General features: G+C 37.1%; 14 protein-coding genes, 2 long non-coding RNA genes and 2 pseudogenes across 22 annotated transcripts; 11 read left to right on the top strand and 7 right to left on the bottom strand.

The window, feature by feature from the left end:
- The first annotated feature begins 3,659 nt into the window (after positions 1-3,659).
- LOC147293795 (uncharacterized) lies at positions 3,660-4,328 on the top strand. The gene has a single exon (XM_086231130.1). It carries the CDS (start codon positions 3,666-3,668, stop codon positions 4,326-4,328), a length of 663 nt encoding a protein of 220 aa, XP_086087256.1. The 5' UTR covers positions 3,660-3,665.
- Positions 4,329-7,010: 2,682 nt separating this feature from the next.
- On the top strand, positions 7,011-7,712 carry LOC147293796 (secreted RxLR effector protein 161 pseudogene; annotated as a pseudogene).
- Positions 7,713-13,143: 5,431 nt separating this feature from the next.
- On the top strand, positions 13,144-14,233 carry LOC147293797 (uncharacterized). The gene is made up of 2 exons (XR_015120787.1): positions 13,144-13,178; positions 13,884-14,233. It is a non-coding gene; the product is annotated as an uncharacterized LOC147293797 (long non-coding RNA).
- Positions 14,234-17,343: 3,110 nt separating this feature from the next.
- LOC147293798 (uncharacterized) lies at positions 17,344-19,909 on the top strand. Its single transcript, XM_086231745.1, has 3 exons — positions 17,344-18,065; positions 18,303-18,814; positions 19,056-19,909. Exons 1-3 carry the CDS (start codon positions 17,390-17,392, stop codon positions 19,710-19,712), a joined length of 1,845 nt encoding a protein of 614 aa, XP_086087871.1. The 5' UTR covers positions 17,344-17,389; the 3' UTR covers positions 19,713-19,909.
- A 3,034-nt stretch (positions 19,910-22,943) lies between these two features.
- LOC147293799 (protein ACCELERATED CELL DEATH 6-like) lies at positions 22,944-26,531 on the top strand. The gene is made up of 3 exons (XM_086231746.1): positions 22,944-23,765; positions 24,936-25,447; positions 25,693-26,531. The coding sequence occupies exons 1-3, from the start codon at positions 23,090-23,092 to the stop codon at positions 26,287-26,289; spliced, it is 1,785 nt and encodes a 594-aa protein (XP_086087872.1). The 5' UTR covers positions 22,944-23,089; the 3' UTR covers positions 26,290-26,531.
- A 2,968-nt stretch (positions 26,532-29,499) lies between these two features.
- LOC147293800 (multiple organellar RNA editing factor 2, chloroplastic-like) lies at positions 29,500-32,620 on the top strand. The gene is made up of 4 exons (XM_086231913.1): positions 29,500-29,988; positions 30,299-30,396; positions 30,520-30,585; positions 32,148-32,620. Exons 1-4 carry the CDS (start codon positions 29,549-29,551, stop codon positions 32,288-32,290), a joined length of 747 nt encoding a protein of 248 aa, XP_086088039.1. The 5' UTR covers positions 29,500-29,548; the 3' UTR covers positions 32,291-32,620.
- A 7,231-nt stretch (positions 32,621-39,851) lies between these two features.
- LOC147293801 (RNA-binding (RRM/RBD/RNP motifs) family protein) lies at positions 39,852-49,468 on the top strand. Of its 2 annotated transcripts, none has more exons than XM_086230742.1 (10): positions 39,852-40,040; positions 40,760-42,307; positions 42,428-42,565; positions 45,812-45,883; positions 47,060-47,101; positions 47,234-47,323; positions 47,545-47,652; positions 47,766-47,858; positions 48,209-48,288; positions 48,379-49,468. In XM_086230742.1, the coding sequence occupies exons 2-10, from the start codon at positions 40,892-40,894 to the stop codon at positions 49,130-49,132; spliced, it is 2,793 nt and encodes a 930-aa protein (XP_086086868.1). In that variant the 5' UTR covers positions 39,852-40,040; positions 40,760-40,891; the 3' UTR covers positions 49,133-49,468. The 2 variants fall into 2 exon arrangements, with proteins under 2 accessions (XP_086086868.1, XP_086086869.1); XM_086230743.1 differs by having other exon boundaries at positions 40,760-41,980.
- Positions 49,469-49,950: 482 nt separating this feature from the next.
- Positions 49,951-51,244, top strand: PRPL28 (Ribosomal L28 family). Its single transcript, XM_086230745.1, has 2 exons — positions 49,951-50,255; positions 50,916-51,244. Exons 1-2 carry the CDS (start codon positions 50,024-50,026, stop codon positions 51,146-51,148), a joined length of 465 nt encoding a protein of 154 aa, XP_086086871.1. The 5' UTR covers positions 49,951-50,023; the 3' UTR covers positions 51,149-51,244.
- A 156-nt stretch (positions 51,245-51,400) lies between these two features.
- LOC147293803 (uncharacterized) lies at positions 51,401-56,488 on the bottom strand. The gene is made up of 9 exons (XM_086230744.1): positions 56,198-56,488; positions 55,872-56,029; positions 54,937-55,206; positions 54,528-54,654; positions 53,682-53,789; positions 53,495-53,597; positions 53,284-53,409; positions 52,540-52,733; positions 51,401-51,993 (listed from the first exon to the last, which is right to left on the bottom strand). Exons 1-9 carry the CDS (start codon positions 56,248-56,250, stop codon positions 51,903-51,905), a joined length of 1,230 nt encoding a protein of 409 aa, XP_086086870.1. The 5' UTR covers positions 56,251-56,488; the 3' UTR covers positions 51,401-51,902.
- Positions 56,489-57,406: 918 nt separating this feature from the next.
- On the bottom strand, positions 57,407-59,588 carry LOC147293804 (large ribosomal subunit protein eL14z-like). The gene is made up of 5 exons (XM_086231831.1): positions 59,454-59,588; positions 59,244-59,345; positions 58,026-58,155; positions 57,831-57,943; positions 57,407-57,639 (listed from the first exon to the last, which is right to left on the bottom strand). Exons 1-5 carry the CDS (start codon positions 59,454-59,456, stop codon positions 57,583-57,585), a joined length of 405 nt encoding a protein of 134 aa, XP_086087957.1. The 5' UTR covers positions 59,457-59,588; the 3' UTR covers positions 57,407-57,582.
- A 2,568-nt stretch (positions 59,589-62,156) lies between these two features.
- LOC147293805 (protein NPGR2-like) lies at positions 62,157-67,881 on the bottom strand. 3 transcript variants are annotated; one of them, XM_086234217.1, is made up of 6 exons: positions 67,628-67,881; positions 66,708-66,982; positions 65,294-65,546; positions 63,707-64,923; positions 63,173-63,326; positions 62,157-62,689 (listed from the first exon to the last, which is right to left on the bottom strand). In XM_086234217.1, exons 2-6 carry the CDS (start codon positions 66,960-66,962, stop codon positions 62,373-62,375), a joined length of 2,196 nt encoding a protein of 731 aa, XP_086090343.1. In that variant the 5' UTR covers positions 66,963-66,982; positions 67,628-67,881; the 3' UTR covers positions 62,157-62,372. The 3 variants fall into 3 exon arrangements, with proteins under 3 accessions (XP_086090343.1, XP_086090346.1, XP_086090344.1); XM_086234218.1 differs by lacking the exon at positions 62,157-62,689 and adding an exon at positions 62,725-62,895; XM_086234220.1 differs by lacking the exon at positions 67,628-67,881 and having other exon boundaries at positions 65,294-65,570; positions 66,708-66,830.
- A 5,093-nt stretch (positions 67,882-72,974) lies between these two features.
- On the bottom strand, positions 72,975-75,104 carry LOC147293806 (uncharacterized). The gene is made up of 6 exons (XM_086231132.1): positions 74,990-75,104; positions 74,661-74,923; positions 74,204-74,492; positions 73,985-74,128; positions 73,787-73,882; positions 72,975-73,675 (listed from the first exon to the last, which is right to left on the bottom strand). The coding sequence occupies exons 1-6, from the start codon at positions 75,102-75,104 to the stop codon at positions 72,975-72,977; spliced, it is 1,608 nt and encodes a 535-aa protein (XP_086087258.1).
- Positions 75,105-79,657: 4,553 nt separating this feature from the next.
- Positions 79,658-81,052, bottom strand: LOC147293807 (uncharacterized). Its single transcript, XM_086234198.1, has one exon. It carries the CDS (start codon positions 80,996-80,998, stop codon positions 79,811-79,813), a length of 1,188 nt encoding a protein of 395 aa, XP_086090324.1. The 5' UTR covers positions 80,999-81,052; the 3' UTR covers positions 79,658-79,810.
- Positions 81,053-97,152: 16,100 nt separating this feature from the next.
- On the top strand, positions 97,153-98,567 carry EDA6 (embryo sac development arrest 6). Its single transcript, XM_086233571.1, has one exon. It carries the CDS (start codon positions 97,652-97,654, stop codon positions 98,099-98,101), a length of 450 nt encoding a protein of 149 aa, XP_086089697.1. The 5' UTR covers positions 97,153-97,651; the 3' UTR covers positions 98,102-98,567.
- A 5,954-nt stretch (positions 98,568-104,521) lies between these two features.
- On the bottom strand, positions 104,522-107,500 carry LOC147293809 (Peroxisomal membrane 22 kDa (Mpv17/PMP22) family protein). Its single transcript, XM_086233238.1, has 7 exons — positions 107,203-107,500; positions 106,954-107,052; positions 106,466-106,564; positions 106,253-106,328; positions 105,437-105,507; positions 105,268-105,353; positions 104,522-104,805 (listed from the first exon to the last, which is right to left on the bottom strand). The coding sequence occupies exons 1-7, from the start codon at positions 107,272-107,274 to the stop codon at positions 104,754-104,756; spliced, it is 555 nt and encodes a 184-aa protein (XP_086089364.1). The 5' UTR covers positions 107,275-107,500; the 3' UTR covers positions 104,522-104,753.
- Positions 107,501-111,756: 4,256 nt separating this feature from the next.
- LOC147293810 (cell number regulator 7-like) lies at positions 111,757-113,032 on the bottom strand. Its single transcript, XM_086234463.1, has 4 exons — positions 112,954-113,032; positions 112,709-112,780; positions 112,286-112,495; positions 111,757-111,812 (listed from the first exon to the last, which is right to left on the bottom strand). The coding sequence occupies exons 1-4, from the start codon at positions 113,030-113,032 to the stop codon at positions 111,757-111,759; spliced, it is 417 nt and encodes a 138-aa protein (XP_086090589.1).
- Positions 113,033-127,869: 14,837 nt separating this feature from the next.
- LOC147293811 (uncharacterized) lies at positions 127,870-133,269 on the top strand. Of its 4 annotated transcripts, none has more exons than XR_015120497.1 (8): positions 127,870-128,251; positions 128,976-129,161; positions 129,989-130,149; positions 131,790-131,848; positions 131,951-131,996; positions 132,094-132,175; positions 132,258-132,314; positions 132,828-133,269. It is a non-coding gene; the product is annotated as an uncharacterized LOC147293811 (long non-coding RNA). The 4 variants fall into 4 exon arrangements; XR_015120498.1 differs by having other exon boundaries at positions 129,099-129,161; XR_015120499.1 differs by lacking the exon at positions 128,976-129,161.
- Positions 133,270-135,694: 2,425 nt separating this feature from the next.
- Positions 135,695-138,708, top strand: LOC147293812 (putative disease resistance protein At1g50180; annotated as a pseudogene).
- Positions 138,709-141,657: the final 2,949 nt, after the last annotated feature.

The following is a 141,657-nucleotide window of genomic DNA, read 5'->3' on the forward strand; positions in this document are numbered from 1 at the left end:
CGATGAGATTGCTCAGTCGCAGTAGAGTTGTTTGGAGTTTTCTTGGTGGACAATAAAGAGCCAAATCAGCTCGTGAGGTCGGTGAACTAGGTGGGAAAGTGCAGGTCAGCGCTGTGGAGATAGAAAGGCTGAGGGATGGATCTTTCCACTGTCTTTGAACCGAGACTAGGCAATTGAGAAGACCATAGCATAGAAATGTAAAACCTTCATATGCATACTTAAAGACACTAACCTTGAGAAGCCATTGATGATATGCGACAATAGAAAAGATCTTCCTCTCTCTCTTCACGTCCTTATGCACTTCTAATATGGGATAGGTTTTGTGCTTGTATATTGTGTAAAAGAGGGGAGACCTAAGCCTTATATTTATAGGTGAAAGCCTTAAGGTTTCTTACCCATAAAGAAAACCCAAAAACTTATCCTTATCATCTCCACAATCCAAAACCTAATATGATAGATATTCCTTATTAATTAGGACTTTATTTCACCTTAAGAAATCAGATAACCAAATAAAATTTCTCTTCTTGTATCCCAAATAGATGTAAGCTCAAATAAGTTCCTTACATTCTCCCACTTGAGCGCCACATCTATTCAAAACCCTTCTTTACAATCAAGGATTGATTTCCTTATGTGCACAACTTTTGGAAAGCTATTTGATAACAATATCTATCTCAAACTTATTGTCGAATATCATCAACTCATAGGACTATAGACATGATTTCCAATGTAGTAAAAGGTACCATCCACCTATAATCATAACAAAACAACAATATTCACATCAAGTACCAACAAGTTATGGTCAAAAGTTATATATATGACAAGTGAGGTTAATTGTGAAATATCACACTTGACATATAAATGGTCCTCTTTATGATCACTATATGATCTAACCTTAATCCTTAATGAAGAGCCCTTATGTTGACAAGATCGACATCTTTATTTATGTTGCCTAATAAACTAAAATTTAACCCATTCATAAACTTAAAAGCAAACATAACACTCCTTAACTTTAAGACATATACATGAATCACCAACTTAAAATATTAGCAAATTAAAAGCTTAATAGCTCCCACTAAATTATGGCATCTTTAAAATTGGATAGTGCCCTCATGTTGGTGACATGCTTCTGAAAAACTGAATTAGAGACAACTTTATTCAATGAGTCAGATATCAAGTCTAGGGACCCTTTCACACATAATAAAATTCACTTCACACATCACTTTAAGAACCCTTGAAGAATGGTGTTTTGATGACTAAACAAACAATATGCAATAACATAAGCCTTAACGAACTTGTTCTAACAAAAATACGTATTTATAACATTAATGCATCTGAGAAATCTCTTTCATAGATACTATATTCTAAAATTCCTTATAGGTACAAGAAAAACAATGTACCAAAAACCAAATAAGCTAGAATCCTATCTCAATGGAAGCATAAAGGTCATGACTGAATATAAATATAAGCATACCAAAACAATATGCGAGAAAAATATTAATTGTTCTTTTCAGCTTTTTTTTTTTTTTTAAATTCTGTATGCAGTATTAATTTCACCTTTGGGCAGAGAATAAAATGCAATAATAAAACCTTATCACAAAGCCAACATATAAAATACAAAATTCATGAAAATTTCTACACCTGTGGGCAAGAAGAAATATTCAAAAATTTTGTGTATATATACATTACAATGTGTCATTTTTGAATTGAACCAAATACAATATTTAACCTCCTTTGGAATGATCTTTATTTGTTTTAATCCAAAAATGCAATCTTGATCAAAATAAATCCTTGAACTAAGAAAATTTATAAATGAATGGACCACTTTGGTGATATATACATTCTTCTTTAGATTTTTCTTAGAGCATGATCAAAAACTGAAGAAGCTTTAATAGGTAATCGACATATATAATATAATACTAGAGTTATATAACATAATACTTGATACAGATAATGAAAATTTTAGCAAAATTATTTAATCAATCTGTATGATTAAAACTGCATCAACACATATTTATAGCTAGCCAAGACCTCAAAGTATATAGAAAGGCTAACAATATGCAATCAAAAATCTGTAGCAAAGAAAAGCATATTGCAAGTTCAACGTACTTCATATTCAAACCACTATATTCATAAGTTTCAGATGCATCAATTATGAATTCTATGACACTACAAGAAATGTGAGCAAAGCACACTCCTCATTGGTGGCACAAAATGGAGTGTCAATTGGGAACTTCAGTCCTTATTACCCAATTGACACCCATTTTTGTTAAAATCGAGACACTTCAGTCCCTATTGCCTAATTGCCACCCCATTCTATGCCACCAATGAGGGTGTGCTTTATGTAAGACTTATTGCTGTCTTAAACCATAAAGTGTTGGTCTTCTAATCACATTAGGAATAAAGGGCTGCAGTGTTTGATTAGGAACTTAAACCAGCTAGAGTTTTGGTCTTGGTATGCCATTAATTTTCGGCTGCAATACCAAATCTCATAAGGATTCCATATTCTTGTGGACTTAGGATTGATTAACTATTAGCATTGCATAAGGACACACAAGTTTTCCTTTGATGGGGATGACTCTTGCTGTGATGCATATAAATAGAGGTCCCTCTCCAAACGATCAAGTATTCTCAAAAGTGATATTCACCCCATCTAGAATAAGAGATAAAGGGATCGGATTGGAGAGAAGAGCTCTGTTTCTTTGTTCTGCAGAATTCGAATTTTCCTTGCTGCTGCACTACTTGTTTTCATGGCTGATCAAGGTATGTGTTTTAGAGCATACAACTATAAAGTATTACATGTGGTATCAGAGCCTAAGTTGCATGTTCTAAAATCTGATTGCTAACCTTTAAAATCAAGGTAACCATGTCTGCTTGCAAAAATCGATTTGTATGCTGCCTGTTTTTTTTTTTACAAGAAACTTTGATTAATCGATTATATAGATATACTAATCAGCATATATATATATATATTACTTGATTGCTTGCATATGTTTAAATTCAAGTGCTTAATTATATATATATATAATGTCAAGTCTGCATGTACTTTTATGTTGCAAGCTATACTGCAAATTGTGTACTGTTTTAATCGAGACAAGCATATTTGTCATTGAACTTATTCAATTGATGTATCATAGATATTCTGCTAAACTAAGAATGATGAGATTGCATGATTACTTAAATGTATATATATATATATATAAAATATTGATTAACAAGTGTGATCTTGGTATCAAGAATCAACCAGATCACACTTGACAGCCTATAGATCGAATCTGTAGAATTTTTGAATCAATCAAGTGAGCCACAGCAACTTGGTCCATTCAAATATTTTGCAATCAAAGTTATTGATCTAAAAAATATTGCATCATAACTGAAATCAAATTGATTAACTTTCTGTCCACAGATGAGAGTAACTCAATTTGAAATCACTTATGATGGAAAGGCATGTGATATAAACTACATGAGTTAATAAAGAAATTCCTTCAGTCCACAGACGTGGGAATCTTTTTATTCAAGAAACTCATGCATTTTCATATTATAGTGCTTCATATACATGTTTAATTCTCAACCCACATGTGTGAATTAATAATGTAGTAAACTTTAAAGTTTTCATGGGGATTGTGTTAATTTGTGAATCTTGCTTTAATGCTACAGTCAACACTTCAATGAATTATAACACTATTGAAACACTGACTGGATCCAACTACAAGAAGTGGAAACAAGACCTTGAGATATCTTTGGGATTGCTGGATTTTGATATAGCACTTAGGGAAAATGCACCAGAAATTCCTGCTGCTGATGCAGCAGCAGATGTTAAGGCACACTATGTTAAGTGGGAGAAGGCCAATAGGATGGCCATTCTCATTATGCAGAGATCCATGTCACCAGCTGTGAGGGGTGGCATTCCACCTTCTGACAATGCTAGAACATTCCTTGAGTCTGTTGGACTGAAATTCAAGGAATCTGAAAAGGCTGAAAAAGGCATTTTGCTGAACCAATTGACTAATATCAGGTATAATCGAGAAGGGGGAGTAAGGCTGCACATTCTGAATATGATTGACATTGGTACCAAGCTGAGAGAACTCAATGTCACAGTTGATGATAGTATGATGGTTCACCTTGCATTGAACTCTCTGCCAAGTGAATTCGAGCAGCTGAAAAGTAACTATATCTCTCAAAGGGAAACTTGGACTCTGGATGATCTGATAGGCATTTGTGCACAAGATGAACAAAGACAGAAAAGAGAGAAAGATAAGAACCATGTTAACCTGATTCAAGCTAACCCGAGAGAGAATGCTCAAATTGCTGCTAGGGCCAACAATGCTTAACCTGCTGCCAGGGCCAATTTTGCAGGGAATAGAAACAATCCTAAGCTGGGGCAGAATAAATGTTTCTTTTGTAAGAAACCAGGGCATATGAAGAAGGATTGTAGGAGGTACAAACGTTGGCTAGAAAAGAGAAAGACTAAAGGTAATTTTGATCATGTTTCAGTATGTTTTGAATCTAATACTATAGAGGTTCCTTCTGATTCTTGGTGGCTTGATAGTGGTGCAACAATTCATGTTACTAATTCTTTGCAGGGGTTCATAACCAAGAGACCACCAAACAAGGATGAGGTGAAGGTGTTCGTAGGCAATGGAGAGAAGATCCAGGTGGACTTCATTGGATTAGTTAGGATTAAATTAGAGTCAGGATTCATTTTGGAATTAGTTGATGCAGTATATGTACCTTCCATTAGAAGGAATTTAATTTCAATTAGTAGGCTTGTTAAATCAAACTTCAACTTTGAGTTTGATCAATTTGGTTTCAGCATTTTCAATAACAAAGTTCTAGTTGGCAATGGAATTTTAGTTGACAATCTTTTTCGTTTGAATTGCAAGCATTCTGGTTCAACCATTAACACAATCAGCAGCAACCTATATTCAAATAAACTAAACCCGTGCAAACTTTGGCATAAAAGACTTGGACATATATCAAAGGAAAGAATGAACACCTTATGCAAAGAATTAGTGTTGCCACCACTTGATTTCAATGACTTGGAAGATGTGTGCATCGAATGTGTAAAAGGAAAATTCACAAATGCCAGAAAGAAAGGTGCGGTTAGAAGCCAAAATCTGCTAGAACTAATACACACAGACATTTGTGGACCTTTCCCTAACCAGACACATGATGGTTTTAAATACTTCATTACCTTTACAGATGATTTCTCCAGATTTGGTTATGTGTACCTAATAACTGAAAAGTCTAGTGCACTGGACATGTTTAAAATCTTCAAAGCTGAAGTTGAAAATCAGTTAAATCTCAAGATCAAAGTGGTAAGGTCTGATAGGGGTGGGGAGTTTTATGGAAAATTCGATGAGGCTGGTAGAAATCCAGGTCCTTTTGCAAGGTTTCTACAACAAGAAGGCATTGTTGCTCAATATACAAATCCAGGAACCCCACAACAAAATGGAGTTGCAGAGAGGCGCAATAGAACCTTGAAAGACATGATTAGGAGTATGATGTGTTGCTCTGACCTTCCCATTTTTCTTTGGGGAGAAGCTCTTAAGGCAGCAAACTACATTTTGAATAGAGTACCCACCAAAAGTGTGAATAAGATACCTTTTGAACTGTGGAACAATAGGAAACCTAGTCTAAATCATCTTAGAGTGTGGGGCTGCAAGGCTGAAGCCAAGTTATATAATCCTATGGAAAAGAAACTAGACCCAAAAACTACAAGCTGCTTTTTTGTTGGATATCCAGAAAGAACAAAGGGGTATAGATTCTATTGTCCAAATAACATAACCAGATTTGTTGAAACACGAAGAGCTGTTTTTATAGAAGATGATACAGTTGAAACAAAAGAGGAGGGTTTTGTTTTTGATGAGCTACTAGATAGCAGTGAGAATCCACCAGTCCTAGTTTTACCTCATAGAAACTTGAGCAATGAGAAACCTTTAGAAGCTGAGAATAATCTTCAACCACCTGAGCAAATTATTGAGCAACCACCAGCAAATCAAGCAAATCTGCCAGCTCAGAATGACAACATAGAATTAAGAAGATCACAAAGAGAGAGGAAATCAGCCTTGTCTGATGATTATCTGGTATACTTGCAGGAATCCGAGCATGACATTAACAATATAGATGATCCAACCACCTTTAGGCAGGCTTTGCTTAGTGAACAAAATGATAAGTGGCTAGTAGCTATGAAATCTGAATTAGAATCAATGAAGAAGAATGGTGTCTGGAAATTAATGGAAAAACCTCAAGGGTGTAAACCTATAGGTTGCAAGTGGGTTTTTAAAACCAAAAGGGATTCAAAAGGGAAAATTAACAGATATAAGGCAAGGTTGGTTGCCAAAGGCTTCACACAGCAAGAAGGGATTGATTATAATGATACATTTTCTCCTGTTTCCACAAAAGACTCATTTCGAGTCATAATGGCACTCGTAGCACATTTTGACTTGTCACTTCATCAAATGAATGTAAAAACTGCATTCTTGAATGGAAACCTTGATGAAGATATATACATGCAGCAGCCAGAGGGTTTCATTCAAGAAGGGGAGAATCATTTGGTTTGCAAGCTAGATAAATATATTTATGGTTTGAAACAAGCATCTAGGCAATGGTATCTGAAATTTGATGAAGTGGTGAGATCACATGGTTTTATAGAAAATCCAGCAGATGAGTGTATATACCTTAAGGTGTGTGGGAGAAATTTCATTATTTTGATTCTATATGTTGATGATATCCTCTTAGCTAGCAGCAACTTGACCTTTTTGCACGATACCAAGATGTTTCTGTCAAAGCATTTTGAAATGACAGATTTGGGTGAAGCCTCTTATGTGTTAGGCATTGAAATCAGCAGAGATAGAGAAAGAGGGTTACTCGGACTATCACAAAAGGGCTATATTGAAAAGGTGCTTAAAAGGTTCAACATGGAGACTTGTGCATGAGGTGAAGTTCCCATTACAAAAGGAGATAAGTTAAGCAAGAAACAGGCACCTCAAACAGCTCAAGAGAGAATGAAAATGAATGACAAGCCTTATGCCTCACTGGTTGGGAGCATTATGTATGCTCAAGTCTGCACAAGACCTGATATTGCCTTTCCTGTTAGTGTTTTGGGCAGATTTCAGTCCAATCCAGGCCAAGCACATTGGGTGGCTGGCAAGAAAGTCATGAGATACTTACAGAGAACAAAGGATTACAAACTGGTATACAAAAGAAGTGAAAGTTTAGAATTGATAGGATTTGCAGATGCTGATTTTGCAGGATGTGTGGATTCACTAAAATCGACCTCAAGTTTCGTTTTCATGTTTGGAGGAGGTGCAGTGTCTTGGAAGAGTGTCAAACAACATTTAGTGGCTTCATCAACAATGCAAGCAGAGTTTATTGCATGCTATGAAGCCACCGTGCATGCAGTGTGGTTGAAAAGTTTCATTGCAAGCTTAAAAGTGGTTGATTCGATTGAAAAGCCTATACAGTTGTGGAATGACAATAGTGCTGCAGTCTTCTTTACTAATAACAACAAAAGATCTTCAGGGACTAAGCATTTGGACCTTAAATATCTGCTAGTTAGAGAAAAGGTTAAACAAGGGTATACCAAACTCGAACACATTGATACAAGTTCAATGATTGCTGATCCACTTAACAAAGGGCTTCCTAATGCAGTTTTTCACAAGCATGTAAAGAGCATGGGGTTGCTGAGTGGTTTTGATGATGTGTTAGATTAGTGGGAGTTATGTCTCATATATCTTGTTTATTTTTGTTGTTTTTTAAGTTTTACTGACAGAGTGGTTGATTATTGTTTAGTAACATGTTTCATTGAATTTTGGTGTTATGTTTCTAAACTATAATTTTTACAAATATGATTTCATATTTTGTTTTGATATGATTGGCAAATGAATAAAGTAAGGTATGTCTGTGCAGCATAGCTAGCAAAATAAGGTAGCTGCAGCACATATGGATTCATGAAAGAGCCAATTTTCATTTTCTAACTAAAGGAGATCTTAGTAATCTCTCAAGAGGACTTATGAATGTTTGTTTTGATTCTATGATCCTGGTCTTGACGGATGCCACATGTGTTTTTGAAGATTGATATGTGTGATTATAAAGACCTTGAATGATAATGCTCAATGTGCCTTGATGGTTCCATATCTAATCTTCAATCATGACAGTGGCTTGACAGAGGAATATAGTTGGGTTAAGTTTCAACATGGCCATTACAGTAATCAACACTAAGCCTCAGTGATTATTTGACCAAGTGGGAGAATGTAAGACTTATTGCTGTCTTAAACCATAAAGTGTTGGTCTTCTAATCACATTAGGAATAAAGGGCTGCAGTGTTTGATTAGGAACTTAAACCAGCTAGAGTTTTGGTCTTGGTATGCCATTAATTTTCGGCTGCAATACCAAATCTCATAAGGATTCCATATTCTTGTGGACTTAGGATTGATTAACTATTAGCATTGCATAAGGACACACAAGTTTTCCTTTGATGGGGATGACTCTTGCTGTGATGCATATAAATAGAGGTCCCTCTCCAAACGATCAAGTATTCTCAAAAGTGATATTCACCCCATCTAGAATAAGAGATAAAGGGATCGGATTGGAGAGAAGAGCTCTGTTTCTTTGTTCTGCAGAATTTGAATTTTCCTTGTTGCTGCACTACTTGTTTTCATGGCTGATCAAGGTATGTGTTTTAGAGCATACAACTATAAAGTATTACACTTTACTCATATTTTTTGTAGTGTGATCAGATAGCTATGCATATAAATAAAAACCTCATAATCACTGATCCATATATCATAACAGAAATATAGATGAAACTTAAAATCTTAAGACCACAAGTATTCTCAAACATAAGCATCAATTAATTAAGTGCTTTTCTGATCATGCATGCTCTCAGTTTTGATTGTAGCTTAGCCATATATGTAGGCTCTCAGGCTGTGAGTTTGTGTTTGAACTAATAAAAAAAGGCTGTGAGTTTGTGAGTTGGTCTGGTATAAAATAGAAAAACGGATATATCCCTTCCTAACGGGGTTGGGCTGTTTAAATTTATTTTTTTCTTTTTTGGTTCTTAAATTTTAATTCATTTTCCTAGATTAAATGTTATTGGGGTCTAGTGAGCAAACCTGAGGGTCCATCTAGAATTTCTCAAATAAGTTTGGAGGGAGTGCCCTCAGGTTTATAGAATTATGCATGATGATGATAAGTCTAGCACTTTTTGTTAAGTTTACATTAGATGTAAACTTAAAACAATATTTAAACCATCACATATTCATAACACTACAAGAAAAACTTTAATACATATCACTATTTTAATATCAGTTTTTATATTAACTGATATTATAAATCTTTAGATATCAGTTAATTTTTTAAATGATGTCTTAATTCATTAACATATCACCATTTTTTTCTTTCGATATCTTAATTTTGTATTTTTGATTAACAAATAGATAAAACTGATATGTAAAAATCATAACTGATAACTATATTTCACCTAAAAAACACATTTCCCCCAACTTAAAAATTTTGACTGAGTTTCCTAACCCAAGTCACGATATCCCTCACTGGCCTCTCGATCAAACACACACATTCCCTCACACTCGCATCGCACGCTTCCCTCAACCCTCAGCCTCTAGCTCTCTCTCTCTCTCGCCATCGTCGCCAGCTCTCTCGCCGTCGCCGTTGCCACAGCTCTCTCGACGTCGCCGTCACCACAGCTCTCTCTCTCTCTCTCGCCGCATCCTCTCTCGTCTCATCCATCTCTCTGTCTCACGCAGTCATCGTCGCCTCCCTCCCTCCGTCTCACCACCATCCTCTCTTTATCTCATCATGGCCTCCATCTCTCTGTCTCACCACCATCCTCTCTATTTATAACCCATCGTTCGTCCCGACTCTCACCTAGTCACCCATCGCCAATCTAAGGTAATTTTTAATTTAGGTTTCTGTTTAGGGATTTCGGTAATTTTTAATTTGGGTTTCTGTTTAGGGATTTAAGTAATTTTTAATTTGGGTTTCTGTTTAGGGATTAAGGATGTAGGATTTCTGTTTAGGGATTTTTGTTTTGCTTCTGAATGTTGGTTATGGTTATTCATTGATTTTGATTTGGGTGTTGCTAATTTTTTCTCCTGCACTTGCTCCATTGAGATCTGAATTATGGGTCCTTCCCGTGACATCATTTTGATTTGATTTGGGTTTTACGAATCTTCTTTCATTTGTTTGGAATTGGAGTTCTCCATTTTTTTTATAATCATTAATCTTGCATGTCTGTAGTTGAGGTCTGAATTTAGTATTCCAATTCAAATTGCGAATTTTTTATCTGATTTATTATTTGTGGTTTTTCTTTTTGTACTTTATTCTCATTAAAAGTAGTTTTTTTTTTTTTGGTGTAAATTAAAAGAAGTTGTTTAATGGTAATTAATTTGTAATAAGAAGTTATTTCTTATTAATGTTTTTGTATTGATATCAGATCTGGTGGTTGTCATTGTGTTTGCAACTTGTGGTGGCATTGCAACTCTGTCCACTATCATAGCTCTTGCTTTGTTTCTAATGAATTTCTTTTTGAAGATTGGGAATTTTCTTCTATACTAAGTCCTCAGCATTTAAGTTTGATCTTAATTTCTATTATTTTGCTGGCTTGCTGATTTATGTGATGAATTAAATATGATTTGTATTTGAGTTTGGTTTTAATTTCTAGCTTTCATGTGCATTTGATTCACGTGGTTGAAGGATTTTCATAAGTGCATCAATGGTGCTCTGCATTTTCATGGAGACATTCATCAATGAGTGGTAAATATTTTCATGCTAATTTATTATTGTGTCTTACAGTGACATCTTGATTCAATGAGACAAATCAATACTACGTCATTATGTTTAAAGTTCAATGTTAAATTATACCAGCATTGCATTGTCTGTATGTCCCTTCCAACATTGATACACCTATTCCTCATATTGTTTGCATTAAATCCAAAGAAGGTGAAATGACTCATAATCCTCAGTTCACTACCTGTAATTTCTGTATGACTTTTGCAGACTACAATCACTTGATGGAGCTCACTGAGGAAATGTTGAGTGGTAAATCAATACTACTTAATTACTTGCTTATTCCTTATATTGATTTTCATTTAATCAAATGAAGGTGAAATGACTGAGTACAATGACTTATGCAGACTACAATGAGTAGATGGAGCTCACTGAGGAGATGTTGAGTGGTAAGCATCATTGATGCATGTCTCCAACATGTGCTCGTAGGAAGTTTGCTAACCTGAATGTGTTACAGATATCCAACTGTAACATCACTGATTCTGGAGTTTCTTATTTGAAAGGTATTCTATAGTTTTTTCTAGTTGTCAATGCATCAATAGTTTTCTGCTTCTCTCAATTTCTATTTTTCTTAATTGTTTGTGTACACACACATTCAAACACAATCATAGACTTTTTATGTATGCAATAGAAAAGTAGGATGGTGACACTATTTACACACTAGCTATGTAGAGAGAGAATCCAATTTTGATGCACTACCATCTTAATTAGCTCAAGCTGTAAAGGAGCAACAACTGATGATGCTCCTATTCTTAACAGATTTGCTTTTTTTTTTTTTTACAAGCTGTAAGAGGTTCTCTCTTCCCTTCCCCCCTCCCTCCCTTCCTTCTTCCATCCTTCTCTGATTTCACGTTTGATATGTTTTAGCTACTTAAAATGTAGAAATATTAATTTTGACTGTGGGACCACCACCTTGTGCTATAGTTTTTGTGGAGTAAATAAATAGTTGCAAATTCTTCTATCTAAGATGATCTTGCTTTTGTACATATTTACAGAAGGAATATTTTTTATAATATGTTTCAATCCCAGCTGACCCAAATGCAAAAGATAAATTGTTCTCAACTTTTTGATAGTGGTCATAAATTTAATTTATATTCGGTGTCGATTCTAGCAGGTTTAACGAATTGCATGCATATATGAAATATCAGTACATAAATTCACCAAATATGTAAATCACCTCTCTACACTTGTAGCAGCAACAAATATGTCTAAACATGAAAAAGAAAACACAAATTTCATTGATGTAGCAGCAATTTCCTTTGCATGCATGTATACATATGTGTATGTAAATAAAGACATATGTGTGTCCAAATTTTCTGTTTAAACAAGTTGTTCAACATGATTTGAGTCTGTGATGCATAGTGTAACAATTTGTGTGATGGCTAAAAAAAAAAAATATATAAAGCTAGATTGCAGTAAATTTATGAGGACATGTCTTTTATAGTTGAATTTAATGTCTTTTGTGCAATTTGTTTTTATATATATATAGCTGGACTGCTAGTTGATGTTGAGTTTAATATCTATTATATTTCTTTTCCATACTCCCATTGATTTTTGTATTTATATTTGTTGCTAGTTTGAATCATGTACATGTCTTTTTTTTTCTTAAGGGTTTGTTGCTAGTTGAAGAGAATAATAGCTTTACTGCTTTATCACTAAATCATGTATCTGTATGGTCATGAAACAAAGAACTTGGACCTTTTGGCTTGTGCAAAGGAATTACACAGCATGTTAAAGACAAAAATGCTCCATACTGCCCTCCCTCCCTCCAATCATTTCCCTCACTAATCAATTTTTTCACTATCATTCTTTTCTCTCATTGGTGGTGACAGAGGCATGCATCTATATGGTCAACCTTGCTGCTGCAATGAAAAATGAAGAGTGGTACACCAACTACTGGAGATGCACTTTAACTTCAATGGAATTTGGGTTCAGACCATGTTTTGAATGAGGATTGCAAGTCTGGCAGCTAAGTGGATCATTCTTTTCATAAGACTAATAGTATTTTAGTATTCCAATTCCGGTTTGGTGATTGTAATGAATCTAATGATGGCTTTATAATGCTACTTTTTGTGTAAGGACTGTTTGGAATATATATATATATTGAATTTCACTAATTAAGTTGAAAGTTTGCACCCCCTATGCCCTCCAAAAATGAGGACAAATATCTCCCTTTATTTGAGTTCTGGGTACTCAGTGTTATATTACATGTAATATATACATATACATATATATATAGTTATAATTGATGTTATTCTTTGGCTAGCCTCATGATTGTTTGTACTAATTCCTCTTAATCTTGATCTTTGCAACCACATCTGGAAAAGGGTGATAAAAGTAATGATCAAGCTGATGATTGGGCTTTTGAGGAGGTAGGTGCAAGAACCATATATATTTTGAGGCTTAGAACAAGTTTTAACTCATATGTTATAGATTGTGAAACATCTCATTATAGGATATTCATTCAAAGGAAATTGTTCTATCTGCTTAGTAATTATCTAGTGTGTACATGGGCTTTGTGCTTTATTTTCTTTATACAGATAATATCTAGAAACAAAAGTGTCCATTACTTATTAAACTAGATTATGTCCTTTCCAGCATGGAGTTATTGTTTCTTGTTTTCATTCTATATGATTTAAACTTAAAAAACCTTGTAAGAGTTCCCACTGAAGTGTTTCAAACCAATAATTAATAAAATGCCTTGTTATATATTCATCACATTAGTTGGGTTTGAAACTTCTCTGCCTTGGAACTGCTTTTCTTGTCAACTTGTGTGGTTTGCTTATGTACTGCATGTGTGTGTGTGTGTGTGCACTTTTCTTGGAACTGCTCTGGTTTGGGGATTTCGAACTTCAGTGGCCTTTTTATTTCATTAATTGATTCCTTTAGGTACAAGGGCAGAATATATAAATGTCAACTTTGGTGACAGTGGCATATATGCAGGATTATTTATAACATTGGTCAGATTTTGTTGCATTCTTTTGATTTGGTGAAATTGAGTTACATGCATGTTGAGATATTGAAATTGACATGAATATTATTAATATTAATTTTGCACTTGTCTTTAATGTTTGTAGTGGACTAACCCGAAGAACAAGCGGAATGGTTATACACAAGAACGGATTGATGAAGTTCCAGTTGAATGGGAAGAGTTCATTACCCTCAATTATCTTTAGACCAATTGGTATATATGTGGTAGCTGCATGTAGACAGTGTTTAGAATAGTTCTTATGGAGATAGATTTTGTGAAGGTGCTTATGGAGATAGAATAGTGATTTTGGGGTATACATGTATTGATGAGGCCGGGCTATCCATATTTTTATATGGATTTGTAATCTATTTTTGTTAACTTGATTACGCTTGAGTTTGGATGTTGGATTAATTTATATGAATGAAAGAATTGAAGTTGGATTACTTTAGAAGTTTACTAATTGTTGCATGGATGCATGCCAATCAATTTTTATCCATATCAGAAGTTTACTTTGGATTACATATCAGATTATGAAAAAAAGCAATGATAAGGAATAGAGTTTCAACATCATTTAAAAAACAAAAAACCGATATCTAAAGTATACTTTTATATTAGATTTTAAGTACAAAAACGATATGTTATATATCTTTTTATATCAAATTTTAAGTACGAAAACGATATGTTATATATCTTTTTATATCAGATTTTCATTACCAAAACGACATTGAATACATTATTTATATCAGTTTGAAAAAAAATAACGATATAATAAGTATCTTACATATCAGAATTCAGTTTTTAAGATATCAGAAATGTTTAATATCCGATATCGTTGATTGTATATAATATCAGATTATCAAACAAATATGATATCTAATATATTATAGACATCGGTGAAAAACCGATATCTAATAGGGGAGAATAGATATCAGCACTCAATATATCGGTAGAATACCTAAATAGATATCGGTTTTTCACTGATATCTATTAACGTTTTTCTTGTAGTGTAAGCTTGATAGGTGTGTGTGTCCAAATTAGTTCGATACATTACCAATGAGTCACAAGTGTATATTCAAAAGTGCTATAATATCTCAATAACATGAAAGTCAATATAGATGTTCTCTTAATTAAGTTGTTTTGTATTTATTTATATGCAATATTGTCCATAAGAGTCCGTTGAAATTAACAAAGCAATATATATTGAATTGTCTAGCTATTTAATTCAGATGTACATTATACATACATATATGCAATCCCAAAATAAATTTGGACATGCACCATTTTGATCAAGAAATTAGATACTTTAATAGATATACATAACCTTATAACTATGGCGCACGGCCACAATTGCTATCAATTAACAACCATTCAATACAAATCATGGTAATTGAGATTTTACCCGTGTAATTCATAGAAGCTAAATCAAAATATCAACTACGACATACATATATATATAATTAAATCACAGGCCCAAAACAGAGTTAGATAACCAAAACATGTGTTCATCCATATATATAACCTTAACAATTATCATAAAAGCGTAATAAAATAGACCTAATTTCTTTTAGGTGCAGTCAGTGCACTAGCCCACTTGTCGAGATCAATAAAAAAGAAAAAGGCTTTAGTCGATCTTTTCATAACAAGTAGTTTCTAGTAGGGTTAAATATAAAAATAATCCATGAATTTTACAGTGAATTTCAATTTGGTCCATTAACTATAAAAAGTATCAATTTGGTCCATAAGCTTTTCAAGTTGTACTAAAGCAGTACAAACGTTAACTTCCATTGAAAAATTTAACGAAAACTGACCATGTGCACAACAAGTGACTATATTTTCAAAGGCATTTTATTTCGTTCATCACATTTACATGTGACCAAGTCCGTTAATTTTCGGATGTAAGTTAACGTTTGTACTGCTTTGATATAACTTGAAAAGTTCGTGGACCAAATTGATATTTTTTATAGTTAGTAGACCAAATTGAGATTCACTGTAAAGTTCGTGGACCATTTTTGTATTTAACTCTTTCTAATAATGCAAGCATAAAACTTAATTTCCCACAAAGCTTTAATTTTCTGTTCTAGTGTACAAAACTAACTAAATAAATGCATCAAATCAAATTCAAATCCTCAATCATCAAAAATTGCATTATATCTTTAAATATGTATATATATATATATATATATACATAGCACATATGCATGACTTTAAGTATATATACATATATATATGAGACAGCAAGATCAACCAAAGGAATAGATATGCTCTATATATATTTATCAACAAGAAAAGGACATGAGTGCATACAATGGTCTGATTTCGTTATGCATGCAGTCCGTTTAATTGGTAACCATGCAAATCTATATACTCAAACCCAATTAAGGGATACATATGCCGATACAATCATGGGTTAAATGCTATTGCCATGCGGAAAAGCGAGTAAAATAGACTAATATAGATACGCATCCTTAGAACATAAAACCAGACATCGTTTAATTATAAAATTATGTGATCAGCCTGCTGATTATAAAACCAGACATCGTTTAATCATAAAATTATGTGTCTCGGTTAGTTGCCATTTTTGAAAAGTTAATCTGTTGTTACAATAATTGTTCGCTACCTATAAGTAGACACAGTTCACACATGTGACATGCCTCTATTCAGTGCATTGCTGTACTTAATTAATTAATTTCTCTCATCCACTTTGAGCTCAATAAACAGGCTGCTGGAAGATGTGGGAGGCGGCTGGGTATCCTGGGAGACTTGGACTTTTGTCTTTTGGTTTTACCAGGCAACTGAGGCAAGTGGGTTAGGTAGTTATTCTTTAATAAAAAATTATTTAAGAGGTTTAAGAAAAACACACTTGGGAATTTTCGTAGGAAACACACTTGGGTAAAAACTAAAAAGTATTAGTATAATAATCATTTCTATTTTTTTTTTTTTAAATATTGTAGGACTATTTTTATTTTGCTACAGAAGTCTTGGTCTACAGAAGTCTTGCTACAGAAGTCTTGGTTAGTTGCCATTTTTGAAAAGTTAATCTGTTGTTACAATGATTGTTCGCTACCTATAAGTAGACACAGTTCATACATGCCTCTATTCAGTGCATTGCTGTACTTAATTAATTAATTTCTCTCATCCAGTTTGAGCTCAATAAACAGGCTGGAAGATGTGGGAGGCGGCTGGCGGCTGGCGGCTGGGTAATCCTGGGAGACTTGGACTTTTGTCTTTTGGTTTTCCAGGCAACTGAGGCAAGTGGGTTGGGTAGTTATTATTTAATAAAAAATTATTTAAGAGGTTTAAGAAAAACACACTTGGGAATTTTCTTAGAAAACAAACTTGGTTAAAAACTAAAAAGTATTAGCATAATAATCATTTCTATATTTTTTTTTTTGTAATATTATAGGAATATTTTTATTTTGCTACAGAAGTCTTGCTACAGATGGAAGTCTTGGTTAGTTGCCCGTTGTTTTTGAAAAGTTAATCTGTTGTTTCAATGATTGATCGCTACCTATAAGTAGACACAGCTCACACATGCCTCTATATATTCAGTGCATTGCTGTACTTAATTAATTAAATAAGTTGAGAGAGAGATCAGTTCAAAGCTTGCCAAATATGAATCCTTGTCTGTATGAGGCAGCAGAAATGGGTGATGTTGGTTTCTTGAGAAGAAAAATAAGTGGAGATGTATCAATTGATCATCTTCTTCATCAAAAAACACCTAAAGGAAACAACATTCTTCATGTTGCCGCTGAATACAAGCAGACAGATTTCTTCAAAGAGGTCCAATCACTTGATATGAATCAATTCAAGCTATTTTGGGCCACCAACAAGAAGGGAGAAAGTCCGCTCCATATTGCTGCCAGAGTAGGCTCAGATGAAGTAGTAGGGTTTCTCATTGAACACGCCAAGAGGATGACAACGTGGCGGCATGGTAAAGGAGTAGATCATGATGATGATGAGGAAAGCGGGCGAGCAAAGTTAACTTATGATGGAGCAGATAAGAAAAAGCTACTCCGAATGACTAATTTGAAAATGGATACAGCACTGCACGTGGCTGCCCGTTACGGTCATGGTGGAGTGGTGACGCTGTTAATGGCAGCCGATCCTAAATTGTGTTGTTTTACTAATAGTGCACACGAGTCGCCCTTGTTCATTGCTACTCGCCAAGGCTTTCGGCTCATAGCTCTTTCTATTTTGAACGAGTGTCCAATATCCCCTTCTTATAAGGGCTTCAACGGTGTCACAGCTTTGCATGTAGCGGTAACTCAACCACATGAAGAGGTCAAAGGTAAAGTACACTGTCATGGCAGCATGCAATTAATTATAACTTTCAGGTCATGCATCTTCATTATAGAAAAACGCATTATAACCCAATTCTTTTCTAACCTTTTTTTTTTTTCACTCTCACTTGAAGTGGGGATCGTGCATGTAAAACATATCCATCTCATGTAAGATATATAGGTGACTTTATCCCAATTCTTTTCTAATTTTTCGATATCAACGTACGCATATATGCATCTTGTAGACTTGATCCAGACTATGGTCTCGAAAAATCCAAAATTGGTGGAAGAAGTTGACGCACTTGGGTGGACTCCCTTACACCACGCAGCACTGAGCGGGAACCATGAAGCAATTGGAGTGTTGATGGAACGTGAATTACGTGATAGTTGTGCTCCTTACATGAAAGACAAATATGGAATGTCAGCTCTTCATGTCGCGGCCTATGCAGGTCACACCAAAGTCATGGAAGAGCTAATTCAGCGTCGGCCTGATATTTGTGATTTGCTCAACAACAAAGGCCAAACGGCTCTGCATGCTGCAGTTTCTGGTGGACAAATAAACGTTATCTTATATATATTGAATAGGCCTAAGTATGCATGGCTAATAAATGAAGCAGATGACGATGAAAACACTCCTTTGCATCTGGCTGCCATTTATCAACATCATGAAATTATGAGAATGTTGATGCAAGATCCTAGGGTGGACAAGATTGCTACCAATAAGGAACTCTCAAAGGCCACTGACATTGGACAACAGGTACACAATTAATTTTGAGTGCCTTAAAGAGCTAGGCACACAATATTTGACCTAGCTTTATTTTGAATTATTTTGAATCTTTGGCAATTATACACATAAAATATATGTGAACAACGATCCATATATTATTTAATATACATTACCTCTCAGCTTCTCCCTAATTAATTAGGTCAAGGTTTAAAAGCATCAATTGATTTTTCATATGTTGACTAAAGAGTACGTTTTGTCTATAATATTTTAGGAAATGAATATTGGTAATAGTACGGGTCTGGAGCAGCTGGGGTGCTCAGTTGGTCTGCCATTTTTCCAAGAACAAATCAAACGTGATTTCTGGAAATTGAGATCTCCGGATGAAAACAAAAGTGGAAAGCAAGAAAGACGTGAATCCAGACTACTCATAGCGACGATTATCGCCACTGTCACATTTGCAGCAGCTTTCACTGTTCCTGGAGGAACAGAAAAGGGAATTCCGATTTTATACAAACTTCATCATTATAAAGTGTATTTGTATTCTAACCAATTTGCCTTCGCTGCCGTAGCTTTTGTGATTTACAATGAAATAGTAGAGAAGCCATTCTTATCGCCTCGTACAGTTGAGCTTCTCATTCGGGTTTCCATTGGAGGAATGGCACTAGCATTTACTGCCGGCATTAATGCAGTGAGTAGAGCAAAACAAAAGGACGACCAAAACAAAAATGCCCCTGGTAGTGTTAATTATCTCGACCATGGTTGGTTGTTACAGCCGACCTTTTACTTGTATGTGATATTAATAATTCTCACTCTCGCCTTGCCTAGAGCGTACCTTCTGGCAAGTGCACCCCTCAAGCGTCTCAGGTTTCGAATCCTTAATAAGTCTCTCCAAATTAGACTCAAGCTAGTAATGTATATGAAAAATTGAGAGCATTTCGAGCTTTAAAAATCTCAAAGTCATCCTGCACTATGTATAAATATGTAGTACAATAAGATGTAAGAAAATGTACGAGTAGTACACATTTTCAAATAAGATATACGCCTTTTAGTTAATTTGTAGTTTGCGAGATTGATGTACTCTTTTTATGACGTTAATTCAGTATAATAAGATGTTCAATTTGATTCTTCAGAAATTCATATTTTAGTATATGTGATACATGCACCTAGCATTACTTATCCTAAGATTAATAACTCTTCAAACCAGCACCGTATTGCATGCTACAAATAACTTCATATATGTATGTACATACATTGTATATAACGACAAGGGAACAACTTGCAAACAGGATAAATTAATTAGTGGCATACTCAATTAAGCCTGATCACTGAGTCCCATATTCTTTGCCTAATTGCCTTGTACTAATTGTTTGGAGCTTTGCATAAGAGGTTCAATAATTCAATAATTCAATAATCTAATCCTCCTAGCCTCCTATGTTCTCAAGTGATGACACACTATCTTTTCAATACTTAATTACTTTCAAACTCTAAACCCAAGAAAGATCAGCAGAAGATCTTATTTAGAATGAACAAGTGACATCCCTAAGCCTGATCAGCCGAAGATCTTGAATCTTTTCATACACAGAGTGATATAGATCCTATAAATACATAGTAACCACTACACCAAAACGGAGCTTCCACGGCGGGCGTTGCATGCCGTAAATTGATATTTACGGCGTGCCGCTGTGTGTCGTTGAAGCGCATGCCGTGAAAGGTCTATACTTATAATGACGTGCAATATACACCGTAAATGTAAGCATAACACGCCATAAATGACCATCTCTCCCGTTTAAAATTACTATTTACGACATGATCTGCACGCCGTAATTAGTCTGCATATTACGGCTTACATTTTGCACGCCGTCTTTGAGTTATTATTATTATTTTTTTGCTTATTTATACATATGCAACTTAATTTCTATCTAGCTTCATACATGCACCTGCCATTTAATTTTATCAAATAAAATACTGCATCAAAATAAATGTACGAGAAATACACACTTCATTAAAATTATGGTAATCAATTCCAAATACAAACACCGTCTTTGAGTTATTATTTTTTTTTTTGCTTATTTATACATATGCAACTTAATTTCTATCTAGCTTCATACACCTGCCATTTAATTTTATCAAATAAAATACTGCATCAAAATAAATGTCAGAGAAATACACACTTCATTAAAATTATGGTAATCAATTCCAAATACAAAGTAACATTTTTAAGAGTTAGAAATTAAAGAGTAAATAACAAAATGCAAGCCAAAACAATATATATTTCATAAGTACCAAGAGTTCCTAACTATATATGCTGCCTTGATTGAAATAAAAAAAGGTGCAATAAACTAGCCTCCCATACAGCCATATATTCACTACCACAAAAGCACTTATTTCTGGCGAAATTAAATCGTCAGGAAAAAAAAATTTCTGGCGGAAAAATAGTTAAATACGCCAAGATTATAAAGCAGTGGCGGATAGAGTTTCCGCCACCATTAATACGGCAGGCAAAACACTTTTTCTGGCGGACAGCTGTCTAAATCCGTCAGGAATACCATTTCACGCTGACAAGGCATTAAACTTTTCCTGGCGGATATATCTGCCGGCATTAACTAAGTGCTGACAGATATAACCGCCGGCATTAAATAAGCCCTGGCGGATATAACTGCCGGCATTTACTAATTTCTGGGGGATATAACTGCCGGCATTGATAGTATATCAGCCAGGAAAATAAATAAAATATATAAAAAAATACTTTCCTGGCGGATATAACCGCCGGCATTGATCGTGTATCCGCCAGGAAAAGTAATAAAATATATTAAAAATCCTTTTCTGGCGGATACAACCGCCAGAATTATTGAATATATATAACAAAAAATAAATGAAATTATATTTGAAATAATTAATATAAAATAAACTAATTAATATAAAACATTTCCAATAATAATTATACACTAATAAACAAAAAATCTTTCAATTAACAATACATGTCAAATAATATTGTTCTATCAATAGAGATAAAATAAAGTAGGCAAACAAAAATAATCTACTCAAGTCCAGCAGCAGAACCCGAATTCGAAGCTGAATGTGACCATGATCCTCCCTGCGGACCAAAATGTCTCATAAATTCTTCATCACCTAAATTACCAGAAAGCAATCTAGAAAATCCAACACCTGTAGAGTGATGTGACCCACCAGAAGATGGCTGATAAGGTACCTCTGGCCGATAAAGAAAAAAAAGAAAAAAAAAAAAGGTTTAGGTTGATTGGGGTTTTGAGTCTTTGGACAATTGGAAAGAAAAAAAAAAGTTTGGGGTTTCGTTTGGCTCTTTTAGGGTTTCGTTTAGTTATTTTTAAACCTTAATCATAATACATTTATATATATAAAATAATAAAAAATACTCTGAAAGCCTATATCCTAATATTTTATATTATATATATATCTTAAAGAATATAGAGTATATAGAGTTTAGTGTATAGATTATAGAATATAAAGATATTATGGTATATAGAATATATAGGATTTAGTATTAGAGTTTAGTGTATAGATTATAGAGTATAAAGAATATACTAATTTTATTTATTCATTATACTAATTTTATTTAACAGTATTTGCCTCCAGCACGCATTGTGTTCATTTTATATCACATGAAACCTATTATATAATTTGGTTTCTTCAATATTTTTTTATCAATATTGTAGATAATATGTTAAATAAACATATGGTAAAGTTTCATTCAAAATTTCTGTATTTTGATAGCAATTTTCGCCTTTTTCATCTAATTTTTATCGAAATTTAAAAATCTTCGAAATTTTCGTCGAAATTTCCATCGAAATTTCCCCGAACCCCAAAATTTTATTTCTTGATTGGACTACAAAATTTCAATGTGTGTACTTTGCTGCGAACCAATGGCTTTCTACATTTTCCCAAAACAACATTCATTCATTTCTTTCTTCCCCGTCAACCACGCGGACTGAAACGACGCCAAAAATCCAGATCCGGAGGATCATCTTCTGAGCTCTATCTACGACCACCTCACTTCTAACAAATGGCTGAGAGTTAGCAAGCAGCCTTGGCCACGAGTGCAGAAGTCTTGCTACAGAAGTCTTGGTCTACAGATCGAAGTCTTGCTACAAAAGTCTTGGTTAGTTGCCGTTTTTGAAAAGTTAATCTGTTGTTACAATGATTGATCGCTACCTATAAGTAGACACAGTTCACACATGCCTCTATTCAGTGCATTGCTGTACTTAATTAATTAATTTCTCAACAACCTTAAATAAGTTGAGAGAGAGATCAGTTCAAAGCTTGCCAAATATGAATCCTTGTCTGTATGAGGCAGCAGAAATGGGTGATGTTGGTTTCTTGAGAAGAAAAATAAGTGGAGATGTATCAATTGATCATCTTCTCCATCAAAAAACACCTAAAGGAAACAACATTCTTCATGTTGCCGCTGAATACAAGCAGACAGATTTCTTCAAAGAGGTCCAATTACTTGATATGAATCAATTCAAGCTATTTTGGGCCACCAACAAGAAGGGAGAAAGTCCGCTCCATATTGCTGCCAGAGTAGGCTCAGATGAAGTAGTAGGGTTTCTCATTGAACACGCCAAGACGAAGACAACGTGGCGGCATGGTAAAGGAGTAGATCATGATGATGATGGGGAAAGCGGGCGAGCAAAGTTACCTTATGATGGAGCAGTTAAGAAAAAGCTACTCCGAATGACTAATTTGAAAATGGATACAGCACTGCACGTGGCTGCCCGTTACGGTCATGGTGGAGTGGTGACTCTGTTAATGGCAGCCGATCCTAAATTGTGTTGTTTTACTAATAGTGCAAACGAGTCGCCCTTGTTCATTGCTACTCGCCAAGGCTTTCGGCTCATGGCTCTTTCTATTTTGAAAAAGTGTCCAATATCCCCTTCTTATAAGGGCTTCAACGGTGTCACAGCTTTGCATGTAGCGGTAACTCAACTGCATGAAGAGGTCAAAGGTAAAGTACACTGTCATGGCAGCATGCAATTATAACTTTCAGGTCATGCATCTTCATTATAAAAAAACGATAATACCCAATTCTTTTCTAACTTTTTTTTTTTTTTCACTCTCACTTGAAGTGGGGCTGTGCATGTAAAACATATTGATAGAATTAGAGCATCTAACCCAAAATTAATTGGCTATGGGTGGAGAGACCCAAAACTTATAAGCACATATGCTAAGTTCTAGTTTTTCGATGTCTGTCATGGCAGCATGCAATTATAACTTTCAGGTCATGCATCTTCATTATAGAAAAACGATAATACCCAATTCTTTTCTAACTTTTTTTTTTTTCACTCTCACTTGAAGTGGGGCCGTGCATGTAAAACATATTGATAGAATTAGAGCATCTAACCCAAAATTAATTGGCTATGGGTGTAGAGACCCAAAACTTATAAGCACATATGCTAAGCTCTAGTTTTTCGATGTGGGACATTGCTCCACATTACTCTCAACACGCCCCCGCACGTGTGGCGATATTTTGATCCTTACACGTGAACAAATTGTATTGGGTGACGTGGAAGCATGTGTGGCCGTTGGGCCTTACACGCGGATAACCAAGCTCTGATACCATGATAGAATTAGAGCATCCAACCCAAAACCAATTAGCTATGGGTAGAGAGGCCCAAGACTTATAAGCACATATGCTAAGCTCTAGTTTTCTGATATGGGACATTACTCCACATTACTCTCAACACATATCTCATGTAAGATATGTAAGATATATATATATAGGTGAAAAAATTATATTGACTAATTTTAAACCCCTAACCACTCAAAAAATTTGTCTAAACCCCCATCCATATAGAAATTCTCTCAAAACCCCTTAATATTTACAATTCCTTTTATACCCTCATATACATAATAAATGGTCATTTATAAATAAGTCAATAAATATATATAACATCTTTCGACAGTACTACCCCCTCAATTCTAATTTGTCGATATCAACGCATGTTGTAGACTATATAGAAAAACGCATTATATATAACCCAATTCTTTTCACTCTCACTTGAAGTGGGGCCCATGCATGTAAAACATATCGATCTCATGTAAGATATATAGGTGACTTTATCCCAATTCTTTTCTAATTTTTCGATATCAACGTACGCATATATGCATCTTGTAGACTTGATCCAGACTATGGTCTCGAAAAATCCAAAATTGGTGGAAGAAGTTGACGCACTTGGGTGGACTCCCTTACACCACGCAGCACTGAGCGGGAACCATGAAGCAATTGGAGTGTTGATGGAACGTGAATTACGTGATAGTTGTGCTCCTTACATGAAAGACAATTATGGAATGTCAGCTCTTCATGTCGCGGCCTATGCAGGTCACACCAAAGTCATGGAAGAGCTAATTCAGCGTCGGCCTGATATTTGTGATTTGCTCAACGACAAAGGCCAAACGGCTCTGCATGCTGCAGTTTCTGGTGGACAAATAAACGTTATCTTGTATATATTGAATACGCCTAAGTTTGCATGGCTAATAAATGAAGCAGATGACGATGAAAACACTCCTTTGCATCTGGCTGCCATTTATCAACATCGTGAAATTATGAAAATGTTGATGCAAGATCCTAGGGTGGACAAGATTACTACCAATAAGGAACTCTCAAAGGCCACTAACATTGGAGAACAGGTACACAATTAATTTTGAGTGCCTTAAGAGCTAGGCACACAATATTTTACCTAGCTTTAAAGCTTTTTTAATTATTTTGAATCTTTGGCAATTATACACATAAAATATATGTGAAGAACGATCCATATATTATTTAATATACATTACCTCTCAGCTTCTCCCTAATTAATTAGGTCAAGGTTTAAAAGCATCAATTGATTTTTCATATGTTGACTAAAGAGTTCGTTTTGTCTATAATATTTTAGGAAATGAATATTGGTAGTAGTACGGGTTTGGAGCAGCTGGGGTGCTCCGTTGGTCTGCCATTTTTCCAAGAACAAATCAAACGTGATTTCTGGAAATTGAGATCTCCGGATGAAAACAAAAGTGGAAAGCAAAAAAGACGTGAATCCAGACTACTCATAGCGACGATTATCGCCACCGTCACATTTGCAGCAGCTTTCACCGTTCCTGGAGGAACAGAAAAGGGAATTCCGATTTTATACGGACTTCATCATTATAAAGTGTATTTGTATTCTAACGAACTTGCCTTCGCTGCCGTAGCTTTTGTGATTTACAATGAAATAGTAGCGAAGCCATTCTTATCGCCTCGTACAGTTGAGCTTCTCATTCGGGTTTCCATTGGAGGAATGGCACTAGCATTTACTGCCGGCATTAATGCAGTGAGGAGAGCAAAACAAAAGAACGAGCGAAAGGATAATGACCATGGTTGGTTGTTACAACCGACCTTTTACTTGTATCTGATATTAATATTTCTCACTCTCGCCTTGCCTAGAGCGTGCCTTCTGGCAAGTGCACCCCTCAAGCGTCTCAGGTTTCGAATCCTTAATAAGTCTCTCTAAATTAGACTCAAGCTAGTAATGTATATGAAAAATTGAGAGCATTTCGAGCTTTAAAAATCTCAAAGTCATCCTGCACTATGTATAAATATGTAGTACAATAAGATGTAAGAAAATGTACGTAGTACACATTTTCAAATAAGATATACGCCTTTTAGTTAATTTGTAGTTTGCGAAATTGATGTACTCTTTTTATGACGTTCATAATTCAGTATAATAAGATGTTCAATTTGATTCTTCAGAAATTCATATTTTAGTATATGTGATAGTACATGCACTTAGCATTACTTATCCTAAGATTAATAACTCTTCAAACCAGCACCGTATTGCATGCTACAAATAACTTCATAAATGTATGTACATACATTGTATATAGCGACAAGGGAACAACTTGCAAATAAGATTAATTAATTAGTGACATACTCAATTAAGGCTAATCACTGAGTCCCATATTCTTCGCCTAGTTGCCTTGTACGAATTGTTTGGAGCTTTGCATAAGAGGTTCAATAATCTAATCCTCCTAGCTTCCTATGTTCTCAAGTGATGACACACTATCTTTTCAATACTTACTTTCAAACTCTAAACCCAAGAAAGATCCGCAGAAGATCTTATTTAGAATGAACAAGTGACATCCCTAAGCCTGATCAGCCGAATATCTTGAATCTTTTCATACACAGAGTGATATAGATCCTATATATAGATACATAGCAACGACTATAAATGACCTGGTCACCAACATATTTCATTGACTAATTAATGTTAGATTGAATTTTGATTAAGCGTATAAATTTGGATTTCCCTTAATTGAGTGCCAAGTTTGAGATTCCAATTTGGAACAACCTGAACATTTTAATTATTGATAAAGAGAACGAATTTAAAAGATATGTACTGAACTAATTAAGTGACTCTTCTGTGTATGAATGTATTGTACAACCCAACTCCAATTCAATTCAGATTTGGGTTGGGCGAGTCCAAATTGGTTCGGGTCCAATATTTGATAGGCTTAGGCTTTGGTACGTGGTACAATACTTAAGCTAGCTTTGACTTACTTGTTACTTCTAGACCTTTCAATGACCAAGTTATCATTTGTGAAAATATTCTCTCACCAAATTAATAGTTTGACATGTTAAATTATTGGGATTGTTAATATGAACCATCAAAATGGAGATATATATCAACTGTAAATTAAGATAATCGATTGCTATTCGATCCATGCAAGATAAAAAAGAAAGAAGTTAACTAGCATATATTATTATTTCATAAAAAAGTGTAAAAAAATTTGGATCTTTTTTTTGGGGGTTTTGGAGTGAGCATTGGGTTTCGAGCCTCGGACCGGATTGATTGAAAAATTGTGAAGGGTCTAAAATTGTTTCAATTTTTATGGATTTAGACCTTATTAGATTTAAGCCGGATTTAAATCAAAATATCCTTTGAATCGACATGAATTTTGAGTTTTTATGTCATTTTTACACCCCTGGTTAAGGGTCACGAATTGAATGGTCCCAACTCACTGATATATTTAATTTTAACAAATTAATGCATGTGGGAGTATTTCCATTAATTTTCAATCTATTTCACTAGCTAACTGGAAATTAATGACAAACAAAAGGACCAAACCCATAACTACTTTCGATCGATGGAGATGATATGCACCGTACTAAGCAGACATCAATCACGTTTCTATACTTTTTGATGATCATGAGATGCATACTCCATCAGACGATCATGGGTTGATCGAGCTGTTTCGATCCTTGATCATCAGAAGTTGGATAATTGAAAGCAATCATGAGGGCAGCCCCCAACACCATCCTGGCAGCAACATCTCGCAGAAGGCCATTAGCAACCACCTGATCTTCTCCCTTCCCTGCTGGTGCAGTATGGGCAGGAAGAGGGCCTCCTGCTCAGCCGTGACTGCAGAATGGTCTGATGAAAATGCAGCACCACATTGCAGCAACCCGCAAATGCATGCAGTCAACCACATTCCTATTATTCCCAAAAACATATAATTAGGTCCCCCATATATCTGCTGCTTTGGGGTTTCAGCTGATTCTTCACCAACACCACCAACAACCTTTTTGGCCAGCTTATACCCCAACACTATGCTGCCCAACTCAACACCCATTCTCACTATCTCCCACCACCCCATGCTTTTCTCTGTAAAGTTTTGATATAAAACAAAAATGTTCCTCGATCACATTGATTGAATGAACAAATGGTACATTTAGAAATATATATGTATATAATACTATATTTATATAACCCTTTACCCTTGTACTTTAACTACTCTAACAATACAGTACGTAATAACTGATCCATATAAAACAGAGTAACAAATCCTAACTGATATTAGTAATCGTATGCTAGAGTTAGATTGATCTGTATGCTTGTCCACAGTAGAAAGGGTAGACTTGTCTTTATCTTCAACATTCTCTCCTCCTCTCTCTCTCTCTCTCTCTCTCTCTCTCTCTCTCAATTTCTATATTGTTATGGGTTTGTTCAGATATTTTGTTTTATTTTTTAGTTTGTTAAAGTCTTAAAATTATAAGGGTATGGAGTTGGAAAAAACATATTAGGAGCAACACAGCATAAAATGTGGGTCGATTTAGAATTACTCATTGAGATTGCATGTAGGAATAACATTAATTACTCCATTTTAAGCCAAATGACATTTTGGTTCCAAAATTTTTACTTTGGTTTTGTTATTTTAATTTTGGCAACTTTAATACTGTACTTTTAAAACGAAAGCAATTAAATTCAAACTTTTAACTTCATTTAAGTTGTCGACAAAAAATTCAATGTAAAAGTACATACTTTATACATGAGTGACATTTTGAACATCTTAATCGCATATTTAAATGCTTATATGCGATTAAACACATTTAATGTGGCGCTAAAAACCCAAATTTTTCAAAGTGATTGTGTTCAATTGAATTGTATTTTACCGTGCAAATCTTTTAAAGCTCTTTTAAATTCGTTATTTGATACATCATAATGAAGTATAGTCCAATTCAATCTAATCCAACGTAAGACGTACATATGAAACGGGCCATAAAACTTCTGTAGATTCGAATGATGCTCCGACAAGTTACAAGCCCATAATAGTCCCCAAGTATAGCCCATAACACTACAACTTGCAGTGGCCCAACCCAAAAGTTGTTTAAAAATAAAGATAAATACCCCCCATACCCTTATCCCCTTCCATAAACCCTCATTTTTCATTCGTCTCACACTTTCACTCTCACTCTCTCCCTTTCCCCCAAAAATGGTCCAAACCCTAGTCCGAGCCATTGCCATGGCCGCCGCCACCACCACCACCGCCACCTCTCGCCACCCCGCACTCTCTTTCTTCATACCCAAACGCCTCCTCTCCTCATCCAAAATAACCCAACCTCCCTCCCTACCATCTCTCATCCTCGGCCGTCGATCTGCTGCCCCGCTCTCCCACGCCGTCCGGTCCTTCCCTGCCTCCACCACCCGGTTCACTCCGATCCGGTGCCGGGTGAACCGCTCTGGCGGGTCGTACTCGCCCCTCAACTCGGGTTCGAACTTCAGTGACCGCCCACCGACCGAAATGGCCCCGCTTTTCCCGGGTTGCGACTACGAGCACTGGCTCATCGTCATGGACAAGCCAGGTGGCGAGGGCGCGACCAAGCAGCAGATGATCGATTGCTATGTTCAGACCCTCGCTAAAGTCCTTGGGAGGTAACGGGTTTCTTGGGTTTTGTGTTTGATTGCTGAGAAATTGGAGGAAAATTAATTGCATAAAATGAAGCTTTTTAATGTGTTGGTTATGTTTTGATTGTAGTTAATTTTAGTTTGTATTTGATTTATGAAAGTTTTTATTGATTCGTAGCTGTTATTACTGTTATGAGATCTGTGATATGTAGGTCTGCGTAAGAAGTACAATGTGTTTGTTATTGAATGGGCCATTATATATTTTTATTTTGTTTTTTTGTTTGAGTTAAAGTTTTGGGTTTTTGTTGTGCGTGAACTGTTTGTAATGGTTTGTCAGCGAGGAAGACGCAAAGAAGAAGATCTACAATGTGTCATGCGAGAGGTATTTTGGGTTTGGCTGTGAGATTGACGAGGAGACCTCAAATAAGCTTGAAGGTTTGGGTTAATTAAATTGCAACAATGTTTTAGTTTCCAGTATGAGTGGGATTGTACACACTCTACATACGGTGTGTCTCTTTGTGTCATTGATTTTTTTTTTCTTTTCTTTTTTGTTATCAGGCCTGCCCGGTGTTCTTTTTGTGCTTCCAGATTCATATGTTGATCCTGAAAATAAAGACTATGGCGGTAAGTTTTTGAGGATTAAAAGGTTAAGCACTTGTGCATGTTTAGAGCTGTGTGCTGTCATTTAAAACCTATTGCACCCAAATTAGATTGAAGAAGTGGTTTGTTGTAATGTTGTGTCATCAAGTTTTGAGAATGCTTACACCAGAGTGTGAAGAGTGCTATTTGTTATGGTTCACTCAAATTAATTTTTATAAATTTGTGGTCCATCTTGGAGAAGTTAAATAGGCCTTACGGGCATTATTTAACTTTGAATGCTAATGGACTTACATCAAATGTCTCTCTTGACTGTTCTGTGCTTCTATGCTACATGGAGATGCAGATCAGTGGAGATGAAACATATTTTGGAAAATGTTGAATGTGGTTTATTTGTGCATGCACATTTATGTTTCTTTGTGTCTATACATTTGTTTGTTTTTGTATTATGCTTTCTATGGATGTGGAGCTCCACCTTTCCGAAATTAATTTATATTCTTCTGATTTAACTTGAAGATGTGTTGTAAATGAAGTTGCAGCCTCTGATATATTGATTATTGACTGATTTTAGTCTTCTGGAAATTGAAGATTGAATCTATTTTCCGGAAAAGTACAGTACAACTTTGTTGTTAGGAAGACATCCTTGCTGACATTTGTGCTATTGTAAAATTATTTTTCTCTTCTTGCAAATCCCAGTCCATCTTGGCAAAGCTAGTAGCCTTCAGTGGGCGATGTCTAGCTTTGAATGCTAATGGACTTATAATTAGTCTCTTCAACCTGTTCTGTTGCTTCTTGTATGTCGTGGAGTTGCAGAATCATTGGAGTTGATACATTTCTTGAAAATGTGCCATTTTGATGGTGTCATCACCTTAGGTGGTGCTTGGTAGTAACTTTTGTTTATGTTTTATCACTTGTTAGGAAGACATCTTTGCCAACAGTATGTACTATAAAAAAATATTATTCTCTTGCAAAACCCAGTCCATCTTGGCAAAGCTAAGAGCCTTTGGTGTGCAATGTCTAGCTTTGAATGCTAATGGACTCATAATAATTCTCTCCATCCTGTTCTGTTGCTTCTTGTATGTTGTGGAGTTGCAGAATCATTGGAGTTGATACATTTGGTGACAATTTTGTCACTTTGATAGTATTATTCCATCTCAGGTGGTGCTTAGTAGCAAATTATCTTGTAATTGTTCTCTTTTAACAGTCCTGTTGCTTGATTGTCTACTGATTTTGAATGTTTTTTATATTATCTCACATTTTTGTCATTTGTTGTCCTTGAACATATTGATCTCAAAAATGATGCCTACATGTGTACTAGTCTTGGTTTGGTTGATAACAGAACTTTTTTTTTAGAGTTAAGTGGTGTACATATACGTTCTTATTATGTTAATTTCTGTAGCTGTATAATGTCTTATTTTGCCATGCTTTAAATGGACATTCTTCATTTTATACTCTTTTTCTGCTAAATGGTTTGCTTCCATTGCTTATTGACCCTTATTTTAGAAGAAGGCCCGCTTAAGATTTTTTAATTGTCTCTCAGTTAACTTCCAATTTTTGTTACTCAATGCTGTTTAATTTCTTTAATGCAGCTGAGTTGTTTGTGAATGGAGAAATTGTTCAAAGGTCACCTGAAAGGCAGAGGAGGGTGGAGCCACAGCCCACAAGAGCTCAGGACAGACCAAGATACAACGACAGAACCCGATATGTGCGCCGAAGGGAAAACGTGCGGTGAAACCAATGGAAGGCTAGCTATGTAAATATCTATTGCGAAAAAGGGTGTTAGCTTGCTGGAGCTTGTGGAGATTGGATCAGATGCCCATCTGGGTCATGATTGTGTCAAAGTATGCTTGGTAGTTGAACTTGTAAGCTGCAACTACAGAATTTGGTGTTCATTGTCTCTGCTGTTCTTGAACGCTTTGTGTGTAATGAACCTTCAAGGCTAGAAGCAATTCCGAAACTGTGCAATTTAGTTGTTTTCCGCAATATGAGACTATTTTTTTATTGCTGTAGAGACACGCCAACCTTTTGATCCATATAAATGATTATTATCATTATGTGCCTATGTCAAGTTGTCAACTTGTGTGTTTTCAGCTACCTTATTCTTTTTATTTTATTTCTTGAAAACCGATCAAAGAAAAATATTTTCGTAATTCTTCGTAATCTTGATAAGCAATGTTTCCCATCATCGATTTAGTTTTTGTGAAAAGCGTTTGCAGGGGAATGAATTATAAATTATAAATTTGGGATAGGATTATGAGACATGCGTTTAGACGAATACTTTAACAAATATTTTTTTTGGTTACAAAGGGAGGCAGGAAAGAGGCCTAGAGGGGGGAGGGGGGCAGCACAACTGCTTGGCCAACTGGCCTACCCCAAGTCCTCAACAAATATTTTGATCCTTTAGATCTTAGAAGATGCAAGAGTCAAAAATAAGAGTAATGTATAAGATATTTGACATTCTAAAAGTTTATTAAATGATGTGTAGGTAAAGCCTTGAAGGAATATCAAGCTAGACATTCAATAAAAGAATTCATTCCAAGAGGCCAATAAGGTTATGTCAAGGTCAAAAGGCCCCCCCAAAGTTGCTTTAGGAAGTGATGCTTAACTCTCCCAAGAATGTTGCTTTAGGGTGTTTTAAGGGCATTTCAAAAACATGGTAATATGAACGTATCCGTTATGAGTAAACTTTTATTTAACGGGTATATATTTTTATTGTGTCTACTTCTCTCATTACATATTATGTCACGTAATAAAATATATAATAGAGTATATACTGATAGCAAAGCTTGTACTGTTAAAGATGATGAAGAAAGCGAACAGAGAAAGCAGAGAATTTGAGAGAGAAAGTAAAGAAGAAAGAGGAAAGTGTTTTATGTATTTCAGTATATGTTCGTACAATGACTAGTGCAGGACTTATATGCACTACACAATGAAAAGCATAACTGTTACTGTTATAACAAAGCTAACAGCTAAACTAATCAACTTGACAGCTCAGCAAACTAACTAACTGAACTAATTACAATTAATGCTAATTAATAACCACTTGTAATATAACCTCTATCACCCTCCCTCAAGCTCATGCTGGGATGGCCCAAGCATGAGATTGTTGCGAAGAAAACGAAGATGAGGTGAAGATAGCCCTTTGGTGAGGGCATCAGCTAACTGTTCAGTGGTAGGTAAATATTCAAGAATGATATCTCCCCGAGTAACCCTTTCACGCACAAAGTGACAATCGATCTCTATGTGTTTTGCTTTAGAATGACAGACGGGATTGGAGGAGAGAGCCATTGCGGAGACATTATCACAATACATGACTGGAGGAGAAGGCAGAAAAACCCGAAGATCACAGAGAAGCTGACGCAGGCAAGCAACCTCTGCAGCTGTGATAGCCATAGCACGATACTCAGCTTCAGTCGAAGAACGAGACACTGTATGCTGACGTTTAGAAGACCATGAGATGGGGTTTGAGCCAAGGAAAATAACAAATCCAGTAGTAGACCTACGTTCATCAGGTTCTCCACCTCAGTCAGCATCACTATAAGCAGATAGAGACAAAGAACTAGGCTTAAAATGAATCCCAAAATCAATGGTACTAGAGGTGTCAAACGGGCCGGCCCGACCCGTTTAAGTTGAGTCCATCGTGCTTTCGTGCCGTGCTCGGGCCGGCCCATATAGTTAAGATCTAAGCCCAGCACGGCCATGGCCCGCGGGCCATTCGTGCTCGTGCCGTGCCTTAAACGGGCCGGCCCACGGACCTATTTTTATTTTTATTTTTTATGGTGATAAAACTAATCTTATGATATTTTTTCTTATTTATAATTAAATATTAACATTATTTTTCATGAAAATTGAATATTTTTGTTGAAAAGTTCTTTAAAAATAGAAAAAACAATGTTAAAATAGTCGTGCCTAATTCGGGCCCATTTCGTGCCCGTGCTCGTGCCGTGCTTGGCCCGTGTCGTGCTCGTGCCGTGCCGTGCCCGATGGGCTAAAAACTTCGGCCCAGCCCGGCCCATTTAATCGTGCCGTGCTGTGCCGTGTCGTGCTCGGGCCGGCCCGACCCGTTTGACACCTCTAAATGGTACCTTGCAGATAACGCAAGATACGATGAACAAATTTAAGATGTAAGTCAGTTGGAGATTGCATGAACTGACAAGCTGTGTTGACAGCAAAAGCAATGTCTGGCCTGGTAAAAGTCAAGTACTGAAGTCCTCCAACAATGCTTCTATAATGACTAGGATCAGAGAGAAGTGCACCATCAGTTTTAAGCAATTTGAGATGAGGAAGACAGGGAGAAGAACAAGGTTTGCATGCAGACATACCAGCTTTGTGTAACAAATCCTTAGCATATTTATGTTGATTGACAAACAAACCTTGAGTTGTAGAGTGAATATGCAATCCAAGAAAGTAACTCAAATCACCAAGGTCTTTCATATCAAATTCAGCAGACAACTGATCAGTGATATCTTGGATGGCAGTAGCATCATTGCCAGTAAGGATGATATCATCCACATACAGTAAGAGGATGACTATTGTGTTCCCTTTACATCGAACAAACAGGGACGAATCAACATAAGAAGTATGAAATCCCAAACCTGGAAGATGACTAGTGAATCGTTCATGCCATGCCCGGGGAGCTTGCTTTAACCCATACAAAGACTTTTGTAACTTGCAGACATAAGAGGGATGCTGAGAATTGACAAAGCCTTGAGGTTGAGACATATAAACCTCCTCATGAAGAAGACCATGCAGGAAAGCATTTTTCACATCTAATTGCTTCAATTTCCACTTACATTGAGCAGCCAAGGCCAAGATCAAGCGAACAGTGGCATGTTTCACTACTGGACTAAAGGTTTCGTCAAAGTCAAGACCAGGTTCTTGACTATAACCTTTAGCAACCAACCGAGCCTTGTGTCGAGCAATAGAACCATCTGGGTTTCTCTTCACTCTATAAACCCATTTACAACCAACAATATTTCGATGAGGAGGAGGAGGAACCAAGCTCCAAGTACCCTGAGTTTGTAAGGCATCGTATTCCTCCTGCATAGCCTGCTGCCAAACAGAAATTCGAGAGGCTGAAGCATAGGTGGTAGGTTCAACCTGTGTAAGATCAACCTGAGGCTTAGCTGAGAAGGCCTTAGGCTTAATTATACCAGACTTACTCCTTGTTTGCATAGAATGTGTATTGCCAAAAGGTAGTGGTAGAATAGAACCACAAGAAACTGTAGAAGAAGTAGGAGCAGTGAAATCAGCCAGGGAAGAACCAGATAAGGCTGGTGAATACTGAACTAAAGGAGATAATAGCTGGAGAAGAAGGAGATGATAGCTCGGCTGCAGGAACAAGCACAGGAGATGAAGGGATTGTAGCATGAGTAGCCTCAGCATTATCCATGGCAAGAGAAGACTGAGAAGGAGATACACTCAAAGTAGGAGAAGGAGTGTGTAATACTGGTGGAGAAATAAAAACAATAATAGGAGAAGACAGTGACTGAGAATGTGACAGTGAAGATAAGGGAGAAGAAATGGACTGAGTAACATAAGGAAAGACACCCTCATCAAAAAGAACATGTCGTGAGATATATAACCTTTTAGACTTGAGATCATAACACAAGTAGCCTTTGTAACCAGCAGCATACCCAAGAAAAACACAAATTTGAGATTTTGGTTGCAGTTTATTAATATTGTAAGGTTTTAGTAAAGGGAAGCAAGCACAGCCAAATGTGCGAAGATGAGAAATAGAAGGCATTTGGCCAAGAAGAACCTCATAAGGAGATTTAAATCCGAGATCTTTACAAGGCATACGATTAATAAGGTAAATGGAAGTTGAGCAGGCATAAAACCAGAATGAAGATGGCAAAGAAGCTGTGGATAATAAGGTAATGGCAGTTTCAACAATATGCCTATGTTTCCTTTCGGCTAGGCCATTTTGTTCAGGTGTGTGTGGACAAGATAAGTGATGCATTATGCCATGTTGAGCCAAAAATTGTTGAAACAATTTGGAAGTATACTCACCACCACCATCAGATTGAAAGGTTTTAATAGAAGCTGAAAATTGAGTAGAAACAAAGGCATGAAAGCGAACAAAAATAGAGTAAACTTCTGATTTATTTATCATTGGAAAAATCCAAGTAAACCTTGTACATTCATCAACAAAAGAGACATAATATATATATCCCTCGATGGAAATACAAGGAGCTGGACCCCAAACATCAGAATGTACAACACTAAAGGGAATGACAGATTGTGTGGATGACAAAGAAAAAGGCAACTTGGACATTTTTCCAGAAATACAGGAATGACACAATGGTACAGAATTAGAAGATGAAAAAGAGATTTGATGTGTTGACAAGACTTTGGCAACAATATCAGCTGCAGGGTGACCTAATCTGTTGTGCCAAAGAGAAGATTGTACTTGTTTGCCAAGAAATGCTGTAGGTGGAGTGTTGGATGGATAAGAGGAAAGGGAACATGGCAGTGGATATAAGCCGTTGCTACTTAAGCCTTGGTAGAGGAGCCTCCCTGTGTGCTTGTCCTGTATAACAAAAGAGTGATCATCAAAAGTAATTCTACATTGATTATCTCGACATAGTTGATTGACTGAAAGTAGATTAGCAGCAAGCTTAGGAACATGAAAAACATTAGAGAGATGCAAAGGATGAGTAGTATGAGAACAAAGGGAAGTGTATCCAATATTCTTGATATCTAACCCTTCGCCACTGCCCACAGTAACTGACGCATTGCTTGTAAATGGAGTGACTAAAGACAATTTGGAGAGATCAGCAGTCATGTGATTAGAAGCACCAGAATCAGCGATCCAAAACTCAGGCTCATGTGATGGAGGATCATAAGTGGCAGTCATGGCTTGAAGTGTTGTTGATGGACCTTGGCCTTGAAAAGAGAAGTTAGCTCGATGATAACAGTCTAAGGCTGTATGGCCCTTCTTAGAACAAATTTGACATTGCGAAATGACATCAGATGAAGGAGAATCTTGTGGAGGAACCCTATGATAGCAGTATTCAGCAGTATGACCTCTTTTGCCACAAATGTGACATTCCTGTGGAGGAACCCTCTGATAGCAGTACTCAGCAGTATGGCCTCTTTTGCCACAAATGTGACATTCCCGGACTTGAAAAGAAGAAGATGCATGATGTGTAGAAGAAGCACCACTTCCAGAAGCGTCATGACCACCATGAAACCCTTGTGTGACAGACCCAGGCTGACTAAGAATTCCAGGACCATAATGATTACAACTGGTATAAGAGTGATTATAGGATTGATTCCTTCCATAGTTCCTCCCATTACCATGATTATAAGACCTGAAGTTAGTAGAGTGTCTACCTCGACCTCGACCTCGATAAGATTGAGAGCCATTATGATGAACAGAATACCCATATGAAGCATAAGATGGTGGAGATCCATGATAACCTGTCATGAAAGAACCGTGTCCAGCCTGAGCAATCATAGCTGGAAGGGGCTGAACAGGTAAGAATCGAGCAGCAAAATTAATATCTTCTTCAGCTGCAAGAAGCTGAGCTCGAAATTCTTGCATAGTAATTGGAGTTTCACGAGCTTTAACCACAGTTTTAATGGTATGAAACTCTGGAGGTAGACCATTCAATGTGATAATCACAATATCCTCATCAGCCATAGTAACACCAAAAGCAGACAATTGGTCTCTAGCTGTCTTGACACGCTTGAGGTACTGATCAATGGAGTCACTACCTTTTTGGATGGTCTGAATGTTAGTCTTTAGTTGCATGATACTTGCACGAGACACTGTGGAATACCGTTGCTTGAGATTTAACCAGACTTCACGAGCAGACTTGCTCCCAACAACATAAGTGAGTGCATCAGGAGACAAAGTTGCAGTAATCAGAGAGATAAGAGCTCTATCAGCCTTCTTCCATTCTTTGTACTCAGAGGAAACCTCAGGAGTGATACCACCCTCATCGGTAATTACAAATTGAAAGGGACATTGAATAGAGCCATCAATGAACCCCAGAAGGTCATGACCTTCAAGCAGAGATTGGAGTTGAAAATTCCATGTAATGAAATTTGAGTCATCAAGTCTCACAGTCACAAGGTTACAAACATTGGATAAAAGAGAAATTGAAGCAGCCATTATCAAGATTTCAAGAACACAGAGAGGAAAATGAAACGAAGGAAGCAAGAAAGTAGATGACTTTCAAGATCTAAAGAAAATAATGCAGGAATCCAAATCAAGAATGATAGTACAGCACCAAGAATTAGAGAAAACGAAGAGAAATGACAATTCTAGGGTTTCGCAATAATCAAGAACCCAAATCAAAGCAGAGAAATCAAAAAATCTTTGAGATAACGAAGAAGAAATAGAATGAAGTAAAGATCACCAGATTCAGAGAGAGAATACGAAGCGAAGCAGTGGATCGTTCATGGCGTGAGCCTCTACTGCTCTGATACCATGATAGCACAGCTTGTACTGTTAAAGATGATGAAGAAAGCGAACAGAGAAAGCAGAGAATTTGAGAGAGAAAGTAAAGAAGAAAGATGAAAGTGTTTTATGTATTTCAGTATATGTTCGTACAATGACTAGTGCAGAACTTATATGCACTACACAATGAAAAGCATAACTGTTACTGTTATAACAAAGTTAACAGCTAAACTAATCAACTTGACAGCTCAGCAAACTAACTAACTGAACTAATTACAATTAATGCTAATTAATAACCACTTGTAATATAACCTCTATCATATACACCGTGATAGGTAAAAAAATTTATGTTGTTATGGTGCATATATAAACACCAACATTAAAGGGAATTTTCACTTGAGAGTTGATTTAGAGTGTTGGCAGAGAGGGATTCACAAAACAAGAAATGAAGCCATCCTACAAATCACATAACTTGGTAAGAGATTGGCCCTTGTATTTCCCAAATTTCCAAAATTAGGGTCGAAAAGTGTAATGATCGAGTTTGGTTTCCCAATTGATGTGTTAACTAAAACAAATCAGAATTTGGATTGCATATGATGTAGTTGTGTTCATTTGTACATATATGAGTTATTCAAAAGGAATTGGGGTGACAAATGAGTAGGTGGGGGTGTTGTGGATTCGAAATTTGTATAAAAATAAAAAGTATTGTCATAAACAAAGTTACAGTTGTCAAAATCTGGGGATGGGAGGCATAATAGAAGGGACCAAGGGGTAACCAGACTGCAGGCTTGCGAAAACAAAAAAAAAAAAAAAACAAAAGAAAAGAGAGTCGCAGGCTCTCAATTTTTTTTTCTTTTGTTGTCAATTGTCATAAAGGCTCTCACAGCTTACTGAGTGGATAAACTTCCGGGCTCTCTAGGTTTTCCCTTTTTTTCTAATTTCCCAAATTGATAAAATGTTTTCACTCACTTCCACTTAGAACTGGCGCTTCCGCTTATTGCCGCCAAAGCCCTTCATAACTGTACACAAGCTCTCCCAGCCTCTCCTTCGCCGCCAGATCTTCGTCCCAAAGGTACACCCCCTACTTTCACCATATTCTCCTTTTTCCTTCCTCATTTTTCATATTAATTGTGTTTTGCTCTATTGGGTTGTTAATAGAATGTTCTTCTGCAATTGAGCTTGGGTGTAACTGGGTTCTGTAATTCTGTTGCCTACTCCGTTTGGTTGATGAGAAAACGGAGAATGGAAAACTATAAATGGGATTTTGTTTCAACTAAAAAGAAAAAAATGGGATTTTGTTTTATGTAAGTTTAAGCAAAAGAAATAGGCTCAAGTGTGCTAATTAATTATCTCATAGTCAGTGAGTGGACTGTCAAGATTTTAGTTTTCTTAGGTTCCATTTTGAATTTTGAATATATGGGATGCAACTTTTTCTTCGTACATAATGGTAATATAGACAAACCCTTAATGTTCCGTACCCCTCTGTTGCAACTTTTTGTCTTTGATTACATAACATTAATGGGGGACACTGTGGAATGCAAATTCTGCTTATTATCGTGCATGTAGCTGAGTAATTTGTCACATGATACAGATATACAAGAAAGAAATGCACATCTTCTTCACTATGTAGTTTGCATGATGTTATAATTCTTTACCTATTCCGGTCTTCTTCGTAGTTTAGGAATTGGCTGCAGCTTTTGACCATTCTGTTCTGCATTTAGTCAGGGGATAAATTTTTTTGATCAACATTGGTCTTTGCTAATATCTATTGCATTTTTTTTTTTGGTGCAGTGATATTCACTTTGACATATCCATAGCAATCAAGGCAGCAGTTGACCCCTTTGCTTAATGGGTTAGCTGTTTCCCAGGCTCTATTTAGAACCTCAGAAATTATTGTTTCATTGCTTTTTTATATTGGGCAAGATGAGCACATCTAGTCGGAAACGAGAAAGGAATGGAAAAAGTAGTGGGATTTCCCTGCATAACCATGATGAAGAAAGTGCTGCTAGGACAAGGCCTTTCAGCATTGAGGAGATTATGCTTAGGAGAAATACCAAGAAGTTATCTGATAATGTCATAGAGGAAAATGTGGATATAGGGCATATACCAAGGGAAGATATTGTGGAAAATGTTTCAGATCGTTTTGAATCTGAAAGGGGTTACAGACACCATAAAGATTTGCACTCTGTTGTTGAAAAGCCTGTCTCAGAGGAGCCAGTGAAGGCAAGTTCCAGAAAGAAAGACACGTATAATTCTAAGAGTACTAAAGACTTTGTTAAACAGAAAGTTAGAGGAATCCATGCGTCAGAAAGTTTGAAGGATAAACCAAATAGAGATACAAGCACTGAAACTAAAGGAGGCAAAACTGACAAACATGTACATGGTAGGAGAACAATTGACAAGCGCTCAATTGATAATTTTCAAAATGAATCTGTAAAGAAGCATTCAAGGGATTCAATAGGTAAGGAGAGACATGTGGACCAAAGTAGAGGAAAAGCTGAAAGAGAAAGCAAGAGAAAGTACCTAAACGAAAATGATAATAAAATCAGAGACAGAAATGCTGCAAAGAAACATGATCCAGGGAAACATCATGTTTTAGAAATTTCAGAGAGAAAGGAGAGGAAAGAATCATCAAAATCAAGTTTTGAAGAATCAAGGCTGAAAAGGGGACGGTCTAGGAGTAGAGACCGTGAGGATAGACATAGATTTAGTTCTCTTTCACCAAGGGTACACAAATATACATCAAATAATTTGGGAATGCGCAGTGAGATATCTTCACATTCACTCAAAGATAGCTCGGGAAGACAGCATTCTGATATTGACAGGAGCAAAGTATCTAGTAATGGTTCAAGTAGCCACCATCGGCGACATGGTGGGCCTGCAACTAGGCTTGGTGGCTATTCACCTAGGAAGAGAAGAACTGAGTCTGCTATTAAGACTCCATCCCCACCTGATCGTTCACCTGAAAAGAAAAGTGCTAGGTGGGATCTACCCCCTGCAGCGACTGACAAGGTATTATCTGGTTCAGTTGCTTCTCTTTTTCATTCATCAAACAGTAATGTGTCCTCAAATGTACATGAGATGGCCATTGCTGTTGCTGTTGCTTCGACTACTAGGAAATCTCTTCCTGGGGTTTTTCCTAATTCTTTATTGACTAAGAAGAATGCTTCCATTGACTCCGTCCAACTAACACAAGCTACCCGGCCTATGAGGAGGCTTTATGTAGAAAATTTTCCATCTTCAACCTCTGAGAACACTTTGGTGGAATGTCTTAATAATTTTTTGTTGTCTTCCGGTGTTAATCATATTCAAGGAACACAGCCGTGCATTAGTTGTGCGGTAAGTGTGTAATTGATTTTGAACATGTAATGTTATCCTTGTAATACATGTAATGTTATATTTGTAATACATGTGCGTATGGTTCTGGGATGCGGCATGACTTAACTATTATATTTGCAGATTAACAAAGAGAAGGGGCAAGCTATTGTGGAGTTTCTTACGCCTGAAGACGCTTTGGCTGCTCTATCTTTTGATGGCAGTTCCTTCTCTGGTTCCATTCTCAAAATCAGGCGCCCCAAAGACTTTGTGGAAGTGGCTGTAAGAATGATAATTATAACGTTTTATTTATCATTTCATCATTGCTTTATACTGTTTTGTGTTGCTCATTAGTTGTTTGATCATATCCTTTTGATATATGATCTACAAAGTTATGTTGCTTGAATTTGATATTGTTCTTTTAGCTGGTCAACACTTATTTCTCTCTGTTTATCCATTGATAATGTATCCACTGATTTCTCAGTGGAATTCTTGTCTTCTTGTGCTGTTTTTTTTTTTTTTTAATTCTTTAGTATCTCACACATTTTTGGGGTGACTATTCAGCTACACTACGAGTTGATATATTTTTTTTATAAGAAACAACTCTTATTAGAAAGAAACAAAAGATACAATACAGTGGATAAGGTATCCACTACTTTTTACCTCTTAAAAAACCTACACAAACAACAAAGACAACAAACCACACAAACCCAAAACCCGCAGAAGAGTAATACAATTCTTAATACAAGTTGGTCCAACTGTTATCCAGCTTTAGTGTCCTGGCAACAAAAGCCAATTCAATGTCATTTACCTCTCATTGAGGAAGGTGTTTCACGTGATGACCAAAACTTAGCAAAATCAAACTTGATGAATCTACAATTAATTTTGATCTTGAGCCCTAATTGACTTGGTGCTTATCTTTGAGGGGCTCAAGGGTCTATGGGAAGTCTGCAGCCCTTTAAGCCAGCATGTTGTGTAATAAACTTGGGAACTAGCCTGTCTGCCTGATTTTGCCTGATTTGTCCCGAGTTCCTGACCCATGGTTTCTGACATAGAGAATTCTGTAAAAAAGAACAGATATAAGTTTTTCTTTTTGGCCAGTGAATAAATATATTTTTAGAGACACATCTTATGCTAATTTTTGGACAATAGTTAGGCTGGAGAATGGGACTGTTTGGAAGTGAAAAACTCCTCTTTTCTGTGCTTGGCAGAGTTGAAGAAGTACCTTTTTCCCAAACTTCAAGCACCAGAGCTAATGGCTTTCCAATCTTATGTTCTTTACTTGGTTTACCATAGGAAAACATCTGTTGGAAATGTCATGTTCTATAAGCATTGATTGAGGAGATTCTGTTCTCACAAGATTCACCAGAAGAACGTAAGATATAAATTCTGAATATGTTAGCTTCTTCATAAGGCACACGATTTGGCATATAGTGCTAAACTTTTATACATATGGCTTTAAAACTACAGTATCTGATGAAGTGATTACTTTGGTTTTTTAATCTATACATGCCTCCCTCACCTCTCGTTTTCCTTATGCAATTGGGAGGGATGGATGAATAGCAATGCAAGTATAAACAGAGCCTTCATATCTGTTTGAATTTATTCCTTTTTTCAGTCCCCGGTCCTTGCACCTTTTGTAGATGATGGGGTTCTTCATAGAGACACATCCTTAGAACTAGGATTGGTTCTTAGCTGTGAAATTTTATTTGGTGGTATTTTTGGTTTTCTAAGGTGCCTTATTATTTTTGCACCTTGGAAGCAGAATCAAACTTGCTTGTTAAATTTAACACTGGGATATGTTACTGTAGCTTCAGAACCTTTCTATTGTACATGGAATAATGTATTTGCCCTGTTGCGTAAGATTTTTTCTGACTGTCATGTTGGAATCTCTTAAATAGGGTGTTTATGTTGGGTGTGTCGTAATTCACATTCAGGACGGTGATGAAGCTGACTCCTAAATAAGAAGATTTCCAGGTGTAGTGACAAATTTGGTGTGCTTGCAGCTTCTTCTCTTGATTTGGTTATGGGTCACTGATATAGGCTTTTGGACACTAATATTTAATGACAGGTTTACGGTGTTTGCTTTATTTGATGTTCAACATTTAAATTGCATTTAATAGTCTCTTAGGACTCTCATTCCCAGTGGTATTATATGCTGCTTGAATTTCCCAATGGATGTGCTTGACTTTCAAGTCAATTTAAGCATCAGTAATTGTCATGTGCTGATAAGCTTTCATCCTTGTCACAATTAGCATGTTGTAATAAGCTTCTTTTGTAGTGTTCTTGAACCTGTTCTTCTTAGATTTCTGTTGTCTATGGAATATTTTTCTTAGCATCTCAAGACATAATTGAAAAATATAACATGCTTTGAGGAGTATGAGCTTCATGTTGTCACCTCGATGCTTTTTTCTAGATTGTTTAGTTAGTATAATGATAAATTCAAATACCATTATGTTCTTAAGATGGAAAAGATTGAAGCCATCCAGTTTTTCTAGCCAACGTGGCCCTAGTTTAACTACAGGAAGTGGGGTACAGACAATATTATTACACTTACTTTTTATGTGGTTATCTTTCTAATATGATTTATGGGCTAGGGAATCTTTTGTCAGTTCTGTCTGTGCTTCTGATGTGTCTCACCTTCATATCTAACAAAATTACTCAATCCTTATCAGTGTGACTTTTTGTCTTTGTTGCATGCCTGCATGAGAACAAACTATTGGGTCCAAATTTGTCTCCTGTAATTTTTATTTGTGTTACCTATAGGCTTCAGCTTATTTTCTTCTCATGGATGCACTATAGTCTATCTTAGAGATATAACACTTGCAGCAACTTCCTTAAATGTCTGAGAGGTCGCTAGTCTAATATTTTTATTTTAATAACCATTTATTTGAAATTAGCTTCCACTTAAATTTATCTGTTATTCTCGGATGCTTATTGGTATTCTCGCAAAATTGATTGTCTCATTGTGTTGACTCCGTGACAAAAAAAACCGAGAGGCTAGGATAGAGGACATATTTTCAGAACTAACCGGGAACGGTTTCTTTCGTCATCTCTTTCAAATGTTTCATGGGTTCATTACATTTTTTAATGGAACCATTAGCACAAGATAAAAGCGCTGCTTACTGTTTTAGATTTATGGCTTCCTACTTGGGATGTCAGTTAGTGGGTCAAAGATAAAAGACCATGTTGAATTTTGTTTGCCATACCAATTTTTAGAATCTGTATATGATTGTTGAGTTTCAATCCAATTAAAATCCAAATATGACCAAAAAATTAATCATAATAAAAATTATTTATGTTTTATGAATAATGTCCTTTTAATAAAAAATGTAACTGGAGTCAGAAGCTTTAATTTCATTAAATTATTAGCTTGAATTCCTACAATGTGGTTATGCTCTTCTATGCTGTAAACATAAACTATTTTTGGTTGAACTACTACTTTCTGCTACTGCTTTGTGAATTCTGAGGTATGTTGTGCTTACTATCCATGGAGCAGGTTTTCAGACAGTTGCTATTTTCATGCAGACTGGTGACACGGAGAAATCAATGGCTGCAGTTGAGACAATAAGTGATGTTGTGAAGGATTCGCCTAACAAGGTACGTTGGGGAAGTAACATATAGTAATTGTATGTTTAACTGCTGTTACCATAAGTTTCAGTTTGGCTGCTTTGCTTACAATTCCTCACATATTCATGATAGTGGAGAGAGAGTTTTGATAATTGGTCTCATTGCTTTCCTGGATTTATTCTTTATAGTTGACCTTTCTTTACTCTCTACATCATTGGTAGAGTGGGATTCTAACTAGCTTAAGTTATTGATCTGTTGAATGTTATTTTTAAAAGGTCAGGTTGTGCTTGGGGAGGACCCCAATGAGGCGGTTCAGAATACTCTATAGATAATTCTTAAGAGTCTTGTTCATGCCAGAAAAGTGTCCTGCTTCGATTTGAAGTGCTTTGAATTACTGTTTTTCTACATTTCTTGCTCTTCTTGGTTTCCATGATTGAGTACACTGAGCCCTTGCTAGGTTTTTATGGAGAACCCTTATCTATAGTCATTATTGTGTAATTAAGATAGCCTGTAGGATGTTTGATAAGTCAATAAATGATGGATCAAGCAGGCTTTGAGATGATAAGAAACTTGCGCTATTTTATTAAGAGCAGACAGAGAACAATGTGGTTCACTGATGTCGTTCATCATTCACCTCATTTTCTTTGCAGTGAAAGCTTTTTTCAGTTCTGTAATGTTTTAGAAAACGTGAAAACCTTAAAAAGGTAGCAAAAAGGACTCAATCGTTGTTCATTGCCTATATGGTTCATGAGCTTATGTGCTTGTTGGTTAACCTTGCAATGAAGAGGACCAGTAATGACTACAATTGCAAAACTGTATTTTATCCTTCAGTTCTTCAAAAATGTTTATCATACTTCTAAGTTACTTTTGTGGGTGTCCTAAGCTAGACAATATTTGTAGAAGTATCTTAAAGATAAATACAGGTTACCAAGCATTGTTGCCATCAGCATTATGACTACTTTTAGTATTGGTGAAGGCCTTTGTGGATTACCATCGTTGATTCTTTTTTAATGTACTTACGTTGAGGTTGCCGTGTTGGTTATTGGCTTTTCCTACTAATATTTTCAACTTCAGATCTAAGTTAGTGCCAAATATTATCTTGTTGTTTGAGTCTAAACTGCATGTTGAATGCTGTGATATGCTACTTGCCTTGGTTGATAACCAGAGCTTCTTTCATGTTTTTGATTTTTTCCCATATTGCTGCAGATTTTCATTGGTGGAATTTCAAAGGCTCTTTCATCGAAAATGGTAATATTTGCTGATGTTTATAATGCATTTAGTTCTCTTTCCCTACCAAAATCGCATCTCCTCTTTTGATTTTATCTTTTCCTGTGTTCATCTAGCTCTTTACTGATTAGGCCTTTCATGCTGCTTTTCCAGCTTATGGAGATCGTGAGTGTCTTTGGACCTTTGAAGGCATACCACTTTGAGGTCAATGAGGAACTTAATGAACCATGTGCTTTTGTGGAGGTAATGAAGCAAATATACAGCTCTTGTTAGTTTTTGTTTGTAGTAAATTCTCTGGAATGCGTCCCCTGTATATGATTGCTATATCTGACTGTAATATTGCACTCTTTTATTCATCTTTTTACATGTTTGTAAATCTCTCTCTCTCTCTCTCTCTCCCCCCCCCCCCCCCTCCCCCCCTTTTCTTTTCCCTAACCTGAATTGACATCTGGATACTGAGTCAGTATGTAGACCAATCAGTTACTCTGAAAGCTTGTGCTGGTCTGAATGGTATGAAATTGGGAGGGAGAGTGCTAACTGCGGTTCAGACAATTCGTAGTGCATCATCCTTGGTACTACCCTCTTCCTTTTTCAATCAAAATGTGATATTTAATCTTACTTTCGTTATTTGTGTCTGATATTTTACATGGAGATGTTTACTAATGAAAGAATCAACATATGCTAGGAAAATAGTGGAAATGCGTCATTGTATGAGATCCCAGAATATGCAAAGCCACTTCTCAAACAACCGTCGCTGGTCTTAAAGCTTAGAAATGTGGTATGGTCTTTCGTGTTTGATTTTATTTTTATTTATAGGGGGTAATTGACTTGTCTTTTATTTTTTGCTACGAAGAGAATTTTTTTTTTTTTTTCAAAAAATATTGTCAAATGATCATTTCAGACTTGTCTTTGCCTTCATATTGAAGTCATAGAAAATAGGAGGATAAATGAATAAATAAATATAATAATATGTGTGTACATTGAAGGAACTGATACCACAACTTTTAGCTAAGAGAAAACAGAGAAAAAAAAACCAGTATTACTATAGTTTTGGGTTTAGTAAAACGTATAGTTTATATGGATATCATTCTCCTCATCCTTTTTTTTTTTTTTTCCTATGTGAATTAGTTCAATCTAGAGCAGATTTCATCGTTGTCTGGACCAGAAATGGAAGAAGTTCTGGCTGATGTGCGATTAGAGTGTGCCAGGTCCAAGAGAACTTTAATTTCAATTTTTCTTATTTTTTGTTCTTCTTTTTCTTATACTTGAATAAATCTCAAGGCCCTTTAATCATGCAGGTTTGGCACCGTTAAATCTATAAAGATGGTCAAGCATGACATGGTCACGACAGGAGCATGTAGAGATGTCAATGATATAGAATCTGGAGGGTACTGGCAAAACTTAGGGTCCGAAGACAATGGAGCAAAAACAGACACTTTGGAAGAACATATTGATAATGAGTCCAGGGAAACTAGTGGAGTGGAGTTTCCAAGCGATGTCAAAGAAGTTAAAGAATATGAAGCCACAGAAGGTAACTGCCTTAATGATGATAAGCCTGCAGATGATTTTATAGAGGACAAATCATGTCAAATTGGTGAACTTGATAAAAGTATCGAAATCCAAGGAAGTGAGAAGCTATCTAATAGGGCTGAAGAACTCCCCAACCAGCCGAACAGCATAATAGATGCTTCTGAGTGTTATGATGGTAAGGTTACTGAATTCAGCGTCGTAAACAAATCAATGGCTGAAGAGGGATCAACTTTAGAAGAAGCTGATGATAAGAAACAAGAAGCTTTTGCTGGAAAGGATGGCAGTGTTGGAACAGAATCAGATGCTATCGATAAGATTGAAACTAAGGAACAGGATAATGGGAAGGTGTATGATTATGATGTTAGAAGCATATTTGAGCCAGGGTGTGTTTTTGTGGAGTTTGGAAGAACAGAAGCCTCTTTGATGGCAGCACATTGTTTACACGGACGTGTTTTTGAGGATCGGATTGTGACAGTGGAGTATGTTGCGCTTGATCATTACAGGGCTCAGTTTCCAAATTGACCACGTTGGCAGGGGCAGAACATACAACTATACAAAGTGACTAAGAGACCCCAATCATGGCCTCTGCAAGCTTCTGAAAAAAGGATATTCAATATATGTTATAGAGAATGCCATGTTGAGGATATGTGTCACTTGTAAAAACTGTCTTCTCTTCTACTCTAATCATCAACATTACTGAGATTCTCTAAATTGAAATTCTCTAACCATTCAAATGCTTCAGAGATTTCAAGTAGGAAAAAAAAAATTAAGTACTTACGAAACACATAAAAAAACTTCAAGTAAAAAAATAAATAAATAGTCTTTCGAATAACAATGTCAGCCTCTTTAGAGCTTGTAGTTTTTCTCTTAATACTTATCATCCATATTTTTATCAGATAGCCTTAATTTTGTATACAATTAAATCAAACTAGAAAATTAATATTTAAGAATTGTGTATTACACAAAGTTATTTATATAATTTATTTACATGTTATTTTGTAGAATGTTAATATACAACTACAAAAATAAAAAATACGATGATTATTGTTGGTGGGTGTTTGAATCATTTGTTGTATTTCTTTTTTGGGTTTTTCTCTCAAAGACCTTTAATACAGTAATTGAAATCTAGTAAAATAAATAATTCAATACGAAATACATATCAAAGTTCAGATTTTTTATATGAAAATATAAAAATGTATTTGATGTAATCAACCTAAAAAGTAGAGATGTTATGGTGTCTCTCAGGTTTGAGCCCACTCAAAAGAAATTGGAGGCCTGGTGCGTAGGCTAAGCCCAACACACCCAAAGCGCACGCTATAGCCTTAGCATTCCAAAACCAGAGGCTTCAATCCGTTTTCAGAAAACAGATAAGAATTTGATAACCAAGAGAGAGTGAAAAACTGAACAACAGCAATGGCAGCTTCGGCAACAGCGGGTGTGTTTTTCGGAAACACTCGCAGTCTATGCTTCCGTAGAGCAGAGTCTTCCAAGAAATCGCTGCTGGGTTTTAAAAATGAACCAGCTTCGGATATTCGGTTCGTTACCAGTCAGCTGAGTGGCATCAGAATCTCCTACGACATGTCGTTTCAGCTGCCCAACCCCATCTCCGCTCCTTCCCTGCCTGCCCTTCAGCCCATCGTTGCCCGTAATTTCTCTACCTTGTGTTTCCCATATTTTCTCTGTTCTTGTTTTCAGAAAACACTTTTTCTTTGAAAAAAAAAAATGCGAATTATGGTAAGCAATTTTCATTTGTTCTTAACTAGATAAGTTTGAGTACTTAGAAACTTTGATATACATTTGTGTAAACTTCAGTGATAGTTAAAGGTACAATTGGGGCTGTGGAAGTGGTAGAAACTTCATTCTTTTTAGCCCAAAAAGATAGTTAGTGAGCAAATGTTTTACATGTTTAGAATTTGATGTGCTGATAAGATGAAACTTAACCAATTGTTTCCTTTCTTTGTTTTGGGGTTGCATTTGATATGTGCCATATATGGGTACAAATGCATTTCCCATTTATGCTCTTATCTGCTTCTTATATGATAGTAGGGTGCTGTGGGGGATAGAGTAATTTTCTCGTACCAACTAGTCCAACAATGGAATCATGTCAATCTGCTGTTTTGATTGACAATTTGGTTGCCAGACTGAAAAGTGAGCATGACTAGGGATATTATCCAAGTGAACAAAATGAGAAGATATATTATCCACCTTGTACTGATCATATTTCATGCTCATTTGGTCATTATTTATAACTATTTGTTAGAATGATGGGAATTGATTTACCACACGATTTGTTTAACTTCCTTAGGTAGAATTTGTCCTTTCACTGGGAAGAAAGCAAACAGGGCAAACAAGATTTCCTTCTCAGCCCACAAGACCAAGAAGTTGCAGTTTGTGAACCTACAGTACAAGAGGGTTTGGTGGGAAGGTGGGAAGCGCTTTCTTAAACTGCGTTTGTCAACCAAGGCATTGAAGACCATCGAGAAGAATGGACTGGAAGCCGTTGCCAAAAAGGCCGGTATAGATCTTCGCAAGTTGTGATACTTGGTTTAGTTGTTTCCCCCCTTTTGTTCTGTTGTAAGCAATGCCTATATCACTATATTTTATTCTAACCATTTACTTTTTGTTTCTGTTTTACCCCACTATTCTCTTCGATCTTCGTTTTAGTTTTTATTGCTACAGCCTACAAGTTCTTTGTTGCTCTCTTATGTATCGTGTCCATGATTTTGATTTGCTTCAAGAACAAGGAATGTTTCTCTGTTGGCAATGTCCTCATCTACTGCCCTACTTGTCAATGATAAACCAACATTCTGTAGACAATCATTTTGCTATTTCCTTGGTGTCAAGTGCATTGGTGTGCTCTAGTCTCTAGATCACATCTTTATACATCATAATTTTAGTGAAGGAATGCACTGCTCCACCTTCAGACCACAGCAGGAATGGCTTTTCTTTAGACACATTATCTAAAACATTCTGAAAAAGAAAACGAAGGCTGTTCACTGGATTATAAAACTTTACTATGCTTTATTACTGAATAAACAAAGATGGCATTTCCTTTCACTGGACAAAATTTAGGGGTTCCACTTGCTGTCGGGAGAGTAATTCTTTTGGAAGATGGTATATGGACATTGACATCCAGAGTTTCGAAAATGAAACAGATTCTTCAAAGCAATTTGACAAGTCTTTTTGATATCCTCTCAAGTCATTGTATACAACCTTAAAGGTCTGTTTGTATTTTGTAACTTACAAACTATAAAAGTAAGAGCTCCTCAATATGGAATTAGAGAATTCAATTTCAGGAAGCAGGATTTTGTTGCAGAATCAGATCGTCAGCAGAGTAATATTCAGAAATGAGCCTATAGATGTATGATGGACTATACCCCCCTCTGCAGAGTAAGTCAAGAACAATGAGAACCAATATGTTAGAATCTTGAAGACATCACAAGTAAATGAAAAATCAAATGGATAGAACTTTGTTTATCATATCAGTTAAAAAAAAATGATAGGAATGATATGCAAAGTACCTAAATTCAAATACCGTCACTAAATTAATGTGATTGACTAGTATAACAATTTAAATTCTTTCAATATGATAGTGAAAGGGGTAATGGTTGCTAGGGATGTCCTTCAACTTTTGTTGTTGGACATCCCATCATAACCGGACACTTCGTTTGTGACCGGCTGTGAAACTGCAAGTGTTATATCACAGTAATGTATATAGTACTGCTATTTCTGCAAAAACGAAGACAACTACTTGAAAGAAAACTATGTATTTTGGTAAAAGATCTAGGATAGAAAGTAATTGTGCTTCTATGTTGAAACAGAAAGCTAATAGTGAAAGTTTAGAAGGAAAAGCAATTTGTACAATATCAGAACAGGAACGAAACTTCAAAATTAAGGCTGCATAAAAGGATAGAAAAAATCGGGCTTACATGTCAGTAACGAAAAGACTGACTAGCTCTGGTGGCACATAATCAAATGCAGGATTAACAACATGAAGAAGCGGAGCTCCACTGCCAGTACTATAATCCATGCAGTCAGAGAATTCCCCAAAAGATAAGAGTTCTGATGGGCATCTCATTTCATTCAGCAAAACCTTTGAATTGTTCGGGTGCAGTGGACACAACTGTAAAACAAATAAGGCAAGATTAAAAAAAATTTAATAAATAGGGGAAGAAAACACAAAAGATCAGTAGAATGTGTTATTAAGGAGAAAAGTCATAATCCTAATCTGTCAAACAGAAGCTTGCATTGGTCTCTAATCTACTTTTTTTTAAAAAAAAAAAATGGTTGTCCAGGAATGAGTAATACAAGTCAAACAGTTTCAAATGGTCTCTTATCCCTTTTTTTAAAAAACCTAAAAATGTTGTTGATATAGACAGTTGCATCCAAATTAATTTCATTCTTTTTATTTGGTTTCTTGGTAAGCATCTAAACATCTATAGCACATTGAATTGTTGCTTTATATACACAGAGTTTTGAGATATTCTACAATAAAATGTTGAACTAAGATTTTAAGAGAATAAAGACCAAGAGTATTAATGCAATAACGCATTCATGGTATTTTAGTTCCTTGGTCTGACACATATAGTAAAGGATTTTTATTTTTAAATATTGAAATTCTTCATTTACTTCTAAAGTTCAGAGCAATTGTTGAAGTTTTGTTATGCCAATACCTTGTGAATGCCAGCAACCACAACAAATGGAACAGCATGCTTTCTTGCAGCAAGGGCAACCATATTCATCCCAACAGGAGCTATGACCCCACCATTGGCCATCACAGCATGAGCCCCAACTATAACCTGTACAAGATGTTTCAAATTAAAACAGCTATATTTTACATATCCATAAAATAGAAGAGAAAGAGTAAGCAAAGTCAGCAATTACCTTGTTTACTCTTGAAATCATGGCAAAAACTGAAGCGTCTGTAATTACTGTAGTCTGTAAACCCTTTGCAACCAGCCCTTTTGCAAGAACATGCCCCAGATACCTAATCAACGACCAAGTAAGCAACAAATCACAAAAAAAGAGGGGGGAGATGAATTAATTGACAAGTAGGTTCTGATGTACAAACTTTGGAGCACCCTCGGCAACAAAGACCCCGAATGATCTTTTCTTCTCCTTTGCAGCACACAGGAACTTCTTCACAGTTTTTGAGTGACCAAAGGTTAGTATCACCTCACTGGAAAAACAGTTTCAGTTTTAGTGAAGCCAGAAAGCAGAATTAAGTACTCATAAGCAACACATACACACAATTGTCTATTTCTAGGACATAAACTATTGTGCATGTAGAATTTATGTAAAAGGAACAAAAGCTTCCCCTTCTAAATAATTGTTTAAGGGGCTGTCTAGACACTGCATTTAGCCAATTATTTCTACTCAACTAAGGGAGGTTGCATGTCAATTAAGAAGTATAGGTTATGAGTTACTGATGTAGAACCAATTCATATGATATGTTTAGCATGTTATATCAGTGTGCATTCAGTAGATATTTAAGTCATAAATTTACCTATTATGAATTTTCCACTCAAACAAATTAGGTAGGGATGCTGCAAACAGACAATAACAATTGTTTCTAAAGTTTTGCATGAAAATTGTTATCCATTTAATATATAGGGATATAATCCACCCGAATGACATCCCTTTTCAGATGGATCTTAACCATGCTCAGATGACCGAAAATAATGGAATCAATCAGGAACGTATGATATAGAGTATCAACAATAGAGACTTAGATCCATGACTTATGACATCAAATTTTTAAAGGAAGAGAATAATATCACTAAATGCATGCTACATATATATCATAAATCAAATCAACATGAGTAGAAAACAAAATGTTAGGAGATAAGTTTCAAAAAGTGAAGCAACTCGAATATGGCGGAAAATATGGTCAGGTGTAGTGTAAAAGAATAAATACTTATGATGTATAAGCTCCACTGCCTGATCTGCAATCTGTTCATGGCAAGTATTTATATCTTCAATGAGATCATTAACCGCCTCTATGATATGGTGCTTAAATTTCCTCCTCCTTGGATTTCTATCGGCTGCTTGTAAAGGAAAATTGTCATTTAGTCTAGGATAATATTGAAAAAATGCCTAAATTTTGTTTCTATTAGACATTTACTTTACCCCTCAAGAGTCGAGTAATAATTATTTGTAACAAAAAATTAAGTGTTCTTGGAAAACACTTAATTCTGGTCATTTTTAAACTTACCAATTTGAATAACTAATTAACTACAAACATGAAAAGAATGATATGATATCTTCTTAGATAACAGAGTGTTACAGGATCTTATATATAATCTAAAAGGATAGCTCACACTTGCCTTTCCCCTCAAAGTCATTCCTTGAAGCTGAAAGATGGCAAGCTCGTACTGAGTCGAATTTGCTCTCAAGAAGTGCAACCAATGAAGGTCCATGCACAATTCTTTGAGAAATAGTAGCAGAGGCCTGCAGCAATGGTTCATCATCTTGCTCAAGTACAACATCTCCATCACCACTTTCAGAGGATAAATTCAATCCTCCAACTTCAAGTGACAGATCCTCCTCCCTAATTATACGCAAAACACGCCTCACGATGTTCCCAATAGCAAGCTCTGCAACCAATCACGCGTGTCCACATGTTCATAGCAAAGACATAACAAATTAAGAGCTATGTAAGTTGTAACAGACTCTCATGTACTTGGACGAACAAGATCGACTGGGGACCATTTTAGATACAAAACTCAAAATTCCCAAAACTAATTATCACTTCTAGGTAACATATATATATGAGATCACTAGCCACATACAATGTGTGTACAGATTCACATAGATGGTTGGTTAGGATTAAAATTTTGTGAAGATGAGTCTCTAAAAGATACTTTGAAAGATTATGTAACATCATAATTAAGTATCTACAAACTCTAGGTTCTTGTGTAATTAAGTTGCCAAATTTGCAATTAGAGTACAAAATAAGAGGATTTTAAGGCGAGTGGTACCGTTTGAACCATATTTACTGACCACCTTGCTGATAAATTCTCTAGACTAACAGAATGGTCAGTAATTGTGATCCAAAAAGTTTTATTCCCTGCCGAGGAGGGAGGCAGGCCCTTAATTGAAAGCTTGGTACGATTCACTATAATAATTAAATGAACAGTTTCTGTTCCAATCAAATCCCAAACAAGAATCACCAATCTATTTTCTTGGTTAAAAACTAATAGGGTATTTTCTTAATATGAACTTGTAAATTAATTAATGCTATTGGAAAAAGAAAACATACCAACAGGATTAGCAGCGGCAATAAGCCTTTGGCCAACACCTCTTACGGCCTCAATAAGAACGGCTGCTTGGTTCGTAGATGTCACCTTCTGTTGTGATATCACAGCCCGAAGCAACTCCGCCGTCAACCGAGCAGTCTCATCCGAACCCTCCACCTTCCTGCAGTTAAAGTACTTTTACTTTGATGACAGTTTAAACAAACTTATGGGGTTTGTCTAAAACTTGTTCCCAACAAAATTCCGAAACAAACAATCCTAACAAAAAAACACCTCATGACACATGCATGCATAGAAACATACACTTTAGTACAAACAGTTGGAAACTCACCGTCTCATAAGGTTGGTGATGAGGACATTCACGAGACATTGAACGTCCGCCATATTTAAATTAAATTTAAACAACAAAAAAAGGTTTGGTTTGATGGTGATTAGTATATGTTTAACGCGCGAGTTCTCTAAAAAAAAAAAAAATTGGAAAAACTGCAGAGAGGATGAAATTGTTACTATGATAACGCTGTAACACAGAAAACCCAAAATCTTTTTAGGGTTTATGATGATATCAGAATGTAGGATACATCCAACTTGAAAGGGAGGGAGGTTTAAGTTTCGGTTAGGAAAGAGTGAGATTGTGTCTTTCTTTCTAATTTTTTTTTTTTTTTTTTTTATATAGGGACTATAAACCGCCTCGTGGCTTTTGGAAAGTTGAGATTTCCACGTTGAGAGAGGTCGCTATTACTATTATGATTATTTATTATTTATTTATTATCCAACCTTTTTTTTTTTTAACTGGATTTGTATCCAACGTACTGTCTATTGTCACATCACATGTAATTGTGGCACACAAAAATTGCTTATTCATTTGCTGAAGAAAGATGCCTTGTTATTATTCCTGAGATTTATATACAAGATCATCAAGCACCTTCCAATGGAAAAAAAAAAAAATAATAATAAAATTAACACAAGATAAACCAGCACCAAGAGTGAACAAATCTCTGCTCTCTTGAATTCACTTTCTCACTGATAAATGATAAGCTCTCTCTTCATAGATGTTTAACATCTTTTACCATCATTTCTTATCAATTGATATTTTGATATAGAGCAAATTGGAACTGTAAGGTGTGCACTATGTATATATTGTACTTGGCTGAATGCAGCGATGGATTTGGAACCTTAATGATATTTTCAAATAAGGCCATGGATTCAATTCAAATGTAGAAATGGTAGCTTTCGCAAGGCTCACAGAGCCAGGACTGTGAATAATACTTATCCAGTTAAACATGTTTTGGACATAGTTACCAAGGGACCCCTTGAAGCCAATGAGCTAGTCTTGCTAAGGTCTATGACTAAACTGGAATGGCTTCAATGATCCTCTCAGCAAGTGCTCTCTACATCCTGTTATTCATTGCACCATATTATATTAAACTAGCATTGCTTCAATGAATTCATATCAAAACACAATTTGATACTAACTCTTTGATATGGGTAAGGGTGCAGAATGCCCCAATTCAAAGTGTGCACCAGCAGACAGCATAAAACATTCATAAAGTAATTGGAATTCTACATTGAGACAGCAAGTGAAATCAGTGACAGAATTAATCAAGAAATGTGCCTGAAAAACTAAGATAGATAGAAGAAACCATGGGGATTACAATCCAGAGTACAGTTTTGAAAGAAATACCATAACAAAATTGTAAACTTAATATCAAATATAGCCTAAGCCGCACTCTCCTTTTTCAGTTTTGCAAGCTCGGTCCTGACCAGCCCAGCCCTCTGCAAATAAGGAACACATATTAGCTTAGCAGATTTCAACATGACAATGATGAAGGAAATAATAGCATCCATCTAAAAGATTTCGAAAATAAGCATAATGAAATAAGGTCGCTAATAGAGGAAATCTATGCCAGCTCTGAAAAAACCACTTCATAGTAAGAGCATAAGCATTTGTATATGGCGCAAGCAACCTTAATCTTAGCCAACATGAGCTTGAATCGATCAAAGTCATTGAGAGATGCTCTTCTTTTCTGAACAATAAGTTTCCTACCCCAAGAGCTGTTTTCCCACTTCTTCTTGACATCTGCCAACACATATACAATTATCGCAAAGGGGAGTATGACATGAAAACGACATCATCATTATTTACAAGTTATTGAACCTACCAGCAGCTTCCATTGCAGCAAGCAGTTCCTTCTTCTTGGGGACCCTCTTGATGTCAATTTTTATGTCGGTGAGGGAAAGTCTCTTGAAATTCATTTGGGATCTCACCATATCAGGGGAATCAACAAGAGCCTACAGAGACAGAAGAAGCAGAATTATCAATTGGATTAAAACCCTGAAATATAAATCAATGTCTATGTAGAAGAAACATTATAAATATACTGAATGAAATGTTAAGTTTGTTAATAAGACCACCGAACATAAAACGAGGGGTTGGCACAGGTTGAATAGGATTGGGTTGGAGCCCCAACCCTAAATTATCAGCTTGTGATTTCTCAGAGCCCATCACCAGCTGAAATAAATAATAAGCCAAACTAATCCAACCCAATAAAAAAACAGGATACGTTGTGTTGGTAATCTGCTCAAAATTCTAAATATTCAAATTTCTCACAAACAAACCAAGATAAGCTCCAAAAAAGACTTCATGAGCCAAAAATACATAATATAACAAACAGAAAAATGCCCATCACAACTTTATTATGCTGAAAGAATAACACGACTTGCATTTCACAACTTCAGAATAGACCAACAAAATGACTAAAAACCCTCATAAAGCTTAAGATCTACCAACTGGATTAGCATTTAAATAAGGATTGCACTAATACTTGTGGTATGTACAGCTAAAAAATTTAACAACCATTTCCCTCCTAAAAGGAAAATCATAAAACAGATTTCAGTACACAACCATATCAATACAAATTCTAAGAAACATAACCACTTCCCAATACCTACTGAACATTCATATGCCTATAATTCTAGTGAAAGTTCTGATTTAACATTTACATCGCACCAAATTCATTGAGAAAAAATAGTTACCAGCAGCTTGTAAAAACCAAAAGGCATCTTCAAAACCATCAAATGGAGTAGGAATATGAAACAGAAGGGAGAAAAACAAATTCCCGGTACTCGAATTTCAATTTATAACCCTTTAATATTGAATCTGTCAATATTTTAATTGACTTCTAGTACAACTCGAACAGCATCAGAGAAGCCCATATTGTTAAAACGTAAAGAATAGTCGAGTTTACAGCTCCACCGATACGAAAAGCATGAATCCCAGAATTTATTTCCTTTCATTATCCTCAGTTTCCAAAAATCTAAATTTACAAACAAAAACTAAAAATTAGAAAAAAAAAAAAAAAAAAGGAAAGGAAAGGTACTCTGTTCTGGTCAAGGACGTCGACGATGACGACAAGCTTCCCATAGTCCTCTCCGTAGTTGACCAGAGCCACCCTCCCGATCTCAACGTACCTCTTGAAAGGCTGTACAAATAAAACAATCAGAATGAGATCAACGAAAGCAGGTCGAGAGCGAAGAGGAGGTAAACGACGGCGTAAAGATGAGAGAGGAGAAGAGAAGAGAGGGCTCACCATTTTCGGTTATGGTGAAGTGTGTGTCTGTGAGAGCTGTGAGTGAGAGGAGGCGGAGCGTAGTATAGAGCAAATGATTAGGGTTTTTCTTATTACGGTGAATTACAATTCAGTCTAAGCTCTTTTTTAAGCTACAGTCCCGCGCCAATAATTCTTCGTGATGCGGTCCTGTGGAAATGTGGAATAGTAAAGAGACTCAAAGTCTCGAACAAATGTTTTAACTAAGTATCCCGATTATTATTAGGGATTAATACCATTTTGCTCCCCATACTATTACACTTGTATTAGTTTGCTCCTCAGATTTCTAATTTGAAAAATTAAGGACTCTAACTTTTTCAATTTTGCCAATTGAGGTTCTTCCGTTAATTTACACATTTTTCATCCAAATCTTTGAAGGTAAAATGGTTCATTCCATTTAGATCTTATCATTTTTTCCTCATTTATCATTTTTCACTCTTTTATTTCTTGCTGAATTTTGGTTGATCATCCCGACATTTTAGATGAAAAATGTGTAAATTGATGGAAAAACCTCAATTGTCAAAATTGAAAAAGTCAGGATCCTTAATTTTCTAAATTAGAAGTCTGGGGAGCAAACTGATACATGTGTAATAGTCTGGGGAGCAAAATGACATTAATCCCTTATTATTATTATTTGTCTTAAGTTCATACTTAAACTTTTATTTTATTCCAATTTGAATTTTGGCATATGATATGATTTTTGTTGATGCTAAAATCTAATAATCAACCTCAAATGTAATCAATTGTGGGCATAAAATAATAACACCAATGATATATGATTTTTGTTGGATAGCATTTACATTGTACGTTTCTTTGTATATCATTGTATTGAACGTTTACATTGTATGTAGAAAGAGAATAGCTCATGCAAGAGCCTAAAGTGTGAAAATAGAAGTCGCCCTTTACTCTGGTGAAGGATTCCATTTATAAGAGGGAAATTTTATAACCGTGTCGTGATAGAAAATTATTTTATGTGACCGTAACAATACGTGTCATGATGACGTAGTGTTATTAAATTACTTAGATTATAACACGTGTACAATTTTAAAGGTATTTTTTGAGTTTTAGAAATGGATGATTGTACACATGTTACAATTTAAGTGAATTGGTAACACCACATTATTATGTCACATACTGTTACGGTCACATATAATAATTTCTCATAATTGTATTGTAGTGCTGAAGATATATTAAAAATAAATCGAAAGTATTTGATACCAAAATTATCAAAATCGAACCAAAAATTGAAGTTTACCAAAAATTACCGAATCGAAAAAAATCAAAATAAAAAAATACCAAATCTTTTAATTTTAGTTTGATTAATCTCGATATCGATTCGAACCGACCGATAAAAAGCCCAACTGTGGTGCTTCCACCAACAAATATCTTGGGAAGACCTTTAAGAGAAGAGCATACATCATGACCACCTGTGGCTTGCTTGGCTCGACCAAGGAAGAGACCGTACGACATGAAAGTGACTCGCCTGATGGATCTAGTTCAGTCATTATTGTCGGGTCTATCAGTTTGAGTCAGCCATGGATGAGCACACAATGCTAGTTAATTTGTTTAGTTATCACTTGTTTGAACAATATTTGTGTCATCCCACACACAATTTCCATCAAATAATACTAATAGAAATTGATCATGTCTTATACCGAGGGTCAACTTGTATACAATGTACCCAACCCTTCTTCCTTTTGGTTCCTGAAAATAGAAATGTAATGTAATTTTATACAAAGATATGTTTAAAGACTGACAAATATGAATGGAGAATGGTAATGAATCTAATGATGGCCTTGTTAATTAATTATCCCAATTTAATTTGAAATTATTTTCCAGTTTCGTTTATGTTTGTCTAATCTCTCTTGCATGTTATACCAATTTATCAGAATTGTAGTCTACTAAGAACTACTGCAAGAACAATAAAAAAAAAATTGACCATTTTACTCAAATTTTAAATAAAGTCTTGAAAGCTTTTACCTGACATTAATAGTTTCCTCCAATATTTCATATGGAATTACTAAAATCTAATGAATATGAATCTAAAATGGAAGCATATATGGAAGTGATAGTATCATAACTAAATAGAAATAGAAACATATAAATTGATAACTAACAAGAAATAGAAAAACAATGCTGCAATGGTACATCATTAATCCGTCCCTTTAAATGCCAAACAACCGAATTTTTGTCATGTTGCTCATTGTCATGTTAACTGTATGTGCACAATTAATCATGCAAAGCATGCTTGGCCAAGCCCTCCTAATTAGCAATCTGCCTGGAGTTAGAATGCAATATTTTCAAACATAAAAGAGACTCATATTGTATCTGTTATCAAAAGCTATAATCAATATATGTTGTATGCTCTATATTAAAATGAGTGCTACTATTTGCACTTTTTTTTTTTTTTTTTTTCATCTACAAATGTCCAAATCTATTCTAAAATGATTACAGAATAAATTTATAAATCCAAGATTGCGGCCATTACTTCAGATTCATTTGCAAGATGGTAAACAGTTTGGGTCATAGCAATTGTCCTATCGACACTACGTCACTACCTACTAGCTTTGACAGCTTTTGTATTAACGTGGAAATAAGGGTGACAATAGGGTCACATATTATTACACGAATGCTTTGACAATCCAAACTCATACTATCCTGTATAAGAAAAGAAATCCAAACAACTGAACAAACAACTTTGACATCAATGAACAATAGATTAGAACACAATATAATAACAAGTGAAGAAAATGAAACACTGATAACTACTACATTTTTTCGTATTCTATGTTTTCACCTTTTCGTATCACCAAATAGTATCGTGTCAAAATAGTACAATTGACAAACTGCTTTTTAACTTTACTATCATACATGGTTTAGAAGGTGTGCAAGCAGAGGTGGTCATCGGAAGGGTTCAATTGGTGCATGTTCTTCAAGAAAAGCTGCTGCCTCAAAGCACTCAGCAGTTTCAATTGCGGATGTCCCTACATCAGCTTTGTTGAGCAGGCCAAGATTGTACCAGGCAGAAGGGTTTGCTCTGTCAAGGCGTAGTGCATCCATGAGAAAGCTTCTGACAACCGGCAATGATTGGCCACCAAACTGTCTCAGAATACAGGCAGTGGATATCAAGCTGGGGACATGGGTGGGTTGAACATCTAATGCCTTCCTGAATGATTTTAAAGCTTCTTGGTGCAGACCCTTGGCTTCATAGAGTAAACCTAGCAAAATAACCAAGTTTTAAAATCCTTAACAAGGAGGTCCAGGCCCCACTTTCATCCTTGTTTGTCATTAAGAAATTTCCAATTTAACTATGTACACTATGGTATTGCAATGTGGAGAGGGTCTGAAAAATGGCAGAAAGTACGTTTTATACTGACCTCAAGAGGAATAACTTAAAGACTTTCACGCCATGTATTTATAAAATCTACATTAAAATACAAGTTGGTTATTCCATGCAACTGAGTGTGCATGTGTCAGGAAGCTAGAAGTGAAGGCTGAAAGAGAGATTTAACTTCAATCTGAATACTTTGTTCCAAACTTGACGTGCTATGGTGTTTCACTTTAGACTAAAAATTATATTGCCAGAGACAACTAGACAAGTGAGTTGCTGGAAGTAAAGCCACCAATATAAAAATCAAAGATGGAAAGGTTACCAGAATTACAAATAAATATATAGAAGCAGCTTTGAAACAGTAATATACCTGTAGAGTGCCACCTGGAAGCAGAATGAGGATTGATAGCCTGGGATTTTGAAAGACAGACCTCAGCATCCCGCCATTGTGACAAGCTTGTATATAAATTAGCTAAATCATGCCATGTCTCCATTTCCAAGCTTCTAATATGGTTTCTCCTACTCTGTGAAAATGTATAAAGAGAATATTCTGTCAGAAATCTTACAATTTGCTACCTCAGAAATCTTGTGTCAATATTAATTGGGTGCTAACTTCAAAGCTAAGTTTTAATCCCCTTTCCATTTTTATTTTTATTTTTATAGCATATTCCCTATGCATCTCAAATAACAAATAATGGACATACATTATAATGTTTTAAGAAAAATATGTAAAACCCATATTTGATACTAAATCATGAAATTTATGATCAGCTACAGTAGTGAAAGAATGCAAATTTTGGCTAGAAGTATGAAAAGATTTTCCAGCAAGGCTCAATTCCAATGATATTAAACATGCAGGGGGTTACAAAAATAGACCTAATTTGTATAACAATATCACCATTACCTTTAAAAACCTCTTGTCAACACCCAAGTTTTTAGTCTGAACTTGAAGAACAGCCAGAAGATGGGTATATGTTTCTATGGCATTCTTCAGCTGGCCCTGTGCCATCTGGAGTTTTGCTTTAGTTCGCAACAGTTCTCCTTGATCCCACTTCCCTGTCTGATCTAAAGCAGCATTGATTACAGTCTCAGCATCAATGAACCGTTTTTGAGCTGACAATATTCGTGCCAAAAGAGTATACACTTTTATAGTGGATCCAGCCTCAAGTTTTAATAGCTGCTTTGCATAATAAAGAGCAATATCCAACTTCCTTTGCTCGGCGTGTTCTAGACAAAGATGAAATACAATGTATGGATCCCTCTCTGTCATGATTTTCTCAGCAGTTTCTAGTGCTTGTAATGCTTCAGACTGCTTAAAAATCCTTTCAGAATCAGAAGCGACTGATCTGGATTTAACTGACAGGGAAACACCCAGTAAGCAAGTTGCCATACTTAACATTTGGCTGCATTTTCCATCCAAGTCTGAAAGTGCTTTGTGTGCATATTTGATCCCATCATCAATGCAAACCAAATTCTCACTGCAAATCTTGGAAGCCAGTAATAATTCCAGAATGCAGTCCGTGTTCTCTCGATTATTTAAGACATTCCTTAACAGATTCAAAGCAACCAAATCCTCACCTTCACCATAATAACAGAGAGCTAGAGTGCAATATCTTTTTTTTCTTGTCATAACTCCAGGAATCAATTCTTCAACCTGAAGGGCTAGGGCCCTTATTTTCCCTGAAACAGACAAGGCAAAAGAAAGGTGATCAATGATTGATGGGTCCCACCCAATCCTTCCAACAACAAATTTCCTTAGTAGAATCAGCAACAGCAAAACAGCCTCTTCTATATTGTTTCTTGGCACAAAGGAGCTTTCCATCTGCGAACGGAGATTTGGAGGGTTTGCATCGCAACCACCATACAGAAGAAAAACTGCGAATTCTTTTTCTATCTTTGAAGTGGCTTCGACGTCAAGATTCCAATGATAGAGGAGAGCCTGCCGGTATGATAAGATAGCTTCTTGGGGAGCCCCAGCAAGTATCCACAAATCTGGAAGTAACTCAACAGCTTTGCCTACGGTCTCTTGTAATTTACAATCAGAAGCAAAGTTTTCAGGCAAGCCTTCTGGTAATGCAGATTCAACAGTGTCCAAAATAAGTTTGCATGATTGACCAGCTTCTGCAAGAATGAGTCAGGAAGTAAAATTAGCCCTGCAGCAATTATTATAAAAGTGTGCTATCACAATAATCTTAAAACTTCATAATTTTGTGTGTGTAGAAAGCTCAGCAGAAGCAGCCAAATTATGCAGGGTAATGTATCAAAAGCAAATGCCTGAATTCAGGTTTTGTTTTAAATGTAAGTATGTGATTGATTATAGCTATATCCTTTAGAAAGTATATATAATTGTAGAAGCAAAATAGATGTTTCCTAGTTCATTCAAAGCTGATGACATAAAAACATCCCCGACAAGATGAAAGAAAGTTGCAAAAGTATGAACATATAAAAGAAAAACAGGAATTGGAAAGTGAACAGAAGATGGAAGGAATACCTCCAAACCGTCCAAGACTCTGTAATGATTTTGCTTTGAGGAAAATAGCTTCAAGGAGTAAACTAACAGCATGCAAAGACATGGGTGGGACAGCATCACTTTGAGAACGACGTCTATTGGACTCGCATCTTCTAGAAATGGATACTTTCATCTTGGGAATCACAGCAGCAATGTCTATTCCTTCAAATACATGAAGAGCAGCTTCTGTGTTACCTTTTTGATACTCAAGCCTTCCTAATAGAGCTCTTGCTTCCTATAAAACATACAAGTCTCTTAGCTGTCAAAAATCAAAATAATCAGCATATGTCTGAAGATTCAAGCAAACCACAGCAGCATATAAGTTTAACCTTGCAGATGATTTTAATATTAAGTCATATTCTGAAATCCTAAGAATTGCTTATTATCAAAAGCTGCAAGTGAATTCTATCAATAGAACAACTGGCCTAATTCTATTTCTACGAGAAATTAAGCCTGGTTCAATTTCAGTGTCACTGTCGAGCGCCCCACGATGATTATAATCAAAAACTGACCTGTTACATTTTGAAATCAGTGAAAGTCAATAATTCATTGCTTGGAAAAGTCCTACCACCCTCAGTCCTGGTTCTTTGGAAAAAATTCCAAAATACTAGTTTCTCAGTTTAACCAGCTTGAAATTTGATAGGATGAAGAAACAGATTCTTTAGTCAAGGTAAAAACAGCAAGAGGATATTTACCAATGTGAACAAGATCACAAGGTAAAACAGTACAACTTGTGAACTCAAGGTGCCCCCAGAACCCATATCCTGTAGAACCAAACCCACTTTCAAATATATGCATCACTAAAGGCATTGATTATTGCAAACATCAACAATGCCTTCACAACTGCTGTCATCTGTGTCATTCCTTACATTTCATCATAGTTGGAGCTTGGAGTACATATTCATAGAATTTAACAAACCTATCATACCAACTATTTTTGGAAGTAAAATACAATTTCACCCAAATGTCAAACATTGGCACTCAGAATTTTGTCAAAATTGGCATACATACTTGAATTATTTAATGCCTTGTTGGATATCTATTTTAACTGAAGAAGATTATGCCAAATAATGAACTCATTTGGGTTATAGAACAGCTAAAGCCATAAATTTTCCTTTAAAAACATAAACTCAAAGAAACAGCGCCACAATTTAAGTTGCTACCCAGTCCAGGGAAAAAAAAGGCTTACAGGTATAAATTTGCATAAAGGCATAATAACCACAAAATAAACTCATTTGCACTGCACAAAATGTGCAAGTTAATTCCTTACAAGGATATGATAAATAAATTAAGAGTTGTTCAAGTTGTTAAACTTACAAAATAATAGTTTACATACGAGGGGAAAAAAAAGCCAACAAGAAAGGCAATAGATTTGCAAAATTTAGATGCAACCAACCTCATAGTTCAGATAACCACTTTCACGAAGTGACGACTCAGCTTCTTCAATATTGCTATTATCCACCTTTGCTTCTATCTCACCTGTACGAGATGAGTACCCACTTGCTGAATAGTCCCGGGTCGCCAGGGAGTCGGATGAATGAACTATTTCATCTACCCTTAATTGCTCTCCTGAACGCATACACTTCAGCATCTTTTGTAACCTCCCTCGAATGCTGAATGCTCTCTTATTCATCCACTTCTTAGCTTTCATACCGGATCATTCCAATTGAACTTAAGGTCCAAATTAGCATCAACCACAAAAAGAAAAAGAAAAAAGGAAAATCAGAGCTCCCCAAAGAACATACGTAATGGAGCACCTCAGTTCATAACTTTTTAGATCATCAGCAGAAACATATGAACCCAACCATTGACTTATTGGACCTAAAGATGCAATATGCTTACTACCAAGAAAATGAATTGTACTTTGCCATATCATACCGACATGGATTTTAATACGGAAAGAACAGACAATAGAGACAGAGATTGAGAGGAGAACTCTTTGACAGTATATCTAATTTTAGAACTCTTTTTTACACTATACACACATTGACTCTAAAATCCTGATTCCCAGAATCCAAAATTTCCTACTATATATCTTCACATGGAAAATTCACCAAGTATTCTAGAATCCCTCTTCACAAACTCAGCAAAATCCACCAATTGCAAACTCTACTCACTCTGCTAGCTCACTAAAGATGAAAAGCAAGGAAGATTAAAAGACGCAGAAATACTCCAAACCCAGTTTAACTCAACCCACACCACAATAAGAGGAAACACAATGATTTTGGAACATGAAAGTTGAAAAAAGAGAGAAACCCATTACAGCATCATATGAGAAAGAAGAGATGAGATCAAAACAGGTTACCAAGAAAGTACCTTTTGGTTGGGAAAAAGCATTGACTGAGCCCACAAGGCATCAACTCCCCCATGCATCTCTCTCCAATTCATCCAAGGAAAGTAGGTCACTTGAGCTTCTCCTGTTAACCAAGAATCCAATGCCCCAAAGTCTTCTATGTTGCTTTGTATGCTGCCTGGGATTTTTCTAACAGTTGGGGAACTGAGAGTTTGCTGCATTAAATTATGGAAGCTAACCCTCTGAGCCTCTGATTCTTCATTCAAAGGTGTGAACAGAGGGAAGATTGTGTGCACTTGTTAATTGCTTCAAAATTTATAATTATACTACAGTAAACAATAATTATATTATAATATTAATATTAATATAAAAAAAATGCCAGGCCATTGGAAAGGAGTGTATTGGGGTCCCAGTTTGAAATCTACCCCATCCACTTTGTCTTTGGTCAACTGCTGCTGGCCCCAGCAAGGTAATTTTCACAGCTTTCACACTCTGACTGTCAAGCATTGCCCTTGCCCATAAGCAAGTTCTATTGGGTAGAGTGTGATGATGAAGATGGACTCTCTCTCTCCAAATTGGCTGCCCATTTAGCCTTTTAGGTAGGGTGTAGCAGAGAAGGTTTGGCCTCTCGAAGCATGAAATACCCTTTTGTCTTTTGAATTATTTTTTAACATATTGTCTTGGCGGTGAAAATTTTGGCTTTGATTTAAACTATGGTTTCTATTATTTTTCATCAAAATTGATTCCTGTTGTTGGTATTTTCTTCATCTTCATTTTTTGTTTACTTGTCCTGTGATTCTCATCAATCTTAAAGAGTTTATCACTTGAATTAAGGCCAAGTAAAACTAGGCAAGATACCTTAAATACTTCACTGAATTTTGTGCCCATGGTTAATTTAAAACCGGACACGAAAAAGGTTTTATATAAGTATTTCATATTCAACTTCCAACTCTTTTCATCGACACAATAACATAGGGTACTAGGAATTTTAATGTGAAAATAATAACGAATTTATTCTTTTTTCTTTCTGGTACAAATGAATTTGTTCCTAAGTCATCCTGGAAGTAGTGGAAATGAATTTCCGAGCGCAGGACTTAAGATTTAGCTCTCAATCAAGTTTTGGTCATATTTGTGACTCTACAGTGGAAAATAATAAAATTATAAATACTGTTATAGCCGGAAATGAAAAACTTTATAATATTTAAAATAAAAATAGTTATTAGTTTTACTAACTATAAGAATCGCACAAGATCTTGCGTGTTGCATATTGTAGTACTTGATTTTGAATCTCTTGTGTGAATGTTTATATACTTTTCAAATGGGTACGGGAAACCGGAAAACTTAAATATGTGTTATTAAATTAATCTAAAATTTTTTATAAAATAGTCTCTCATAATTAGTCATTCATACTAATTATTATGTAATTTTCATAATAAATTTGTATGTGTATATACTTTTAGATTGTTTTAAGAACTTTGATCACGAATTATAGAAACAACTATTAGTTGTCTACATCGATATGAATTCGTGGCAACCAAATCAATGCATCTCATGAGTATTGTGTTTCTTCAGTTGTCATTAGTCAAAGTTGGTAGATAATAAATTGATTGAAGATAACTTTACAAATCTTGAAACATTCAATTAATGCCTACACCTCCTACAGTCCTACATAATTTATTATCTATCATATGCACAGAAAAATTATTGGAGGCCGGCCCACTAATAAAGTAAATTGAATAAAGAAAAATTTACACTTATGCCCCTTAAATTGTTGAGTTGGTTTTACCTTATTATTTTTTGTTTAAAAAAAAGATGAACAACATTGTCACATGAATTTCTGATTTGTTGCAATGCAATGCAGTACTCTAATTTGTGTACTATTTTGTTAAAAATTAACATGTGGTTTTAGGCTAGGGTTGGTTGACGTAGAAAAAGATGTGGATGAACTTGAGGAGCAACACATAGTTGGTTGATGTTAATGTAGGTGCAAAGCACGTGTTATTTATGTAATTAATAGTAGACGATATTAGACATGATCGAGTTGCAACGAATTAAAATTTTAGGTGGCCATGTAATTTAAATTTTTTTTTTTCTAGATAGTCTAATAATTATGTGTGTGAACCAATAGTATGGGAAACATAGATGTAAATATCTCAATGAATAAATGTAAAAGCCTTCATAGTTTTTTAGGTTTTTTAGCAAGATGCCCACCTGAACTTTGACTCGATTTGCATGTTACCACCTAAATTAAAAATTGAAACAAGTTACCCCCTGAATTAAATTTTGTTTGCAAATCCAAATCCTTATGAATTTTTTGGTCTTTTCATAGAGAAGAATTTGGGTGGGGAAGCTTTTGCCACCTCACCATGCTGAGTGGCAAAGCCCAACCAATTACAAGTGGCCACATGTACAACTTTTTTTATTATTTCTGTTTTTCCTATTTTTACACTTTGAAAATTAATTAAAAATAGTTTCGGATTCAGAAAAATACACGAAAAATTCTGATGGACTCGTCTTGACTAATAGTAATTTACTATGGAGTCAAATTATCAATTTGCCCTCTGAGAGTTTCCAGAAAATTTAGGAAGTCCAAATTTATTTCTAAAAAATTAAAATACTCTGAATTCTTTAAAAATTCATAGGATAATCTCCCGAACTCCAAAAAATACAAGATCTGCACCATTGGTCTTCTAAAAACTAACACTACCTTTCTCGTGAACACTTTCTACCAAAAAGACCGAGAGGTCTTGGAGGAAAATAAATTCAAACTCCGGAATGTTAATTTTTATGAAAGGTAGTGTTATTAGGGTAGCAAGTGTTCACGAGAAAGGTAGTGTTAGTTTTTAGAAGACCAATGGTGCAGACTTTGTATTTTTAGAAGTTCGGAAGATTATCCTATGAATTTTTAAAGAATCCAGAGTATTTTAATTTTTTAGAAATAAATTTGGACTTCCTAAATTTTTTGGAAACTCTCAAAGGGAAAATTAATAATTTGACTCCATAGTAAATTACTATTAGTCAAAACGAATTCGTATGAATTTTCCGTCGATTTTTCTGAGTCCGTAACTATTTTTAATTAATTTTCAAAGTTTGTAAAAATAGGAAAAGAGAAATAAAAAAATGGTTGTACATGTGGCCACTTGTAATTGGTTGGACCTTGCCACTCAGCATGGTGACGTGGCAAAAGCTTCCCCACCCAAGTTCTTCTCTATGGAAAGACCAAAAAACCCATGAGGATTTGGATGGAGGTGGTAACTTGCAAACAAAATTTAATTCATGGGGCAATTTGCTTCAATTTTTAATTTAGGTGGTAACATGTAAATCGAGTCAAAGTTTAGGTGAGTATCTTGCTAAAAAGCCTAGTTTTTTATTATCTATCATATTAATCAGCTAGTAATTATTCATTAATATATATATATATTAATTTCAAGGGGCATCCAGTAGTTCAAAAGGTACAATAATTGTGATTTGTCTACTGAACAATCAAGATGGTCTTATGAGACCAAATAAATAAAAGACATGTGTTATCTTTCAATAATTATTTTTTGGGTCCTTTAATTAGAAGCTCAAAATGAGAAAGAAATCTAAGTCAAAACCTAGTCCGTTGAAAACTTAAGTAGAAACCTAAACTATCCACCAAGCACTCGGTGCAAAAACTTAAGTAAAAATCTAAACTGTTCCCCGAATGCTTGGCGGCCTGCAGATGCGTTGTGCATCTGCAAGCAAAACTTAAATAAAAATTCAAATTGTCCACCGAACACTTAGCAAAACCACTGAGCGCTCTATAGCTTGTAGATGCGTTGTGCATATGCAAGCAAAACACTGCATCTGCAAGCAAAAAAAGATGTATCTGCAAGCAAAAAATGCATATGCAAGCAACTACATACAAAAAATTTAAGCAAAAATGTGATAAATGGGCTGAAATACTGTTGAAAATGCAGTCATATATTGTGCACATGATTAGTTATGTTAATTTTTTAGAGAATTTATGAGAAATTTGTGGATCAAATTGATACTTTTTATAGTTAATGAACCAAATTGAGAATCATAATAAAGTTCGTAAACCATATATTTTTGTATTTAACACTTTTTTTATATTTTATTATTATTACATTCATTCTGGCCAACAATGTATACCGAGGAAGAATGTTCTAGCAAAAAAATTGTATATTGAGGAATGTTAATTGTTAAGGGTACTAGAACATGAATATGGGCATGCATATATTCGATGTATTTGTTTATTTCCTTATATATATGAGTACTGTGTACTTGTATGTGTACTGTGTACTTATATGTGTACATACAATTTTCACATAGGAGAGCCCCGGCCAACTAATACGCAGAGAGTCTAGATATGAGTACTGAGTAGTAAGCTAGTAGCCCAGCAGTCTCAGACTCTCAGTAGATAAAGCCTTGGAATGAAAGCTTCTCTCTGCACAAAGGAAATGTCTAATGATTTGTGATAGTTCATAAGAAAGTCCCTTGTTGTAGAACTAGTTTAATTAACTACTTTACTTTTATACTTCATATGGTATACTATTTTGTTGAGATTTTTTTTTTTTTTAATGTTGTTTTGTTAATATGTTGGAGTTCATATAGACTTTTTGATTTATATATAGTTTAATTTTTTTTTCTTGGATTTCTGGAACCTGAAACTTAGTGTTTTTTTTATTAACCTTTCCAACACTAACAAACAAATTTGAATCATATATATAGTTTTAGGGATAAGATGGTAGGAGACACCTTGAAAGCTTATGCTTACAGATTGAATAAATTCACGTTCAGATTGAGAGAAAAAAAAAAAAAAAAACACTCAATCCAATTATTTTGTTTAGAGTTTAAATTTTAGGGAGGAGAGCAATCTATGGGAGAAGATAACCTAATTAAGTGCAAAATCTTTGGTTTCATTGATAGACAATTTAAATGTGGAGAAAATAACAACAATTTATGGGAGAAGATTGAATTGCTATCTATTTTTTGTGATATGAACCGCGGGTTGCAAATTTTGAATATGAAGAAGATAACAAATTAAGTATAAATTAAGATTATTAGATTTGAGTTGGATAAAATGATCTTTCAATAAATATGATATTAATTTCATACAAAAAAATAGATGGTGATGTGTATAATCACCAAAAAACAAAACAATGATGTGTATTATTTAACTTTGCCACATAATTAGGGCACATCTATACCGTGCCTTATTAGGGCACAAAATCTTTTCCCTATTTCTAATTATAATTAATCTCTTTAACAAAATTAATTATTAAAGGAAGTACTAATTAATAGAAATCGTACATCATTACACACATTCATTGACAATTCCTTGTTCAAAAGAATGTATGTGAAGACGCAAAACGTGAATTAAGCTCAGGGGTGCCCTATACCACCACCTTTGCCACCACCAAATCCGCCTCCTCCGCCTGCTCCTCCAACAAATCCACCGTCAACTTTGAAGCCACCTCCAGAACCCGCCCCTATTCCTCCACCAACACCACCACCTTTGCCAATCCCACCACCTACTCCACCACCCTTACTGAACCCTCCTCCTGCTTCGCCACCAATTCTTCCTCCAACTCCACCACTTTTTCCAATTCCTTCTCCCACGCCACCACCTTTTCCAAACCCACCACTAGCTCCACCACCAACTCCTCCATCAGCACCACCCCCAACTCCTCCTTCAGTACCACCACCACCACCAGCACCACCACCAACTCCTCCTCCAACTCCACCTTTGCCAATCCCACCACCTACTCCACCACCCTTACTGAACCCTCCTCTTGCTTCGCCACCAACTCCTCCTCCAACTCCACCACTTTTTCCAATTCCTTCTCCCACACCACCACCTTTTCCAAACCCACCACTAGCTCCACCACCAACTCCTCCATCAGCACCACCCCCAACTCCTCCTTCAGTACCACCACCAGCACCACCACCAACTCCTCCTCCAACTCCACCTTTGCCAATCCCACCACCTACTCCACCACCCTTACTGAACCCTCCTCCTGCTTCGCCACCAACTCCTCCTCCAACTCCACCACTTTTTCCAATTCCTTCTCCCACGCCACCACCTTTTCCAAACCCACCACTAGCTCCACCACCAACTCCTCCATCAGCACCACCCCCAACTCCTCCTTCAGTACCACCACCAGCACCACCACCAACTCCTCCTCCAACTCCACCTTTGCCAATCCCACCACCTACTCCACCACCCTTACTGAACCCTCCTCCTGCTTCGCCACCAACTCCTCCTCCAACTCCACCACTTTTTCCAATTCCTTCTCCCACGCCACCACCTTTTCCAAACCCACCACTAGCTCCACCACCAACTCCTCCATCAGCACCACCCCCAACTCCTCCTCTAGTACCACCACCAGCACCACCACCAACACTTCCGCCCTTTCCTATGCCACCACCTACTCCACCACCTACGCCACCAACTCCACCACCAGCCCCTCCTCCAACTCCACCATCTTTTCCAATTCCTCCTCCCACGCCACCACTTTTTCCAAACCCACCACTAGCTTCTCCACTAGCTCCACCACCAACTCTTCCACCAGTACCACCACCAACTCCTCCTCTAGCACCACCACCAGCACCATCGCCAACACCTCCACCCTTTCCAATTCCACCACCGATGCCACCACCCTTTCCAATTCCACCGTCGATGCCACCACCCTTTCCGATTCCACCACCGATACCACCACCCTTTCCGATTCCACCACCGATACCACTACCCTTTCCAATTCCACCACTGATGCCACCACTCTTTCCAATGCCACCGCCGATACTACCATCATTTCCCATGCCACCGCCAATGCCACCACCCTTTCTGATTCCACCACCGATGCCACCACCCTTTCCGATTCCACCCCCGATGCCACCACTCTTTCCAATGTCACTGCCGATGCCACCACCCTTTCCAAAAACACCACCACCAATCACATGCCCACCACTTAATCCACCACCACCACCAATCATATGCCCACCACCTACTCCACCACCCTTACCAATCTCGCCGCCAATGCCACCACCACTAGCACCACCACCAATCACATGCCCACCGCCTAATCCACCACCACCAATCCCATGCCCACCACCTAATCCACCACCACCAATCCCATGCCCACCACCTACTCCACCACCCTTACTAATCCCACTGCCAATGCCACCAGCACCAGCACCAGCACCAGCACCAATCACATGCCCACCACCTAATCCACCACCACCAATCCCATGCCCACCGCCAGTGCCACCGCCAACACCACTGCCAGCACCAGCACCGCCGCCAGCACCATCACCACCACCACCAGCGCTACCTCTAAAATTACCACCAGCTCCAAACCCACCTCGAACTCCAGCGCCAAACCTTCCTCCAAGGCTACCTGTTAAGTTCTTTTCCTCTTCATCATGGCTCACTAAATTCCTTGCAACCACGCTCACTGCAAGAACATGAAGGCAAACCAAAGAAAGCAAAGCAAATCTTCTACTGCGTACCATTTTGAAAGTATTGATTGATCTTTTTACAAGTCTGAACTGGTTAGCTAGCTCGAATATCGTTTGATAATGCTGAGAGCCTGAGAGGTTTAAGAGTTTATATACTAGAGCATATGTGCATGTCGACCCAGCTTTTCCTTTGGCAATAAATCGATCTCAACAATTAACGGCTCACCACAATTAAATGTACATTTAAAAATAAATGCACCCCACAATTATTACCACGTTTAGGCATGCGACTTGTATGGCTAGCTCTATACTACGTACTTCTGATTTCACCCAAAGAAAACCCTAAATAGTAGGAGAGCAAATTTGCTCACCACATTAAATTGGTGGTGAGCATCACCACCCATTTTTACATGTGGTACATGTACTTTTACCTAACCATAGTTAACTACTCACCATAAATGCATTATTAAACAAGAAAAGATTGTTAAAAATTATCTTGATTAAATAATAAACGAAAAAAAAAACTAAAATTAGAAAAACTCAAAAAGCCATCAGTTGTCTACACATGCCAACTGTCCCATACACTAACCATAGTTAATCATTATTAATAAATGCATCTAGACTGATTGAGAGGACAAATAATTAAACAATAAAAAATACTTATCTCATGAGATCCCTATATACCCATCTGAAGTGGTGACTTGCAAATCGAGGTATAGTGGATGATTTGTAAAATTCTATATATATATATATATATATATATATACGCTTTTTAGCAAGATGCTCACCTGAACTTTGACTCGATTTGCATGTTACCACCTAAATTAAAAATTGAAGCAAGTTGCCCCCTGAATTAAATTTTGTTTGCAAGTTACCACCTTCATCCAAATCCTCATGAGTTTTTTGGCCTTTTCATAGAGAAAAACTTGGGTGGGGAAGCTTTTGCCACCTCACCATGCTGAGTGGCAAAGTCCAACCAATTACAAGTGGCCACATGTACAACCTTTTTTATTTATTTTTCTTTTCCTATTTTTACAAACTTTGAAAATTAATTAAAAATAGTTCTGGACTCAGAAAAATACACGGAAAATTATTACGGACTCGTCTTGACTAATAGTAATTTACTATGGAGTCAAATTATCAATTTGCCCACTGAGAGTTTCCAGAAAATTTAGGAAGTCCAAATTTATTTCTAAAAAATTAAAATACTCTGAATTCTTTAAAAATTCATAAGATAATCTCTCGAACTCCAAAAAATACAAGGTATGCACCATTGGTCTTCTAAAAACTAACACTACCTTTCTCGTGAACACTTGCTACCCAAAAGACCAAGAGGTCTTAGAGGAAAATAAATTCAAACTCCGGAATGTTAATTTTTATGATTTTTTTTTAGTACATAATCAACAACTATGATCTATAAGATTTGAATTCAGTATTTTCTCTCAAAATAAGAAATTGAATACTATTAAACCAAATAATTTATCAACTATCATTAAACAATTAACGAAACACTCTCATATATTGTTTTATGGACCAAGAGGTCCAATTCTCCAAGAGTAATACGAGCTGGGAAAAGATGGTTTTCATTTTTTCCTTTTATTATTGTTTCATGCATACATTGTGGTCAGCATTAATGTATACTGAGGATCGAGGAATGTTCTACCACCCAAAAAGGTTGTAGTACATGAATATGGGCATATATTCGATCTATATATATGTGTTTATTATTTGCTTATAGATATATATATATGCAGGTTCCTTCTGTTGAGGTATACCTCAACTTATTTATGTTGAGGTATACCCTATTGGGGCCCACACGAGTCGTTTTGTGTCAATCCGAACCATTCATTTTTTACATCTCCATTGATAGATCATCCTTGCAAAAAATTAGCCAAATCGGAAATCATTTGCCTATCTAACTTTGATCAAATAAATGGACGAACCAAATATTTTCGATGAAACCGTCCATTTGTTTTATCAAAGTTAGATAGACAAATGATTTCGGATTTGGCTAATATTTTGCAAGGATGATCTATCAATGTAGATGATCATTGCGAACGGTTCGGATCGCCACAAAACGACTCGTGTGGGCCCCAACAAGGTCATACCTCAACATAAATAAGTTGAGGTATACCTCAACAGAAGGAGCCTGTATATATATGTATCAATGTATGTGTACACACTGTATACTTATATATGTACATACAATTTTCACATAAGAGAGTCCCAACTAAGGGGGGTGTATTCAATATGGAATTTAAAAGATTTTGCTGGAATTGAAAAGTTTAAGTGTATTCAATCTAAACTTTTAAAAAGTTTATAAAAATAGTGTGGTATTCAATCAAGTCTTTTATAGAGTTTTTAAAAATTTATAAAAATCTTGTGATATTCAATTTAGACTTTTTGAATGTCCATGAAAGTATTATGATATTCAAAATATTATCGACTTTTATGAATTTTATAAAATGGATGAGTTTCATAGACTTTTAAAATTGAAGGATAAATAGCAAAGACCAATATTTCTCCATCCTCTACCCCAAAGATTTCTATAGACTTTTCAGACGTGATTTTTTTTTTCCTCTTCCTCTTCCTCTTCTCCTTTCCTCTCTTTCTCCTACCTAAACCCTAACCCAGGCCTGCTTGCTGCCATTACACTCATTAATAATTGCATAATTTCCTCTTAAATGAATGAATTACATGCTCCGATTTATGGGTATTAGCAAATCCATGGATGCAGTAGCCAACCAATACCTCCACAAAGGAGGGAATAAAAACGCATGGTGCTCAACACAATCAATTACTAATCTAGATGCCATGGAAGCATGATTATTCAAGCAACTGTTAACAATTCCATTCCAATAACAAGTATAACAAAGTTTAGACCTTTAAAACCACTTATTGCAACCACTGGTAGGAAATCATGGAAAGACATAGAGTGGATGAGTCATCCAAATCTGAAATTAATAGGTTCAATGAAAACGACAATAAATAATTGATTTTGTTCATCCATAGAAATTTCTCATTCCGAGGTGCACATAAAGTTTTTGACGCAATGACTGAATGGTAATATCACAATCTTTTGCTATTTAGACATGTCTCTCTTGAACTATCCTTTATATCAACAGTCCATGTCATGATTTTATTTTTTATTTTTCTCTACAGCCATCCCATTGTTTTATAGAATTTCTGCAAGTGTGCAAATTGTGAAAATAGTCATTCCCAAAACATATAGCTAGATTTCATTGTACTGTTGGTATTGCTGCTATTGCAAACACAATTGTTTTATTTTATTTTTTCTCTGTTCGGCATGGGTATTGCATTTTTGTATGAATGTTTATGCTTATTGTTCAGTAAATTTATGCAAATTATTAAGTTTTTGTTTTTAGGAAAAATATTATGTTTTGAAACTTGAAGATTCACATTCATTTTTAATACTCTCGACTCATTCCAAAGAACCATTTTTGCTGCAAGTAATTGCAACAATTTCACAATGCAGCAGGCATATTTTTAATATTTCATATAATCTATTTTGTAGAATTTAAAATTAAAAGTCAATAAAAGTCTATTAAACTCTATTAAATTCTATGAAAAAAGTCTAACAAACTCCATTAAACTCTATATATAATTTTACAAAGTCTATATAGAATTTTGTAGAGTCTACAAAAGTCAATAAAAGTTCGTAAACTCTATAAAAGTCTATCATTTAAAAAAAAAAGTCTATAATACTCTAGATTGAATACACATCCCTAAGGGCTAAGGGTTTAGGGTCCAAAAAAAGAAAAAAGAATACACACCCCTAAGACGCACAGTCTAGATATTGATAGAATTAGAGCATTGGCAATGGGTGGAGAGGTCCAAAACTTATAAGCACATATGGTAAGCTCTAGATTTTCAATGTGGGACATTGCTCCACATTACTCTCAACACGCCCCGGCACGTGTGACAAGATTTTTGAGTTTTACACGTGAACAAATTATATTGGGTGACATGGGAGCGCGTGTGGCCGTTAGGCCTTACACGCGAATAACCAAGCTCTGATACCATGATAGAATTAGAGCATCCAACCCAAAATCAATTGGCAATAATTGAAGAGATCTAAAACTTATAAATACATACACTAAGCTCTAGATTTCCGACTTGAAACATTGCTCCAAGTTACTCAACAGATATGAGTACTGAGCAGTAGCCCAGTAGATAAAGCCTTGGAATGAAAGCTTCTCTCTGCGCAAAGGAAATGTTGACCAAATTCCAATTGGTTGGAGTGGCATCTTAAACCTTGGAATAGTCATTTCCAATTGGTTGGTGGTATCGATGCATGAATTTATAACCTCTCTGATCTGAGCATAAAAGGAAGCTATAGAAATATACATGGAAATCCAATTGGTTGGTGGCATCGACCTTTAATTCTACTGACTACAGGCTACAGCTTCCGACGACCAATAAGAGAAAAGATTATCCTGCTGCAGACAATATTAATGCATGCAAGGCCACATTTAATTTTCTTGAATTCGATCAAAATTTAAGGGTTAATCCTTTTCATTTTTCATTTTTTGTATTTCTTTTAGTAAGCAAGAGAAGCACATTAGGCAGAAACTTGTCATCACGGGAAATAGATATTACTTTCTAATTATAATTAATCTCTTTAACAAAATTAATTAATTAAAGGAAGTAGTAATTAATAGAAATATTACATCATTACACACATTCATTGACAATTCATTTAGAAGTATGCATGTGAAGACGCGAAACGTGAATTAAGCTCAGTGGTGCCCAATACCACCACCTCCGCCACCACCAAATCCACCTCCTCCCCCTGCTCCTCCACCAAATCCACCCCCAGCTCCAAATCCACCTCCAGAACCTGCCCCTATTCCTCCACCAACACCACCACCTTTGCCAAATCCGCCACCGATCTCACCTCCGGAGCCACCTCCAGCGCCGCCACCAAAGCCTCCTCCTTTACCAATTCCACCTCCGATGCCTCCACCTTTCCCAAAACCACCACCAGCACCACCACCTGCACCACCACCTACACCACCACCTTTTCCAATCCCACCACCTACTCCACCACCCTTACCGAACCCTCCTCCTGCTCCGCCACCAACTCCACCACCAGCTCCGCCACCAGCTCCTCCTCCAACTCCACCACCTTTTCCAATTCCTCCTCCCACGCCACCACCTTTTCCAAACCCACCACCAGCTCCTCCACCAGCTCCACCACCTTTTCCAAACCCACCGCCAGCTCCTCCACCAGCTCCACCACCAACTCCTCCACCAGCACCACCACCAGCTCCTCCTCCAACTCCACCACCTTTTCCTATTCCTCCACCCACACCACCACCTTTCCCAAATCCACCACCAGCTCCTCCTCCAACTCCACCACCAGCACCACCACCAACACCTCCGCCCTTTCCTATGCCTCCACCGATGCCTCCACCCTTTCCAATTCCACCGCCGATCCCACCACCCTTTCCAATTCCACCACCGCTACCACCACCCTTTCCAATTCCACCACCGATGCCACCACCCTTTCCAATGCCACCGCCGATACCACCACCCTTTCCAAAACCGCCGCCAGCACCACCACCTACTCCACCACCCTTACCGATCCCGCCACCAATGCCACCACCCTTACCAATGCCTCCACCACCTTTACCAAACCCACCACCAGCACCACCACCAATCCCATGCCCACTACCTAATCCACCACCTCCCCCAGCTCCACCGCCAAAACCAGCACCACCACCACCGCCAGCACCACCACCACCACCAGCGCCGCCTCCAAAACCACCACCACCTCCAACTCCAGCGCCAAACCCTCCTCCAAGGCCACCTGCTAAGTTATTTTCCTCCTCATCATGGCTCACTAAATCCCTTGCAACCACACTCACTGCAAGAACATGAAGGCAAAACAAAGAAAGCAAAGCAAGTCTCCTACTACGTACCATTTTGAAAGTATTGATCGACCTTTTAACAAGTCTGAGCTAGCTAGATAGCTCGAATATCGTTTGATAATGCTGAGAGGTTTAAGAGATCATAGAGGTTTTATATACTAAAGCATGTGTGCATGTCGACCCAGCTTTTCCTTTGGCAATAAATCGATCTCAACAACCAACTGCTCACCACAATTAAATGTACATTTAAAAATAAATGCACCCCACAATTATCAGCACGTTTAGGCATGCGACTTGTCTACCTATATATCAAATAGTTTTGCCAAAAGCAGTAGTAGCTAGCTAGCTAATTAAGGCAGCTCTAAATGCACCCACTTGTGCTCACATGGCTAGGTTTGCTTCATATATATATGGGAGGTTGTTCTACCTATCACTATATATGAAACTTATGCATGCATAAAAAATTTAAACTGCGCGCTTAAAAATTAACTGGCTAGTGACCTAGTGTTTCTAGACGATCGAGTATATAATTGTGTCATCACAATTCTTGCAAAACTAAATAAATAAGAACACGTGTACAAAATAATGTTTAGACATTATATATTTTCAATTTAAGACATTTGGGAACATGCATGATAGATCGAGTACTTCATACTCTGGTGCTCCATGTCATTAATGGAGAAGGCAAGTTACTACGTATTGTGGTGCTGCATGTCATCAATGGAGAAGGCAAGGCTTTGGCTGTTAGGTATGATAAAAATTGGATTATTCTCCCTTTGGGAAATTTATCAAAGTTACTTGATTCAGCAGGATTTTGAGTAAGATTTCTATTGGCTTCTGATGAAAGAAACAAATGTGAGGACCACCAAGATGATATGTGGGTATGTATGTATATATATATGTAGTAATATATATGAACTATATATTCAATGCAAATCAGATATATACGTACTCACAGATATATATATTAATTCCAGGTATATATGATCTTATAATTCCATAGTAGAATGCTAAAATTGATGCTACACCATATATTATGTACCTAGCTTATACTTGCTTTCATTTTCCTAAAGAGAACAATAAGATGCGCATGCAATTTTCTATTGTATACACTATACATGCATTAATATATAGGGTACCCTAATAATTTGTGCGAGTTATTTATACTTATATTCTCTGAGATTTCAAAATTACACATACGTACACCCCCTAAAGTTTCAAAACTATTACACTTAACCTCTGCAAGAGAAAACAATAAATAAGCAAAGAAGAATATATTTGTATTGAGGTTGGACCTTATACCTTGAGTAATCTTATTAGGCCATTACACCCCTTTAGCATGTCTTTTTGCGTACTTTTTCATCATTTTTTGTCTCACTGTAAGAGATTATGTGGTACAGTTTTGAAACCTCAGGGGGCGTATGTGTAATTTTTAAAACCTCATGGGGTGTATGTGAAAAGACGATAAACCTCATAGGATGTAAGCTAATGTAAATAACTCTAATTTGTGCCTTAATGACATGGCAATGTCACATAAGCTTTTACAATTATTATATTAACCTTTTTAATTTCTTGCAAAATCTAATTAAGTCTTCCTTTGTCCTCTCTACTTCTAATCTCAACCATTCAATTTCATTAAAATAGATTCAATGGCTAGAAATAAGTTTTGGAAAGAAAAAAAATATTAAAAATAAAACTCAACCATAGACTAGCAAATTCGATGGATTAAACACGATTAAAAGTTTCACAAAAGTGAATACATTATTAAAAGATAAAACCCAAATATTGCTCTCTCACTAAAAGATTGATTATTGAATTTCAAATCCTTAATTCTATGAGATTTTCTTAAAAAATATGAGAATCCAGGACCCAGCACAACAAAAATTGAAAAATTTATCCTCAAATCTTTTGTATGTTTTGAAGATTTATTTAGTGCATGAAATTTGATTTTAGAGGAATAGGGTTCAACTTCTAAGGGTTAAAAACCTGCTTCCATGTTTACAAGTAAAACAGAAAAAGGAGGGGAGAGGGAGAGAGAGAGAGAGAGAGAGAGAGAGAGAGAGAGAGAGAGAGAGAGAGGCTACATTATAAAATGAAGAAAGAGAATGAACTTCTCTACAAAAAAAAAAAATAATAAAAAGAGTTCCTGATGGAACGACATCGGGGATCGAAGAAGACTGAGAAAGATAAATGACTATTAATTTAATTTATTTATAATGATGTAGTTGTTGAAAAGGCCATTGGATTATGGATAAGTCATTAATTAACCCGTCATACTGTAAGACACAACAACAATTTGTAAGAGTTTTTCTATGGAAAAATGATACAATCCAACTCTTTCATCAAGCCTTTTTTTTATTCGTTTTAGAGTTGTACATTGATTGGTATCACCTCATGTAAGAAATTAAGTTAGAGAGGAAAAAAATTGGATTATGAATCATTTAATTTCTTTAAATAATGTATATATCATGGTCCCCTTTGAAATTCTATTGTCATATACAGGCCCCTTCTATTGATTCTTTATATAAGGTTAAATAAGGGATTTCTTGTAGGGCTCACTTCACATGCATTGTATTTTGATGATCGAAACCGTCTGCATTTTAGGTTTTCATTAAAGGATCATTTTTGTAAAAAAGTAACTAAATCAGAAACCATTTATCTATTTGATTAAATAGTCATTATTTCAAGTGTTTATTGAAAATATTTTATTCGTTTATTTATTTGATTAAAGTTAGATAGCTTAATGATTTTTTATTTGTCTAAATTTTTACAAGAATGATATTTAAATATAAACCTAAAAAAAATGACAATTCGGATCGTTGATATATACTATATGGAATAAGTCCCATAAAAGATAAAAGATGCTTAAATAAAATTAATTGAGGGATCCCACAATGGAAGGGCCATGTTGCCGTATATATCTCCTCTATCCAAGGTGTGAGGTGGGCATCAAACAGAAAAAAAAAAATGTCATGGCTCTTGATTGAGATGTACTTCTCATCCTAACAATTGCGATAATATCTTTGGACAGATGCGCACTGTCAATAAATGATTACACATTGGGGACTTTGCATCTCTGCACCTCCAGTAACTCTGCCTGTGCCTGTCCTTTTGTCCTTTCAGGTTTTAGTTGAGAAGATGGAACTTCCTCAAGGAAAAGCGATTACAAAGTCAAATTCCAGACTTGAAATATTGCCAAAAAAAAAAACTCCAGACTTGAAATGCTTCCTCTTCTCTATTTGGTTATAATTAACTTTTGAAACTGTATAAATTACTTACTCTGCTGCCAAGTTTACATGCTTGCCTCAATTTTTGTTAACTCTCCATGGTTGACACAATTTATGCATCGCTTATTGGTTGCCTTAGTATATTAATGCTTCATTTAATTGCTTTCTCGGTTTTTTTTTTGGGCCTCTATTCATGGCTGCCTTTGCTATCTAAATGCAAAAATTCATGGCTTGGTTTTACTTGCCTCAATTCATGAATGCGTTTTTTCTTGCCGGCTTATTTAATGGTTTTCTTTTTTTATTGTACCCCCACTTCATGGTTGACTTGGTTATCTTCAAGCCTTAATCGTATTCTTGATGTCTATATTGTTTCCTCGATTTCATGGTTGCCTCGGTATATTGGTTGTCTCGGTGCATAGCTGCCTCGGTTACATGGTTGCCTTGGTATACTATTGCCTCGTTTGTTTCATAATTGGCCCGATATATTGTTGCCTCGATTTCATTGTTGCCTTGGTACATAGTTGCATTGATTAAATGGTTGCCTTGGTACATAGTTGCCTCAATTAAATGGTTGCCTCCGTACATTGTTGCCTCAGTATAGGATTGCCTATATTTCATGGTTTCCTCGGTATATGGTTGCCTCAATTTCAAGGTTCAGTATATTGTTGCTTCGATTATATTTCTTAGCAGTGGCTGGCTAGTTGGAGGAAATGTTTGAAATGAGAGGGAAATGGGTGGCTAGGTGAATTGAGTGCAATGGGTGACTACTTGGTTTTGCATTATTAATTTGCCTGACGTACTTTTGTTTTAGCAGTGTCTGGCTACATAGTTGTAGGAAGTGTCGGTATAGATGGAGGAAATGTTTAAAACGAGAGTGAAAAGGGTGTATGGGGAATTATAATACTTGTTCAATTTTAGGATGATTCACTTTTGAATGGTTTCCATATGATGTGTATAAAGATTCATCAGTAGTATATATAAAGTTCGTTCAATTTTCTTTTCGCTGCTACAAAGTTCGTTCAATTTGGTAGTAAAGGCATTCCTAATTGGGAATATAGAGAAGAAAAGAAAACCCCAGAACTTTAGCTTGGGTTGACTTAGAGTACTTTATTAGGATACTAAATATCTAGATATTAGTATATGTCTTTAATGAAAATGGATGCTAATGGGTAAAAATATCAAGAGTTTGAATGAATGCTAACTCATAGGTTTCCACTATATCCCTTAGTGCAGGTCGAAATGCTTAATTTTACTTGGTGCTGCTGATCGATTTCACTTGCTTTGTGCTTGACTTTGCTTAGCGCTTGAATTGTTGCTAATATTTTCTTTGCTTGAATTGTTTGAATTGCTCGAATTATTTGAAATCCTAGAAGAATGCACGAGTTAATTGGTTTGATAATGCTTGGTCATTTGGAATAGGCTATCGAAACCTTGTATGACTCCAACCATAGTTCCCTGCATGACTTTGGCCATAACTTATATGTTTAATTGCCTATGTCTAGCACAAGATGTGGTGCTAAAAAAGGAGCCCCTGTGTGTAATCTTTTGACAAGGTGGTTCTCTCGAATGAGTGTTGATGCTTGTTGTTTCGGCCACTGCTGGGGTTGTCGATCACTTAGTGTGGTTGAGGATGGTGGTCACGGTCTCAAGCTTGGAGGTTGGTAAAGCAAGGTTTCTATGGCTAAGGCTTCAAAGCATGACAAAGAAGAATTTCGATAGTATCTTGGGTGTTGTTACTTGTTTTGAGCCATAGCTAGGGATGCCTAATTTATAGAACAATGGTTCCTCACCCATCAAGGTTTGACCGTGATTCGTGGTGAAAATTTCTCAAATCACACTTACTTACTTTTGGCTAACCTCTTCCCTGCCTTTCCTTCCTCTCTTCTCTCATCAATTCTATCTTGATGCTAAGAGGCAATTAATGTCTTCTTTGTCACAATTAATGTTTTGCTGCAGACTAAGCTTCCTATATTTTTTGGCTAAATTTTAGCCAAAGTAGCTAAATGTTATTTTGTCTATTGTTCCTTGAATTTAGAAAAAGACTAAAATGTACTAGAAAAAATGTAGATAGGAACTTAAAATACTATATTTTAAGTTCAAGGAAGAGAATGGAGAGTCAATCTCAGTATCTCACTCCTCAATTGTTCTGAGCCATGTGGTTGGCTAAGAAAGAGGGCCCTTTGGAGATGGAGCATGCATTTGCTCAACATCCTTTCCAAGATAGAGAGACTTTTGGAGATCTCTAATAAACCAATTGTAACGACCTCTCTTTGCCTTCTCGTGAGCCTTTCCAAAATAGGTTGGTCGGCTCTTTAGGCCCCGAGCTGCCCAATGCTACCTTTATTCTAAAAAACTCTTTTAGGCTTGGATATTCTTGTAATCTTCATATATACCATACTGTGCATGTTTTTTCTTCTTTCTTTTTTTTCGTTTTCTTTTTCAGTTTGAGTACCGGAACAGTCGGAACTTTCGTTGTTTTCCTAATTAGGTGCCCAAACTAATATTAACAAATGATGTCAAAGTTAAAGACATTTTGTCCTTGGATTTAGCCCAAGTGGTGGGTGGGGTAAATGTTAGGATTAGACTAGATTCAAAGTTCAATTCCCTCTAATGTAACAAAAAAATAAAATTAGAGACATTTTACTCAACCCAAGTTCATGATTAAAGTAAATTGATCTAAATATAAGATGTGCAAAGTACATGAATAAAGTTTGTTATTATTATTTGTTGCTAGTCATATTATATATTAAATTAAAACAAAATAAAAGTGTGGGTATGAAATTGGGACAAAAGCTAAAATTTAGATACCAAAATTAGAAGGCTGCTATTTGCACACCCCTCCTAAAAAAAAAACCCTTAGAAAAAAGACTTTATATCCCGTTTCTTTTTATTTTTGCACACCCCTCCCTCATAAACAAAAGAAAAGAAAAAAAACAAACACCCAACACACACACACCCCATCCCGACCACACCGAGCAACTCATCACCGTCGAAGCCCACCACCACCGGCGACCACCCCACCCCCCTCTCTGCCCCTCTCTCCTCTCTCCTCTCTCCCATTCTCTCTCTTTCTCTCCTTCCCCTTCTGCTCTCTCCCTTTCTCTATGTCTGTCCAGCCCCTGCATTTTTTTGTTGAAGATTTTGGTTGTCTGTGGGGCGAGAAGACAGAGAAAGAGGAGGGGCTTGCTCGAGGGGAAGGCGGTAGGGAGAGAGGAGCCGGAGAGGAGGGGAGGGCTCAGGGGGAGGTGGTCGGGGTGGGGGGAAGAAGAAGAAGAAGAAAAAGAAGAAAAAAAAAAAAAAAAAAGATGGAGATGGGGATGGGGTGTGTGTGTACCAGGGAAGGATGTGTGGGTGAGGGAAGGAGAAAGAGAGGAAATTAAAGAGGGGCAATGTGATTTTTTTTTTTTTTTTTTTTTTAAAGGGTGTGCAAATAGCAGCCCTCCAAAATTATAAACGAGGAATTAAATGTTTAACCTATCATAACCTTTAGTTCACCACCTCACACATCCTTACTACTTGGTCTTACCTAAAGGCTATGCAGAGCAAATGAGAACGGTTGGCAATCAAATTACAAACGAATTGTGGTGGTCAGAAATCACTGCAGTAGATTCTGGTTTACAAATCTATTTGGGTTTCTTTGGGTGTGGCCGGTTTGTGCTTTGCTAGGCTTCTCTTTGGCGGGCCTTGTAGTCTGTTGGACTTTGCTTTGTAATTTTCTTGGGCTTTACTCTTTCTCTTCTTTCCGTCGTATATCTTCTATTTACCAAAAATGGTCCAAAACAAGCCTAATGGTACTCATGATTAATATTAGGAAGAAAAATAATTCCATAAAGAAATATGAGGAAGTAAATTGAGTTAATTACACTTACACTCCCTGAGGTTTATCGTTTTTTCACATACACCCCCTGGGGTTTCAATAATTACACACATACCTCCTGAAATTTTAAAACTGTTACATATAAGTATATAACCACCTATAGCTAGTGAGATGAAAAAAGATGAGAAATTATGCAAAAATGCATGCTAAGGTGAAATGGCCTAATAAGATTACTCAAGGTGTAAGGTCCAACCTCAATACAAATATTTTCTTTTTTGTTTATTTTTTTTCTCTTGTAGGGGGTTATATGCAACAGTTTTGAAACCTTAAGGAGTGTATGTGTAATTATTGAAACTCCAGGGGGTGTATGTGAAAAGACGATAAACCTCAGAGAATATAAGTGTAATTAACTTATATTCTATTTTGCAAGACCAATCACCATGTGCACGTGTGCTCATATGCTGATAACAAAACAAGTGTTAAGTTGTGAAACAAAGGCTGAGAAAAGACTTGTGAGAATGTGCAAAGGATAACTTCACGTGATATGTTAATGTAATGTTATAAAATTAGTTAATGTTGTGTTATAAATTACCATCTTAATTCAGTCTTCACCATATCGGCAAAATAGAACACATTACATATGCATCTTGCAAGATCAACATTAAGCGCACCAAACGTGACAATGACTGTGAAGCCTAAGCTGTAGCCTCCTTTTGAGAAATCAAAATTCTTTGTTGTGGAAGTTTGAATGGAATCATGTATTATTATCTTTCTTTATCTATTTATATACTATATATATATATTGTAACATGATCAAATGAGAACGGTTCTTATCATATTACAAATTATATATTATTGTGGTGGTCAGAAATATCACTGGTAGATTCTGATTCACAAGAAGAAAGGGTGATTATTGTGGTCAAGAGGAAGTTGTTGTGATGTCTTTCAAGAACCATTCGAGGACTAACTTTGTCTTTTTTGCTGAAGGTCGTGGAAGGTATATATAGTGATCTGGATTTTCTGGTCTCTATTGAATTATGACCCATCAACATTTGTAGTAATTGTTCAAAAAAAAAAAAAAAGTAGTAGTCAAATGGATAGAGTACGTATCCCCTAAATTGATCAGTTTCAAACTTGCTAATCAGCACCCCTTATAGCTCTGTCAAGACTCAAAACTACTTACTATATTTGGTGGATCACACAGAATATGGGTGTTGGGCACCACCTTACCTTTATTCTTTCATTATTGGAGCTGATGCCCTTTACAGCTTTAAAATTACAAATATTATTATTATGTACTTTTTGTGTACAACACAGTAAAATTTGGTTCATTATGTGTCTATGAAGCATCACTCACATAATTTCATTTTCTAAATGGGCGTTTGAAGTATGAGCTCTCAACCGATCATTTTATGTACTATTTTTTAAATAAAAGTAGAATTTATATAAGTTGGTTCAAAGGGAAAAAAATTACATAAGTGGGTTTACATAAATGGATCTATCTATATTAAATAGATAGTATAGCAGGAATAATTATTGTAAGTGACAATCCCATATAACCTCAACTCACATCATGATGTAAGACATGATACATATGATGAAATTTACGATTTTACATATATATATTTTGAGAAAAAGGTCACATGCAACTTGTACAAAAATTATCCGTATAAAAAATACCTAAAAGGATATAAATAGTTTTATTCTTGAGCTGTCAATCTGTCATATATGCGAGGGCCGAGGAACGATTTTTGGCTCCTTCTCCTGAATGAGCACTTTTTCATTCTTCATCTGATAAATGCATGAATACATGTCTATTTTTATATTTTCATTTTAAATAGATAAAAAATTAACTCTTACATAAATTAAAAAGATGAAAAGAGTTTACGAGATGGGGGAGCAGAAGGTACTCCATTTTCAAGGAATCAAGCATTGTTCACATGCGAGTTTTACAACCATCGAATAAGAAATAAGAAAGAAAGAGACAAGGAGATATGGACCCCGTTTTGACCTTAACGTCCTTGTCGGGCAACCCTTAAACATAGATAAGCTCAAGCCCTTTGGCCAATGGTTTTGCCTTTTGTTATAGAGTTGTTATTTGCACACTTTCAAGGAATAAAATTTTGGATTTCGAAGAAATTTCGATGGAAATTTCGACAAAAATTAGACGAAAATGACGAAAATTTCTATCAAAATACGGAAATTTTGAATGAAACTTTACCATATGTTTATTTAACATATTATCTACTAAATTGATAAAAAAAATTGAATAAACCAAATTATATAGTAGGTTTTATGTGATATAAGATGAATATAATGCACGCTGGAGACAAATATTGTTAAATAAAATTAGTATATTATTTATACTATATAATCTATATACTAAACCCTATGTATTTTATAATCTATATTTTATATTGTTTAAGATATGGTATATGATATTAGAGTTTAGGCCATTTAGGGTATTTTAAATTATTTTTTATATAAAAATATATTATAGTTTACTAGTTTAGGGTTTAAAAACAATTAAATGAAACTCCAAAATGGTCAAACCAAACTCCAAATCATTTTTTTTCTTTATAATTGCCCAAATGCCTCAATCCCTAATCAATCCTAAACCTTTTAATTTTTTTCTCTTTTTAATTTTTTTTTCCTTTTTTTTTTTCTTTTTTTTTTTCTTCTTTTTCTTTCCTTCCTTTTTTTTTTTTTTCTTCTTTTTCCTTCCTTTCCTTTCTTCTCCCCCCGAGTTCAGTAGCTTCAGCTCCATTTTTTTTTCTCTCTCTCTCTCTCTCTCTCTCTCTCTCTCTCTCCCCTCTGCCATCCCCCATGCCGTCGCCCCCCCACCGTCGCCCCCCTGCCGTAGCCCCCCCGCCGTCGCCCCCCTAACGTAGCCCTCCTGCCGTCGCCCCCCTGTCGCCCCCTACCATCACCTCTTTCTCCTTCGATCTCCCCCATGCCGTTGCCGTTGCCGCTGCTGCTGCTGCTGCCCTACCGCCCCCCGCCACCTCTTCTTTCTCCCTCGACTGTGCAGGTGAGGTAAGTTGGTCTGGGTTATTGGGTTGTTGTGTAGGTGTCGAAATTTCGCTAAATTTCGACGAAATTTCGACGAAATTCAAAAGATTTTGGCTGTTAGAGGGTTCACAATTTCGCCCGAAATTTCGAATATTTCGCCGAAACATTTCGAATTTTTGTCGAATCAGTGTTAAAATTTCGGACTCCCTCAAAATCGAAATTTAAACCCTTCCACACTTTTAAATTTTTTTTTTGTACACTCTTTTTCTCTTTTTTTTCTTCTACACACCTGACACACTCATCTCAAATTCAAAACATCTCAACACACACCTAATCCATTATCAAAATACCCTCATTTCATTACACACTCACACACCCCATCTTCTCTTTCCCTCTCTCTCCTTCCCTCTCTTTCTTTCTCTGTCAACACACACCGGCACAGCACCACCACCGTGCGCAGCACAAAAACCCCGCGCAGCACCACCCCTCTGCATGCGCCACCTTACTGCACCACCCTCTCCTTCTCTCTCTTCTCCCTGCTGCACCACCCTCATCGCGCCCACCACCATGCCAAGCTCGCACAGCCCCAATGCCCGACCACGCCACCGACGCCCGACCTCGCCCTGCCCAGCTCGCATGACCACGCCGCAGTGCCAGCCAAAAGGATGAGCTTCGCAGGCCGTTCGGAAGTCATCGGCCGAAACCTGCGGGTTCGTTCGGCAGCCATCCGCCGAAACCGGTGGTTTCCTTCGGCAGCCACCCACCGAACATTCGAGTTGCCTTCAGCAGCCACCCACCGAACCTTCGCTGCAACTCGATCTCCTCAACCCGGTGGCGTTCGCCGGCGAACCAGGCGACAAGACACCCATCAAACACTTCCTCTCTCTTCCCTCTTCCTCTCCACACCCGCCAACCACAAAGAAAATCAGCGACGGCGCCGAAACCAAAAGCACCACTCCGTCGTTGATTCCGTTTCCGGCAGAGTTGGGAGTCGGGGCTGGTGTGTGTGTTTTTTTGGTCGGGGTGAGGGAGGGAAATGGGCTTGTGTGTGTGTGTGTGTTTTTTTTTTTTTTTTTTTTTTTTTTCTGTTGATGGGGGTGTGCAAAGAGAGAAAATGGAATTGGGCTTTGGGTGAGAGAAGGAGAGAAGAGTCTTTTCCCTTTGATCTTTTTTATTTCTTTTAGAAATGGTGTGCAAAAAGAAATTTAGGGGTGTGCAAATAGCAGCCCTCTTTCTTTATATCTGTTTTTTTTTTTTTTTATGTGCATCTTTTCTTTATATCTTTAACATTACTTTCACAGTTTCACCCACAAAGAAAATGTAAAGATATTTCATTCAGTTCAATAACCTTTCAAGGAAATATCTTACATTCGTTGCTATGAAACCCATTGTAAATACTTTTGTTTCACATGGTTAGATGAAATTTTTGGACCATATAAGCAAGGGTTTAAATTTCAAAAATTTCGGCGAAATTTTCGATTTTGGGAGGGGTCGAAATCGAAACCAAGTTTTGTTAAATTTTCGGTATAATTTCGCCGAAATTTCGCCGGTGATTTGGTTTTGAAATTTTGGGTTTTTGGAGAGGAGGCTGGGTTGGAGAGAAAAAGATGGTTTTGGGAGAAAAATGGGGCGGTGGCAGGGGGAGATCGAGGGAGAAGAGGAGCGGGCGGTGGCAGGGGGGCGCAACAGGGGCGAGATCGGGGGAGAAAGAGGAGGGGCGGCGGCAGGGGGTGGCCGGGGGGGCGCGGCAGGAGGGAGATCGAGGGAGAAAGAGGAGGGGGCGCGGTAGGGGGGGCGCGGCAGGGGGTGCGGCAGGGGGGCGCGGCAGGGGAGTGCGGTAGGGGGCGCGGCAGGGGAGGCGTGGCAGGGGAGAAGGTGGTGAGGGTGAGGTGCGTTGGTGATGGATTGGGGAGAGAGAGAGAGAGAGAGAGAGAGAGAGAGAGAGAGAGAGAGAAGAAAAAACACAGTGGAAGGTTTTGCTGGAGACTCGGGGGGAAAGGAAAGGAAAGGGAAGGAAGGAAAGAAAAAGAAGAAAAAAAAAAGAAAGGAAAAAAAGTAAAGGAAAAAAAGAAAAAGAAGAAGAAAAAAAGAAAAGAAAAAAAGAAAAAAAAAAAAAAAGAAAAAAAAAAGTAAGAAAGAGGAAAAAAATTAAAAGGTCTAGGGTTGATTGGGATTTGGGGCCTTTGGGCAATTGTAAAGAAAAAAAAAATAGTTTGGGTTTTCATTTGGCCTTTTTGGAGTTTCATTTAGTTGTTTTTAAACCCTACATTTGTAAATTCTAATATATTTCTATATAAAAAATAATTTAAAATACTCTAACGAGCCTAAACCCTAATATCATATACCATATCATAGTTTGAGGTTTTTGGGTAATTGAAAAAAAAAATGATTTGAGATTTCGTTTGGCCGTTTTGGGGTTTCGTTTAATTGTCTTTAAACTCTAAACCAATAAACTCTAATACCTTTTTATATAAAAAATAATTAAAAATATCCTAAAGGGTCTAAACCCTAATATCTTATACGATATCTTAAATAATATAAAGTATAGATTATAAAATATATAGAATTTAGTGTATATATTATAAAGTATAAAGAATATATTAATTTTATTTATTCATTATACTAATTTTATTTCACAGTATTTACCTTCAGCGCGCATTATATTCATCTTATATCACATGAAACTTACTATATAATTTGGTTTCTTCAATATTTTTTATCAATTTAGTAGATAATATGTTAAATAAACATATAGTAAAGTTTCATTCAAAATTTCTGTATTTTGATAGTAATTTCCATCATTTCCGTTTAATTTCTGTCGAAATTTAAAAATCTTCGAAATTTCCGTCGAAATTTCCATCGAAATTTTATTCCTTGCATATAAGTTTAGGTAATATTCATACATAATATATCAAAGCTCTGTATATAACACATTGAGTTTTCTTGTGACAAATCATAATTAGATTTTGCTATATACATCTCTCATAATTTTTAAAAAGGTCTATTGAATTTAGGTACCAAATTATAATGTTTTTTCATTTCAACTACTAAAACATTTATGTCATTTCACTTTAAGTATTAAATTTTAGTTTAAGTACCAACTTTAAAAAACATGGTTATATCGAACTGTGACTGTCTAACAGTCATAACTTTTTTATTGATTTATTGTTTTTTCAATATTTGTAAGGCTTAAACTTTAATATTTAGTCTTTGGGTTATAGGACTTCATCCCCCAAACCTAAATCAAAAGTATGAAACCCTTAAAAATTTTGATTTTTTATAAATTTTAAATAGTCACAACTGTGACTGTTCGACAATTACAACTGTAACTGTTCGACAGTCACAACTGTATAACAAACTGTTTGTGACCTAATCCAAAATGTTTTACCCTAGGTTAGTACCTAAACTAAAAAAAATTAGTGTCTTGCTGCTTTATTAAAAAACTATTGATATTTGGTATTTAATCCTAATTTTTTATTTTTAAAATAGGGCTAATTAGTAATTACAAAATACCCCACCCAAGTTTTTTGTCATTTTCAATTCCCCCCATAAGGTTTCAGTTTTTTCGATGTGATATATATAATTTTCAATTTAAGTCAATGTGCAAATTGAAAAAAGAAAAAAACTGAAAAATAAAAATAAAAAATGACTCAATTACCCCCACCCCCAGCCTTGCCCCCCACCCAGCCCCGTCGTCCCCTCATCGATCCCCAACCCCGTCACATCCCCCTCCCCACCAACAGAAAATATTAATTTTCTGCAACAAAAAAAAACATAAAGAAATACTAATTTTCCATTGAAGCTCATATGAAAGCTTCTTGAAACAAATCTCAACACCTGTTTCAAGAATAAAACAAATCCAAGCACAAATCTCTGCACCAAAACCTTTGAAAATCTTCCCTTATAATCCTATGGTACTCATCAAACATTGGTGTTCTCCTACTCAACAAGTTCTTACTTTCAAACTATGGCTTCAAATCCCAATCTTCTTCATAATTTGTTGTCGAGGGAGCTAGAGAGAAGGAGAGCCAGATAGAGAAAGAGAGATGAGGCAGAGGAGAGAGAAGGGTCGCCGTCAAGGGAGGAGGGAGTCGCCGACGGTAGTGGGGAAGGGGATGTGACGGGGCTGGGGGGACGATGGGGGAGCCAAAGAGAGAGAGAAAGAGAGATGGGGCTTGGGTGGGAGGGAGGGAGGGTGACGGGGAAGCCAAAGAGAGAAGAGAGAAAAAGATATGGGGTTGGGGTTGGGGTTGGGGAGGGTTGGGGTAATTGAGTCATTATTTATTTATTTTAGTTTTTTTCTTTTTTCAGTTTGCACATTGACTTAAATTAAAAATTATATGTAACATATTGAAAAAATTAAAACCTTATGGGGGGAATTGAAAATAAACCTATTTTGTAATTTGCCCTAAAAAATAATATTGGTAAATCATTTTTTTTCTATGCCAATTTTGTCATTGTGCAGTCATTACTAAATTATGGATGACAATTTATGTTAGTGGACTTTCATATTATGTCATTTTGTTTTACAAGAAATTTGAAAAACTACCCTAAATTTAAGTCAATTTAAAACTTTAACATTTTTTTAAAAAATTTGACCCTCGAGCAGTGCTCGAGCTCCTCTTGATTTTACTTGATTTTTAATTTTAGAAAAACTATAGAACTAATCATATGAAGATTTATACAAATACACAATATGAAGTAAGAAAAATTAATTTTTTTTCTTCTTAAGTGTTAGTTAAAAGGTTTAGGCATAAATTCAATTTAGACACATAACTATATAAGCTATTTCAACGGGGTCCATGAACTTTAAAATATTTCAAATATACACCCGATCTATTATCTAAATTGAAAAATAAATTTATGTCCATTGATTCGTTGAGAGATCAGTTAAATGACAGCTTGGCTTTTGCTGACCGGGATTACTTGACGACGTGGCGCTATCTCAGCAAACATTTCTCGCCAAATGAGCGACACGGGCCCACAATTTAATAATAATAGAGAGAGTGAGAGTTTGTAGGCCCGTGTCAGGGTTTAGGTGGACCCGTGTCGCTCATTTCCCGCCAAACGAGCGACACAGGTCCACCAAACCCCTGACACGGGTCCACAAAGTCATCATCTCTTTCTCGCTCGTTGAACACAAGTGAGAGATTTATATTCGAATTTGGAGAAAACGTGATATTTTTTGGAGACTAAATGGTCAGGAGAGCGTTCGACGAGCGGGAAAGAGGTGATGGGTGTGTGGGCCCGTGTCAAGTGGACATGTGTTGCTCATTTGGCAGGAAATGTATGCTGAGTTAGTGCCACGTCGCCAATTAATCTCCGTTAGAAAAAGCCAAACTGACATTTAACTGATCTCTCAATAAATTGATGGACGGAATTTCATTTTTCAATTTACATAATAAATCAGGTGTATATTTGAAATATTTGAAAGTTCGTGGACCCCGTTGAAATAGCATATATAGTTATGTGTCTAAATTGAATTTATGCCAAAGGTTTATTATGTCAAAATTGAGTTATTCGTGTTTGAATAACTCGTTATATTTATTATTCGTGTTAAAAATAGCAAGCTGTGTCATAAACTCATAAATGAATTTGTTTCAAGTATGTAATATGCTAACTTCGTGTTATGTGTGAGTTTTTTATTTTTTCGAGATCAAATCATGTAATTATGTCAGATATGTGTCGTGATATTATATCTTATTACAATTGTCACTCATAGGTAATATCGATAACTACAACTACGAGCCATGGCCTTATTTGTAATTTTACTAATTATTTACAAAAAATATCAATTGAATAATTGGAAAGTGAATTTAAATGCAGTCTAACCGAAACAGCCAGTTCCAGCAAGAATTCTGGCATTCAGAGATTTCTCTCTTTGGTAATTCAACAACTTATATAATTATATTAGGTAGTTCCGTAGTTATAATGAAAAGGAAAATAGCCGTGGGAAATTCGTGTATCTGGATGGAGATGAAATATATACAACACTGAAAGACAATTAGGCACATCAAAAGGGTAGTTCAGTCATTTGAGATTTTCAATGGCACTTGAGATATTTCATCAAAACAGTAGGGGCATATGTAAAACAAGGTTTCATATATAAAATCCATGAACAAGAGGCCGCTTTAGTCACTCTCTCCCTCTTGCATAATCCCCAATCTTCTGTGTTCCTCCTCTTCTCTCTCTCTCCCTCTCTCTCTCTCTCTTCAATCTCAACCTCCCTCTCCGCCAATCTTCTGTCTATTTCTTCTCACTCTGCCGTGCGTACACTCCGATCCATCACCTGATTCGGGGCGGGCCCAGAGCTCTTTGGATCCGATTTCACCTCTCAGCCTAACCTAACCCCCAGCCCCAACCTCCTTTCATTTCGTAAAATTTATTATTTTTATTTTTATTTTCTTCATACTTCCTTTTGCTGTGTAGAAGGCCTTTTCCGGTATTTACATTTCTAACTCTCTTTGAAACATTGAAACTCTGTCGTTTTGAAAAGAGTTCAAGCGCCTGATTTGACGCTTTTCTCCACAAACCTCCACTTTGACGGTTTTGCCCCCCCCCCTCTGGTCCCACTCCTCAGCGTAAAGTATTTCTCAAACTGAAGTCTTTTGCTGACGTGGCATGAGATTTTAAAATCATCTTAAACAGGAGATGAGTAGTTACCAAGTCCATAGCCGTAGGATTCTGCCACCTGGCGCCTCCCGAAAGCGGAAGGAGAGGGAGACCACGTTGTACGGCTTAAAACCGTCGGCTCCAACTCCAAGCCCAAAAACAACGGCTTCTTCTCAAGCAGGCGAGCCGTCGGCTTCTTCATCAAATCGGCTTTTGGCTGGGTACATGGCGCACGAGTATTTAACAAGGGGCACGCTGTTCGGTCAGAAGTACGATCCCGCACGTGTGGAGGCAGTGCCGCTGGGAGTTTCTTCCTCCTCAGCCGAGCCGAGGAGGGTGAAACCGGTGGAAGCCAAGGCTGGCGCAGATGCGGGTGCGGGTGCGGTGCACGAGAGTTATGGTGAGGTGGCGAGCATGCTGAAGACGGATGGGGCCCACATTCCGGGGATTGTGAACCCAACGCAACTGGGAAGGTGGATTCAGATGTGACATATAGGCTATGAAGGGAGGGGAGGGGGAGTGCTTGTGTGTGTTTGTGAGTAGCTGGGTTACGTGGCGTGGTATGATTGGATGGAAGGGTTTTGGTCCACGTCGATCAAGGGCAGAAGGTTCAGAATAGTAGTGAGAACTGAGAAGTGAGGTGGTGGTGACTTCGTGTCCTCCAAACCAGAACCAAATCACGCAAATGAGACTCTCTCTCTCTCTCTCTCTCTCTCTCTCTGTTTGTGATGATATTTGTGTTGTGTTTTGTAGTATTTGTAGGATGGATGATGATGACGATCGAGAAAGAAAGATCACAGAGTTAATCTGGCTGCATGTACGTGAGAATGTGAGATTAATATTATTGGACCCCATTTTGAAATTTCATTTCTAATGTTGTTGTTAATTGTTTCTTTAATCTCTAGGTTACTTAATTGCTTAGATTGTGTTTCTAAAATCTGAATATCTTTGTGTTTGTTTTCGGTTGCTTCATGTATGATTGATATTGCATGCATGAGTGATATGATGTGGGTGTAGTACGTATACACATTTGGCATTCTATTGCATGAAAGATGAAGATGAGGGCTAGCTGGAGTAGTTTTGGGATCTTGTGGGTTGTGGCTGCATCATATATTCAGATTTCAGTTCATCTATGCCTTCCTAATTGTAGCTAGGTTTAATTATATTGTGTCCCTCCTGCCTGAGAGTGCTCGCTGCTCAATCAGTTCTTGTGTTTGTATGTCGATTGGTCATGAACAGTGTCTCGTATGTCATTATTGCAAAATACTTATGTACAACAAATGTATACAATATGTCTTAACATGGACGTACAAGACGTACAACAAATACATTCACCGTATACATTCATTGTAAAGTGAGAATTTCTAGTCCGAAAACAATCTATTATCTCGACGCTTAAATTTTAGGAGTCTAGTGCTTATTTCATACCCGTCAAAACTTTGTAATATTTCTAATAACTTAATTTGTGATATATGCGAATTGCAATTAGAAATGCGAAATTTTATATATGGAATAAGAATTACTAGATGATCCAAATCCATATATATATGATGGGTATATATGCTTACCGGTATGGAACTATTCTTTCCATCAAATATGCCCACACATCAAAGTATTAACAACAATTTCACCAAAAAGTATTAACAACAATAAAACGGTCCATTTACTTGTAGGAGGTCATAATTCATAAAACAAGCTGTCAAGGTCATCATCAAATGCGTACGGGCATATTAACATTGACCACGATACGTTAAATAACAATTAAGCATCATAATAATTAATGATTATTATTATTTCACTACTTTTTAACATTTTCCTTCTGGTACAAATCATAGTTCTTTCACTACTAGTTTAGTGATATATCCCAAAATTTTACTATTCAATGATTAAATATTTCCTCTATGCGAAGTCTCATTTCTGTTATGGAAAACTCCCTAGGACAATTGTCACTCACCAGCTCAAAGTTACCAATACAAAACCATTTGATCACTACCCGTTTATGTGCCACCTCAATGGCGCTATTAAGCCCTGCTGACTCGTCTTTAACTAGCTTAATTTGTACCCAACTACATATTGAAGTCAGAATAATTTAATTTGGATCAAGTTCAAATTAAACACCCAACTATAGTATGAATTTCATCCGGGTCTATGAATTAATAAATCTTTCAAAAACATCCACAAATTAACACCGAAATTGAAAAATATTTTTTCATTTGCTAAACTGTTAATGTTAAGGTTAAATACCAGCATAATTATCCATGACATCACAGAAGCTTGACAATCTTCACCCCTAGTACCCAATATGTGGCATGTTCCCACCCAATGGAATCATATAAGTGGGCGTGAAAGGAGAGGGGGTGGTCGGCACATGCCACATATATATTGGGTATTAAGGGTGAAGATTGTCAAGCTGGTGTCACGTCATAGATGGTCACATGAACTGGCATTTAATCCCAATATTAACGGTTTAAAAAACGGAAGTACATTTTTTATTTAGACGTTAATTTATAAGTATTTTTGAAAAAATTATTAATTCTTGAAACCGGATGAAATTCGCTCATAATTGAGTGTTTAATTTGAACTTGAGCCATTTAATTTCTATTAGAAAAATGTGGTCCACGAATATGTCAAAAAAATATTTTGAGTCCAAAGAATCACTGAGGGGATTTGTTAACAAAGCTTTGCCTCTAAAGGAAGGAAGGTGTCTTGTCAGAAAAACCAGAAGTTAAATGAGAGAATTGTGCCAAAATTTTAGAGCAATAATGGTTGTCTGAAGTCTGAACAAGCCCCGTACAATGCATGACGTTTTCTTGTGGAAAATGCATGGATTTCTTTCTTTCTGCCAATACATACATTACTTTAATTAAGTTTCGTAAGTTTCAGCGAAGCTTCCTTCTTACTTGATCGAGTCTTGAGGTCACCCTCTTAAGCTGTCTTAAATGGACCATGTTAATATTTGACACCTACAGTTTCTATGATCCATAGCCACATACTTTGTCTTCACAAGCTACTCTATATTCCTAGCCCACCCCATTTTAGAGTATCTTTAAGAAAGATGACAATTTTCCTCTCTATCAAATAATTGTACTATGATGAGTATTGCACTATTGCGATATGTTAATTAATGAGTCCAACAGGCTCTTCAAAGATAATTATTCCTCTCATTTTTCCTGCTCCTACTTTTGTAAACGATGGTGATAGTTTTAATATAATTAAAATATATAATATAAAAAACGAAGATTGTTTTTTTGGTCAATAAATATAGAAAGTGAAGATAACAAGCTGAACTTGCTTGACATTCCTGACAGGTGGGGAAGGAATTCCTTTGTCCCATGTGGCGCTAAGAGCTTCTGTTTGCTATTTGCAGGTGCTTTTATTTTCAATCTAGTACCAGGCCAAGCATTCTGGGTACGAGACCAACAATAATTTAGGCCCCGTTTGGTATTTGATTTAAATACAGTTTTTCTTTTTTAAAAACAACATCTCATTTTTTTTAAGTGGAAACTTGTTTGGTAGTCCACTTTTTAAAATAAAATTTTTAAAATTATCCAAAAATACCTCATTTTCCAAATACACCAAATTATCATTTTCCTCGTGTTTTTTTTTCTCTCTGTCTTCGTATGCAACCTGAGGCTTGGTTTGTGCGACTCTATTCTTCATCTTCTACCTTAGCGATCTCTTGGTCTTCGTCTCCTCTGTGGATCGTTTTCATCCTCGTCTCCCTTCATCTTCTCAACTCTAGAAGGTAAACTCATTTATTTTTGCCCTAGATTTTGTCCTACGATTTTCGGGTGAGTACAGCAGGCATTGATTTTGTCCTCTCAGTCAAACAACTTGCAGGACTAACTAATATATCCCTAGTGTCATAAACTATTTAGAAATTGCATATTATGTATTCTTTCTAGAGCATTAAATTATTAATGTTTGGCATTCCTTTTTTATTGGGGTGGGTGTTTGCTTTTTATTTACATATTTTTATTGTGTATTATTTTAACTTTACAAAAAAACAAATTTGCGAGCCATTTTCGAAAAAAAGGATGTCCACATTATCATGTGTTTGGTGAGATTTTCAACAACACCACTGCTACTGGACAAATGACTTATTTTCATTGCATGTTGCATGGTGCACAACTTCATTAGAATGCAATCAAGGGGTGATAGAATGTTTCATCAATACCAAGCTGAAGACCTTGATGTGGTAGATGAAGAAAGCTCGAGGGCAAGTCAAAAAATGGCAAACATGGACTTGAATGAGGAAAATCAAATGAGTGATATTAGAGATCACATAGTTGGGGCTATATGGCTAGACTGTTAATAATCGGTCTTAGAATTTGTGTTAAATTGAACTTTTTGTTATCTTGGATGTTTGAATGATTCTTGAATTTGTGTTAAATTGAAGTAAATTTTGTATTATTTTGAATGATTCTTGAATTTATACTATGAAATTTTATTATTGATCTTAGGTTACAGACCTCGTGTATAGGGTCTCAGGTCCGGGATCCCGGTCCCCAGTTCTCGGATCTCGAGTCTCGAGAGTTGGGTATTGTGTCTTGAGTTCAAACTTTAAGCCTTAATCCTTATACAAACAATATATTGAAAAAAAAAATATATTTTAAAAAATATCAACCAAACAAGTTTTCAAATATTTTAAAATTTTAAAATAGTTTTTAAGTTCCATACAAAACAAGTTTTCAAATTTTAAAAATAGATCCATGTTTTTGAATTGGATACCAAATAGGGCCTTAGATTTTCTACTTTTCAACCATTATAGACTTATAGTTGGGCCTATAAGTATATAAAGAATCTGTAATATTTTGAATTTTTTAATATTTTAGGGTCTAAAGCGGTTGACTAATTTTTTTATTCTTATCTCTTTTCAATTGTTTAAGTAGTGTTTAGTTGGACGAAAGTGTCAGGTATCTAACAGTTAAACATTTATCATGCTATTGGCCAAAAAAAAAAAGACATTTATCATGCTAGATTCGTCCAAAAAAAAAAAAAAAAAGAGAAACACTAGAGGAGAGAGATTTAAATTCAAAATCTTCGATGTAGGGATAAATACACTTAACTAAAACTAAACATTATCACACAGGAAAAATCACTATATTTGTCACTCACAGAGAGAAATGTCATTTGTGATCGTATGATACAAAATTCCTCTTAAACGAGTATCAAGTTGTCAGTTGTTTTGTTTTTCAAATACAAAATGCATGACAGTTCAGACTTGTTATATACATATTGATTTTCAAATAATGCTAAAACAGTAAAACGAACAGAAATTCTGCCCAAAACCCATCACCATTCTCACATGTGATGCACAAAGAGGGTGAAGCAAAATGACCATTATTCTCCCATGGATTGTACAAAGTTAAGCAATATGGCAGACCCCCAAACTGGTCTTAAAGCCGATACTGATAAAAAAAAAAAAAAAAAAAAGGAAATATTGTAACGGTCATAGTTTGAGATGAGTCCCTCTAGAAATCAAATTAGTGATATGAGGATCGATAGAGTTTGAATCTTTTGTAATCACTCTTATTTATCCAAACTCCAAACAAACAATGAATTCAAAATCCGGATCCACAAGGAATTCATTTGAAAGATTGATGAATTGCCAGAGGGCAGAGGGGTCTTGTTACTTCTGACATTAGAGCTACCTGTACATTCAAGTAAGTTTCCCAACCTTCATGAACTTGAACTTGCATGTTCTTTCAATGATCAGATGCAACAATCCTTGATTCAACTTTGAACAAACTTGGAAAGCTGTGCCTTAATTTGTTTATTCTCTCTATTTTTTTAGGTTGTCATTCATTTGTACTTGTTATAAGTGTAGAGCAAAAGTGTTATACCACTGAAGTTATAAGCCCACAAATCCAACTTAATATAAGTGCATAACAAGTGGACATCTTAGTCCTGTAATTTTTGGTCATTTATTAAGGCTTATTGGGTTGTCATCTTTGAATGCTAGATTGGATTTTGATTTTGGTTATTTGACTAGTAATATTTGTAGGTATATTATTACCAAAGTACGAACAAATACGTTTGAGCATTATTAAACTCTAATCTTATTCGATTCGAGGACAACAATCTAATTAAACTCGAATTTTCTGAATACTGGCAAAGTAGCAAAATTCATGAATTGAATGAAAAAACCACAAAAATTTCTACATAAACAAAATAAAAAATTGTAGCATGTAATTTAAGTCATGCATGCCCTTGCAATTTAGCAATCTCTCTTTGTCTCCCACTGCTTAGTCACAGTTCACAAACATTTTCAGGTAAATTTCAGAGAATCTCATAACTGAAGTGGGTTCTTATTCATATATATGTGGTGGATATGGAGAAGGGGAAGAGGGAATGGCTGACAATACCTCATGCTTTGGGAATTTTCACCTATATTTGCTTCACAGGTGCAATATGGGCAGCATTTTGTTTGATTAAGATTATGAATAAAGAAGGCCATTTACCAATACCCTTGGTTGCTTACTTCTTCATTCTTCGTTTCATCTTGGTCATCTACTTCTTCGCAATGACTCTTAGGTTTTGTGTTGAAGTGGCGTATGCAGTCATAACCAGACACAGAAAGGTTGACCTTGCAGCCTCAGTTATGGAGGCAGGGGAGTGTAATTCCATGGTTTAGTACCCAAAGCCATGGATGTTGAAGAGTTGAATCATAAATTTTGGGCACAAACTTGTTTGGCTAATTACCTTCTTGGGTACATAGTTCTCTTGCTTTAACTACTACTCATTTTAAGAGGATCCTGTATTAATTAATTTGCTAGCTATTATTATACTCTGAGCATAACATTTGTGCAGGAATGATGTGTGAATGTGTTGTATGCACACTTAGAACCTGTACTGGTCTCTCAGCATGCGCTGCATAGACATCAACAATGTGTTTTTACATCAATCTACCTCCCAAAAATTTTGTTACCATCAATCAGAAATTGAACTTGATTTCAGTATATGTTCTACAATAACTCAACCATAAGATAGAAACTGACAACACCAAGGCAAATCGAAAACTTTCATAATACTAATACAGCTAGCAACTTATACAAAGGGTAATAGAAACCATTTCACAAACTAAGAGTCTAAAGGTTCCAATCAAACAAGGAAAGGGTGAAGAAAAAGATTCTGTGTTCTAGGCCGGCTTAATTGCCACCGATCCAGCCTTCAGATTAAGAAAGATTGCCCTGCAAGAAGTAAGCAAAGTAGGAGTGAGTTGTTTAACTAAGAAATCCTTGCACAATGATCTGAAATGCATTAGGTACTTATGATACAATAAGTTCGAAATATGCCACCAAAAACTACATATATTTCTTTAGCATAGGTGCTGGATTTTTGTTAATATCAACTCTGTAATCATAACAGTAATTTAATCTAACTCTGTAATCAATAAACCCTTAGATTTTTCAAATACAATTATTATTCTTTTGCTGTCTAGGGTGGGTGTATACTAGCATTGGAGGCGTAACTGCTCATAGAACGATAATCAGACCTGATCAAATTTTTATTTCCCAAGTCTGGGTTCGTTTATGAAGTATATGTACAAGGGGAGTCTCTGGGAAGCGCCAGCACAATACAGATATGGCATGATATGATAGTGGGAGGTAATTTAAGGAGGCAAGCAAAGTTGAACAGTTACAGCAGCGTACCAGCATGAGGAAATGAAGCTGGGAAACAAAACACGGAATTGCGCAGGCATATACTGGTAATTCACCCAACCAACAATAGGCCAAAACTGCACCCATCATAACTTCAGTATTGCCAAGTTCAAGAATTAACTCGAGTATAAAACAACAAAAAGATGTTCATATTTCATACCTTCCATGCAGTCAATTGAACAGACAGGTAGTCCTTTCGAACTTTACTCTTGACTAAATTCCATGGTCTTCCTGAAATGCCAGAGTAAAAATAAGCAATGCATCATTCCAAGTCTAATATCATGTTGGGTCAGAGTTTTATGGCATATTGGCATGAGTATCCTTAGTGAAATGCAACAAAATCATCAAGTGACAGGAGAGAGGTAATATTTTGGTAATATATCACACCAACATAATAAAGTATGAATTTCACATTATATAAGGATAGAATCATATAAACAAGGAAACAATGTGCAGAATAAGATAAAAACAGCTTCAGGACCAACATTTCACTATCCAGCATACGTTTTGCCTGAACGTAGCACGACATGCACATTGTTTTCCAGAAATTTCAAGTGAACTGTACAGCTCTGCTCTGTAAAAAGAAACTGGTGAAAAGGAAATGATATTCCAACAAGAAACTAGTTCCTTGTCATATTATATCAACAATGAAAGAAAATAACAACGAGCAACAACATCAACAACGAAAAGTCGAAAAAGATCAAAAGGCTACAAGTTAAAATGCTCTAAAACCGCAAACTGTGAATTGAGATATCCTACACACCGGTTGAAAGTATAACACACAGTAGACATCCTCTTGCCCCCTCCCTCCCCTCAAAAAAAGTTTTTAAGTAAAAAGAAAAGAAAAAGAGCAATCAAGTCCAACCAAACCATCATACTACCATAACTAAATAGAACATAATATTAAAGACTAATTGATACCATATATCAAAGATGAGACATATCATTTAAGAGAATACCTAAGATATGTGCATACCTTCAACCACCAAGCCATAGTACATCATGAAAAACAGGTTGTTCCAAGGAGAAGAAGTTAATTGTTCCAACAAAACCTAATAATTGAAATTTCATTCATCAATAGTTGACTCAAATGCAGGTTTTCAGCATTTATTTAACTCAAAAAGGGATGAACAAGGCATGGAAATTATACGTTAGCAAGCACAAAAATTCGACTATGGAAAAAGTGTACCTTTTTCGCAACAGTTTTGTTGTCCTTTCCCTTGAATAGTTTATCCATCAATTTTTGGAGGAAGTGCCCAAATGGTCCCCCATATGCAAACCCATAGAGCTGAAAACGAATTTAAGCATCAGATTCCAACATGATATACACGGTCATGGCATACACAAATAAATATAACCTGATAAACATCAGTCTATTAGAGAATTGTAAGTAGCAACCTGGTAACTGAGCAAAAGTGGGAAGAGAAAAGACAAATATGAATAATTTAACTTTCAATTCATTATTATTGGTTTCAGGGTATGATAAAACCACATGGTTGCTAAGATAATTTTACTCAAAGAAACCAAAACAACATAAGAAACAAAAAAAGAAAAAGACATAAATTTCCTTGTCTTGTCCCCCATTTTCTCAGTAGCCAAACAGAAAATCTAGTCGAACCCACATAGTAGTTCACAAACAAACAATCATGTTGTACACCATGATCAAAATAAGCATACCATCATAAGAAGCAGTCTTCTCAGTTGAAGCTTCCTGACCCCAGAGATCTTCTGGGCTATGGAATCACTACACCCAGCTATAACTCCTGATGTAATGGCCTAGAAAACGAACAGTCCAAAGCAAACAAACATTAATATTATATACAAAACAAATAAATCATCTTTGGAATGAATCCTTGTAAAGCAGAGTGAAACAAAGAAATGAAAGGAAAAGAAGGAACTGGGGGTGATTCAAGAACTGAAAGAAACCTTGGTTCTGAGAGGGTGGGCTTGAAGCTGTATACGATATTTTCTCCAAGCCTCATTGACTATCTCAGACATGGTGATTCCAACGCTCAATCCCTCTCTTTTTTCTTAGTAGTGGGCGTTTTTTCAGTCTTGAAAAGATTCGAAGGAGGTGAAACTGAAATGGGGTTATATAGTACTTGATATAAATATTTTATTTTCATAAACGCCCAAGTTGGGGGTAGGTGGTGTGATAAAGCTGTGTGATCAAGGAAGACGACTAGAAGACTACATTCCAGAGAAGAAAAAAAAAATAGAGAAAAGAGACGACTACCCATTTAGAACTTGATCAAATGCCAAAAGAGATTGAGATTCCAGTTCATCGCCTATAACATTTGTTAGGAAAAGTTCCAGCGATATTTTGTAGGGTCAGTTCCATAAAGGGACAAAATGAAGATTCAACGGACAAAAAAGTAAAACATGAAGCAAAATAGTCATTGCTCGGTGGTTATTTTAATAGTAAATTACAATTTAATACCTCAATTTTATCTCGAATTTCAAGTTAGTACCTCAAGTTCAAAAAGTTATAATTTCATGCCTCAACTTTCATTTTGTTTAAAGTTAATACCTCTGTTAGTCTTGTCGTCAAAAAGACCGTTATCTGATGACGTGACACACCACTAAAAGGCTTTATTTCAATTTAGTACCTCAACTTTATCATATTTTTCAAGTTCATATCTCAAGTTCAAAAACTTGCAAATAAATAAATACTTTCCAGTTTTTTATCTCAACTTCACTCCAGTTTTTCACCCATCAAATCTCTACCAAAATTATCAATCTTATACTCATTTTGAAGCTATGAATCTCCTCTTTACAACCATATAAAAATCATGCAAAAAGAAGTTATGAAACCCAAGATAATTGGTCACAAAGTAGGCTACCCGAAAGTGCCAAATTTTCCAAACAAATTGACAATTTTAGGTAGCCTAATTTGTGACTACTTCTTTCGTGTTTCATAGCTCCTTTTTGAATTATTTCTATATGGTTATAAAGGGGAGATTCATAGCTTCAAAATAAGTATAAAATTGTTGATTTTGGTGAAGATTTGATGGGTCAAAAGTTGGGTTTAGTTGAGATCAAAAGTTGGGGTGAAGTTGAGGTGAAGTTGAGATAAAAACTGGAAAATATTTATTTATTTGCAAGTTTTTTAACTTGAGGTATGAATTTGAAAAACATGGTAAAGTTGAGGTACTAAATTGAAATGAAGCCTTTTAGTGGTGTGCCACGTCATCAGATAACGACATTTTTGACGGCCAGACTAACAAAGGTATTAACTTGAAACAAAATGAAAGTTGAGGCATAAAATTGTAACTTTTTGAACTTGAGGTACTAACTTGAAATCCGAGATAAAGTTGAGGTATTAAATTATAATTTATCTTTATTTTAATTTGCTAAGTGATCCCCAATGTCATATTTGCTAATTTTTCTATTATTTTTTATTTTAGGGCAAATTATCATTTTGGTTCCTATAGTTTGGTGGTTATTTCAATTTTTTAAATCAAATTCTCGTAATTCTGCAATTGTTTCAATCAAGTTCAAAATTAAATATCTATAACCCTTAAAGTAAGGGTATAATGGTCTAAGAACAAAAAAATTATTACCATCGACTTTTAGTTGAAACAATTATATTCTTACTTTAAAGTTTCTACCATCTTAAAAACTTGACGGAAATCTAATTTTGAATTTAATTAAAACAATTTCAATACCATGAGGACTTAGATTGAGAAAATTGAAATGATGAAGGACTAAATTGAAATAACTATCAGAGAGAGAAGATGAGGATAAGGTGTGTTGAAGGAGGGAGAAGAGGGGGAGTGTGTACAAGATGACTAAGTTGAAAAGCCAGAGAGAAAAGGAGGAATGAGAGAATGAAAGAGAGAGGGGCTCGATGTGGGAGGAAGAAGAAGAAAAAGAAAATAAGAGAAAGGGTGAGGGTGAGGATGAGGGAAGGAGAAAGAGAGAGAAAGAGGGGAGGGGCTGAATAATATTTTTTTTAGTTTTTCTTTGTTTTTTTAAGAAGGGTGTGGAAAAAGAAAAAAAAAGTGTGCAAATAATAATTCTCTAATTTTATGCAACAGCCCTAACCCTTTTATGAAGGGCATTTTTGTCAGAAATGCTATTTCTCTCGACTCTCTCTTCCATCCTACACTTTCTTATGCATTTCTATCTTTTCCCTTTGTCCTCCCTCTCCTCCCCCTTTTCGATCTCTGTTCTCATTTTCCCCCAAAATAAAATATAAAAAAAGTTTACACCCTCTTTAAAGTTTAGTCCTACTATACACTCTGCCAACAACTAATAAGTAGGGAATGAGGATCCAACACGGCAACACATAATCCCTTGCAAACTAAAGCTTTAATAACAAATTAAATAATTATTAAACTTTATAAACTTAAACGGTTAAAAAAATAAGCCAACAATGCATATCAAATTTAAAAAACTATTAACAAAAAATAATAAAAATACTTACACTCATGTTTAATCAATTCATGTGGCTTAGTCAAACTCAAATTCTTCAAAATCTATCTTCATTTAATAGTCTTCCTCCTTTGTAGGGGTAGAGTAAAATTATGGCAATGCCAAACCTTAGGCCATAGATGTTCCTGGCTAAAGGTTTGAAGTTTTAATTTTTCTATGTCATAAAAAAAAGGATTATTTTTACCTAGATAATTTGATCCTTGAGCAGTTGAGCTTGACGTTCTTAATTGCCAAGGTCCAAAGGCTAATTAAACAAACTGGTGTAGGTAGCTCCATAAGGTCATCCTGGAACTTTCCTACAAGTTTAAAAACATATGACCAAAACATTACTAATTAATTCTGTGTAATACACGTGCATTACATTCACCAACAAAGCTTTGGTAAGAAACTCACCAACCTTGTAATTTCGTAAATGTTCATGTGCTACGTAGTTTTGAGAAAGAAAGTTGGGATAAGTGATATTTTTTTATAGAAAATATAATTATTTCAGATTAGGAAAAAACAAAGTCACTTTTGCAGTTTGCTTTGTAGTAAGGAATTCTATGGAAATTGCAATTGAGCTTCTCTTGAATTGCCTTGTTATTTTCTAAAAGCTAGTTATTGATTAGACGTTTTTTCTCCTAAAAAGAAGTCACTGTTATAAGATTTTACAACTCAATGTGAAGTCCATAAACGAGGGAAGAAGAGAAAAGGAAATAAGATCCTACTGAATTTGGAATTTTTTATTGTTAATCTTGTGTTTATGTCCAAAACAATTTTATTTTAGAGTTTAAAAGTTAAGCATTTTGAATTTTACGTTCATATTGAAAAAGTAGTTATGCATAAGTCTTATTAATTGGCTATTGAAAAAGTATTTATGCATAAGTCTAAATGGATGTAGTTTTAGAGATAAAGAGTAAGGAATTGTATGGAAATTGCACTTAAGCTTTTCTTGAATTTCCTTGTTATTTCTAAAATCTGAGTATTAAGAAAAAAAAATTTAATCCAAAAAGGAGTCATTGGTAAAAGCTTTTCAGCTCAACGTCAAGTACTAAGTCCATAATGAAATGAAAAAGAGAAAAAATGGGTCTTTCCCCTTCACGAAGGACTTGTAGTCAAGTGCTGCATAAACTAAACTTTATGCGTAATTAGCATTGACCCTTCATCAACAACCAAAGTGCAAAGCATTGCCTATAGAAGCTCCAATAAGTAAAACAGTAATAGGTTTTGACCTATCTCTGGTTATAGTAAAAGTTTCTTTATATAATCACGAGTTTGACATATTATATTGTCAAAAATTATCATTTTGAAAATTAACTAAATTTTTGTTAAAATGTTGATTAAATTTGATAATTTAATAATATAACATATATGTCAAAATGTCACATTATAGATAGGCTGAAGAATCCTTGTCGCATGGATCAAATTAATTTGATCATCTACATCTTTTATATATATATATATATATATATAAAAAAGTACATCTACATCTAAGTGTCTAACTTTGGGTTTATACTTTATATGTATGTCATGGCTAATGAGGTTCATTGGGCTGTGCCGGATTAGCTCTAATGAAGAAAGCCTGGTCCAAATTAAAGGTGATGTTTGGAATCCCAAAGGCTTTTAATAGGCCCAGAACAGCCTTCTATTTTTTTTTTGGTCGGAAGAACAGCCTTCTATCTACTTTCATGTTATTTGTTGGATCCCCAAAGGCTTTTAATAAAGGTGATGTTTAAGGCTTTTAATAGGGCCTAATATGCCCCTTTAAATTTGTATCTGCTTTCCAATCCAATGTCATCATTGATTTACTTAAAAAAAAAAAAAAAAAACACTGATTTTTATTTGATTTACTGCACATTGGCACAAGACAAGATCTCCGAGTATTGTTCGTCCTTTAGTTGTTCCACTTTCTTTTTTATTATCAACACTCTTACCAACTATATTCACAAGATCGATAAACCACAACATTCATCCATTAATGACATTTCTTTGAAGAAATAAAAAGTAAACTATGTCAAGAAAATGACAAATAACGCACGCAGTAACAAATACTGGAGATATTAACTATCTAAACATGGAGAATGGCCCCTTTGGAGCAGCATTTGGTGGCCCAGTCCAACCTACATTAGGCACAAAAATAATAAAATGTGTGTTACTCTCAAATGAGGATGACAATAATTAATTAACTAATAATAAAGGAGATGGATCCGCTATATTTTTTACACAAATTTTGACACGAGTTTTCAATAGGGCCTATTGCATATAGAATTTCAACGATTCGAACCGTTTATTTTTTAAGTCTCAAATAAAAAATCATCCTTGCAAAAAATTAGGTAAATTAGAAATTATTTACCTACAAAGATTAAATAGTCAACATTTCAAGTGTTTATTTTATTGACCATTTAATCTTTGTACATAAATGATTTCCGATTTATCTAATTTTTTGAAAGAATGATCTTTTAATGGAATCCAAAAAAATAGACGATTCGGATCGTTGAAATTTTATATGAAATGAACCCTATTAAAAATTTGTGTCAAAAATATAGTGCTACGAATCCGCCCCCAATAATAAATACATGATTATATATAAAACCTTTGGCGGGATCAAAGCCCCTAAGTTTGAGCTCAGCATGCTCTTGGCAGAGAGCACATGAGTCACAGCAGAAATGAACACAACAATCACAACAAGGTGTCTCCGGCAAACCAAATTTGGTGCGTAATTTCTCTCTATAGATACATGAATAGACCCAGTGGAACTGAACCAGCATCAACAACTCATATGCACAACCTTGGCTACAACATGCTATACACAAAGCAAGCCCACCATACAATTAGGTCCAATTAGTAAAACAACAATAAATTTTTGTACTTATCGATCTCTTGTAGGTTATAAAGTATAATTTATATGTTGATTAATTATTCAGGTAATTTTTTATTAACTATAAAATCTGACAACATAAAAAAGTGGGAATATATATATACATATATATTTTTTTGGTCAATAATATATACTTACAACTTCGGCCTTCATCTATAGTTTCTGCAATCCGGCCAAAGGTGATGCATGGGAGAAGCCATGTTATGCAACCTACACCAGTACACCATAATTACATCATGATCAAATTAATTCACCATTTCTAAGCACCATAATGGACACCTTTCTAAGCACCTTTCTTGGTCAAAAGGGTGTCGGTTTTTTTTTTTTGGTTACAAGGGATGTCGATTTTTAGCGAGAAAAGAGTGAGAGATAAATTTACTTACAAGTAGTGATGTCATTCCCACAACTAAAAAGGCCAAAAGACCATTCGGGTTTTGGGCGATGACGATTGAAAATATTCATATCTTCACCATGCAAATCAAGAAAGTGGCAACATACACCTTTTTATAATTGAGGAATTAATGCTAAAGTACTGAAGTTAATTATGACTTATGAGAATTAATGGATCTTAAGATTTGTTATTTGTAATCCCCATATTCAATCCACAGGTCATGGTCATCGATCAGATGTTGTCTTTGGGAGGTTCGCTCATAAAATTGATTATTATTATTGTTCGATGTTGTGTTGACATAGTCAAGCAAATGCAGGCTCGCTATATTCTTAGCTTGTACGTTTAAGCAGGCCATGTCGCTATCAGTAGTCAGGACCTTAATCATTTTTTCTTCATTTGCTTATAAGTAGTTATGAATTTGTTATTTTTCTTATGTACATCGGTCACTCGAGGAAAAAGAAAAATGTATTACCGAACTCTTGTAAAGATTAACGAGAAAAATATTATAATCATTCTATATTACATAATATTGATCTATTATGTTTTATTTTTTTTCACACAACCAGACGCTGAGATTGAGTTCAAAATCTCAAAATTAAAATTTAACATGCAACCTCCATAAATCATTGTTGATGCTAAAAAATGGTAGAGCAGTCAACGTCGAGTCGAACCACGTAGGCCCGTTGACCCGCCACTGAGTGGATGACACGTCGAAGTGGGGCAGGAACGGGTAGCTGGGTCCGACTGGTGAGTAATGAGAGAGAATGATATCCAAGCACCCTGCACAGGTACACAAAAGTGAGCGGGAAGGGCACCGGTGTGGTGCCGGCCAAAGCTCCTCCGACGCTCAAGTCAGTGTTCAGAGAGATCTGAGAGCAGAGTGAGTGAATAGTATAATAATGATTTCAGTTGTCCTTTTGTGACAAGAAGGTACCTCTTTTATAGTACCTTTGGAAGAGTGTCAACCAATCCGGTGATGACACGTGTCCCTTGTGATGACTTGCACTGTAGGAGCGCCACGTGGCACCGGTCTCGAGGATCCGAGTTAGTTGACATGGGCCGGGGGCCCGGGAGGCTTGAACTTGGGAGGCCGGAGCCTAAGAGGCCGGGGCCCAGGGGGCCGGAGCCCATGAGGCCGGAGCCTAGTGGATCATGGGCTAGGAGCCCAGGAAGGGCTTAGTCTTTTGGGTCTAGGCCCAAACAGCATGGTGTTGGGCCTTGTGTGACTTGTCGTTATGCCGAGATGATTAGTCATACGAACAGAAGTCCCCCAAGTTTCCGAGCAAAAGATACTTCTTGGTTGGGAACTTTGTACACAAAAGAGTCCGAGCAGAACGACAAGTAACCACACACTTGTTCACACTTGTTCCTGCTTAAGCTACTGTTTAGAAGTCCCCCAAGTTCCTTAGCAAGAAAAGCTGTACTGCAGGAAAGCTTGGGGGTTACATATGAAAGATTTCCCTTTTTTTTTTTTTTTTTTTTTTTTTGAATTTCTGATCACCCTGTATTCCGAGCAGTAGACACTTCGTAAGAGACCCAGTGAACCCCGTTCACTGTATGGTGGGATGTTGCTCTCTGTAAATAAGAATCTGGGATTAAGCAGTGTAGCTCAGGTATAAAAGACCCACCCCATATCTCACATTTGTGATTGTATAGGTATTTTGAAGAGAGTGGGTATGGGCTTAAACCCAAAAAACACGTGACTGCTGTGTCTTTGAAAGGAACAAAAAGGAAAAAGGTTAGATAGCTCAAAGAGGAGAGTGCTCGGGCCGGACTGAGGGGAGCGAGGGACTGCTCGGGTCGGAGAGGCTGAAGTGCTCGGGCCGGAAGAAAGTGGGTGGCCGGATTTTGCTCGTGCGCGGGTCGGAGAAGGAGCAAAGGGGCCTGGGTTCTTGCTCGGGTCGAGTGGAAACGGAGCCCGGATCTGCTCTGGGTGCTGCAAGAGGCGGGGGGGAGGCTCGGGTCGGGGCTCAGAGGAGCTGCACGAGGTGTGCTCGGGTCGGAGAGTTGCTGCACGGGTCGGATCCTGCTCGGGGCTGAGGCGCGCAGCAGAGGGGTGGCCGAGTAGGCTCGGCTTTGCTGCACGAGGGGAAGGCGCGGCGGGGGGCTGTGCTCGGCCTGGGTTGCTGCTCAGCGCGGGTCGGGGCTGTGAGGGGGTCGGAGCTGTGGTGTGCGCTGCTCGTCGAGCTCGGGTCGGAGAGAGAGGGTCGGCTCGGGCTGGGGTGCTTGCAGCAGTGGGCTCGGGTGCAGTGGGCTGGATCGGAGCTGCTCTCTCTTTGCGAATCGGGTCGCGTTGTTTGCTGCTCGGAGGCGCTGCGCAGAGGCTCGGGCCGGAGTTTTTTGGCGCGGTGGGTGGACGAGCAGGGGAGGCTCGAACTCGGGCTCTTGCGCGGCTCGGGTTGGTGTGCACGGGCTGGAGGTGGTGCTGTTTGATTTGCACACTTTGAGGTAGGCAATTCAAATAAATAAAAAAATAAAAAAATAAAAAAATTTTTTTTTTTTGACCCACGTGATATATTGATTTTGTCTTCGAAAATTGAGAACTTTGAGAAGTTGTGTCGTCCAGCCTGAGGCGGACCTTGGAATTCTGTTTGTAAATTTTGTGGAGAATGTGAGTAGGGGCAGGTGGAGGTGCAAGTGGGTCGGGGCCTTGCCGAGCACTGGGTAGGCGACATGCCTTCATTTTTTGACTATGTAATTTATTGGGTGTTGTGTTTTTGTCCAGGTACCGAGGCAAGAGAAGTGGGTCGGAACCCGTCTGAGCCGTTGTAGCCGCGGAACATAGGTAAAGGCTTGATTTTTTTTTATTGCTTGTCTGCTTGAATTGATATTGTGAATACTGGCATTGATAAATGATTGGTGGCTGAGCATGTGAAAGGGTGAATGTTGTCAAACTGGGTGTATCCGAGCACATACGGGGGGTAGGAAACCGGTATTGATCTGATATGTCCATGGTGTTGTCTTGGATGGGCAGGTGTGCTGAGGTCGGACATTTCATGGCTTCCTCAGATGAGAACAGTTCTACAGAAGGGGAGTCCGATCGGGCGTCCGCAAGTGATGGGACGCCGATGAGGCCCAATATGCCCCGACCCCGGATGGGTTGTGGAAACGTGGGGGTGGGCAAAGTACTCAAGACCGTCCAGGAGAGCTTGTCCATGGTGATGGGAAGTGAGGGAAAAGGCACTGGTAGTGAGGACAGCGATGATGGAGAGACACCCACTAGTTGTGATGATGTGGGTGGGCGCAGTGTGCCTTACTGGTCCGTGGATGGGTTGTGTGAGAATAGGATGACGGAGGAGGACCTTGAAAAATTGAGGGTGGAGTTCCACATTCCCGATTATATCCACCTGAGCCTCCCGGGAGAGGATGATGTCTTGAGTGACCCGCCGGAGGGGCATATTTTGTGTTTTGCCAAGAGTTTCCACCATGGGTTTAGGCTGCCGCTCCACCCCTATTTCCATTATATGTTGAGGAAGTTAGGGATTGCACCAGCTCAGCTGACGCCCAATAGTTGGAGAACATTGATTGGGCTGTATGTATTGTTCCGAGATGAGGGGTATGATGCCCCGACCATGGCTCAATTCTCAAACTTGTTTGAGATTAAATCGAGCCCCAAATTGCGAGGGTGGATGTACTGCTCACAGTTGGCAAATGGGCAGTTCACTGATGGTGCGACTCGCCAAATACAAGTGAGCCACCCGGACGCTCATAAGGAATGGAAGAAAAAATGGTTTTTCGCGAGTGGAGCTTAGGAATTCGGCCGGAGTGGTAGGATGACCACGTATAGAGTGCCGACGAATTTCCACATAATAGGTTGCCTGGCTGAGCCAATGCACTGGTCTATGTACACTTGGATTATTAGCTCATGTTATGCTTATACTGATAGTCGTCTTTTGTTGTTTGATTTTGCAGGGGGTGAGTGGGAGAGGCTTCCATTGTCGGAGGATAGCGCGGAAGAGGTGCGAAGAGTGCTTAGCCGACCTGCGCGAAAGTTGAGCGCTGCCTACCTCTTGTCTCCTGAGAAGTTGGCCAAGTACGGCTTCGGAGTCCCAGGTGAGCTTCTGTACTTCCCCTATTGGAGTAGTAGTTGATGAGATAATAATTTGTGCTTATTGAATTTTATTTTGGTCTTGCAGTGAAGATGGCCAACACGAAGAAAACAAGTAGACCGGTTGGTCATGCCCCGCCTGCCCAGAGGAGGATGATGATGGGGGCATTGTTGGCTGGGGGTGGCTCGTCCCAGGGGAATGCAAGTAGAGGTGCAACAGTGCCCGGGGGTATGAGGCATGGTGGGTCTACCAACACCCAGGTTCCGAAGGCGGCTTCTCCCGGGAGGAAAAGGAAGACGGTATTAGATGCGGCCGAGCCCGGGAGAGAGGGCAAGAGGGCAGCCACAGCCACTGCGTCTGATCCAGTCCCCGAGGAGGATCGTCTGGCACAGCAGGCAGTGACAGACTTTGGAGGATCCCTGAAGAAGGGGAGGGATGACCGGGTGATTGGCGATGAGGTTGAGCCACTATCCGTCTTGCAGCGGGCCTTTACTGAGCAGTCCCAGGTAAGGGAAAGTGGTATAGTATGACGAGATGTCCAAAGTTTAAACTTTATAGCTTGTAATAACATTTTCGTTGCATCCGACCTGGCAAGCACTGTTCTTCACTTATCGGGCACATGTCGGGGTCCTGGCCATGGTGGAGAAGATGAAGGACGAGATGTCGAGCTTCGTGGTGTGGAAGGACAGAGCGCTCTCAGCTGAGGAGAGGGTCGGTACCCTGGTTGCCCAGAACCAGGCGTTGCAGGCCGAGCTGCTGCAGGCCAAGAAGGAGGCAGACCAGGTTAGGCAGGAGTTGGAGCAGAGCGGGCAGGAGCTGAGCCAAGCCAAGCAAGAGGCGGACCAGGCTAGGCAGGAGTTGGACAATGAGTACAACAGCGGCTATGCCATGGGCTTTGGCGATTGCAAATTGGAGCTCGAGGAGATGTGCCCTGACTTTGACTGGGACCGCGTGCGTGGTCTGCTAGGGGCTGGCAACGAAGTGCCTGGCAACGTCCCGGAGGAAGGTGCCCAGGAGGTAGAGCATGAGGACATAGCATCCCCAGTTGGAGAGCGTGATATGGGAGAGGATCCCAAATAGGCATCTGTTGCACTTATGGCCCGGGGGCAGGGGTGGGCGGACCATTACCCTATTTTGATTTGAGTTGTATGGTCGGGTCGGATGTGGCCCGTGCCAACTTGCAAACTCTTTTGATTATTAAGTTTTGTACTTATTGTTATTTGGATGATTTGGAGGGTGTCCGACCCGTTATGGGGTAGGATGCCCTTCTTTTGAATACATGGTATTGCAGAATTTTATCGAATGCATGGTACTTAGTTTCCCTTGGATGCATGAAATTGATTTTTCTCTGAATGCATGGTACTTAGTTTCCCTTGAATGCATGAGATTGATTTTCCCTTGAATGCATGGTACTTAAGTTCCCTTGAATGCATGTGCCATAGCCGCGCCCTGAATGCATGGTACTTAGCTTCCCTTGAATGCATGGGCGGATATGGGCAGGGTCGGATGTCTGATGGCCCGGGGGTCCATACAGCCAATTAACACTTTGAATAAAAATGAAGAAAAATGTGTCCGTGGTAGGACTGCCGTGAATGCATGGTACGTAGTTTCCCTGGAATGCATTTGCCATAGCCGCGCCCTGAATGCATGGTACTTAGCTTCCCTTGAATGCATGGGGCGGATATGGGCAGGGTCGGATGTCTGATGGCCCGGGGGTCCATACAGCCATTTAACACTTAAAATAAAAATGAAGAAAAACGTGTCCGTGGTAGGACTTGTATTTATTGAAAGTGATAACATAGATAAAATTGAAAAAAGTCCCCGGGGGGTACAACATTTGTCTACTTGTAAAAGTAGCGGAGGTGCTCGGCGTGCCAAGGGTGGCCGAGTTCCTTGCCGGTTGTGGCGCGGAGCCTATATGTGCCTGGGCGGATGACTTCAATAATTTCATACGGTCCTTCCCAATTAGGTTTCAGAGCACCCGTTTTGGCCAAGGTAGTGCTGCGCAGGACCCAGTCCCCCACTCGGAAGTGGCGAGGCTTAACTTTAGAATTGTAGTATCGAGTGGCCCGTTGCTGGTATGCATACTTGTGTAGCTCAGCCTGGGCCCGATGCTCTTCAGCTAGGTCGAGACTGAGGGCTAGCTGGTCAGCATTGTGCTCAGGCTGAAATGTGTCGAGGCGGTAAGAGGCAAGCCCGACCTCAACTGGGATGACGGCTTCAGAAGCAAAGGCCAAAGAAAAGGGGGTTTCCCCGGTTGAGGATCGACAAGTCGTCCGGTAGGACCATAAGACTTCGGGTAGGAGGTCAGGCCACTTGCCCTTCTTTGCATCAAGCTTGGTCTTCAAGGTATGTTTAATGGTCTTGTTGACTGCCTCGACCTGCCCGTTGGCCTGAGGATGACCAGGAGAGGCAAAGAAAACCTTGATGTTGAAGGCGGAGCAAAAAGACTTGAACTCTTTATTGTCGAACTGCTTGCCATTGTCAGTGATAATGGCGTAAGGGAGACCAAAGCGGCAAATTATGTTCTTCCATACAAAGCTCTTGATGGTCTGGGTGGTTGCCTTTGCCAAGGGCTCGGCCTCTGCCCACTTAGTGAAGTAGTCCACCGCGACTACTGCCATTTTGACCTTGCCCTTCCCTTCGGTCATTGGTCCGATTAAGTCAATGCCCCATTGGGCAAAGGGCCAAGGACTGTTCATAGTAGTTAGGGGTTCGGGTGGTTGGTGCGGAAAAGTTGCAAATTTTTGGCACTTGATGCATTTCTGGGTGAGCTTCCTTGCATCAGCGCGGAGGGTCGGCCAATAATAGCCTTGGCGGATGGCCTTGTGGGCTAAAGAGTGGGCTCCTGCATGATTGCCACAGACCCCTTCATGGATCTCCCGGAGGATGTAGTCGCCTTGTTCGGGGGTAAGGCAGCGCAAGTATGGCAGGGAGAAGCCCCGCTTGTATAACTTGTCGTTGATAATGGTGTACCGGGAAGCTCTATGGCGAAGGCGCCGAGCCTCAGCCTTGTCCGCGGGCGGGTTCCCATGCTTAAGAAATGCAAGAAGAGGGTCCATCCAACTAGCTTGTTGCGCAGATTGGCAGACTTCCATAACATCAATGCTGCGCTGAGGTAAGAACTCAACTGGGACAGACCTCCCAGGTTCATGGTCGACTGCCGAGGCAAGGCGAGCTAGGGCATCCGCCCTTTCATTGTCCGCCCTAGGGATTTGTATGAGCTGGTATGCTGAGAATTGATTGAGTAAGCTTTGAACTTTGGTGAAGTAGGCGGTCATGCGCTCACCCTTGGTCTGGTATTCCTGTGTGACCTGGTTCACCACAAGTTGAGAATCGCTGTAGATTCGGAGTTGCTCCACGTCCATATGTAGTGCCAAAGATAAGCCGGCAATGAGGGCCTCATATTCAGCCTCATTGTTGGATGCCTGGAAGCCGAAGCGAAGAGCATACTCAATGGTGGTCTGGTCAGGGGCGATCAAAACGAGTCCGGCTCCACTGCCCTGTTGATTAGAAGACCCATCAACATATAAAGACCAGATTGGGCGATCCGGCCTGATTGCCGGAGTAGAAGAAGTTGGTGGATCGGTGGTCGACACAATGGCGGAGGAGGGCTCAGCCTCGGGTAGGAATGTAGACTCTGAAATGAAGTCTGCAATGGCTTGTCCCTTGATTGCGGGCCTTGGGCGGTAGGAAATGTCAAATTCGCTCAACTCAATGGACCATTTGATAAGTCGGCCAGAGACCTCAGGCCGCTGCAATACTTGCCTAAGTGGTTGATTGGTGAGAACCACGATAGGGTGAGCTTGGAAGTATGGGCGGAGGCGCCGGGCTGATGTGACCAAGGCAAGGGCTAATTTTTCTATCTCTGGATACCTGGTCTCAGCATCTTGCAGGGCCTTGCTGGTATAGTACACCGGGTGCTCAACCCTATCCTTAAGTCGAATGAGGACTGAGCTGGTGGCTGTCAGGGAAACGGACAAGTAGAGGAGTAGCTCTTCTCCTGGCTCGGGTTTAGAAAGTAGAGGTGATTTGCCCATGTACTCCTTTAGATCTTGGAAGGCCTTCTCACACTCCGGAGTCCAGTCAATGTATTTTGTCCGAGCCTTAAGGGTTTTGAAGAATGGGGCGCAACGGTCGGTGGCCTTGGATATGAATCGTGTCAAGGCGGCGACCCTGCCCGTTAGGCTCTGCACTTCCTTCTGAGTTCGGGGAGATTGCATATCGATCAAGGCTTTGATTTTTTCAGGGTTGGCCTCTATCCCCCTTTGGCTCACCATGAAGCCAAGGAATTTTCCCGAAAATACGCCGAACGTGCACTTGGCAGGGTTCAGGCGCATTTGGTACTTCTTGAGCACGGAAAACATCTCAGAAAGTTTGTGGACGTGGTCCTCTGCCCGGACACTCTTAACAAGCATGTCGTCCACATAGACCTCCATGGACTTACCAATATAATCCGAGAAAATGGAGTTGACCAAACGCTGGTAGGTGGCCCCGGCATTTTTGAGTCCGAAAGGCATGACTTTGTAACAATATAGGCCCCTGTCAGTAATGAAGGCCGTATTGTCCTGGTCGGAGCTGTGCATAAGGATTTGGTTATAGCCGGAGTAGGCGTCCATGAAACTAAGGAGGGCATGGCCTGCTGTGGCATCAACCAGTTGGTCAATTCGAGGAAGAGGAAAACTATCCTTGGGGCAGGCCTTATTGAGGTCGGTGAAGTCGACGCACATCCGCCACTTGCCATTTGATTTTTTGACCATCACAACATTGGCCAGCCAATCCGGGTAGGAAACCTCGCGGATGAAACCAATTTTCTGTAACTTGTCGACTTCTTCTTTCATAGCAGCATAGATTTCGGGCTTGTACTGCCTGCGTTTTTGGCGAATGGGGCGGTGCCGCGGATTAAGACTTAGGCGATGGGAGATCACCTCCGGAGAGATCCCAGGCATGTCATCATAGGACCAGGCAAAGACTTCAGCATTGGCACGAAGGAAGTTGATGAGGTCGTCTCGGAGGGCAATACTGAGTTGAGTTCCGACCCGTACCTTGCGGTCCGGGTAGGCAGGTGAGATGAGCACTTCCTCCACATGACTGTCATCTGGTTTGGCGATGGCTCTGAAAGATGAATCACGAGGATCTTCGGGAAGATCCGGGGTAGGGCAAGTGGGGGAGACAGAAACAGCCATAGAGGGCATGGCCTCTTTCTTCTTCTTGACGGAAGTCGTATAGCAGGACCTGGCTGACACTTGGTTGCCTTTGACTACCCCCGTGCCACATGGGGTCGGGAACTTGATCAAAAGCAAGTGAGTGGAAATCATAACCTTCAGTTGGTTAAGGGCTGGTCGTCCCAGGATGACGTTGTACGCTGTGGGGCAGTCGACCACCAAAAACTGAGTGGTTGTGGTAGCGGACGAAGGATACCTCCCAAGGGTGAGTGGAAGGTAGATCCCGCCAAGAGGGGTGACCATATCGCCCGAAAAGCTAAGTAAAGGAGCGACCGACCGGTCAAGCCTCTCTTGGTCAATCCCAAGAGCTGTGAAGGCGGAGGCGAAGAGGATGTTGACGGAGCTCCCGCAATCGACAAGGATCCGAGCCACATCAAAATTAGCTATGGTGGCTTCAATGACCAGGGGGTCATCGTGTGGGAAGATCAAGTCACGTTCTTCTTCCTCAGCAAAGGAAATGGGCGACCACCCGAGCTTAGGAGTCTTTTTTCCTCGGTGGAGGTCTACAGCCATAACGCCGGAGCATTGCTGAGCACTTCGGGCGTATTCCTTCCTAGCCCTGTTGGAGTTGCCAGCGAGGGTCGGGCCCCCACAGATGGTATTGACCCGCCCCCGTCGTTGTCCTTCGGCCTTGGCCTTCTCGGTGGCCTCCTTGTCTATAAAGCCATCCAATTTTCCTTCTTGTACCAAAGTTTCTATTGCCTCTTTAAAGGCTCTGCATGCCTCGGTGTCATGGCCATGGTCATTATGATAAAGGCAAAAGAAGTTCTTGTTGGCCCGGTACCGTGTTTGTGGTGGGCGGGGTGGGAGCTTGGGAAGGATGTCCTTGATCTGAGGATACAATTCTGTATAAGTAACATTGAGAATTGTATAGACTTTGAACCTGGAGGCGTAGGATGTCTGATAGGTTTCCTCCCTTCGTTGTCCTCCACCTCTACCATCACCAAATTGCTTCTTGGTGAATTTACTGAACTTTTTCCCGGACCCCCCATGCTGGCTACCTGAGTAGGGCTTGGGCTGGGGTGGCACTATGATGGCCTGGTCGGTACTTGGGCGATCCATGGTGGGCGGCTTCTTCCCATATGTTTTGAATTCCGCAGTAGCATAGGCAATGGCCTCTTGCATAAGTTCTTTGTAGGTGCGTGGATTGCGGCGGTTGAGTTCGAACAAGAAGTCCCCCTCCAGGAGACCACCCTTGAAGGCGGCGAAGGCTACCTTCTCATCACAGTCGCGACACCGAGATCGCTCTAGCTGAAATCGAGTAATGTATTCCCGGAGGGATTCCCTGCTGCCCTGTCGGACTCGAGTCAGGTCATCCGTGGTGTAGATTCTATCGGTCTGGATGATATACTGACCTAGGAAGAGCTCTCGGAGCTCGTTGAAGCAATCAACCGAGCCCGGAGGAAGTTGGTAGAACCAGTCCCTTGCACTGCCAGAGAGGGTGGAAGGGAAGATTCGACACTTCGTAATGTCATCAGCACCTTTAGATTCCAGAGCGGATCTGAAACTCATGAGGTGATCATATGGGTCTTCCTTCCCTGTGTATGGAGTGATTTTGGGAGGTCGGACGTCGCCAACCGGAGGAGCGGATAGGATGCGAGCTGTGAAAGGTCCAGGCAGCTCCCTTGTTTCTAAAGATGGGTGCCCACCCCGACTTCCTCCTTCCACTCTTTTCAGGCGCTCACTGATGTCCATGAGAAGTTGCTGGAGCTGGTCTGGTGGAAGAGAGCCGCTGTTACCGGAGTCAGCGACTTGTTCACTTATATAAGTGTTACTTTCTGCGCGGCGCCCAGCCGAGAGGACCTGCTCTTCTCCCCGTCGTCGCTTGGGACGGGGGGCCTGCTCTTCCTCCAAGTCTCGGGGGCGCGGGTTGGATCGCCCCTGCTCCTCCTCCAAGTCTCGGGGACGCGGGTTGGATTCGCCCCGGTTCGTCCGCTACTCTTCTCGCCGAGAGCGGTTGTCGTCGAGCAGATGACGACAGTCCCGGTAAATGTGGAACTCCTCAGAGCGGGTAGGATGCTCGCCAGATCGAGCCCGGCTGACCGGGTGGACAAGTCTCTTTTGGAAACCTGGGGGCGGATGGCTACCTTGCCCTACATCCAATTGGCGGGGAACATTTTGGTCCCTTCGGGGGGGATCCCTCATCTCACCACTCCGGAGAGCGGTGTGTTCGTCCCTGTCATGGGGGTTCCTCCTCTCACCACTCCGGGGAGTGGTATGTCCTTCCCTGTCACGGAGGAGTCGCTCATAAAGCTGTGTTGCACCTTTTTGGAGGTCGAGCTGTTCCTGGGTTCGTTGGAGCTGAGCCTCCAAACGCTGGATGTACTCTTCCTGATCAGATTCGGCAGTCTTCTTACCTCGCTTGTCAACCAGCGGGGTGTTGTCGACTTGATCGAGGATAGGACCTCCGTCAGACATTGTGAGGGTCGGTAGCTCGGAAGCTAGGGAGCTCGGAAGCTAGGGAGCTCGGAAGCTCGGAAGGTTTTTGCACCTCAACTGAGGGTAGAGAATTCAATGGGGAAAAGTTGTGATCTTCCCACAGACGGCGCCAAACTGTTGATGCTAAAAAATGGTAGAGTAGTCAACGTCGAGTCGAACCACGTAGGCCCGTTGACCCGCCACTGAGTGGATGACACGTCGAAGTGGGGCAGGAACGGGTAGCTGGGTCCGACTGGTAAGTAATGAGAGAGAATGATATCCAAGCACCCTGCACAGGTACACAAAAGTGAGCGGGAAGGGCACCGGTGTGGTGCCGGCCAAAGCTCCTCCGACGCTCAAGTCAGTGTTCAGAGAGATCTGAGAGCAGAGTGAGTGAATAGTATAATAATGATTTCAGTTGTCCTTTTGTGACAAGAAGGTACCTCTTTTATAGTACCTTTGGAAGAGTGTCAACCAATCCGGTGATGACACGTGTCCCTTGTGATGACTTGCACTGTAGGAGCGCCACGTGGCACCGGTCTCGAGGATCCGAGTTAGTTGACATGGGCCGGGGGCCCGGGAGGCTTGAACTTGGGAGGCCGGAGCCTAAGAGGCCGGGGCCCAGGGGGCCGGAGCCCATGAGGCCGGAGCCTAGTGGATCATGGGCTAGGAGCCCAGGAAGGGCTTAGTCTTTTGGGTCTAGGCCCAAACAGCATGGTGTTGGGCCTTGTGTGACTTGTCGTTATGCCGAGATGATTAGTCATACGAACAATCATATTTTATATCCTAGGAAGGTATGAAGTGAACCCGTATCTTATATCTTAAAAAAATAAAAAAAATAATGATATATTTTTTTAACAAGACAATGGTCAAATTAATTTATTTAGAAAAAAAAATTATAAGTTTTTTTTTTCAAATAAAAAATGTTAGAAAGACTAAATTCTAATTTTTCCTAAAAAAAATTTTAGGGACAGGGACGAAGGTAGCACCCCCGACCCCGACTCTCCCGTTGCCATCCTTAGCATACACATCCGGAACATTTTGGTATTCATATACAATCTAAGATATTATGGCAAAAAATAGAATGTCTGTTTATGTTGTTAGCTTCAAGAAGCCATGCACTAAAAAAAAAAAAAAAGCTTCAAGAAGCTATAAGAAAAAACTAAACACGGCCAGAAGGTATACGAAAAAACAGTAATTTGATTCTCTCATTCTCTCTTCGGGTTCAGTCTCAGCGTTCTCATTCTTTCTCTCTCTGTGGGTTCTCATCCTTTCTCTCTCTCAGGGTTCTCATCCTTTCTCTCTCTAGGTTCTCACATCCCACGTACAATGGTTAGGTTCTTTGCGTACGGTAGGTTCGGGAAGGTTCCTCCACCAATACCTCGCAACCTTCCTCGTAGGCTGAGGCATATGATGAGAACAGCAAAGTTAATTGCAAGGACTTTTGAGTGAAGTGTTTGAGAAACATATAACACACACTGATGCTGGGGACATCCCACATGACAGAAGAATATTATTCAAGATTACAGATTTTGATGCATGTATATGGGCATTTAGTGACATATTTAGGAATTTTACTCATTGGGGGGGTAAATTTTAACTCCTAGTTTTAACTATAGTTTCTTTTAATTTCTTCTAATATCTTAAATATATATATGTTCAATAATGAATTATTTCATATCAACTCAAGTTTTTCTTTACATTGATAGTGTTTTTTGAAAGCATTTACATTGTAGGTTTTAAGTTAGCTCATTGAGACACAAATTTATATTTGGTTATCATATGTTAGAAAAATAAGTTTATTATGATCAACAAATCATGTAAAAGTAATTAACGATAACTTTTTCTTTAAGAAATCACATTTAAAGTGGTGACAAATATTGCACAATTTAGTGGACTTATTGGCATATGTAATTGACACGACATCATTCACCTCGAAGTTACTTGTTTACCTTTATAAATTATAGTTGTTTTGTTATAAAATAATTTAATGTATTAATTTATTATTAAATAATGCACTTTTAATAGTTTTATTAAACAAATTATATTTTTAGAGTTTCAAAAAATTTCAACAAACCTTGTAAGGGCAACCTATAAAAAAGAGGCAATATATAAAATTAATACTTATTATATATTTAAAGATAAGTAAAAAAGGTTATTGTGACAACCGAGAATTGACCCTCCTATGACCTAACTTGGATGAACATATTGTAAATTTGTAAGTGCAAATTTTAACATTAGGTACATTTGGAGCATATGTGTTATTCTCAATGGAAAAATTGAAAACTTCTTTCAGCCTAGTAGAGGGCTCCGCTAGGGAGACCCCCTCTTTCCATATATCTATTTATCCTAGTCTCTGAAGCTAGTCTTTTTTGCCTCCTCCCCCAGCAATTGCTAATCCTGTGAGCACAAACCCACCTTCTTGGACCCCCCTCCTCCGGGTTTCATCAAAATTAACTTGGATGGAGCTTGGGACCAATCGGTAACAATCACTGGAGATCAGCTATCTAAACATGGAGAATGGCCCCTTTGGAGCAGCATTTGGTGGCCTAGTCCAACATTATGCCAAAAATAAAACATATACGTGCACTACTACAAAATCCTTCATCAGGCACACCCACCAAACAATGCCAATTAGTCTTAAAGGGCACACTTTGCAGTGCCTATTGTTGTTATATTCACGGTTTGTGCAGTGGTGCGATTGGGAGAGGTATCTATTGTGACAATGTCACGGTTTAACTAACTGTGAATCCATTTAGACTGGGTCTCACGCCATTCTCATTAGCATACTTGAGCCGAGCTGATATACAAGTGGCTTTAAATGAAAGAAGCCGCTGGTGTTCATGAAGCCACTTCTTTTTATGCTCTCATGGTTGTGTAACCGTGAAATACTAAATAATATTAAAATATGGCATAACATTGACATGATAAACATACACTAATACAAAAAAGCTCATACATATCACTATATTAATATCAGTTTTAAAGGTATTTGATATAATATAGTTTTTAATATCGCTTAAAAGTTTTTTTTCAAAAATTGATATATAAACTATTTTACGTATTATTAAGATTTTGGATGTAATATATTATATTGGACAAATTTATTAATCCAACTTTAAAAGTGATATCTATGCAAATAAATGATGCAAAAATTTAAGAAGGGCAAAAATGCGGTACTGTTCACCACTTAAAAAAATTTTGACAACCCGAGTTTACACATACTTACACTTACACACCCACACTCACATCCAAACTGAACCAGACCCAGACCAACACTCACACCCTAACTCATCATCTTCTTCATCGATCTCCGACGAAGATATATGGATTGAGCTCGAAGGTTAAGCTATATAGCTAGCTGTTTTCCAATCCACCCAGCCTTAAAGACGTTGAGAGTGAAGGCTTGCAGATCGAGATCGATGGGTTGAGCGCGCGCGAAGGCTTGTAGAGAGCAAATGCGACAGAGAGACAGAGAGAAGTCTGAGAAGTTGCGAAGAGAGAAAGAGAGAAGAGAGCTCGATCTGGATGACGTCGCGAGATCGAGATCGACCCAGGAAGCCTTCCCGATACCACCACCCAGCCTTCTCGATTTCAGGTATTTGATGAGATTGTTTTGTTATTTTTTCTTTTTAATTTGAAGTTTAGATTTCGGATTTAGGGTTCTAATATCTGCAGGTTGTTTGAACATGGGTGTTTGTTATTTGGGTGTTTCTGGAATTTGGGTGTTTTGTAGTTTGTTTGAACTCAGGTCTGTTTGAATTTGGGTGCTAGAATTCTTTGTATTTACCTGAAATATGGAACACTATGCAGTAAACATTCATTTTGGGTATGTGTTATGAATTTGGCTCTACCAGGGTTTTGTTCCTCTCACCGAGAATTTGGCTCTACCTGATTTTGACATTTTGGGCTGCTCATGGATCTCTGTTTGGTTTATTTGAAGTTTCTGGTATTCTGAAGTCTGAATCATGTTCCTCAGTGATGATATTAATATGGGTTACTTGTAATTTCAGATAGTCTGTTTTATATGCATTCATTTGATGCTTCTCTTTTATTCCTCTCTTTTTATTGGCAAAAAAAAAAAATTCTTAATAGGTTAATCATCATCTTGTATGTTCTTCTTAATTGGCTTAAAAGTAGGAATTTGCCTATTCAAATTGCTATATAGTGATGCATTATAGAAAACTAGTATGCACTGTTGTTTTCTAGTTTATTGTTATACAGGGGCCAGTGATGCTGCTAATGTTGTTTCTTAGTTTATCCATGTGATTGAATTGGTTATAAGTTAAGGCTGCAATTTTGTATTGTTGTTAATCTCACAGGTTTTTCCTTATGGGTCAGTTCCATTGAAAACATATCTTCCTGATGGAGATATTGATTTGACGGCATTTGGCAGTGCAAACATTGAGGATGCCTATGTAACTAATGTTCATGTTGTTCTGAAGGGAGAGGAGAATAATGAAGCTACTCCGTATCATGTGAAGGATGTCCATTTAATTGATGCTGAGGTTCTTCCCACCTTGATACCATATTTTTTTTTGGGAACCTTCAATTGAAAACATTTGCAATTCCAGGATTAGATTTGGAGTGTTGCTTGCATATAGGTATCACTATACAATTTAATCTCTGGCATTTTTCTTTTCTTTTGCATCACTATACAATAGTTTTCTTACATTCTGTTTCTTTTCTTTTGTGCTTTTTTGATTCCTAGAATACATCAGCTTTTTCTATTTTTGTGGCAATGTGTATTTGGGAGGATTTTGAGATTGATTTTTTTTACTCGTTGCAATTTTTTGCAGACTTACTGTGACCTTTTCCATAGTGTAGAATAAAGTAGTTATATTAGGAAGCCGGTCCGCAAATGAAGTTATTTTGCTAAATGTTTTCAATTTTCTTTGGAGCTTTTTTTCTTTCAAACTTTGTCTTGACTGGTTATGTTAGTTTATCTTGATGTCTCTCTTAAAAACAAAGTTTAAGATGAAAATATATTGCACACTGTCTTTGTACAAAGTCTTTTGCACATAAGGTTATAATTTGTATGAGCTCCACAGTCAATTCTCACTCAGTATACTATGACTTATCTGTTTCACTGAAGTTGTAAAGTTTTTATAAAAGGTTGTTTGATATGTAGTTAGTATAATCATGTACTTTGCGCGTGGGGTTGGAATTATCAGATATTGTCATGACCTCTCTTTATGTTTCATGGATTTTAATACTTTTGTTATGTTACTCCTTTATTATATTTGGATATAATTCTTTCTTTAAGGGGCTGCAATAGCTATCTCTAGCTGATCAAATTTAATATAATGCTCTTACTTGGACATGTTTGTTGCAGCACCATTCATTAAACACAAAGATGATGTTCATTTTGGGAAATATGAGAGTGCTCCATTGGTGTAAATGTAATTTTGATAAACTCATAGAGCACCGTAGCTTCTGTTTGCAGAAGAGAGGTGCAAGGAAACAGAGGCAAGAGGTCGGAAGCTCGAGCAAAAGGTAATGTTTTAAATATATATAAAGACATCAATTAATTGGATGTCTATGATTGTATCAAATGTTGTGCATTCCACTCTCTTTGTTTGTTAGATAATTACTATTTTATAGTGGGTTTAGCTCAAGGGGAAGCACCACAGGGGTTATGTGGATAACATAAACAAGAAAATAGTAGAAACTGAACTAGATGGATTGCCATTGGAAGATGTCATAATTGCTACATACAACGAGGGGGATCTACGTACTTCCACCTTTTGACAATAATGCAGCACATGTATGCTATCAGTGAGATGAGTTCTCATTCATCACTTTGAATTGTTTGAGTTGATAATATTTTGAGGTGTGTGGGAAAATGCATGTTAGTTTGAAATTAAGGTTGAATTCAATATTAGTGAAGCTATAACTAGTTGAATGTTAATGCAGCTATTGATAAAATCTACTTGATTCTACATTGGGCATATACTGTTTATTTATTCTATGTTTTGCCTCTATATGGCACTAAAATGCTTTAATCATTCATGTTTTATAGTCATGTCCATTTGCTTTTTTAATCATTCATATTTTCTGCATGTACGATAATATATATACTAAGGCTACTATATAAAATGATGGTAATTCTCATAACAACTCCTCCCTTTTATCTGATGGGAATGTATATGTGCAGTAATTAAGTATGAAATTTTATCACAAAAACATACATTTTGTTAGTTGTTTGAGTTGGGGATCAAGGTTGTAAACGGACAAGTGGAATCTTGGTAAGCATTTAGGGCAAATTAGTTTCATCCTAATGTTAAATCTTCCTCATTTTCAAATTTTTAGAGCAAATTTTATGATTCTCTCAATCTGAATTATAGTACTTGCTGGTTTAATTACCATAAGAAAATTATAAGCTAGGAAGATCAACTTTGTTTCTTTGGATATGAAAGAGCACACTAGATGGTTAACATCAACTTTTTGAGGTTTAAATATCAAGAATGTAATACAGGAGTGCCATTCCAATCTTGGCTTTGTCTGTCATCCAGAAACCTACCTACTGCATTCTTATAAGATGCTTAAAAAGTGCCATAAGGATGGAGCAAGTATACTAAGGGTTTTATACTTGGTGGCAGCATGTATATATGCATTTAGTGTCAGGATCTATCAGTAAGCCTGAAACCAAGGGGATAATACTTGCTGCTATTGGGAGCATTTATTTTCAATGTTCTATTTGAGTTTACTCTTTTAACATGAATTGCTAGTTTGTATCGTTGTCTCTAGAATGCTATGTGTAAGTTCTACTATGTGCCTTTTGTTTAATTGAGTTGTAGTCTTACAGTGTTTTGGCTGAAAAAAAAAAAATCTTATTCATTGGAAAATGTTATCAATAAAGCAGTCAAGTATCGAATTGAAGGATACACTTAAGGACTCTGCAAAATATGCATACAGAGCTTGAGACCTGTACTTTAGTTGATTTTTAATGGGATGATAATTGGCAGGAAATTGATGAAAATTGATATGCATGGCTATTGTTTCATTTTTTTTGGGATGATAATTTGGTAGTTGATAATTGAGATGGCTGCTAGTTGTTTGATTTATTATTGGACTGATAATTGGGATGAAATTGTCATTGATAATTGAGATTGCTGCTATTCGATTTTTATTAGGATGAAAATTGCCAGGAAATTGGGGTGATAATTGAGATGGCTGAATAGTGTAATTCAAGGTTTGCTCTCAATAATCAATTAAATATGATGTTTTCCAGGAGTATTTTATTTTGAATTATTTGTATTGCCCATTGGCTAAAATGAATTTTGGGTACTCACAGGAAGTCGAAGATGAGATTATTCCTTTAAAGGGAAAGGAGAAAAAAGGTATTCCTTAATTAGTCCAGTTTTACCGTTGAATTAGATCTCTCGCTCTCTCTGTATTACGTACATATTATTATTTTCTTTTTATTTTTCTTTGTAGGTTGGATGGTGCTGTTTTAGATTTAGTTGTAGATGATAATGTGGGCATGAAGAGACAGAAATCTGTTTATCATTGGGATTAGGTACTTTTAACTGTATTATTATTTTCTTATTATTTTGTTTAAACTATTTTTCTCTTAACCTCACTAAACTGATGGATGGCAGAGAAGGAAAAAGTACATAAAGTTGAATAATGGAGATCGTGTGACTGCCAATGGCAAGGTAATTTTTTTTATTGCCTATTTTGACATCCATAATTAATTGTACTTGTGCCTTTTTTTTTTTGTTGACAATTTGACGCAGTAAGTTGTATGAGAAAATTTTGGATTTTGATGGGTATGGGGCTATTGAGTTAAAATTGTTAGGTTGCTGGAAATGTTCTGGCAAAACTTAGAAGGTCAATAAGTCTAGATCCATGTCGAGTTTTCTTAGTGCATTTAAAGGTGTGTGGGTTTTCTTAAAAATTAGGGAGTGCAGCCTACTCATATTTGGTTGTTAATATGAAAGCAGCAGACGTTGAACATAGTCTTGTGTTTGTTCTTAAATTTGTCATGACTGTAGAATTTGCTTAATGTATGCATTCAACTTGTACTAAGTTATCTTTTGTTTGCTACTAATCAAACTTAACCATTCTACTGTCTAATTAATTCCTCTAACCTTTGAAAAATTGCCTAGCAATTTATACCATAATGCATATACACCAAAAAATAATGCAATTTTCCTTTGTGTTTTCAGTGGAGCAATTCGAGGATCAAGCAATGTAGTTACACCCAAGACCAAATTGATGATGTTCCAGTTGAATGGGGTGACTTTGTTAACTCGACTTATCTGTAGGCTTTGGTATAATGTGGTGATGACTGCTGGGTATGCCATTTTGTGGATATTCTACAACTTAGCTAATTCAATTAATTAATGTCATACCCATATTTTGTAAAGGGAATGGGGAATTTACAAAATGCATATATGCCTATGTGCCTAAGTGCCTAAGTGCCTAACAGTTTTTGTTATATATACTTGAAGGAAGGGGTAGTTTTAAGTGGTGCCTAGCATAGCTTAGATATACTTGAAGGAAGGGGTTAGAGATGATGAGGTCTCCCCCTAATTTTTGTTATATGTAGACATTTTTTGGGTCCTTTGAAATATATGACAATTGATGAAATGGAATGGATTGTTGAAATACATGAAATGGATTGTTGTTTAGCTGTTAACCAAATAAATATGCACTGGATGGTTCAAATAAACTGATACCAATCATGGCTTCATAATCAGTTCTACAATAAAAACACATATAATAGATGTATACGATATCTGTTTTTTTAACCAGTACCGATATCTATGAAAATATTTATACCAGTTCCATACTCTTAAAACATATAATTCACATATATGATATCAGTTCTTATAAAAAATAACAATATCTATGAGAATATGAATACCAGTTTCATATTTCAAACACATATAATTCACATATCAGATATCATTTATGAGAACTAATACCGATGTCTATGATACAGTGTATACCAGTTCCGTAATTCAGGAACATATAAGTTTGATCTAAGATATCTGTTCTTATACACAATACAGATGTCTATGGAAATAATTATACTAGTTATACGATTAAAACGCATATTATTAATATATATGATATCAGTTATAAATATAATACTGATATAATATATTATAAATATATCATTTATTGCGTTTTTAACCATCCGGGAAGGAAAAATATATCGCATTTAAAAAAGGAACTGATTTAAAAACCTCTATAGATATCAGTTCAAAACTGATATGTAAACCAATGAGAATAGATATCACGCTTTTCAATATCGAATTTTAGGGGCCTTAGATATCAATAAATTACTGACATGTATGAGCTTTTTTGTAGTAGTGATATAAATATTGTATACGAATTATTCATGTATTTTTTTTTTATTAAATGACCTTTGCCTTTTACCTTCGGGTATCCGTGCCATACTTCCATTAAATACATAAAACTAATATATATACAATTGCTCATATATTGTTTCATATACAATAATATCAAATAATATATATACTTATAATAATGCTTATGTATTGAACAACTAGTTATTAATAAACTGTAATTTTTGCCATAAAAAAAGTTTAAATTGCCATAATAAATAAAACATTCAACTTTCACACATTTGCTTCACAATACTGATGAGTCTATAATTATATTAGTTTGTTCAACAAAATAACTTGCCTATTTACATCCAAAATATACCCAATCTAAGTTCACTGATATGATGGGTTTAGAAATATACCTAATATCCTACAGATACAACAAATATAAGAAAATTAGATTTGATGCTCTAAGGAAAGTGAACACTACCTTCAAAGGAAGCAAGAGAACGTAGAACAAGTGTGTAGTACGGTGGCATACAAAAATGATACTTGAAAGCCACAGACCAGATTTTACCCAGAACCTTCAGAAAAATTATAGTTACAATCAGCCTCAAGTAAATATAAAGCAGCAAGTGGGATTATGTCTAACACTAGAACAAAGAAAATCCAGAATTGAAGGAAGACGCAATCAATTACAAATTGAGGGTAAGCCAACATTTACGAGTATGCCTATCTACAATATCCTTGGCATTTAAATTTGATGAACACCTAATGGAATAAATACACAGGATGCTACTAATGACCATAGTACATGAGATCAATAGCATAGCATGACTGCATTCATAAAACAAGCAGAGCTCTCAACAGAAAGCCAATAAATTGGACCATCAGACTCATACAAAAATATGTTTAGCAACTTCTAAAGAAAAATTAATGTCATAGTGCATCCCTAATATTTGAAACACAAATGTTCAACATCATATAATGACTTAATATCAAGAGGACGATCATCTATGGATGTGATATTTTATTGAAGAGATCAAGACATGATTCTCACCCTGCTGAACTTCACATCAGGAATTCCATCTCTAAATTATACTTCTCCCAACTCATATTCCAGATCCTGAAATATATTTAGAACTCAACCAGTTAGAAGCCATATTTAAAATGGCAGTATAATCTCATTGTTCTCCATAAAAAGATCTTTTTTAGTAACATAATATTTAGCAAGGCACCATAGAACTGAAACTAGAGAAGCTGATATGATACCATAGTTACACGCCTGAGACTAGTCCCTGGGCTTACAACATCCATTTCAGTCAAAGAATTAACAAGGGATGCCCAATCTCCATTTACTATATGCACTATGGATGCTAGCATAGCAAATTGATGCCTCTTTTCCATCTGAAGATTCTGAACAAAGCAAACCAAAATCCAAAATAACTATGATGATATCATGTACGCAGGTTGGGATTGCAGATGCTAAAAACTTTACCATATTCACTTTAGAGATGCACAAAAACTTACTTGACCACTAAGTGATGGATCGATGTGTCACTGCTCCAAAAATTAAATTTGATGTCGGATCAACAAGATCATATATATATATATATATATAACTTCGACAGCAACATTTCCCTAACCCGTGAGTCATTGAATCCCCAAATCAAAACCCTAACCCTAAATCCCTAATTTGAAATTTCAGAGATGAGACATACCTTTTGATTTTGGGAGAGATGAGAGTGAGAGATGAGATCGAGAGTGAGATCGAGCCTCGTGGGTGTGGGCGGTCTCGAGACTGGGATAGAGGCGAGATCGAGACTTCGAGAGTGAGATCGAGAGAGATCGCGACTGGGTACTAGCTGGGTGTTTTTGGAAATGGGAGATCGCGACTCGCGAGTGACTAAGTGAGAGCTGAGAGTGAGAGTCTTCAACTTGAATCATATATGCTGTGATGATGAGAGAGAGGAGGGAGAGAGGAAGCTTTTGGGAGTGGTCCTGTCGCCATCGGCCACCGGACGAGAAAGTTCTCGCCGGAGAAGATGATCGGTGCTGGGAGAAGGAAGAGAAAGACCGCGGACAGAGCTAGATCGAGAAGAGAGAAATGTGAGAGTCATGAGAGAGAAAAAATTTAAGTAGGAAAATAAAACATATCAGGTGTGTTACTGGAGATTCGGTCCTCAAAGGAGAGAACCGGTTCTTAAGCCCATAAATTTCAAAGCGAGTTACTGAAGGACCGGTCCTCAAGAGTGAGAACCGGTCCTCAATCCTAGTTTTCTCAAACATCAATATTTTTGAATTTTTATAAAATGTCCTAGACTCCTAGTCAATCTGTATTATCTATTTGGCGTGGTAAATTGGAGAGGGAAAGAGGAGGGTATTACTTTTGGTCATGGCACAGTATGAAAACAGTGACTGATAGTTAAAATATTACTTTTGGTCATGGCACAGTATGCAAACTGTGACTGATAGTTAAAATATTACTTTTGGAATATGCACAGTATGCAAACAGTGACTGATAGTTAAAATATAAACAACATACCAAAACCGTGAGAGTTTAGAAAACCACCAAACTTATATAGAATCTGAACAATACTAATACATGTCACGGTTTGGTCATCTGTGAATTACTACATGGCACAGTTTGGTCATCTGTGAATAGTAACATGGCACAGTTTGCTCATATGTGAAGTTATTCATTTCTCAGCTGGCTTGCAGCGGCTCCACGCAGCCGAAGTTGCTAATTTTTAATAACCCTCACAGTTTACCAGTGCCTATTATTAAATTACTCACCCTTTCTCCGTGTCAACTAATTTAGAGTTACTGATTACTCCAAACCATGTATTAAAATGCTCTAATCTCATCCACTTCATAATTGTGAGTCATTGTTCGTGCCTACTGTCCATTTTTTCAGTAATGGTGTTACTCTTAAATTAGGATAACAATAGTTAACTAATAGTAAATACATGATTATATATAATAATTGTGTGGATTCGTGTAGAACCTTTGGAGGGATCAAAATGGTATTATGTCCCCATCCAAAATGAAAAAACAAAAACAAAAATCTAACAATTATCATATGGCAGTCCTAATAATAATAATAATAATAATAATAATAATAAATATTAATAATAGATCATTGGCCGGCTTACAAATGGGACATTGTTTGATAGCGGGAGCAGTTGAGTGCTAATATGAATACGTCAACACGGATTGGGAAGATGCCAATTTTAATTATACAATTTGTATTGGAGGCTTTAATATATTCATGATCGAAGACTTTGATTTTTGGTCCTCATGGTTGACTTGAACTTATGTGTCACATATACTGTGGTGAGCTAACAATCGCTGGAATAATCAACCATTTTAGAGAGGACAAATGGAATCCTGGCAAACTAAATTATAAAACAAAAAAAATAAGATATGCCAAGAAAAGGTTAGTTGCAAATTATAAAATATTCTTATCTGCGTGTAATTATTTAAGGGGAGTAGCTGTCATACAAGTTGTTCTCTCTCTCTCTCTCTCTCTCTCTCGTTTTCTCTCAACTTAAAGATTTTCTCTGAAACCAAACACTAAGAAGCTCTCATCTCATCAATCTGATCAAAAATTAGATCTGCTTTACTTGTTTTCCTTTTGGGGAAGAGAAGTAATGTGGCTCAGGCTGTTGTTTCATTTGAGGGTGAAAGGGTCGGAAACTTGCTCATTCAGGAAGCCACATCCTTGTTTGGAGTCAGAGGCCAAGTTGAGCGTGCTCGGACCGAGCTACTATTCATGCAGGCCTTCCTCAAAGATGCTGATGCAAAGCAGCAAAACGATGCAAGAGTACGCCTTTGTGTTGCCCAAATTAGAGATGCTGCTTATGATTTGGAGGATGGCATTGCAACTTATGTCGTAAAAGTGGATTCCATGAGGAATGGAGGTATAAATAATGTTCTGAAAAGATATGGTTGCATCTTTAAAGGAGTGCATCTACACAAGATTGAGTCCGAAATTGGGAACATTACAACCAAACTGTCTAATTTGAGGTCGACTTTGCAAACTTATAACATAAGGGAGATTGGGGAAAGTGGAGGTTCCACATCCTCCCAATCGCACAAGAGGCAATATCAACTGAGGCGAACTTATTCTCATGTTATTGAACATCATGTTGTTGGGTTAGAAGACCATGCAAAGGAAGTGATTATGTATTTGGTGAAAGATGAAAATTGCGCCCGAGTTGTTTTTATATGGGGGATGGGTGGTTTGGGGAAGACCACTCTTGCAAAACAAGTGTATCATCGCAAAGAAGTGAGACGCTATTTTGATTGTTTTGCTTGAGTATGTATTTCTCAACAATATAAACTAAGAGATGTTTGGAAGGCAATTTTAGTTAAACTTATTTCTGCAACCAACGAGCAAAGAGAAGAAATTGCAAAACTAGAGAATGATGAAATAGCCAAGAGAATTTATCAATTCCAAATAGAAAGGAGATGTTTGGTGGTTCTTGATGACATTTGGAGCATCAAGACGTGGGACATTCTAAAAGCTGCATTTCCAAACCAAGAAACCAAGAACAAAATATTACTTACAACAAGCAAAGAACTAGTAGCTTTGCATGCGGACCAAAATGGTTTCCATTACCAGCCTCCACCACTAAATGAGTATGAAGCTTGGAATCTGTTTGAGAAGATAGCAATACTAAAAAATGATCGATGCTATAGGTATTTCTCACTCAACCTTTTACCCTTACTTTTCTTATTTAGAAATTGAAGCTAATAGAAATCATTGCATTCAATTTGGCTCTACTTCTATAATTTTAGTATTTGTGGAAGATGTATATACACAGGTTTTGTTTTTCATACAAATTATAACCCAAGTTTTTTATCCTTAGATTAGTATATTTTTCATTAGTCCTCTTATTTCTTACATAAATTATAACACAACTTCTAGACTATACCTTTACATTAATTAGTATATTAATTCTAAATGGGTGAGATTAAATCTAGCATGGCAAATTTCTTTTCACTCTTGGGATTTTATTGTTTTCAAATATTAGTATATAAGAAGCCACGCCATTTTAAACTTTCTTCATTTCGTAATTGGAGATTCAAATTCGTTTGAACAATGGACATTGATGATAAAATGTTTTTCTTTTTATTTTATATTGTAAGATTGCTAATGAGAAGTTTCATTGATTTGATTTTTTTATTATTTGTCAGACTCCGAAATTTACAAAAAAAAGAAAGAAATGGGAAACTAGCCATTAATGTGCTTGCAGGACTTCTAGCTAGCAAGATAGAACACAATTAGTGAGTGGTACATAGTGCATGCAGATGTTATTGTAAACATAAGGAGGGGCACGGACCAGAACCAAGAATATGCAGGTGCATCATGGGTGTTAGCATTGAGTTAAAATTGTGTGGTTGTCGTCTCAAGGACTACCACATGGGAATACTAGAGAAACTACCAAACCTAACAACTCTCTACCTTTGAACACAAATTTTTGAGGAGATTACAAAGATACTGGTTTTCTCCAAAGGAGGCTTTCCACTTCTTCAATTTCTTTCCCAGTTTCGGATGGAAGAAATAATAGAGTGGAGGGTGGAGGAAGGAGCCATCCCTAATCTTTGCCGATTGCAAATTGTGCGCTGCAGAGGATTAAGGACATTACCCGAAGGGCTGAGATATGTGACTACCCTCAGTGAATTAACCATTACAGGGATGCCTAGTACATTTTGTAGTAAGCTTGAGGAAGGAGGAAATGATTTCTATAAAATCCAACATGTGCCTTCTTCTGTTTATGGGTACGCACTTCTTCTTAATGTTTGTTGTGTTCTTCATCTTGCTTCACTACATTAGCAATTTTCTTTTTATTTTATTTATTTTTTATCTTTTTTGATTCAGCACTTGTTGGTTCTCAGTTTTGCTTCCTTGTTTTAACTTCATTTTCATGCCTCTACTCAAGTGCAAGACCAACCAGCTTCTTCAATTTAGTATTTTTTTTTTTTTGGCCAGGATTTAATTTAGTATTAATCAAATAACTTTTTACTTTGGTAAAGCAGTTGAATTAATGAATTAAAGTATTAGAGAATCAGAGATCACTGATTTAAATTTCAGAAAAAAAAAAAAATTTCCATGAAGGAGTTTGATCTGTAGAGATCATTAATTTCAAATACAAACGGACCATGGTGATTAGGAAGAGTGTTAGGCTGAGTCAGAAGTACCATGTACAAATCAATGCATATGAATATTTTATTTTTATTTTTATTTTTTTTTGTAAAATGCTTAAATTCATGTTGCACTTTTGGATTACAATTATGGTCAAATTGCTGGCTTTGTCCTACTCTGCAGCTGCGCATAAAATTGAGTATGCAAGAGGTGCATGTGACATGGAATCAACTGAGCAAAATTGTCAGATACTTACTAGGATTTGATAATTGGACATTTACTTTGTAATAATGAATTTTGTGTCGTTTGAAGTAATTGAATTTACTTTGTAATAATGAATTTTGCTTCGTGTGCTGCAATTGTTTGGTGGATATTTCCTTTTCTCTTTTGTATGATTGAATACTTAGGACAACACTGTACAAATTGAGTGTGTGGATGTTGTTGGATATTTCATTGTCATCGTGGAGATTAGCTAAAAGCAGAGACCTCCTTTTTTTTTTTCTTTCTTTTTCTTTAATTTTGTGTGAATGTGTCTATATGGACAATGGTGTATAGGATGCTTACATCCATGGGCGAATCTACGTTATAGGCTGCCTGGGCTGCAGCCCAGGTAATTTTTTTTGTTTTTTAAGCCTAGTACTTATTTTCAGACAAAAAAAAAAAAAAGTCCAATACCTATTTTTTATGTTTGCTGTGCATTAACCATCATTGTAGTCTTGGACTCTTGTAGACTTCTAGTCACGTGGGATGTGTAAAGATTAACCAAAAAATAAAATATTAATTTATTTTTTTTTCTACTGAACATTAAACAAAGAATAAAGTTTCATAAAAAATTTGTTTCTTTCTCCCTTCCCAATTCCCCCAATCCCCTAAAGGCAAAAGGGTCAAAATAGAAAAATTCAAAATATTTGATTCCATTGTTACATCTATGAAGTTTATTAAAAATTGACTTCGAAACAAGAGAGAGGATAAATTTCTTGTTGATTATATGATCATTCATATTGAACGAGAATTTTCTAATAGTATCGATAATTAATGATTTTTACTCGGTGAAGAAACGTAGGCCCTAGCTTAGATAGTCTTTATATAGTATTTGCATTGCATATTTAATTGTTGTTCTGCTATCTTTTGTTGTGTGGTTTTTTATGTTTAGATATGCATTTTGATGTGTAAGACTCATTACATCTTCTCTAATTATGTGTAACTTTTATTTTATGACAAAAATATTTGATAAGCTAAGTTTAGCCCAGTCTACTTAGAAATCCTGAATTCGCCCCTGCTTACATCCACTTTTCTGACAGATTAATAGACTACTCAAATATTGGAGGCTTTAATATATTCATGATCGAAGACTTTGATTTTTGGTCCTTATGGTTAACTTAACTTCGGTGTCACATGTACCGTGGTGAGCTAACAGTCATAGGAATAATCAACCATTTTAGAGGACAAATGGAATCTTGTCAAATTAAATTATAAATTCTAAAAAATAAGCATGGCCGGTCCTAACTTTTGGAAGATTTAAGGGCGAAAATCTAAATTAAGCCCTTAATT

This window comes from Dryas octopetala, chromosome 2 (genome assembly GCF_963921425.1).
Source record: "Dryas octopetala chromosome 2, drDryOcto1.1, whole genome shotgun sequence".
NCBI lineage: Eukaryota > Viridiplantae > Streptophyta > Magnoliopsida > Rosales > Rosaceae > Dryas > Dryas octopetala.

Excerpts from the sequence above, each read along its gene's own strand:
- EDA6 (XM_086233571.1), top strand. The coding sequence starts at position 97,652 with ATGAGTAGTTACCAAGTCCATAGCCGTAGGATTCTGCCACCTGGCGCC.
- LOC147293810 (XM_086234463.1), bottom strand. The coding sequence starts at position 113,032 with ATGAATATTTTCAATCGTCATCGCCCAAAACCCGAATGGTCTTTTGGC. Across the intron at positions 112,781-112,953 it reads TGGGAATGACATCACTACTT|GTTGCATAACATGGCTTCTC; the intron begins GTAAGTAAATTT and ends GTACTGGTGTAG. Across the intron at positions 112,496-112,708 it reads TATAGATGAAGGCCGAAGTT|CATGTTGTAGCCAAGGTTGT; the intron begins GTAAGTATATAT and ends CTTTGTGTATAG.
- LOC147293807 (XM_086234198.1), bottom strand. The coding sequence starts at position 80,998 with ATGGTACGTAGTAGGAGACTTGCTTTGCTTTCTTTGTTTTGCCTTCAT.
- LOC147293799 (XM_086231746.1), top strand. The coding sequence starts at position 23,090 with ATGAATCCTTGTCTGTATGAGGCAGCAGAAATGGGTGATGTTGGTTTC. Across the intron at positions 23,766-24,935 it reads ACTGCATGAAGAGGTCAAAG|ACTTGATCCAGACTATGGTC; the intron begins GTAAAGTACACT and ends TGCATCTTGTAG. Across the intron at positions 25,448-25,692 it reads CCACTAACATTGGAGAACAG|GAAATGAATATTGGTAGTAG; the intron begins GTACACAATTAA and ends ATAATATTTTAG.
- LOC147293806 (XM_086231132.1), bottom strand. The coding sequence starts at position 75,104 with ATGGTACGCAGTAGAAGATTTGCTTTGCTTTCTTTGGTTTGCCTTCAT. Across the intron at positions 74,924-74,989 it reads AGAGGAAAAGAACTTAACAG|GTAGCGCTGGTGGTGGTGGT; the intron begins GTAGCCTTGGAG and ends GTAATTTTAGAG. Across the intron at positions 73,676-73,786 it reads AGGTGGTGGGATTGGCAAAG|GTGGTGGCGTGGGAGAAGGA; the intron begins GTGGAGTTGGAG and ends GGTTTGGAAAAG.
- LOC147293804 (XM_086231831.1), bottom strand. Across the intron at positions 58,156-59,243 it reads ACGTCCTTGACCAGAACAGA|GCTCTTGTTGATTCCCCTGA; the intron begins GTACCTTTCCTT and ends CTGTCTCTGTAG. Across the intron at positions 57,944-58,025 it reads TGCTGCAATGGAAGCTGCTG|ATGTCAAGAAGAAGTGGGAA; the intron begins GTAGGTTCAATA and ends ATGTGTTGGCAG.
- LOC147293795 (XM_086231130.1), top strand. The coding sequence starts at position 3,666 with ATGAATTATAACACTATTGAAACACTGACTGGATCCAACTACAAGAAG.
- LOC147293805 (XM_086234217.1), bottom strand. The coding sequence starts at position 66,962 with ATGAAAGCTAAGAAGTGGATGAATAAGAGAGCATTCAGCATTCGAGGG. Across the intron at positions 65,547-66,707 it reads GTGGTTATCTGAACTATGAG|GAAGCAAGAGCTCTATTAGG; the intron begins GTTGGTTGCATC and ends TATGTTTTATAG. Across the intron at positions 64,924-65,293 it reads GAGTCTTGGACGGTTTGGAG|AAGCTGGTCAATCATGCAAA; the intron begins GTATTCCTTCCA and ends TCATTCTTGCAG.
- LOC147293801 (XM_086230742.1), top strand. The coding sequence starts at position 40,892 with ATGAGCACATCTAGTCGGAAACGAGAAAGGAATGGAAAAAGTAGTGGG. Across the intron at positions 42,308-42,427 it reads AGCCGTGCATTAGTTGTGCG|ATTAACAAAGAGAAGGGGCA; the intron begins GTAAGTGTGTAA and ends TTATATTTGCAG. Across the intron at positions 47,324-47,544 it reads AACCATGTGCTTTTGTGGAG|TATGTAGACCAATCAGTTAC; the intron begins GTAATGAAGCAA and ends ATACTGAGTCAG.
- LOC147293798 (XM_086231745.1), top strand. The coding sequence starts at position 17,390 with ATGAATCCTTGTCTGTATGAGGCAGCAGAAATGGGTGATGTTGGTTTC. Across the intron at positions 18,066-18,302 it reads ACCACATGAAGAGGTCAAAG|ACTTGATCCAGACTATGGTC; the intron begins GTAAAGTACACT and ends TGCATCTTGTAG. Across the intron at positions 18,815-19,055 it reads CCACTGACATTGGACAACAG|GAAATGAATATTGGTAATAG; the intron begins GTACACAATTAA and ends ATAATATTTTAG.
- LOC147293800 (XM_086231913.1), top strand. The coding sequence starts at position 29,549 with ATGGTCCAAACCCTAGTCCGAGCCATTGCCATGGCCGCCGCCACCACC. Across the intron at positions 29,989-30,298 it reads CTCGCTAAAGTCCTTGGGAG|CGAGGAAGACGCAAAGAAGA; the intron begins GTAACGGGTTTC and ends ATGGTTTGTCAG. Across the intron at positions 30,397-30,519 it reads GACCTCAAATAAGCTTGAAG|GCCTGCCCGGTGTTCTTTTT; the intron begins GTTTGGGTTAAT and ends TTTTGTTATCAG.
- PRPL28 (XM_086230745.1), top strand. The coding sequence starts at position 50,024 with ATGGCAGCTTCGGCAACAGCGGGTGTGTTTTTCGGAAACACTCGCAGT. Across the intron at positions 50,256-50,915 it reads CCTTCAGCCCATCGTTGCCC|GTAGAATTTGTCCTTTCACT; the intron begins GTAATTTCTCTA and ends TAACTTCCTTAG.
- LOC147293803 (XM_086230744.1), bottom strand. The coding sequence starts at position 56,250 with ATGGCGGACGTTCAATGTCTCGTGAATGTCCTCATCACCAACCTTATG. Across the intron at positions 56,030-56,197 it reads ATCACCAACCTTATGAGACG|GAAGGTGGAGGGTTCGGATG; the intron begins GTGAGTTTCCAA and ends CTTTAACTGCAG. Across the intron at positions 53,790-54,527 it reads GTGGAGCTTATACATCATAA|TGAGGTGATACTAACCTTTG; the intron begins GTATTTATTCTT and ends CTGTTTTTCCAG.
- LOC147293809 (XM_086233238.1), bottom strand. The coding sequence starts at position 107,274 with ATGTCTGAGATAGTCAATGAGGCTTGGAGAAAATATCGTATACAGCTT. Across the intron at positions 106,565-106,953 it reads GAAGACTGCTTCTTATGATG|CTCTATGGGTTTGCATATGG; the intron begins GTATGCTTATTT and ends ATTCGTTTTCAG. Across the intron at positions 104,806-105,267 it reads AGCTTCATTTCCTCATGCTG|GGCAATCTTTCTTAATCTGA; the intron begins GTACGCTGCTGT and ends TACTTCTTGCAG.